The sequence below is a fragment of the Gorilla gorilla genome, chromosome 13 (assembly GCF_029281585.2).
Source record: "Gorilla gorilla gorilla isolate KB3781 chromosome 13, NHGRI_mGorGor1-v2.1_pri, whole genome shotgun sequence".
Taxonomy (NCBI): domain Eukaryota; kingdom Metazoa; phylum Chordata; class Mammalia; order Primates; family Hominidae; genus Gorilla; species Gorilla gorilla.
The window spans coordinates 27,212,973-27,347,702 of NC_073237.2; the positions used below are offsets into that span (position 1 = coordinate 27,212,973).

Genomic DNA, 134,730 nt, shown 5'->3' on the forward strand with positions numbered 1-134,730 from the left:
TGTGTTGGCATCATGGGGCCAAAAGCGGAAGCAAAGCTGGAACACCAGGAAGACTTGCAGGGGAAAAAAATGTAGATAATGCAGCAGTTATGCCACAGGAGGGTCAAGCCTAGGGCAGAAGAATTACCTGGTTGGGGGTGGGAAGGTAGTGTCTTGTAAAAATCAGATCTCTGGGTTCTACCTTCAGCGTTTCTGATTCAGTAGGTCTAGCATAAGCTCAGGAACCTGGAATTTTAAAAAGCTACCACCTACCAAGTAAGTCAAAGACCACACTTTTAAAATTCCAGCTACAAATCAGCAGTTGGGAAGAGAAAGTATAACCATTTAATCAATTTCAAAAAGCTGATATTCTAGTACAGTAATTCTATACACTGGGGTAGAGGGTATATTTTGTCTTCCAGGAACATTTGGCAGGATTTGGAGACATTGTGATTGTCACAACTGAGATAACATCATTGGCATCTACTGAGCAGATGCTAAGCATCCTACAATGCACAGGACAGCTCCCCACAACAAAGGATTATCCTCCAAAATGTTAACAGTGTCACTGAGAAACTCCATTCATGAGGATATTCTGCTCTCCCAACAACGGCCCCCCACCCCGCCCATCAGCCCCCATCCATTGGAAATCAGTGCTACACAGTTTAGGTCACAATGCAGAGACTTATGCGAGATCCCCTGAAAAACTTTTGAGACCCCAGAAATCTTTTTTAAAAGGTGAATTTCATTAAAGAGATAGAAAAGGAGAAGGTTAGAACCGACAATAAAGGAAAGTAAGTATGGGCAACAAGGGTGAACCAAAAAAGGGATCAAAGGAGGCTGAGGCGCTGAGTGACAGCAGCGGGAAATCAATGCTGCCCCTCAGTGGATGCAGCCCATTTGTAAAGAGATGATAAACCCATGAAAAATAACAGGCACAAAAAATGAAAAAAAAAAAAGGAAAAATGAATAAAAGAACTGTGTAGAAATAGCTTTAGGATTTGTCAAATGTAGATCTGGATGAAAAAAGGACATTAGAGATTCTTCTACAAAAGAATGCTTAAATAAAAATTCTCCAGCAAAGACGACAGGACTTCTAGAAGGAGATCAAGAATTATATCAGAAAGGAAAAAAATTTTAAGTATTTACAACCCTCTACTCCTAATCACCCCCAAGATAGGTGGGTCCAGAAAAATGCACCTTGGTTTTACTGAGGAGAGATCGTGAGAGGGAAGGGAAAGTGGAGAAGCAATTTCAATTTCATAGCAAAGAATTCTTTTTTTTTTTTTTGTTTTGGAGACAGGGTCTCCCTCTGTCACACAGGCTGGAGTGCAGTGCAGTTCAGTGATGCAATCTCGGCTCACTGGAGCCTCAGCCTCCCAGGTTCCAGTGATTCTCCCATCCCAGCCTCCGGAGTAGCTGGGATTACAGGAACGCGCCACCACGCCCAGCTAATTTTTGTATTTTTAGACACAGGGTTTCACCATGTTGGCCAGGCTGGTCTCGAACTCCTGGTCTCAAGCAATCTGCCTGCCTCGGCCTCCCCAAATGTTGGGATTACAGGTGTGAGCCACTGTGCCCGGCCCATCATCTATTGTCTGTAATAATTTAGAAATCTGGCACCAGGATTATGAAATTCACTATACAGTGTGTGGCATAACACCAAGCTTAAATGGTCACTCAGTGGACTTCACAATAATGGCCACTTTATGCTTCTGGATGCAAAACGTTGGGAGAGTTTGAAGTGGATATGAATTTGAGAATGCGTTTTCTTGTAGGAAAAGTAATGGAAACATAAGCATCTTTTTCTAATCACAGGAAAGGTTAAGGCTTTGGTGAAAGCAAGCATAACTGAGTTTAAAAACAGTCTAGAATAAGAAAAGGGTAATAGAAGAGGAAGGAAGGCAGAAGTGGACCATGCAGAATAAACAATCAAGCCTAGCTTTTTTAAAAACCTGAGGTCTTACTAAAGAGAAAGGAGGAAAAACAGAAGATTTCAACATAAGAGTGTTAAAGGTGGAAAAGAGCCAGAAAGGACTGTGGGCTTTAAAAAAAAAAAATCAGTGAAGCAGTAGTGGTGTATGTTGGCAAAGAGAAGTGTAGAGTTGAGAGGAGGGAGAGAATTTATAGTAAAGGAAGTCGGTGTGAAGTTTTCCTCTCAAGATGCCCAGCAGAGCAAAGAAGGAATGAAGGCAAAGGCCACTGGGAATAGAGTAGGGCTGGGGCTAAAACAGCACGGGAGAATGCAACAGGGCCCAAAGTAAGACATTTTCTTTTCTTTTCTTTTTTTTTTTTTCATTAATTGACCCAGATTTGCTTGTTTGGGACCAAAGGCAATGCAGAGTTTAGGGATCTTTATAATTTATAAAGTAATCACCTTTGGCCCAACATAACACAGATCATAAGGATCATGGCAGAATTCGTGCCTCTGAGACAAGTATAAAACACCATTTTAGTGTTGATTTTAGAAGAGAAGTCAGACTAATAAATTGCTGTGTTGTAGAAATACTATGGTGAATTAAACAGCTTTAACTTTTTCTATCAGCCACAGGATAAATACAGAAACTGTATAATTACATACACATCCACAGAAGATAGTAGCCTTATATGCTACAATTGTGAGTTGTTTGTCTGTATACTGTAGTCCAAGGCTCCCATTCCAAGAAATGTTTTATTTGGTTCAAAATATATAGGGCAGGTTAGAGGGCTACACAGAAAAAAGGCTAAAAATAAAGACAGTAAAATGAGGGAGAGGAAAAGTGGAAGTGCAGCACTACTGATCCAGAAAAACTGAGGCATCAGCCACAAAGAATTCAATCAAGTCAGTGAGGGGAAAATGGCACAAAAGCCAAACAAGAAAAAGGCTGAATACTATATTACCAATCTGAGAGCCTCACTTTTGGTTTTAAGTCAAATATTGAATTAGATTGTGCAACTTTTCTATTTTTATTTTTTTATTTTTAAAAATCCACCAAAATTACTTAAATCATTTGACAGAGTCATACAATTTTAAATGACTATAAAAATGTGCAGATCAGTGCCAAATTTTTTGGCAAAGGCTGAATGGCAGACAGTAATCCAAGACGCAGACAACCTTGCTTTTAAGCCATCCGTTACACAGAGACCAGCAGGCTCCCTTCTACCTGTGAGACCAAATAATCCCAAAATGTAACCAAATAATCATAACTCCCCCTACTCCTAAAACCTACCCTTCACTGTCTACGTCAGCCTCTGGACAGACCTGATGCCCGGGGTTTGGCCATTTCCGCCTTCCCACCCTATGTTGGTCTCCCTCCTCCCTCCTCAGGTCCCTCAGTTCTCCCAGGCCTAACTTGGCGTGCTTCCTTCCTCTCTCACCCCAATCAATCCGGCTGTCCTTCCCTTTCTGGGTTTCGCCACCTGCCCGACTCCCGGTTTCCCCCTCGGGGGCCCCTCCTTGCCCTGGGGTCTGCTCGCTGCCCGCCAAGCTCTCCCAGGGGATCCCTCCCCACCTGCCTCCATTCAGTCAGACTGTGTTCAGTGTCCGTTTCGCGCCCGTAGCGACACCACGACAGAAGCCCACTAAGTGACCCTCTGCTCCCAGAAACCCTCCTGGCTCCTCCAGACCCTCCGGGGCTCTGGCCCGCAGCTCCCCTCTCCCTCCGGCGGCGGGGGTCGGCTGTGACTCACCGGAGGGCCAGCGGCCGGGGTTGGGGTGGGGGGGCCGGAATGCTCTCACTTCCTCTCCGCGCACCTGCCCCGAGGATGGAGCGCCGCCCGGCCGGGCCTCCGGCGGATGTTTTCCTTGTCCCCAAGCGTGTAGTGCTCGCCAGCTGCCCCCTCCGGGACCTGCGCGCCAGCCACCGCGCCCCCAGGACCCAGCGGGCCTGGTCCTCACCACTCACCCCCTCCCCAGCAGGCACGCATGCGGGCTCGACCCACACCTCTGCACCGCCCCCCAACTTCTGGGAGAGGACTCCTGGCTCAGCCCAGCCTCTAGCTTTCCAGAAGCCCCTATATGCCTACCTCATCTTCGTTACAGGCGATGAACCTTCACTTCTGTCCCCGTTTCTGCACACGCACCAATCCCCACTGGGGATCCCTTCCCCTTCGGCATCACCCCCACCTTCATGCGCCCCAGCTCCCCACTCACATCCGCCCCCTATTGGGCTGGCTCTAGCTTGCAAGAGCAGAAGGTGGCCCATGGCCCAGCCTTCCAGGATGTCCCCTGGACCCCCTCTCTGGGAAAGGCGGCAGAGCTACTGGCCACTGACAAGACCTTTGGGCCCCCGTGCTAGACAGGCCTTCGAATCCACCTGCTCCAGCCCAGAGAGCAGGCCCAGGCCGTGCCTCCCACACCGCAGCCGACCTCAGAGCACCCCGCTTCAACTGTGAGTTTTTTCTTGGCAATCCTCTGAAACGGAAAGGGTATCAGTCCTGACTAGGGCGAACGTGAGGTCCATTCTGCATCTCCATCCACCTTAGCTGTCTCCTTGGAAAAGGACAGCAAGGGAGTTTGAGGTGCACTGACACAGTCATTTCTGAACAGTGAAGAGATGACAGGTAGGGTGGTCCCTCTTGAAAAGTCAGCCAGAAGTAGCTGTATCTGATGCACTAGGTGGCAGGGAGTGAGTCTTGGAGTAAATGGGACTGAAAACGTAGAAAAACCAAATAAATGCCAAAGAGACTATCCCTATGGAGAATACCTGGAACATGGGTCTTTGAAGTGTGGAAAAATGAAAGAAATCCAATTTGACCAGGGCCTTTAGTGCCAAAGAGATGGCTAGCAGGAGAGTGGTGAGAAAGGAGAACTGGAGAGTTCACATGAGCGGAAATAGGAAGAAATGGATCCGAATCCAAGTGAGAAAAAGCAGGAGACTTAAAGTTAGCCTGGCAGGATGATGAGAAAAGGACACCTTGTCCTAGGGTAGAGGCGAGGGTGCAGATCTGGGGGAAGAAGGCTTATTGGGAACAGTTTCTCAAACTAGACATTCGGAAGTCAATACAAGGGCCAAAACCAAAATGTTCCTGGAGGTACCTGTTTTTGAAAGAGGTGGGAAAGGTGACATGGAGCAGAGGTCTCCATCCCCCAGGCCACAGGCCAGTACCAGTCTGTGGCCTGTTAGGAAGCGGGAGCACAAAGCAGGAGGTGGGCGGCAGGCAAGTGAGCATTACCGCCTGAGCTCCTCCTCCTGGCAGATCAGCAGAGACATTAGATTCTCACAGGAGTGCAAACCCCACTGTGAACTCCACATGCAAGGGATCTAGATTGCACACTCCTTATGAGAATCTAATGCCTGATAATCTGAGATGGAACAGTTTCATCCCAAAATCATCTCCCTGCTGCTATCCCCCTCCATCCACTGGTGGAAAAATTGTTTTCCACAAAACCGGTCCCTGGTACCAAAAAGGTTGGGGACTGCTGACAAGGAGTATGAGTGTGAAAGGTGCAGAGGTCTATGCCAGGAGACAGCCATCCCCAATAGAAGCCCTCAGCTATGCACAAACTGCTTAATGTCATTCAAAGAAAATAATGTCACCCATTTTGCCTCAGAGCTTTAGCCCCAATCACAGCAACTGCTATTTCCCGACGCTTACGCACCAGAGATGGTGATAAGAGCACTGCACGCATTATCTCAGTAATCCTCATAACAGCCCAATGAGTTGGCATTACTATCCCCAATTTATAGATGAGGAAACAGGCTCAGAGAGGTGAAGTAATCTGACCAGGTTACATAGCTAAGTGGAGTCAGGATCTGAATCCAAGAAGACTGTCTCTACAGCCCATGCTCTCAATAATCCATCCTGGGCTCCTCCAGAACCTGTGGGAAACTCAGAGGATGCCAAATGATAAATTCCTAAAAACCTCACTCCATTATATATGGGAGGAAAGAGAGGACACCTCTGTGAACCTGGAGTGATTCATCCCATCAGGGCACTTAGAGATGCTCCTCTTTGAAAGGGGAAAGAACCATCCCCAGATGTGGGGTGATCCCACATCTGCTGTATGTTTGAAGGTGATAAGCAATGGACAGTTCACCTCTGGAATGCCTGAGGAAAAGAGACCCTCCCCACCATCTCTGAGGGGCAGCCCTATTTCTTGGATACATTAGGGAAACCCTGCCCTAGGATCTGAGGGAAACACAGTCTCCACTCCAGGTGCCTGCTCACTCTCCTGGAGCCTCTGGCCGTCGCACCCTATTGCAGCTCCTGGGTTTGGCTGGGGCACAGGATTAACCATCCCCAGGAAATGCCTCCCTCCGGTCCAGGCAGGGATCCCAGCATACACACCCCTGGTGGTGGCAGTGGGGGAGAAAGGGGGAAGGTGGAATGCTTCCTTCTCTCCAGGTCAGGGAAGAGATCTGGGGACCACGTGGGGGCCCTCACCCCTCCTGCCTCCTTGCTGGGGAAGTGCCCAGTCCAGTGCCCCCTCCATGGCCACCTCCCTCCCTCTAGCTGTGCCGGGGCATGAATCAGCTCTCACAGCTTGTTAAAGCTAGACCTCTTGTTTTCATGCCCTCACCTCAGGAAACAGAGTTACAACTTTTCCAGCTCTACTCAGCAGGGGGCCAGGGTCCTCACTTTATAAACATCCCCAGCCTGTGAGAGCAGAGGGCAGGGAGATAGTGTGAGACAGGAGCCCAGGGGAGAAAGAGAGAAACTAAGACTCAAGGAGCAACGCAAAGCAAAGTCAAGGAGTCAAGACCAGAGTAGCTGAGCAGAGGCCAAGAAGGGTCTGAGAGGGCTGTGCAGCAGCAATGGCCCTAAGGATGCTCTGGGCTGGACAGGCCAAGGGGATCCTAGGAGGCTGGGGGATCATCTGCTTGGTGATGTCTCTACTCCTCCAGCACCCAGGAGTCTACAGCAAGTGCTACTTCCAAGCTCAAGGTAAAGTGGGGTGAAGCATTAGGAATGGAGGAGCAGCAGAGAGGGCACAGGGAGGATGGGGCCTTACAGATGATCCCGTGTCAAAATACCCAGGCTCCCTCCAGCTGTGAAACAGGAAAGACAAACTAAATACGGGGATAGTGCATACTTACTGTCTCCACCCCAGACCAGGAGAGCCTCTGCTTCTCATCAGCACTCCTACACCTACTAACATTTCCCATTCTTCCCTAGCCCCCTGTCACTATGAGGGGAAATATTTCACCCTGGGCGAGTCTTGGCTCCGCAAGGACTGTTTCCATTGCACCTGTCTGCATCCTGTTGGCGTGGGCTGCTGTGACACGTGAGTGACCAAAGATGGCCAGAGAGAATGACTCTGATATAAGTGACTGAGGGATGACCAGGGAGTGACTAGATTGCTGTGATGTAAGAATGAACAGAAGAGCAATACAAGATGGGCCAAACCTGAAGGGACCAACACTAGTGTGAAAGATAAGGCTTCAGGCTATAAATCAGGGGAGGTTGGGGTGGACCTGGAGAGAAAATACTCCTGTTATAAAACAAAAAGGCCCACATATGGTAGGTGACAGCTTAGTTAGGAGGACCAAGGGGCCACTGAAAGGGGCTCTGTGGGGGGAAAACTGTGAGAGAGGGAACATGTGGGCAGGGATAAAGGCAGCCTTTCACTGTGCTGACTCCTTCCCCCATCCTTGGTTCCCCAGGTCCCAGCATCCCATCGACTTCCCGGCTGGGTGTGAGGTACGTCAGGAGGCAGGAACCTGCCAGTTCTCCTTGGTGCAAAAATCTGACCCTCGGCTGCCCTGCAAAGGGGGAGGGCCTGACCCAGAATGGGGCTCAGCCAACACCCCTGTTCCTGGGGCTCCTGCTCCCCACTCCAGCTAGACTCAACTGATCATCCATCTGCTGACTGCTCACTGCTGCTGCCACTTCCAGGGAAACCACTAGCAGCTGCCAATGTATTCTGAACAAATAAATTAATGCTATAGCTGAAAGCCCGACTCTCACTGTCCACGACATTGGACCCCAGGTGGAAAAAGTGGGTCCCATTAGAGTCCAGGTGCTGAGTTCTCAGTATCTGGAAGGAACTAGCACCAGGGTGGGCCAGTTTCAGATGGTTATGGTGCTGGTGCTGGGGCCTGGGGCAGCATATGAGGCCAGGGTGGGGCTAGTAGGCAGCACCTTGATGGGGAGGTCCCAGCTGAAGGTGTCTACAGGTACTTGCTCAGGTCCTGTCCAGGTGGTAGGTTCGGGCTGTTCCACAGGGGGTAGGAGTACCAATCCTGGTTCTCTGGACGTTACAAATTCAAAATGCAATCTCCACTTCAAGGACACTATGGAAGAAAAAGATTAAGGTAGAAGCATCAGAAGCTAGCAGGAGTAAAAGCCAACAACAGGATATAGTTAGTGAATGAGAAAAAAACAATCTGTGTTCAGGAAGACAGGGAAAAGTTACAGGGCAGGGAGCTGTGATTAAGGGTTTTTCTGAAGCAATGGGTACTACCACAGATGTGAGCTGAAGATAGCAGTATTAAGTACCTAATAACCCAAGAGTGAGGCAGTCAAGTCTAGGTAGCATGAAGTAATCAAAAATCAGTGTATCACAGGGTCCCAGTAGGTAGGCGTGGGGAAGGAGTTCTATCAAGCTGTTAGGAGTTTAGGGGTCAGTGCATCTAAGAAACAGGAAGAGGTTGAAGGTCTGAGAAACTGTTCCGGGTCAGAGGTTAGACGTAGGTATGTCTGGGAGTGTGTATAAGGAATCAGGATCCATTACACCCTCCCTTAGCACAGCATTTTACTGTCCCCCTCTCCCTTCTCCAGTAACAGTGAGGGTCTCACCAATGGCTGTACAGAAGCCTGGGGTGGAGCTGAGAGGGATTGGGAGGGAGAAGCTGGTTCTAGTTGTATGTAGGCAGGATTCCTGGTGCCGGGCGTGAGTCACATGCGACACAGAGGGGACACCCCCTGCCCCACGTCGCCGCTGGTACTCAGGCTGTACACGCTCCTCGGTCTGTAAGCTGACTGAAAACTGGGAGCAAGAGACAGGTGTGTGCTAACAGGAAGTGCTGTCTGTAGGTGAGAGGACAGCCCAACCTCAAGCTGTTTTACAAAGGGACCCTGGATGACCCCACTATCCCCTTCTACATGCCACCCCTCTTTATACAGGCCTTCCACCCTAGCCCTTCAACCCCAGCACCCCAGCAGGTAAGAAGCTCTGCTCCCTTCTTACCTGCAAACAAGCTACGGTTCCTTCCCCTAAGTTTAAGGTCCCCACCACGTCCTCGCCAAGTCTGTACACAGATTTGAAGATGCCAAATGTCCCAACTTTCCCTCGGCCATCACTGATATTGTATAGATCTGGGGAGAATAGGACACTATAAGCCTGGAGTCTACATACTGGATAACGTCTAGGACTGGGCACCACAGGCCAAAAGATGGGGCTTTTCTTTACAATTGGAGGTGTGAGGTATCAGTGGATCCACAGAAGTGTGTGGTGGTTAGGAGACTGTCTCTGAGATGGGAAAACAATGAGGAGAAGGATGGGGTAGGACAATTCTGAAAGAATTCTCACGGAGGCTGCGGCAGGATGTGGCAGCCATTAGGCGTTCCCCAGCCAGCTCAGCTAGCCATGAATCTTTCTTCCCACCTTCATCCTCCTCCAAGAATGGACTGGATGGGGCTACAGCCTCATCGTGGGGAAACCGGACATCCTGAAGGCCTAGAGAAAGAATGAGTGGAGAGGTAACGCTGAGAGGGAACAGAGATGAGAGTAGAGGTTAGGGTTTTAGATTCTAACATGAGATGGCTAAAGGTAAAGGGTGCCAGGGCTGAGGTTTACATCTCTATCTCCAGAACCCTCCCTCCCTTCCCAACTCCCTAGCACTGTCACTGAGACCAGGAAGTTTCCCTGCAGTCCCTCTTGCAAGCCCTCTAAGACAATTTCTGCTTTGGCATCGCCCTTCCCCAGCCCTTCCCTCCAGGAGCCCTTGCTTACCAGTCAGCACAAGAACCCTCAGAGGGACTCTGAGTAAAGTGATAGGGGAGTTGACACGCTGGCAGCCAATGGTCAGTTTGTAGACGTACTTGACTGACTGACCCCGAAAGGAGGGTGGTCCCTCTATGGGCAGCACTTCACTGTAGGAGTCTGGTTGGGAAGTAGTTGTCAGGGCAGCCAGAGGCACCAGAGGAGTCCTCCCTCCAGGAGACATAGAAGGCAATTCAGGGATGGGGACAATCACTCACATGATTTGGACTCTCCAGGATCAAGCCTCAGGTCACAGAATAGAATTTTTGGTGGAGTAGAAAGAATACACTGGCCCCTCTCACCTGAAAAAGGTAAAAATGACTAATTTAATGACCCATTGTCCAGTACTGAACAAGACTAGCATGGCAAGTGGAGATAGTGAAAGGCTGCCAGGCCCTCTTTCCCTGCTGTAAAATGGGAATAGTCTTCTACCCCCAAAGCAATAGTCATGCTCCCCAACATCCCCAGCATGACAGGGACTATAAGAACAAGAACAATTAACAACTTCACCCATGGGTGACAACGCCTCCACACACACCCTCCACACCCCCCTTCTCCCAGGCAAATGCCCCTCTCTAACCTCGGTGTGGCAGAAAGACAGTCTGGCTGTCGGGCTGGACATCTGGCTGACTAGAGTCAGGAGGAGGCAGTGCTACTCGACTCTCACTGGCATGGAACTGGCAGTGGATTTGGGCACTGGCCCAGGCCAGGGCCTCACTGTGGGAAAAGGAAAAGGAGGCTTCAGAGGTAGTTCCTGACCTCACAAATGCTTTCCCAAGCTCCCTATCACACCATCTTAACCAACAAGGTTAGATGGCTGTCCTAGTGATCAGGAAATCCAGAATCCCAAAGAGAAACCATTAAATAAAGAGTAGCAGACTGTGCGTAAAAAGGGGAACGGGGGAGGGGAAGGAAAGCGTACAGCTATGTCATCCACATCTTCTGTTAAAGAGCCCTCTCCTACAATGACAGCACAGTGAGCAAGAGGAGGTGGTGTCGCTACAGGACAACCTGAGCTCTGCCTCAGCCCCAGAGATAATCTGGCTTCTTCCCAGAAGGGCCACCACCTTCAGTGCCAGCATCCCCACCTGGATGCAGAAGTGGCCGTGGGGGGAAGGGGGTTGGTGACGGTCACTACACACTCCAGCGCCTCCCCAGCCAAAAATACAGGACCCCGGCTCAGCTCTGCTACCACTTCAATCATGGCAGCTCCGGAATCAGATCTAGAAGGAAACAAGGCGGGGCGGAGGTCAGCACCTTGACAGGGAGGGGCGTTGCGGTGAGCACCTAGGGCTGAGGGCTGAGGACAGGGGTGGTCAGCACCGTGGTGCCCGAGGGAGCTCCTGGATATAGGAGGGGTAGGCGGGTGGGAGGCAGGCGACTGAAGACTCAGTACTGCCCAGTGGGAGGACGTCGCTCTGGGCCCTAGACCCCAGCCCCTGTGCGACGGGTTCTTCTCCCTGGGCACCCCCGCGGAGTTCCCAAACTGGCCTCCGCTCCCCCTTTCCTCAAAGTTCCACGTCCCAGCCCAAGATCACGGCCGCTAGTCACCTCGCATAGTCGACACTAGGGATCGGCACCCCTAGGCCTCACCTGCCCGCCCCTCAGGGACCTGGCTAGGTGCGCGGCGGCGGCGGCGGCGGCGGCGGTGGCGGCGTCCGCTGGGCGGTAGAGGCGGGACTTCCCTTCGGTCCCCCACCCTCCGCGGAGTCCCTTCCGGCCGGAAGCGCCCGGCAGGCCAGACCGGAAAGGGTTCGGGTCATCCCGGCGCCCAGGGTCACCTTCCCACGGGCTGGCACCTGGGCGCGGGCGCTGCCCCGGAGCCGGCCGGCGGGACCTGGCGCCCAATCCTGGGGGACCCGGTGCCGTGGCCCAGGGGCCGGGCCGAGGTCCCGGGGGCGGTGCCTGTTGGGCTGGCCCCGCGGCTCCTCCCCTCTCTGCGGGCCCAGTCGCCCTTTGGCCGGGCGAGCTAATTGTCGGCTCAATGACTACGAGGCCCGACCCTTCCCGTCCAGGACCTACAGAGACAACCGAAGGAGAGCCCAGGGCGGCTTCTTTGCTGTCGCCGCCCCCACTGAAGCAAGAGCTCCCCGGCTCCACTGAAACACCAGCTCATTTAAGCTTTCCCCAACGCCCGGCCCTCCGGGACGATACCTAACAACCACCGGCGCCCGCATCTCGAATAGGCTGGCGAGATACTTAGTATCCGAGGGCTCGGGACTTGGCGCCATCGAGGTCATGGGGACCCAGGATCCAGGGAACATGGGAACCGGCGTCCCAGCCTCGGAGCAGATAAGCTGTGCCAAAGAGGATCCACAAGTTTATTGCCCTGAAGAGACTGGCAGCACCAAGGATGTGCAGGTTACAGACTGTAAGAGTCCCGAAGACAGCCGACCCCAAAAAGAGACGGACTGCTGCAATCCGGAGGACTCTGGGCAGCTGATGGCTTCCTATGAGGGTAAAGCTATGGGCTACCAGGTGCCTCCCTTTGGCTGGCGCATCTGTCTGGCTCATGAGTTTACAGAGAAGAGGAAACCCTTTCAAGCTAACAACGTCTCCCTAAGCAACATGATAAAGCATATAGGCATGGGCTTGAGGTGAGTAGACCCCATTGCCTAGAATGCCTTTGGCTTCACTTTGTTCCAGCTCAAAACTTCTAGCAGAGGTGGGAAAAGGCAAGAAAGCAGTTGGGCTTCTTGTCTGAGTGAAGCAGTCCCTATCCCTGGCATATTTTAGGCCTGTGGTTTTGGACCGTGAGACCAGGTCACATCTCTTTGCAACACCCTTCCCTCCCAGTGTTTTGTCTTTTCAGAAGGAAAGGGTAGGAACATTTGGTCATGCAATCAGCCTTTCCCATTCAGGCTCCTTCTCACATACTGGTTTCCAATGACTTCCCTTTGGGATTAGCTATACTTTGTGGCAAGGTAGGAAAGGATAATCTGGCTGCTGTGATACTAACACAATGTTGTTTTATTTGGGGGTGGGGGGGTCTCAACCCCTTATTTCCCACGAGCAGCTGGGGCATTCTCTGTACCTCATTAGACACACTGTTAGAGTCCCAACACTACTGCTTCTTTCCTCAAGCTTTAGCTCCAGGGAGTAGGTAAGAAGAGCCTCCCTGCCCTCACCTCTGAAGTGATGAGAAGGTGCTGTCATTCTGTTCTGGGATAGAGAGCTCTTGATATTAAAAGTCATTTATCAGAGAGGCACTGCCATAGATGTAGAACCCGTCTAGATCCCCACTGAGTTCAAAGACTAGTGATGAGGAGCCAGACCCATTAACAGGAACAGGTGGATGTGAGGACAGAAAGCATCACCCTGAGGTCATCCTGACTCAGTCTACACAATACACACAGAACTGTGGAGGGAGGCATAAAGCTTGGGAAACCCTGCCCTTACAGCTTCTAGAGTAGGAGACCCTTCATTTCCCCAGTCAGTGCTGTGGGGCTGTGATGGGGAGGTCAGTTATCTAACCCTAGCCCTGGGGAGTGGGAAGGGCCTGATGCTGCCTGCACATCTGGCTTTGTTGGTGCCTGTGGGTAGCCTGTAGCAGAGAAGAATCATCCCTCCAGGCTGCTTCTGGAATCAATTCAGTCCAAGTTTGACCCCAAAAGTTTTTGCGTCAAAATAGGATCTAGTGTACACTGAGTTGCATGTGGTAGGAACAATGAGATCAAGAAAAGATGGGCATCCTAGCCTCCTAGCCCTTAAATATGAACTGAGTCATAGAGGCCTGAAGCTGTGCTCAACCCCCTGGACCCTGGCTCCCCATTCCAGGATAGAGTTGGGGGTACTGATACAGGGCTTTTGGAATAGGATGAGTTCCTATGAGGAGAAAGCACAGGTGAGACAAGGATTCTAAGTGATAACTCTTGAGTTGAGGTTGAAATTGTGGAGAAGGCCAAATAGGTCAGGAATGGCCAGCTACCACATTAAGGGAGTAAGAGAGCTCCTAAGACGGAGCTGAACTGTGGGCACTCTGACCAGGAGCTCTAGCAAGACAGAATTCTCTGGGTCTTACCTTCGTAAGAACTCAATTTCAATTGTTCTCCCTTCCAGCCAGAGTCCACTCATTCAATAAATATTTACTGAGTGCTTGTTCCATGCCAGATAGTCCTTTGTTCTGTCTATCCTCATAGATTGCAGTTACTCTCCCTGGTTGCCCTAATCCTCGGCTGCACCCTCCCTCTACCAGTCCTTTCTGGCCTCTAGTTTCAAAGTCCAGTTTTCTCTAAGCTGGCAGAGAGGATTCTCTGCCTTCCTGTCATCCCATCCTTTGTCTTCCCTCTTCTTTCCACCCCTAGAATGTGCTGTCCCTTTTTATTTTATTATTATTATTTTTTTGAGACAGTCTTGCTCTTGTCACCCAGGCTGGAGTACAATGGTGCGATCTCAGCTCAGTGCAACCTCCGTCTCCTGGGTTCAAGCGATTCTCCTGCCTCAGCCTCCTGAGTAGCTGGGATTGCAGGTGTCCGCCACCACAGCTGGCTAATGTTTTTGTATTTTTAGTAGAGACGGGGTTTCACCACATTGGCCAGGCTGGTCTTGAACTCCTGACCTCAGGTGATCCGCCCACCTCGGCCTCCCAAAGTGCTGGGATTACAGGTGTGAGCCACCGCGCCTGGCCGCTGTCCCTGTTCTTTAATCACATTTCTCTTCCTCTGCTCCAGTCTGTTATCTCTCTTGTGCCCCATCATTTGTATGTTCATTCATCTGTAAAATTGGCAAATATGCATTGACTGCAGACCATATGTCCTACCCTGTGCTTGGACCTGAGGGTAATATTCAGCTAGTCTTTGTCATTGTCCCTTTCCCCAAGGAACTTAAAAATATGTCAGCCTCACATGAGGAACATTGAAATAACAAGGCAATGTCTGATTAGGAATTGAGATAACAGTTTGTATGTATGAGTAACAATCATACCTGTACTTTATGGCTTTCTTATCTATTATGTCATTTGATCTTTCAACCATTTCATTAGATAGCTAGAGCAGGTGGTATCCCCATTTTGTAGATGAGGAAACTGGGACTTAGGGGTTACTTACCCAATTATTTGGTTAGAAGTGGTGTGACTGAACAGTAGGCATAATGCGGCAGTAGGCAGGAGAGTGGAAATGGGAAAGAGTCTGGCAGGGCAGGGGCTACTTAGTGAGGACCCATCTGGAATGAGAATTTGTAGGAAATAAGATTAGAAGATAGGCTGGGACAGATGTCAGAGCCTTGAAAACAGAATCATTTGCCTATTGAAAACAGCCTCAATCATTTGCCTCTTGGATATAGGGCTATCCCAAGCCCAGGAAAATGTTGGGATTTTTTGAAGGCTTTACCAAGAGCAAAATCAGAAAGCTTCACAGTTTAAATGTTGAATTAAAAAAAAAAAAAAAAAAAGGCTTGAGAGGAAATGTCCAGAAATAAATATAAACACTGATTGTCTATGGGTGAGATGATTTTTTTCCCCCTTTCACCTTTCATAATTAGAAAGAAAAATGATCATTTTAAAAAGAAGAAAGGCCAGAAGCGGTAGCTCACGCCTCTAATCCCAGCACTTTGGGAGGCCGAGGCGGGCGGATCACCTGAGGTCAGGAGTTCAAGACCAGCCTGGCTAACATGGTGAAACCCCATCTCCACTAAAAATACAAAAAAAATGTGCCAGGCATGGTGGCGGGCACCTGTAATCCCAGCTACTCGGGAGGCTGAGGCAGAAGAATTTCTTGAACTTGGGAGGCGGAGTTTGCAGTGAGCCAAGACCGAGCCACTGCACTCCAGCCTGGACAACAAGGAACGAAACTGTCTCAAAAAATAAATAATAAATAATAAAAATAAAGATAAGAAAGTTATTCCCAGCAGCCTATGCCTGTTTTGGAGGTAGGGGATTGGGGGCGGAGGCTGTAGGCCAGGAAACCATAAATGGTCCTTTCAGCACGTCAGACAGAAGCTCCTGATGTTGGAAGTAAATTAGTGGTGGTGGTGCTAGAGAGGTAAGGAGAGATCAGAAAGCCCCTTCTGAGGAGAACAAAGGAGAGAAACAAAGCCACTCCTTCACTTCAGCTGGGGTGACTGGGAAGATGAAGGGACCTTGAACTGTATAGAAATCAAGAGGAAGAAAGGTTTGAAAGCAGATATCCTTGGGACATTTAATGGGAGGTCACAGAGAGAGGCAGGTGACTCAGCCTGTGAACAGCTGCCCACCTGCCCCCTTCCACTCACATTGCCTCTTGCTCCTCAGGTACCTGCAGTGGTGGTACCGGAAGACCCAGGTGGAAAAGAAGACACCTTTCATCGACATGATCAATTCTGTACCCCTAAGACAGATTTATGGTGAGCCCCACCCCATCTCTGCTCTGCTCAGAGAAGGCCTAGCCTTCAGGTCTACCACAGTTAGGAAGAGACTTCCAGCTTATGCAAATTGCACTGTTCCATCCCCTAGGTTTTCAGAGGAACCAGGCTTTATAGTCTAAAAAGTTAGAAATGGGCTTATTTTCCTCTCCCAATACCCCACTAACCACCCTGATTTCTCTAGGTTGTCCCTTGGGTGGCATCGGGGGAGGCACTATTACCCGTGGCTGGAGAGGCCAGTTCTGTCGTTGGCAGCTTAACCCTGGAATGTATCAGCACCGGACAGTCATCGCTGACCAAGTAAGAGCCAGGAGGTGGAGAAGCCAGGACAATACCTCCCCAGGCCAAGAAGGAAGGACCTCTTGGCTAGTGTAGAAGGTAGCAGTTAGATGTGAATAAGATTCAATCTAATAAGTACTCTCGGGATGCTTCCTGTGTGCCCAGCCCTGAGCTAGGATATACTGTAGGAATAAGACACACACAAGCACACATTCCTTGAAAGAGTAAACAGATCTGGCATTTCTCTAGTAAATGCCTCCTGTCTACCTCACCGCCCCAGCCCAACTAGCTGAGGCAGCCCCCAACCACAGAGAATGCAGAGAATTCCCAGATCACTTAACCTGCCTGAAAGAACATTTTGTAGGACTGGAAGGGAAAAGAAAACCCAAAGTCTATAAACTCATGGGAAAAAAAGACACGTAGTACAAGGTTCCTCACCCTGATTGAGGAACCTTCACCAAAGTTTAGCTCCTCTGCTGATCACTCCCCTGGAGGTCTCTTGGCTTAGGGTCTAAAAAGCTCCTTCTCTCCCAGGCTTAGATCTCTAGCCTTCTTCCCTCTTCTGAAGCTTCACTTTTTTCCTTTTGCTCCTGCATCACATCTGGGCCTTAAATTGCCAGAAGTATGTGTCCTGCCTTTCATCATATCTCTCTAGTTGACCACCCCTTTAGAGTTGTCTAGGAAGTTCCTCTTTCTTGGCTCCAGCATTCAGCCTCATCTTCAAAGGAAAAATGACTAGCAAATCTTTAGTCCAATTAATGACAATGCCCTTCCTGGTTCACGTTTACCAGCCCTGCCCATGTCCCAAGATCCCTCTCTGCCTCATCCCTTAGGTATCCTGAGGGGAATGGCTTCCAGAATTGTGACTCTACAATTAATTATTGCATGCTTAACATGTGCTAGACACTGTGCTAGGCTCTTTGTATACTGTTTAATATTAAAAACAATCCTACAAGGGAAGTACCACTATTATGCTCATTTTGCAGATGAGGACACTAAGATCCAGAGAGGTTTAGTAACATGAGCAAGGTCACAAGGTTGGTAAATGGAAAGGTTGGGATTCAGAACCATTTCTTTCTGGGGTGAAGAGCTTGTGGTCTTAACCATTATGTACCATTCCAACAAAATGAAAAATTATTTTATACAGTTGTCCCTCAGTATCCATGGGGGGTTGGGCCCAGGACCTGCTATCCGAGGATGCTCAAGTCTTTGATTTGAAATGGCTTATAGTATTTGCAAATAACCATTGCACATCCTCCTATATACTTTAAATCATCTGTAGATTACTTATAATACCTCATACATTGTTACATAAACCCTTGTTGTGCCGTACAATAAATAAAGTGTGTACATATTCGGTACAGACGCAACTTTTTTCCACATATTTTAGATTTGGTTGGTTGAATCCACTGATGTGGAACTCACAGATAGGGAGAGCCGACTGTATACAATAAAAATATTTGACATAGTTTGAACCAGGGAAAGGGATATTAATCCCTCATAGCTCCTACCCTCCAAGAGCTAAAACTTTTTTTGAGAAAATAAGACTTAGGGAAAATGGAGACTGTGAGACCACATCAGTGCTAAAAGGAGAGGGGTGGATAGTATACTGCGGAAAAAGGGACGGTGCTGCAGATTTCGCTCATTCCCTCCACATACATGCCAACTCTGAAGAAGGGTGCATCAGTGAATTAAAAAATGTCCCTACCCTCAGAAGAATCCATACAGCAGTCAGGGACACAGAATGGTCAGTCAATACATTATAACATAATACACCAAATGCTAGAATAGAAGGGGAGGGGGGCACACATAATGACTCACTGCTGGAAGAAGTAGAGGAGGAGGAAGAGATGGCTTTTGACCTAGGCTTTGAAGGATGAGAGGTTTCACCAGATAGCGAACAAGCATGAGCACAGGCATGGAGGAGAGAATGTAGTGTGCTCAAGGAACAGTGAGTGTTTTTATATGAACAGACTATAGGTGCTTGAACAGGTGATGAGTCTGATGGGCAGGGAGAGGCCAGCTCAAGAAGGGCCTTGAAAGCCAGGCAAGAGTTGAGACTTTAGCCTGAGGGCCATGGGGAGTCACTGAAACATCCTAACCAAGGACTGACATATCTTGATTTGCCTGTGAGAAAGATCACTCTGCTACCCAGATGAAAAGGGCCACAGAAAAAGCAGGAGATTGTTTGGGCTTAAGTGAGGTGCTAACACCACCGTAGTGGAGAAGGGAGAGAAAGCTTGGGAGATAGATGGACAGGGAGGTAGCAGGACTTGGTGATTCACTGAGCCTGGGGGATGACTTGAAGCTGATGGTGCAGTGGTAACAGTTGCAGGCTCTGAAAGGGGAGGAGCTGATTTGAGGAGAGGGAAGACTTAGTCTGTGGTGCCTGTGGTTTACCCCGTTCCAGCCTATCTGCCCTCTTAAGTTCACAGTGTGCCTGCGTCGGGAAGGGCAGACTGTGTACCAGCAAGTCCTGTCCCTGGAGCGCCCAAGTGTCCTCCGCACCTGGAACTGGGGCCTGTGTGGGTACTTTGCTTTCTACCACGCCCTCTATCCCCGAGCCTGGACTGTCTATCAGCTTCCTGGCCAGAATGTCACCCTCACCTGCCGTCAGATCACACCCATCTTGCCCCATGACTACCAGGTGAGGCCCCCACGTCTGTGTCTTCCATTGCCCTCCCTTCCCCAGGACCTGCCTCTGCTAGAAACTGCATGGCCTGCCAGGCGCGGTAGCTCACGCCTGTAATCCCAACACCTTGGGAGGCCGAGGCAGGCGGATCACGAGATCAGGAGATCGAGACCATCCTGGCTAACACGTGAAACCCCATATCTACTAAAAATACAAAAAAAAAAATTAGCTGGGCGTTGTGGCAGGCACCTGTAGTCCCAGCTACTCGGGAGGCTGAGGCAGGATAATGGTGTGAACCCGGGAGGCGGAGCTTGCAGTGAGCCGAGATCGTGCCACCGCACCCCCCCACCAAAAAAAAGAAACTGCATGGCCTGTGAAAGGGAGGTTGGAGCCATGAACATCACACTGGCTTCCCAGAACCACCGCCCAACTGGTTCTGGTCTTCTATATTCCCTGGTAGGCAGCTTGCCTGGGAATATGGGGAGATGCAAGTGGACAAAAGAAGAGTACACTGGGGAGTATTTGAGTCAGGTCCTCTGTGTGCCCAGGACTGATCCTAGCAGAGTGGGGTCAGGAGGGGCTCTACTGGGACCGTCTGAGTCTAATCTTCTGCCCCCAGGACAGCAGCCTGCCTGTAGGAGTCTTTGTGTGGGATGTGGAAAATGAAGGGGACGAAGCTCTAGATGTGTCCATCATGTTCTCCATGCGGAATGGACTGGGTGGTGGAGACGATGCCCCAGGGGGTTTGTGGAATGAGCCCTTCTGTCTGGAGCGTAGCGGGGAAACTGTCCGGGGACTGCTCCTGCATCATCCAACCCTTCCAAACCCCTACACGATGGCTGTGGCTGCACGAGTCACGGTAAGGAAAGAGCCTGCCCTATACCTTAGCCCCTGAACCCCACCTCCACCCCAGCATGGTCTCTTCATCCACCCTCATCATACTCCTGTAAGCCCCTGGGCCTGGGAGGTTAAGTAAGAGGAGCTGGGGAGCTAGCCGGGACCCAGTGTACTCGTGGAGCCTGCCCTCACAGTCCCTGACCCCTTCACAGGCAGATACCACAGTAACCCACATCACAGCCTTTGACCCTGACAGCACGGGGCAGCAGGTGTGGCAGGATCTACTTCAGGATGGACAGCTGGACTCTCCCACTGGTGATGGGGGGTCTGACTGGGAGATGGTGGGAAGAGAGGTTGTCCCTGTCTTGGGACCAGGGGTGGGAGGCCTGGTAATAAGTAGGCCTTGTTTCCATGTTAGGGATCCCTATCCCTGGGGCTGAAGGGGCTCCTGTCCTGAATTCTCTTGTGTTTCTCTCAGGCCAAAGCACCCCTACGCAGAAAGGAGTAGGCATTGCTGGAGCTGTGTGTGTTTCCAGCAAGTTGCGACCTCGAGGCCAGTGCCGCCTGGAGTTTTCACTGGCTTGGGACATGCCCAGGATCATGTTTGGAGCTAAAGGCCAAGTCCACTACAGGTGAGGGGACCAAGAAAGTGTAAGGATCCAGAGTGCTGGGGCTCTGACCTGGGGCTTGTGTTCATCCTTCCCCTTCCCACCCCAGGCGGTATACAAGGTTCTTTGGCCAGGATGGAGATGCAGCACCTGCCCTCAGCCACTATGCACTGTGCCGATACGCAGAGTGGGAAGAGAGGATCTCAGCTTGGCAGAGCCCGGTATTGGATGACAGGTGCCAGTAGGGCCCATTTCTTGCCTTTCTCCTGGGCACTCACTCCAAATGGGACTCCTCGATTTACTCTCCACCCACCAAAGTCAGTAGACTTGCACTGGGATTCATTTGATGACCCCACTCTGCTGAACCCCCAAATCCTTTCCATCTTGGGAGGTACATGTTCCTTAAACCATTTCCTCCTCCTCGCTTCCCAGATCACTGCCTGCCTGGTACAAATCTGCGCTGTTCAATGAACTATACTTCCTGGCTGATGGAGGCACAGTGTGGCTGGAAGTTCTTGAGGACTCCCTACCAGAGGAGCTGGGCAGAAACATGTGTCACCTCCGCCCCACCCTACGGGACTACGGTCGATTTGGCTACCTTGAGGGTACAGGATGCTGGTGGGCTGGGATATGGCAGGCCATCCCCAAGTCAGGATGATGGATATGCCTACCCCAGGGTATTGGTTAGGATGAGTGGGTGTTGGGTGTGGACTAGTAACAGTGCCCCACCTCTAAATCTAGAGGACAAGCTACAGAGGGGTTTGAAGGGGAAGCAGGAATTCTGGCAACAGTGTGTCTCATTCATTCCTCCAGGCCAGGAGTACCGCATGTACAACACATATGATGTCCACTTTTATGCTTCCTTTGCCCTCATCATGCTCTGGCCCAAACTTGAGCTCAGCCTACAGTATGACATGGGTGAGGATCCCTTTTGTGCCGCTTCTGCCCTCGTGGCTCCCCATACCCCCGAACTTCTGTGGTCCCTCAGATTGTCTCTTCTTTCCCTTCCCTTCTTACGTATCTGCATGCTGCTTACTGGTTCCCCACTGCGGTCACACACATAGCTGTGTGCCCCTCCTCAGGCATGCCCATTCCCTGCCTCCCTTCTGTGTCTGCTCCCCCAGCTCTGGCCACTCTCAGGGAGGACCTGACACGGCGACGGTACCTGATGAGTGGGGTGATGGCACCTGTGAAAAGGAGGAACGTCATCCCCCATGATATTGGGGACCCAGGTAAAAGTCCACCCCAAGGTCAGCTTCCCTCCCTCAACTTTTGCACCCTCTACCCTATCCACCAATGCAAGTGACCCAAGTCCCCTCCTCTCCCACAGATGATGAACCATGGCTCCGCGTCAATGCATATTTAATCCACGATACTGCTGATTGGAAGGACCTGAACCTGAAGTTTGTGCTGCAGGTTTATCGGGACTATTACCTCACGGGTGATCAAAACTTCCTGAAGGACATGTGGCCTGTGTGTCTAGTAAGGGATGCACATGCAGTGGCCAGTGTGCCAGGGGTATGGTTGGTGTCTGGGAAGAGCCTAGCTGGTTGTTGCCTTTCCTCGGTACTTAGGTCTTCAACATCTTGGTCCCTCTCTAGGCTGTGATGGAATCTGAAATGAAGTTTGACAAGGACCATGATGGACTCATTGAAAATGGAGGCTATGCAGACCAGACCTATGATGGATGGGTGACCACAGGCCCCAGGTTAGCGGGTAGGGGTTTCCAGGAGGCCTGAGGTGGGAAACTGGGCAACAAGGGATTGTAGGGCTCAAGAAAGAATGACTCATTGTCTATTACACTGCATGGGAGCAGCTGGAGCTGCCAGTCTGACCCCCAAACCCATGTCCCTGATCAGTGCTTACTGTGGAGGGCTGTGGCTGGCAGCTGTGGCTGTGATGGTCCAGATGGCTGCTCTGTGTGGGGCACAGGACATCCAGGATAAGTTTTCTTCCATCCTCAGCCGGGGCCAAGAAGCCTATGAGAGACTGCTGTGGAATGGTGAGTTCGGGGAGCCTAAGTAGTCTTAAGGCAGCTGAGAGGACACCAGGAGCCTTATTTTTCTCTTCCTCGACTCCAGGCCGCTATTACAACTATGACAGCAGCTCTCGGCCTCAGTCTCGTAGTGTTATGTCTGACCAGTGTGCTGGACAGTGGTTCCTGAAGGCCTGTGGCCTAGGAGAAGGAGACACTGAGGTGAGAGAGGAGGAGGAGCAGCCAGAGAGAAAAATGGGTTTTCCCTGGAGGTGGGAAGTAAGTATATGAGACCATGTTCCTGCCCTTGCCCCTCCAGGTGTTTCCTACCCAACATGTGGTCCGTGCTCTCCAAACTATCTTTGAGCTGAACGTCCAGGCCTTTGCAGGAGGGGCCATGGGGGCTGTGAATGGGATGCAGCCCCATGGTGTCCCTGATAAATCCAGTGTGCAGTCTGATGAAGTCTGGGTGGGTGTGGTCTACGGGCTGGCAGCCACCATGATCCAAGAGGTAATGCACTCCTTTTCCCATCTCTCCACCATCTGTATCCTGGCCCAGAAAACTTCCTCAACCACCAAATTTCTTCAAGGCATAACCCAGTGCCATCTTGTCCGTCTATAAAGCCTCCCGTTTTTCCCTGGTATGCATTCCAGCTCCTGCCTTCAGGCTTCTGTCTGTGGGTCATAGTTATCTCCTCCACTTGCTGGGAGCTCCTTGAAGGCAAAGACTCTACTGCCTCCATCTATCCAGTGGAAATGGCTCTTCAGAGGGTGCCAAGTTAGTATGTATGACTGTCATCTCTCCCAACAGGGCCTGACTTGGGAGGGCTTCCAGACAGCTGAAGGCTGCTACCGTACCGTGTGGGAGCGCCTGGGTCTGGCCTTCCAGACCCCAGAGGCATACTGCCAGCAGCGAGTGTTCCGCTCACTGGCCTACATGCGGCCACTGAGCATATGGGCCATGCAGCTAGCCCTGCAACAGCAGCAGCACAAAAAGGCCTCCTGGCCAAAAGTCGAACAGGGCACAGGACTAAGGACAGGGCCTATGTTTGGACCAAAGGAAGCCATGGCAAACCTAAGCCCAGAGTGAGCCGTCTGAACTGTGGGAGGGAAGTGCTAACAGCCCAGCCTCCAGCCTGGCCTTTCCTCCTTCCCCTCTGAACCTCCTGCAACCCTGAGCCATCAGGACAATCATACCCCTTCCCTTCTCTCCACCCAATTGTGCCAGTAAATGGGGGTTGAGGGTGACCTAGGCAGCATTAGAATCACTTATTTATTTCTTTCCTCACCTGTTCCCTGACTCCGTGAAATGTTCAGGGAGGTCAGTTGATTTCCCCAGGTACATTCATGGTGTGACAGACACATGGGTACAAATAAAAGACCCAGAAAGCCATTAAGTGTGGTGTGTTTGAGCCCTCAGTCGTCCTGACAGGGCACAGGAGCTGCGGCCAGCCCTTGCCCACCGCTTTTTATTTGGACACAGATGGGGAGCCCCCCAAGCTCCTGCTGAGACCCCCCACATATCCTCATATCTAGCCTGAGTATCTGTCCTGCAAAATGACAGAGGGGCTACCAGTAGGAAGCCATCCTCCCTCCCTTGTGAGATTTGCCTGCAGGGGGAGGATGGGACCTCGGCAGAGAGGCTCTGAGAAGAGGTCAGGGAATGGCCACTCCAGGGGAGGCTCTGCACTGGGAGCCTGAGGCATGTAATGCAGCAGGCAGGAAGTGTTGCCAGGGGCCTGGAGTACACAGTCTGAGCCGTCCAACCACTGGTGTGTGCTGTCTTTCGGCACTTCTGACTGCAGGGCAGGCAGCTCCAGCTGGTAAGGGTCCTCACTGGGGAGGGCACGAAGCTGGCGGGACAACACTGAGGAGACAAAGAATCTTCAGAGGCCAACCCAGACCTCTCCCCTTGCCCTGTCTAAGAGCTATCCTTAAGCCTCTTACCTCCGTGCTCAGCTGGCAGGCTCCCCCTTGTGTCAGAGGAGTACATAGCAGGTACAAGGAGGAGGCAGAAGGAGACTAGTAGGACCTAGAGCACAGGAAAAAGGAGATGAAGAAGGGCTCTGGACTGCCCTGTCCCCACCAACTGAGAAAAGGATTTCTCCCCTCATCACCATCCTCACCAAGATGCAGGTGCTGCTGCTGCTGGTTTTGTTTGATATCTCAATCACCATGGCCTGGAGTTTCCTCAGTTGATCTAGAAGGGACCTAGAGGAAGAGAGGGGCCAATAGTGAGCATCCCCTGGCCTAGCATCCTGAGACACAGTGAAACTCCTGTTCAGGCCACCTCCTCCATCTCTGCACTGGATCCTCTTACTTTTCATTCTATTTTTGCAAACGACTTCTTCCTCTCTGGACAAAATGCCTGAAGTTCCTCATTAAAACAACAACAACAACAAAAAGCAAAAACAAAACAAAATAAAAAAACTCTGCCAGGACTTAACCTCCTTTGCGAATATCATCAGTAGTTCCCCACTGTCTGATCAGCTATGCACATAATCCTCACCAGGCACTTTCTATGTTCTCTACCTTCTGTCCCAGCTCACGTGTGTTAAGAGTTCCAGCCCAAGATGACTATGCTGGACTAGTCCTCTTGCCTAGGATGCTTTCTCTCTGCCTAGAATGCTTTCCCAACCCAACCCCAGAATCCTAACTACTATGAAAGCCCATGAAGTCTTTGTTACCCCCTTTCTTTTTCTTGGTACTTAACTTATTCTTAGTTACTCATAAATGTATTCCCCACTACTGGGAGCTTCTTGGAATCAGAGACCTAGTGAAGGCAGCTGCCCAGTTAGAAATCAAGTGTAGGGCAGGGGAAAGAGTGAGAAAGCATTAAATGAGGGGCATAGGAAGGGAATGGTTTGGAGGGATACTTACAAATTCTGTTCCTCCAGAAGCTGTACTTTGTTCTGAAGCTCCACATTCTGGGCTGTGTATTTCAAGACCCTGGGGGAAATAACAAAGATACGGGGATATGGCCTGTATCCTCCCTTCAAAAACCTAATACTTACAACAGAGTCCCTCTCCCTTTCATACCTGCTCTCTAAACCCCCAACATACACCTTCTTTTTCCTGCGGCTCTCTTGAGCAGATCTTTTATTTCGAATCTTCCTCCGCACACGTTTCAGAATTTGTTCCTCTGTCTGAAAGGAAACAGGGAAAGGGATATCATTAGAGGAACTCTAGAAAAAGGAGTTGAAAGGCAACTGAGATCAATCTCTTTCCAATACAGAAATCCCTTCTACAGCTTCCCTGACCAACAGGCATTCAGATTCTTTCTGAATGCCTCCACGGACCAGGTGTTAACCCTAACAAGCCAGACCATTTTAAACTATTAAAAAAAAAAACTGGTCAGGCAGTATTCAGGCGACGTGGCTCATGCCTGTAATCCCAACACTTTGGGGAGCTAAGACAGGAGGACCGCTTGAGCCCAGGAGTTTGAGACCAGCCTGAGCAACATAGTGAGACCTTGTCTCTACTAAAAATAAAAAATTAGCCGGGTGTGGTGGCACATGCCTGTGGTCCCTGCTACTCAGGAGACTGAGGAAAGAGGATCACTTGAGCCTGAGAGGTTGAAGCTGTAGTGAGCCATGATCTTGCCACTATTCTCCAACCTGGGCAATAAAGCAAGAACCTGTCTTCAAACAAGCAAACAAAAACTTCCTTATCCTGAACCAACAGCTGCCTCCTTATAATTTCTATCCGTTGGACTTACCTAGTATCTCTGGGGCCAAATAGAATAAACCCTGTTTAGCTATTTTAAGGCACTTAACATTTCCTCAGAGCTTAAAGAAAAAAAAAAAAGACAATTTTTAACTCATCTTCTCAGGATAGACTGCATCCTCTTAATATCTGTTAAAGATGTGCTCTAGCCAGTATCAAGGAAAGCAAGAGAGTGACTTGTAGAGACAATAACTCTATTGCTACAGTTTCCAAATCCCATGAACTTTCCTAGTAGCCACATCACACTGCTGACTCATCTTGTACTTTGAAGAAATTAAAATTCTTCACTTTGGGAGGCCAAGGTGGGTAGATCACTTGAGCCCAGGAGTTCGAGACCAGCCTGGCAACAAGGCAAAACCCCATCTCTACTAAAAATACCAAAAAAAAAATTGCCAGGCAGGGTAGTGTGCACCTGTAGTCTCAGCTACTTGGGAGGCTGAGGTGGGAGAATCACCTAAGCCCAGAAAGTCAAGGCTGCAGTGAGCCATGATCACATCAGTGCACTCCAGCCTGGGCAACAGAGCAAGACCTTGTCAAAAAAAAAAATATATTCCTGTAACCTTTCTATTAATGAGCACTGATTTCATCATAGTACCCCAGTACTCTGCTTGTGAAGTTGCCACTTATTGCTTAAAACTGAAAACTAAGGATTTTACATTTATTCATGTACTGCTTAGTCCAACCCTGTTGAACTCTCTAAACAGTTCTACCATTCAGCAAGAGGTGGATTACTATGAAGCCAACGAAGTGTCAAGGCCCTTCACTTACACAGTCCTTTCCAAGGCCCAATACTAATGTTGCACTGATAATTTTGAGTTATTTTTTTAACAGAACACCAAAATTTGTATAAGCCCAACAAAAACGAGGATCTGCCCTTGCATCTAGCATATTGTGTACCTGCCTCAACTTCCTATTAGCAATAAATCTACTAAGTTTCTCACCTCAATCCTTTTTTAAAGTTATTGATATAAAGTTAACAGAATTTGCCTACTTGGGACTTTTAATCCCTTTTCAGCCTTTGTTCAACCAATGAGAGTCTTACCTTAGTGAGAGGAAGTGTCTCAGGCAGAATAAGCCCCTCCTTCTCCAATAGACTCTTCTCCTCATCTGTCAGTACTAGCCTAGCAATCTCCTAGGGTAACAAGAAAGTGGACGGCAGTTGCATGGGGATGTCAGAGAGGAATGGGGAATCCTGCCCCCACCTGGGGAATGTGAGAGTAATCTCCTGAAAATCAAGTCAAGTACCTGCTCTGCCAGCTCCTCCATATGCTGTGGAGTCATCTGGGTCCCCTCTTTTCTACAGCTCTCACTCTCTGCAAAAGGGAAAGTATGAATAGCCAGGCCCATGAACCCTGTCCTCCCCGCAAACTTATTTCAGACTCACCTAGATCCATAGAGACAGTTTCCCGTGGGAGGGAGTAGGTGTGGTCATGGTGGACAAGGCAGGGGTTGGAGGAGCTGAGAATGTTCAACGACGCTGGGGGACTCAGCAGGGAGCACAGCAAATCATCTACTTCCCAGTCGCTCGGTACCTGCGCAGGGTTCCAATGAACAGGCCTTGACCTTATCACCATCCCCTGACTTCATGGACATCCCACGCTTTCCCCAGTCAGAACCCCAACCTACCTCAGAAAGCGGCAGCTCCCAGTCCAGTGGGGCCCTCACGGCCTCATCGGGTGCCGTCCCCAAATCTCCACTTTCCTCTAGCAGGAAGGCCAGCAGGTCTTGGTCACCAGCATCCAATTCCAGCTCCATTTGGGACAACTACGGAAAGGGTGGGCCACCGGGCCCCAACGTCCGAAGCCCAGACACGAGCCCCAGGCCAGCTGTAGGCCTCGGGCACCTACCCACTGTCCCTCTATGGCCGGGCTTCCCCGCCGGCGGCTTTCCATAGCCCTCTCCGGACCCGCCTCCCAGGCTCAATTCTCCTCAGCCTCCAACGCAGCGAAAGTGACGCACCCCACCCCGTGGCACTGTGGGACTTGGAGTTCCCTCCAACTGAGAAGAGGCTTGGGTGCAGCGCCACGTCCCAGGGGCTATGCAAATGTAGGGGACTGCCCTGCTGCCGCCTCGCACCCCGAGGGCGGGGGTTCCGGGGCTCCGGCTCCGCCTTCTACCCCAAGCTAGAAAAAGGAAGAGTTCTAGCCTGAAAGGGAACTCGGGCGTCGTCCTGGCGTCCTCTCCGGATTGCGCCGCACCCTCGCTTCCTGCCAGGGAGGGGCTGCCGGGCTTTGGCGGCTCCCGAGCATCGAGAACGGGGCCAGAGCAGCTTCCTGCCTGCCCCCCGCGACCATAGAGCGCGGGCCCAGGGCGCCGCCCGCGGGTGGGGGACGTTCCCAGGACGGAAGTGGCCGAGAGAGTGTCGAAGGGAGGGCGAGGCCCGAGCCCGAGGGCGACCCGAGAAGCGGCGGGGCGGCGGGCCGGCGGGCGGGGCGCAGAGCCAGGCAGCGCAGGTAGGCCAGACCGGGCCGGGCGGGGGCCTTAGGGTGGGGCCGCGGGGCCTGGCCCCGGGGCGGGCGGGCCCTGCCTCTCCTGCGTGTCCGGTTCGGGTCCTATTAGTTGGAGAGGTCAGCGTCCAGCGCATCTCGGCTTGAGCTCGGCGTGAAGTAGGCCGTCTTGGGGAAGACAGGCCTTTCCTGGGAGCAGTCCTATGTCTGGGATAGGCTTTGGGGAGCGTGAGGAGTCGGGTGGCAGCGGGGCGCAGGGCGGGGACGGGCTTTGGTGTTAGCTGATAGCGGGCATGTGGGTAGGAAAGCTTTGGGTGAGTTGGGGATTAGGTGGGGTCCGTTTAGGAATCAAGGGTCGCTATAGGAGTTAAAAGCTGGGGTTAAAACTTAAGAGTTAGTGTGAGTCAGGTCCGTTTTAGATAGGTAAGGTTTAGATTACGGTCATTATCTTGTTTGCTGGGATGGCCATCATACGTCATAATTTGAGTTCAGGGTCAGGTTAAGGGTCAACAACAGGAATCAGGTTAGAGCTTGTTTGAGGGATTAAAGAATGTTGGCGTGGTCGGTGTTAAGGATAAACAGTGAAAGCGTGAGTTAGGAATCAAGTTATAAATGAACTTTAGGCTTAGGGGTCAACATTTAGGGTTAACATCAGGGGATTTGGTGCTAAAGGCAAAACTTAGATCAGTTTCAGGGATCAGGGATTGGATATGAGTCTCTGCTAGGAAAGGGATGAATGTCCAAGCCGGTACTGGGAATCAGGAAACAAATTAGAGGTGGGGTTAATGTTAGGAATGTGGGGCAGCTTTAGGGGTTGTGGTTTGAGGCTAGCATAGTTGACCTTGAGCAGATAAAATTTAAGCGGTTGGCAGTAGGTAAATGCCCTTCTTTTGTAGGGAAGTCCTTTATTCCTATGTAGTTACAGGGGCTTCTTTTTACCCAGAGAGATAACAAACTAATTTCAGGCTAGCGTTCTGGCTTTAGCTAGAATTGCAGGCATCTGGGATTCCAGCTTCTTTATTCCATTCTCTAAGCCCAAGGCCCTTGCTGTGGCCACCACAGTTAGAGGACAGAGATTCTGGACTGTGTTGTTTACAGACAACATAGGTGGGAAATAGGGACCCAGGATGTACAAGGCCTAGTCACAAGTTGGGGACTGCCTAGGGAAGAAGGAGCTGATGACTATGGGGGAAGCTAACCAAGGAATCACTGTTGCCATGGGAGAAGGGAATAACTGAATCCCCTGAAAGTTTAGCCCTGCTGTCTCCCACTTCACTTGTTCTCTTGGTATTAAGCCCTCCTCTCCAACTCTCATCCCTGACTCTGCATTTCATACCCATCCTGCCTATCCCCTTACAAAATACTTCCCTTGCCTTTAACTCTCCCATGCTCATCTTATCATCCGTTCCCATCCTTAGTTCTACCTCCCTCACCAACCTTTAATCCTCACATCCTACCTGAATTTACCCTCATCATAACCTGAGCTTTCCCATCATTTTAAATTACTCTCCTACCATTTTCACCCAGTCATGTACCTACATTCCACCTGGTCATCTGCTGAATACCCTACTCCCATCCCCTGCTGTGTGTCACCCCCTGGATCTAAGCCTCTTTTAATTTCTTGGACCATTTGTAGATCCCCTTCCCCCACTCCCCAATAGAAAAGAGGAAACGAGACCCAAAGAGGAAACTGGGTCTTGCTGATCCCACGCCCAGCCAGGCCACTGACCACACCCCCACTTCACTCCCAGCCTGACCCTGCCACTCACCACAGCACTATCCTCTACTCAGCCTGACCCAGCCACTGGCTATACCCCATTCCCCATCCCAGCTCCAGCTTTACTTAGACATTGCCAATGTCCCTTCACTTTCCCACCCCCACCCCAGTCTGATTTAGTGACTGACCACAGGCCCATCTCTTCTCAACCTCCTATAGCCTGACCTGGCCTCTGACCTCACCCCATCATTCCCTGACTTAGCCACCATCCATGTAATCATTCCCCTTCCCCCAACCTGATGCAGTGACTGGTCATATATGTATCTTATGTATATGTATTTTTCCAAACACCATCATCACCAGCATTCTTTTCCTACACCCTGTCTTCCCATCCTTTTTCTACACCCTGTCTTCCCCATTCCCAGCCTGATGCAGTCACTAACCCAACCCCATCTGCCCCTAGTGGCTACTAATCATATACTCATACCCTTTTTCCCCACAGCCTAACCACATCCCCTAACCACAGCCTCATCCTCACATTTCTGCCCAACCTGATCCTTTCCCCTCTTCCCAATTCCTCGCCTAAACTCAAGCTGCCCCAGCCGCTAAAGTGGCTGCTGATGATAGGAAGCTGTGGGACTCTAACCTGTCTACCTTAGTAGTTATTAGGTCCTGTCAATTCTACCTCCCCAAACTTCTTCTGAGTGACATCTTCCTCAATGCCATTCTAACTCCGGCTTCATTACCTTTAATTTGTACTAATACAGTGTCCTTCTAACTAATCTCCGAGGTAACTGCCAGAGTTATTTTTCTAAAATCCAGTTCCGGTTATGTCTCTTCTCTGCTCAAAGACTCCCTTGGCCTCCTTTTGTCCTCCAATAAGTAAAATTCCTCATACCCCTCTCTAGTCTTCCTCTGCCTTTCCATCCTAACCCTGACTTCCCCACCACTGCTCCCTTGCAGGTACCCTGTGCTTCAACCAGCCTGCCTGCTCACTTCCCTGAATGCTCCTCCACGATTTACTGCTTCTCCATCTTTGCTTATGCTATTTCTCTGCCTGGAGTGAAAACTACCCCTGACACATCTCCAGCTGGCTGGCGTAGTGGAGAAAGCTTGGGCTTTGCAGTCAGAAACCTGGGTTCGGATCCTGGCTTCACAACTTATTATTTGGAGAAGTATTTGAACAAGTATTTAACATCTTTGAGTCTGTTTTCTGATCTGTAAAAATGGAAATAATGACACCTACTGTAAGGGTTAAATGAAATTATGTATACAATGCAAGTGACATAGAGTCAATAAATGGCAGATCACTATTGTTTTTTATTATCTCTATTTTTTAAAATTCTAGCTTCAAATGATACCTATCATGGAGACTTTTTGCTTCCCCTTCCCTGACCTAAAGGGATCTCTCTGAGCACACACCTTTTGGCTCTTACCACATCCTGCCCTCTGTTGTGATTCTGTACTTGGCTTATTCACTCATCTCGTGGACTGGGAGCCCTTTGAACTCAAAGGCTAGGTCTTACTGATCTTGGTCCCCAGCCACTGAAAGTTTGGCCCAGGGTCTTCCCCACAGCTGGCCCTCAAGGAATGCTTGCTGGGTGAATGGAGAATGTCTACATAATGGGAGGAGAGACACTGGGTGCCGGGTGTGCTTGTTATGGAGGTTATCTGTGCAAAAGCTGTGTGCATAGGATGGGCTCCCTAGGAGAAGATAACGCAGTCGTGATGGGATCTGTGTGGGGGCTGTGTGATTGAGATAATGTGTGTATAGAGAGAGTAAGGTAGCTTTGTGGGAGAGAGCTCTGCCTAGGCTGGGGTGCATCTGGGGAGAATGAGTGTGCATGTGAGTATGGAGGGGCTGTACTGGGGGAAGTTCTGTGCAGCCCTTCAGCTAGCTGCCCAGTCCAGCTCTAAATGAGTCTCCAGCAGCCTGAGGCCGGATATGTCAGTCTCACCCACGGCCCTCCCCCACTGCCAGCGGTTGCGGACTCAGAGGCCAAATTTGGTAACAGACTGAGTGTTACTCCCCCATCCCTCTTATATTCTGACTGTCTTAAGCTCTTTCCTTTTGTTCCTGTCTGTAACTCCCTATCTTTCTGCAATTCCCCTTGTGGGTGTCTGCTCTGACTATATTCTCCAAGTACCCCAACTTTCTTAGCTCCAGTACTCTTACATTCCATTCCTTGCTGGGATTTGACCTCCTGTCCTCCATTCCCCCCCTCCAATTGCCCAACTTCTTTGGAATGCATCGCAGGAATGTACTGAGGGAGGAGGAGTTCCCTGGGAGGGGGACACGGCGGTGGGGAGTTGCTGTTCCATCAAACACAATGGAAAAGGGAGCAAAGTTCTCAGGCCAAAGGAGGAATGAGCTAGCTTCTACTCATACTTGTAGCAGCCTTGTTCTTTGCCACCACCACCCCCAATTCACTGATCAGTTCTTCGCGTCCACTCACCCTCTTGTAGCTGTGTGAATATCCACTCTGGACCAGCTGGGGAATAAGGGTAGGCATGACTCAGCTCCCTTATCGGGGTCTCACCAGAGGCTTCCGTGCTTGAGGAGGAAGAGGGTGTCTAAGTGTCCGGAGGAAATGGGGGGAGACATGCAGTTTCAGCTTAGTGTGAAGGGTCCTTTCAGTCCTGCTTCTTGGCTCCACAGACTCCTCCAGCTTCTCGGATCCTCCAGCCCAGCCCTCATTCTTTCATGGTCAGCAACCCCATAGCCAGGTCTGTCCAGCTGGGACAAAAGCGGATAGTAATAAGGTTGGGCAAAGTGCCCCAGGAGTGGGGAGGGGGCAGAGAGCTGGAACTGGGGAGACTGGGAGGGTCCTCTCTTATTGGGGAGTAAAGACAGAGAGCTGTGGTTCTTCTCTTTTGAGACTCTGGACTGCTTGTAAGGTCAGAAATGGTCTATCTGCCACTTGGTACCAGACCGCTGATCTAGACCATTTTCATACCTGCCTCCTGTCTCTTGTTTCTACGTAGATTTTCAATTCTTCTCATCCCATCTCTCCTAACTTCTTTACCCTCTACCCCTTCTTAACTTCCCTGGCTTTCAAATGCCTTCTGTATCCTAACACCCCCATCTCTGCTTTCCAGCCTTCCCCTCTCACCCCGCTTTTCCCCATTTGAGGCTTGTAGTTTGCCAGGAGGGGAATGGGCAGCTTGTATTTGCCCATTCTGTTAGTTAAGAGGCACCCAATCCCTGTACCAAGCAGGGGCACATCAGCAGCAGCCGGGCAGACTTGTCCTCTTGCAGCCTGTGCGCCACCTGCTGCCTCCAGTGGCTCCTCTAGCCTGCTGAGAGGGGGTGCCAGGAGGGTGGAAGAAGGTGGGGTAGGACTAGTATTCTGAGCTGCACTGAAAATACAGTCAGGGGAAGTGGGTGAGACAGAGCAGAATTCGAGACAGACTTGCTGAAGAGGAGAAAGCATGGGAGGAGTTGCAGGACTGAGTATTAACTTGGTGACTTGAAACAAGCAAGGACTGGGTTACAGGGACTGGGTCCTTTCTCTGGCCTGTCTTGAAAATGTTTCCTGGCCTCCCAGAGTCTATTTCCCCTTCTCCAAAACACAAGAGTTGACCAGATAACTTCTGAGATAGATCCCTTTGAGTTAGAGAATCACATTTCTAGCTTGACTGCCTGGGAAGCCCAGTACAGGGCTAGGCTCCTTCAGAAGGCCCCCGCATCTCAGGTTAGAAAAAAGCTGGGGCAAGAGCAGACCCCTGAATGGCTTGAGCAACCAGTATTTGGTCTCCCTGCCAGGCTAGCTAGAGTTTGTTTGCAGGCTTCAAGAGCCTTAGGGAATTATAACATCTTCATTTTGCAGAGAAGGCAGCTAAAGCCATGAGAAGGAAGGTCACGTGGTGAGAAGAGAGCTCTGAAAATCCCAGACAGGGAAGAGCCAGCAGGACACAGCAGGAGACAAAGAGAGAAAAATACTGAACCAGGCAAAAATGAAAACAAGGCAGGAGTAGGGCTGAGAAAGGTGATCAGGGACAAGGGGCAAGAGAGATACTTGGATGAAAGTAGGGAGGTACAAATTCCAGTGGTGGGGCAGGGCAGTGTCCTCAGCTAGCACGGCATTTCAGACCTGCTATTGTACCTTGCAGACCAGCTTCTCCTTTCCCTCAGATGTCTTAAATTGTCAGGACTTGGCCGGGCATGGTGGCTCACGCCTGTAATCCCAGCACTTTGGGAGGCCGAGGCGGGTGGATCACGAGGTCAGGAGATCGAGACCATCCTGGCTAACACGGTGAAACCCTGTCTCTACTAAAAATACAAAAAATTAGCCAGGCGTGGCAGCGGGCGCCTGTAGTCCCAGCTACTGGGGAGGCTGAGACAGGAGAATGGCGTGAATCCGGGAGGCGGAGCTTGCAGCGAGCTGAGATCGCACCACTGTACTCTAGCCTGGGCAACAGAACGAAACTCTGTCTCAAAAAAAAAAAATTGTCAGGACTCATTCTTTTGATGTAAATAATTTTTCTTTAAAATTATTAAATACAATGAAAACAACCTTATTACTGTCTACTTTGGTGAGTCCCTTTCAAAAACACTCTTCCCTTGGACTCCACCATCTGGGGGGCCTCTTCTCCCACCAGAAGAGTGTATTCTAATGCCCTGATGCCATGGGTCAGGTATAGCCAGGCTGGAGAAAAGAAGCTGCCACCATGGTTGCACTTTCACTGAAGATCAGCATTGGGAATGTGGTGAAGACGATGCAGTTTGAGCCGTCTACCATGGTGTACGACGCCTGCCGCATCATTCGTGAGCGGATCCCAGAGGCCCCGGCTGGTCCTCGTGAGTCTGACTCCCCCGGTGGCTGGAGTGGGTGTCTTCAGTCCCTTCTTGTTCCCAGGCTCTCGGCCTTGAGAGTTGACCCCTTTGTCCCCTAAGACTACTCACCCCTCAGGTCTGTGTTCCATGGTTCCCTCATTCTTTAGGCCCAACGTCATGGGAGAAATAGTCAGGGGCAACATGGTACAAGCTGTTCAGCCACACTGAGGTCTTCATAAGCCTAAAGTGATCCATCCTCTCTTTTAGCCAGCGACTTTGGGCTCTTTCTGTCAGATGATGACCCCAAAAAGGGTATATGGCTGGAGGCTGGGAAAGCTTTGGACTACTACATGCTCCGAAATGGGGTAAGTATCCTTTCATCGAGGACCACCACATCCCCTTCCATCAGCTTCTCCCTGTTCCACCTCCTGTTTTCAGCACCCACATCTGTTGTCTCTTAGCCCTCCCCATGCTTTCTTCCTATTAACAGACAGTCATAATTCCCTGCTTTTGAATGAACCACCATAGTCTTCCTTTCAGTGCTCCACTCTCTCCCCTTGGGCTGTGTAAAGAGGAAATAATACCCCTAGCTCAGAGTAGGCCCCTGTCTCTTCTTCCTGCCCTAACAGGACACTATGGAGTACAGGAAGAAACAGAGACCCCTGAAGATCCGTATGCTGGATGGAACTGTGAAGACGATCATGGTGGATGACTCTAAGACTGTCACTGACATGCTCATGACCATCTGTGCCCGCATTGGTAAGGGCCCCCAGTACAGTTGAAAGCCTGGGCCAGAAAGCCTCAACTCTCTCAAAAGGCATGGATGCAGTACCTGGGAAGCTAACAAGCCATCTCCTTCCTCAGGCATCACCAATCATGATGAATATTCATTGGTTCGAGAGCTGATGGAAGAGAAAAAGGAGGAAGTAACAGGGACCTTAAGAAAGGACAAGACATTGCTGCGAGATGAAAAGAAGATGGAGAAACTAAAGCAGAAATTGCACACAGATGATGAGTGTAAGCAGAACTAGAAAAAAGAGGGCTTTTGAAATGGGAAGGGTGGGAAGGGGCTTCAGCATCTGCTTCTGCCAGGCACTGTTTTACACCCTGGGGATACATCAGTGAGAAAACAAAGTACTACACTCATGGGACTTACATTGAAGTGAGGGGAGGTAGGAAATGGAGAAATAAACAGAGACCAGACAGCACAGGGGCCATGGGGGTTTGGCACTGAGGGGACTGTCTGTATCCCAGTGAACTGGCTGGACCATGGTCGGACACTGAGGGAGCAGGGTGTAGAGGAGCACGAGACGCTGCTGCTGCGGAGGAAGTTCTTTTACTCAGACCAGAATGTGGATTCCCGGGACCCTGTACAGCTGAACCTCCTGTATGTGCAGGTATGCAGAGGACTTGGCTGGGGTGGGGCAGGAATAGGGAGGGGTCGGAAGCACAGTGTGCGTGTCCCTGCACCCACACACAACATTCGCCTCCTTGCCCTGTGCTCTCCAGGCACGAGATGACATCCTGAATGGCTCCCACCCTGTCTCCTTTGACAAGGCCTGTGAGTTTGCTGGCTTCCAATGCCAGATCCAGTTTGGGCCCCACAATGAGCAGAAGCACAAGGCTGGCTTCCTCGAGTGAGTGACCCACATCTTATACCTTGTCAGGGCCCAGGACTCCCTGCCATTGTGACCCCAGTGGGCCTGTCTCCATTCCAAGCCTGCCCCCCACTATTTCTTCTTCCGAGGTACCAGGGTTTGACCAACATAGCTACCCTTTTAGTTGCCATCATCCATTGTCTCTTCTCTGCCTCTGGAATATGAATGTAGTTCAGTATCTCTGCCCTTACCCCCATCTCTGAAGCAAGCATGTCACTCTTTTTTGAGATTATCTGAAGAATTTTGCTGCAGTAGCCAGAGGGAAACCGGGTAAAATTTTCCCTATAGGGAACATGGGTTAAAAGTCTCACAAGCCTCATCTGCTGGTGTTTCTTGGAATGCAGAGTTTGGCGTGGCTTTCTCAGCTTCCTAAGTGCATGGTCATCCTTCTAGAAAGCTCTTTCTCCTCTTGGTTCCCTGAAATGGTGCTCTAGACCCACTTTCCCTCAGGGACTGAGCCTCTAACTTAATTTTCCTCAGTCCCTTTCCCTACAGGGAGAGATACAGGTCACATTAAGAATTCATACTAGCCAGGCTCAGTGGCTCACACCTGTAATCCCAGCACTTTGGGAGGCCAGGGCGGGCAGATCACCTGAGGTCGGGAGTTCGAGACCAGCCTGACCAACGTGGAGAAACCATGTATCTCTACTAAAAATACAAAATTAGCCAGGCGTGGTGGCACATGCCTGTAATCCCAGCTACTCGGGAGGCTGAGGCAGGAGAATCACTTGAACCTGGGAGGCGGAGGTTTTGGTGAGCTGAGATCGTGCCATTGCACTCCAGCCTGGGCAACAAGAGTGAAACTCCATCTCAAAAAAAAAAAAAAGAAGAGTTTACACTAAGTCACCTCTATTTCAGAAGATAATCTAGACTCTATTCCCTCAGAGTCTTTTTTCTCCCCAAAGATAACACTGTCCTAGGTATTTCCTCATACCCCCAGGCCCACAGTTCATGGCCCACATGTCCCCTGATGCTGTCTACCACATGCTGACCCTCCCTTTTCTGGTGTAGCCTGAAGGACTTCCTGCCCAAGGAGTATGTGAAGCAGAAGGGAGAGCGTAAGATCTTCCAGGTGAATGTGGGTAGGGGAAAGTATTTGGGATGACCGCGGAGCTTTGCTGCTTAATCTTACTGACTAAATGGCCCCCTGCCTCCTCCCCGTCTCCCCTAACTTGGCTTTCACCCACTGGGCTGTTATCCCACCTCACCTCTGCCAAGAAAGCAGACAACTTGGGCTTTTAGTCTCAGCTCCATCCCTGCTTTTGCTGTGCAATTCAGTTCAATATTCTTGTAATCTTTTATTTACCTCTGATTTGGGATAACAGGACTTGCCCCGTGTAGGACTGATAGGATCAAATGAGGTAGCATAATCTGAAATTACTGTGAAAGAGTATAGTCTTTCTCCACTATAAGGTGTTACCCCCACTCTGAATACTCAGCCCAGAAGGCCTTCTCTTTGCCCTTCTACTTCCAAACTCTCTGTTCATATCTCCAGAATGTCTGCAAGTTCCTTGACTGTATCCCTTGACTCATCGCTTCTGCATAGCCCTTATCAGCCTCCATCCCGTTACCCTCTCGTTCTCATATCTTGCACTCCTCAACCTTTCCAGTGTTCCCATAATTCTCTCTCGTTAGAGTTAGCATCCAACCTTAATTCCTTAGCTGTGATATGAAACTCTTTGCTAAATTCTTCCCCATTTTATGCACAGGCACACAAGAATTGCGGGCAGATGAGTGAGATTGAGGCCAAGGTCCGCTACGTGAAGCTAGCCCGTTCTCTCAAGACTTACGGTGTCTCCTTCTTCCTGGTGAAGGTAGGTTATGGACCCTTTTCACTGCCTTCCTTGTTTCCCACTCTTATCCTTTTCTGTCTCTGAAAGTCTCTGGCCTTGCCCTCAGTCACATCTCCCACCATTCCCTAAGATTCCCATTCTCTTCCTTGCTCTGACCTCATGAAAACCTGCCTGTCATCAGCCCTCCACCACCACTTCCCTCCCTACCCTGCATTTTCCCTTGTCCATTAGCCCTCCGGGCCACCTCAACATCCCCTATGGCTGCAAGCTGATCTGATCATTCACCTCTCATTTGACCTCTGACCTGTAACACCAACACCAACCTCTGCCTCATAGGAAAAAATGAAAGGGAAGAACAAGCTAGTGCCCAGGCTTCTGGGCATCACCAAGGAGTGTGTGATGCGAGTGGATGAGAAGACCAAGGAAGTGATCCAGGAGTGGAACCTCACCAACATCAAACGCTGGGCTGCCTCTCCCAAAAGCTTCACCCTGGTAAGTCTGGGGACTCCAACAAGAAAGTGCTTTGGGAGTTTCATTAAAGGGGCAGCTGCAGAGGTCTCTTCCCTCTCTTGGGGTAAGTATACTGAGTATTACTCCAGAAAAAAAGGAGGTTAGAGTAGATGGAGAATCTTCCTCTGGGAGAGTGTGAGGCTTAAATGAAGTGGGTGATGGACTTATTCTTTAAAATCAGCAGAACAAAAATCTCATCAGCAAGCTGGGATCACAGGAATTCTTGCAGGTGTGGTGAAAGGAAAAATGTGATAACCTCCCTGTTTCAGCAGCAGCTATATACAGTGAATTTTTGACTTTATATTATAGGGTTATGAATTAAAAACTGATATCAACTTGATAAAGTACCCCAATGACACAAATACAAATTATAGGAAATGCTGTTTTTTCCCTTTTGGATACTACAGCCAACCTTAAAGTGTGGCCATTTTATGCCAAATATTATATCCTCTCAATTTTATCATCAGAGTAAAAATAAGAGACTTCCTAAATGATATGTATTTGAAACTGTGTAGTGTAGAGGCCACTCCTCAGAAGTAAAAAATTTCCCTCCAAGGAGAAAATAAAGAGGAGGTTCAAGAAAGGTGGGCATCTTCCAAGAGGGCCGTTGCCATGGGAAGGCATCTCATCAGCTCAACCTTGGGCCTCCCATCCTAGCCATTTCCATCCTGGATAGATTTGAGCTTTCCCTCTGAGTCCCCCACTTGTCACCCTAGGATTTTGGAGATTACCAAGATGGCTATTACTCAGTACAGACAACTGAAGGGGAGCAGATTGCACAGCTCATTGCCGGCTACATCGATATCATCCTGAAGAAGGTGAGCACTGCCTGCCCTAGCCTTCTCCTTATCGCCTCTTGCCCTCTCCACAAGCCAGTCCTTTAGAAATGGGCACTCAGATTGCTTGAACCTGGGAGGCGGAGGTTGCAATGAGCTGAGATCTTGCCTCCGCACTCCAGCCTGGGCGACAGAGCCCTTTCTTGTCAAAAAAAAAACAAAAAAACAAAAAAAGAAATGGACACTCAGCTTCTGGAAAATGGCTGGTTGTGGAAAGAAGAGGCTACCTTTTCTCCACTTCCCTCTTCTTTAACTATCCCAACTCTTGTTCCTTTTTCCTTCCTACAGAAAAAAAGCAAGGATCACTTTGGGCTGGAAGGAGATGAGGAGTCTACTATGCTGGAGGACTCAGTGTCCCCCAAAAAGTACGAAGGGAGTTGGGCTGATCCCATTTCCCAGGGGTAGAGAAGGCAAGGCCTGACTCTAAGGACTCTTGGGAGGTGGGGAGTCCTTAGAATGGTTCTTTAACTAGTTGCAGGCTGTAGTGAGACCTCACACACCTGCAAAGGTAGTGTAACCGGGTGGGAGGGGTAGAGATGAGGAGTCCTCTGTGAGCTCAATAGTTCACCCCTCTACAGGTCAACAGTCCTGCAGCAGCAATACAACCGGGTGGGGAAAGTGGAGCATGGCTCTGTGGCCCTGCCTGCCATCATGCGCTCTGGAGCCTCTGGTCCCGAGAATTTCCAGGTGGGCAGCATGCCCCCTGCCCAGCAGCAGATTACCAGCGGCCAGATGCACCGAGGACACATGCCTCCTCTGGTAAGTGTCCCACTTCCACCACGGTGCCAGGGCCCTTCTCTCACCCTCAGCTGGGCCGAGCCAGGAGTTAGGCAGTCTTTTCCCAGGTCCCTATTTGTATTCTCTCCCTAGCCCCTGGTTCTCTTTTACCTTCTCTTTTCTCCAAACACCCATTCCAGTCCCTGTTTCTCCCCACTTGTCTTTAGACTTCGGCCCAGCAGGCACTCACTGGAACCATTAACTCCAGCATGCAGGCCGTGCAGGCTGCCCAGGCCACCCTGGATGACTTTGACACTCTGCCGCCTCTTGGCCAGGATGCTGTAAGTATGGGATGGAGGAGAGGCCAGTGGTACTGAAGCTGAGACTCCAAGGGATAGGGATGAGGTGAACCAAACCAGGGAAGATCCTGAGGTCTTTTCCTCTCTCTTTCAGGCCTCTAAGGCCTGGCGTAAAAACAAGATGGATGAATCAAAGCATGAGATCCACTCTCAGGTAGATGCCATCACAGCTGGTACTGCGTCTGTGGTGAACCTGACAGCAGGTAGGCCGGATGCTAGCTTCCGGGTGTGTGATGGGGAGAGGGGGTGCAAGTGTGCGCAGGCTTGCATGTGACTGGCTTCATGTGTGACTGTGCCTTGACTCACTGTGGAAGGGACTGTGTGTGTGCGTCTTTCCGTGGACATGTGTGTGACTAACTGGGTGTGACTTTGCTCCCTCCCCAGCCCTTCGTCTGGCCTGCCCTGTCTCTCATGTTCCTCTTTCTCCTTTTCCCCTTAGGGGACCCTGCTGAGACAGACTATACCGCAGTGGGCTGTGCAGTCACCACAATCTCCTCCAACCTGACGGAGATGTCCCGTGGGGTGAAGCTGCTGGCTGCTTTGCTGGAGGACGAAGGCGGCAGTGGCCGGCCCCTGTTGCAGGCAGCAAAGGGCCTTGCGGGAGCAGTGTCAGAACTGCTGCGCAGTGCCCAACCAGCCAGTGCTGAGGTCAGGGGCCACAGGTTTGGGTTAGGGTGGAGACAGGGTTCAAGCCCAAGGAGAAGGGGCAGTCCAAGCCACAGGATGGAAGCCTGGGTCCCGTGGGCCTGTGAGATGCACAGGCATGTGGGCAGGGACTGGGCAGCTTCTGACTGGTGTTCACTCTCCACAGCCCCGTCAGAACCTGCTGCAAGCAGCTGGGAACGTGGGCCAGGCCAGTGGGGAGCTGTTGCAACAAATTGGGGAAAGTGATACTGACCCCCACTTCCAGGTTGGTGACTTACCCAACCCCCCAGAACCCCAGAATCTAGGAAGTAACTTCTGCTCCTGAATCCAGTTCCTAGTCCTGGCTTCTATGAATTGACCCCTAAAAACCAATCTGAACCTCTATTTCCAGGGGATGATACTAGTAACTTCTGATCTCTCTTTTAGGGGTTAGAATTCAGAACCCCTGAATCCAAACTTAACCTGCTAGTTTACTCTTGGCCCTCATTTATTCTTTAGCCCCTTGTCATCTTTTCTCTCTCTTCCCCGTACATAGCCCTTGCCCCAATTTGAGGACCCCCCCAATGCTATAGACCATGCCACCCTGAGAATAGTGTTCCTCTAGCTCTCCCCCTTCCCACTCCATGCCAATTTCCTCAGCTGACTTTTCACCCTGGATTTCCCATGCAGATATGTGCATCCAGAGGGGCTGGGGTTCGATCTCCCCCCGATTCCCCTACGGTAACAGCCTCTGGCCTGGGCCTTCCCAGCTTTGTCCTCTCTGAGCCGCATACACTCGTTTCTGTACTTCTCCCTCAGCCTCCTGGGGGACCAGAACTTGGTGGGAGATGAGGAGGCCTGGCGAAGGCAGGCTTTGGGAAATGGGATCAGGTAGGGTAGTACAGGGACTTGCTCCCAAGACTCCAGGATGACCACTTCCAATCCAAGATCAAGAAGTGGAGTAAAGAAGCTGGGGGTGGAGGGATCCCAGGAGATACCTCCTACCTCCTCTCCCCACCCCATTGTAACAGCACCACCACATTCTCTCCCCGTCATCATCGAGTGTATCCGCCTCATGTGTGTCTCCATTTGGTGTAGGCTGTATTTTCTCTTGGTGTGGGTTTGTTCCTCGGTGGGGGTTCTGTCCTGCTGGGTGCTCAGGGCAGTAGCTCGGGGTAGGTTCTGGTTGCTTCTGCGTACACTCTCCTTTGATTGGATCAGTGGGAATAATGAAGCAGCTTACGCCTCTGAGAAGTGTCTGTGAATCCCAAGCCCAATCTCAGGTCATGCTAACTGCTGTTTTCTCACAGGATGTGCTAATGCAGCTCGCCAAAGCTGTGGCAAGTGCTGCAGCTGCCCTGGTCCTCAAGGCCAAGAGTGTGGCCCAGCGGACAGAGGACTCGGGACTTCAGACCCAAGTTATTGCTGCAGCAACACAGTGTGCCCTATCCACTTCCCAACTAGTGGCCTGTACTAAGGTGAGCCCCAAAGGTTGCTCTAGTCCGTGCTGAGGGGTAATACTACCACACACACGTGAGCCTTTCATTTTATTTCTTTGGCTCTGGAGGCCTCCTCACCCATCCCAGTTACTGCTATGAGCAGCACACTCTACCTCCTTTCCCTTGCCTACGTCTCTGACATTCACTTTACCTACAGGTGGTGGCACCTACAATCAGCTCACCTGTCTGCCAAGAGCAACTGGTGGAGGCTGGACGACTGGTAGCCAAAGCCGTGGAGGGCTGTGTGTCTGCCTCCCAGGCAGCTACAGAGGATGGGCAACTGTTGCGAGGGGTAGGAGCAGCAGCCACAGCTGTCACCCAGGCCCTAAATGAGCTGCTGCAGCATGTGAAAGCCCATGCCACAGGGGCTGGGCCTGCTGGTCGTTATGACCAGGCTACTGACACCATTCTAACCGTCACTGAGAACATCTTTAGCTCCATGGGTGATGCTGGTAAGACACGCACCCCCAGGAAAACAAAAAACCCTACCGGGGTTCCCTAAGCCCACTGGACATCATCCCCTTGCGGACCCAACCACTTAACCCCAAGGAACTCAGCACAGTGTGGGCTTGCCAGCCACACAACCATAGGCTCATCATTAAAGCTCTCTGAACCCTCTGCTTCCCCTTCTGTAAAAGGAATATTAAGTCCTCTACCTTCCCTGGAGCATTTAAAGAATATACCAAAGTATGCACAAAAATATATAGAAAGTGACATGAAAGTGGTATAGCCTTCCCTACTATACCCCTGACCCCAAAAGTTTTCAGAGAGTGTCTCATCTTCTCAAGGCTACTGGCTGAAAATACCCATTGGAGACTGTTCTTCTCCCATAAGAACCCACTGGAGAATCTTTTTCTCCAAGATCCTAAACCCAGAAAAAAAATAGCCCCAAAGAAATGATGCAAGAGCTTTTGCCAGTCTCTTTTTCTGTCCCTAAAGCCCCCATCTACCTTGTCTACACCACTTTTCCCCACGTTTGTCCCCACCCCTGACACCTCAGTGTCTCTGGCTTCCTTGCCTGACTGTGCCCTATGCTCTCAGGGGAGATGGTGCGACAGGCCCGCATCCTGGCCCAAGCCACATCTGACCTGGTCAATGCCATCAAGGCTGATGCTGAGGGGGAAAGTGATCTGGAGAACTCCCGCAAGCTCTTAAGTGCTGCCAAGATCCTAGCTGATGCCACAGCCAAGATGGTAGAGGCTGCCAAGGTACAAAGCCTTCTGTGCGCACTCCCAGACTGGGCCCTAGAGGGAAGTAGAGCGGTCCAGATGGTCGCCCTCATCTGATGGGGGAGACCCAGGAAAAGCAGAAAACACAAGAGGACAAATATAGGAGCACTCGGGAAATGAATGAGCCCCAAGGCTGTGGGTGAGCCATGACCCAGGCTTTTTTTTTTTTTTTTTTTTTTTTAAGATGTGGTCTCACTATGTTGCCCAGGCTGGTCTCAAACTCTTGGACTCAAGTGATCCTCCCACCTTGGCCTCCCGAAGTGTTGGGATTACAGGCGTGAGCCACCGCACCTGGCTTAAAATTATTTTTTAATTGACATAATTTTACATATTCATGAGGTACATAGTGACGTTTCAATACATGTATAGTAATCAGATCAGAGTAATTAACATATCCATCATTTATCCAAATATTTATCATTTCTTTGTGTTGGGAACATTCAGTATCCTCACCCTAGCTGTTTGGAACTATATAATAGTCTTAACTTTAGTCATCCTACAGTGGTGTAGAACGCTAGAACTTACTCCTATCTAGCTATAATTTTGTGTCCTTTAATAAATCTCTCCCATTCCTCTGTAGTAGGCAACCAGATCCTTTTTCTTTAAGTCCAAGGTCTTAAGTCCAAGGCCTATTTTTACCTTCTTTGCTGCTACCCTGCCTGGGATTCCTTTCCTTCCTGGTCTCACCTGTGAATACACATAGGCATTCAGTCTCTGGGGCCTCTGCTGCCAGCAGGCCACTGAGACACCAGCATGCAGAGAACCATCAGAAAGAAGCCCAGATGATTCCTAGGCCCCCTGGACTCTGGGGCTTTTCAGTTGGCAGGAGTAAGCAGGTCCCCTGCTTTGGTATTCCTGAGATGCCTGCTCTAAACGGAGTCCTCCTTTGTCCAGGAAGCCCTACTCACCTCACTCGTGTGGTATTCCCCAAAGAGGGGAAGACAAAACAATTCCACCTTAAGAAAGGATTTCAGCATCCAGTGGGAATCCTAGCCCCCTGAGGTTTCCCATTGACCTTCATGAGTCAGCTCCTCTCAAAGGTGATTGCCTTTTGGTGGGGCTAGTTAGAGATGACTTCAGGAAAATACATGAATTTTAAACTGAGTCTAGAGGAGTGAGAGAGGAGCTTCTTTAGGATTCACAGGAGAGCTGGGTGATGACTGTCTTTCCACCTCTCCCTCAGGGAGCAGCCGCCCACCCTGACAGTGAGGAGCAGCAGCAGCGGCTGCGGGAGGCAGCTGAGGGGCTGCGCATGGCCACCAATGCAGCCGCGCAGAATGCCATCAAGAAAAAGCTGGTGCAGCGCCTGGAGGTGAGGCTGGGAGTTTCACCAGGAGCAAGAGAGAGTGTGGGTGCTGTGGGAGGAATGAACTGAAAGGGAGGTGCGGAGAGTAAGTTAATACGTCCTTGAGGCATAACCTGGGCAAGGTAGGCCAGGGACTAGGCTGGGCATGGGAATCCATGGGCTTGGTCTGAGTACTCTTGTCTTCACAGCATGCAGCCAAGCAGGCTGCAGCCTCAGCCACACAGACCATCGCTGCAGCTCAGCACGCAGCCTCTACCCCCAAGGCCTCTGCTGGCCCCCAGCCCCTGCTGGTGCAGAGCTGCAAGGTAAGACTCTAGGAAGCATGTGGGAGTGGAAGAGGGAGACTTGTGGGTCTCTTATGACATTTTCACCTACAGGCAGTGGCAGAGCAGATTCCACTGCTGGTGCAGGGCGTCCGAGGAAGCCAAGCCCAGCCTGACAGCCCCAGCGCTCAGCTTGCCCTCATTGCTGCCAGCCAGAGCTTCCTGCAGGCAAGGCACCCCCTCTGCACTTCTCTGACCTGACCTTCCCACCTTTCTAAGCTTCCATCTCCCACAGTTTGAATCTCTGCCAAGAGCCTCTTTCCCAATACCAAGCCCCAGTGTTCCCTACATCCTGACCATCATCAGTCCTTGTACCCAAGCCCAGAGGGAGGATGGCACACTTCATCCACCTGCCTATTCCCCAACAGCCAGGTGGGAAGATGGTGGCAGCTGCAAAGGCCTCAGTGCCAACGATTCAGGACCAGGCTTCAGCCATGCAGCTGAGTCAGTGTGCCAAGAACCTGGGCACCGCGCTGGCTGAACTCCGGACGGCTGCCCAGAAGGTATGGAAGCTGGTTCTGGCTTTGGAAGATGAGGCTGGAGTCCTGTGATGAGAGGAAATCTGTGCAGAATAACCCAATATGCAGATAATCGTGTAATCAGAGGCATTGGTGAGACACAGCAGGACCTTCTACACCCAAAACCCCTTTCTTATCATAGGCTCAGGAAGCATGTGGACCTTTGGAGATGGATTCTGCACTGAGTGTGGTACAGAATCTAGAGAAAGATCTACAGGAAGTGAAGGCAGCAGCTCGAGATGGCAAGCTTAAACCCTTACCTGGGGAGACAGTAAGTATGTTTAAGACCTCATTCTTACTCAAATCCTAAAGTCTTCCTTCACCTCCGTGCCCCAGAGCTGCTCAAAACCTTTCCTTCCTTCCTTTTTCTTTTTTCTCTTTCTCTCTTTTATTTTTCTTTTCTTTCTTCTTCCTTCCTTCTTTCTTTCTCTTTCTCTCTCCTTCCTTCCTTCTTCCTTCCTTCCTTTCTTTTCTTCCTTTCCTCTCCTCTTTCTTTTCTTTTCTCTTTTCTTTTCTTTTCCGTTCTTTTATTTCTTTTTCTTTCTTGATGGAGTCTCGCTCTGTCACCTGAACTGTAGTGCAGTTGTGCAATCTCAGCTCACTGCAACCTCTGCCTCCTGGGTTCAAGCCATTCTCCTGCCTCAGCCTCCTGAGTAGCTGGGATTACAGGCATGCAGCACCACGCCTGGCTAATTTTTGTATTTTTAGTAGAGATGGGGTTTCGCCATGTTGCCCAGGCTGGTCTTGAACTCCTGACCTCAGGTGATCCACCTGCCTCAGCCTCCCAACGTGCTAGGATTATAGGTGGGAGCCATCGCACCCAGCCCAAAACATTTATTTAAATTGCCACCTGTCCCCAAGTACCTTCTCAGGTTCCTTCTCCTCACCTTCTCCTTTCTCAAGCCCAATTCTTCCCCCTTCATCCTTAGATGGAGAAGTGTACCCAGGACCTGGGCAACAGCACCAAAGCCGTGAGCTCAGCCATCGCCCAGCTACTGGGAGAGGTTGCCCAGGGCAATGAGAATTATGCAGGTATGTGGGCAGAGAGCCAGGCATGGGGCATATTGTGAGGGAGGTAGGAAAATGGGAGCTGGATGAGGGATGGGACTGACAGACGAAACCACTGGAATCAGGGCCTGGCAATGAAAGCACCTTCCCTTCCCTCTTTCTCCTCATCTCCCAAGGTATTGCAGCTCGGGATGTGGCAGGTGGGCTGCGGTCACTGGCCCAGGCCGCTAGGGGAGTCGCTGCACTGACGTCAGATCCTGCAGTGCAGGCCATTGTACTTGATACGGCCAGTGATGTGCTAGACAAGGCCAGCAGCCTCATTGAGGAGGCGAAAAAGGCAGCTGGCCATCCAGGGGACCCTGAGAGCCAGCAGCGGCTTGCCCAGGTCAGATATTGGGAAAGGGCCACTCCCTCTCCCCCAGGTTCCTTCATAAGGCCCACCCTGATTGAGGCCAAAGCTTCTGAGCCTCGTCCACACTGACAGAGTGATGTCTTCTTGGGTCTGCTCTTGAGAGCCCCTCTGTGGATTCCACCGTTATGTTCTCTTAGTCTTTTTTTTTTTTTTTTTTTTGAGACAGAGTTTTGCTCTTATTGCCCAGGCTGGAGTGCAGTGGCGCAATTTCGGCTCAGTGCAGTCTCCGCCTCCTGGGTTCAAGTGATTCTCCTGCCTCAGACTCCCTAGTAGCTGGGACTACAGGCACGCGCCACCACACCCAGCTAATTTTTGAATTTTGTTTTAGTAGAGACAGGGCTTCACCATGTTGGCCAGGATGGTCTCGATCTCTTGACCTCGTGATCTGCCCCCCTCGGCCTCCCATAGTGCTGGGATTACAGGCGTGAGCCACTGTGCCCGGCCCTCTTGGTCTTGTAGAAGTGTCTCAGTTGGATTCAGTCATGGGCTGAGCTAAACACCAAGTTTGGGGAAGTTTAATTACTGTCACTTGAAACCCTAACCTCAGCCTGTTCACCTACAACGCCCCCTTTCTTTTTTCACTTGCAGAGGCAGTAGAGCTAGTCATCTCCCATGTCGTGTGAATGGAGGCGATCTCTCAAATTCTTTTCACTTGGGCAACCCTGTCTCCTTTCTCACCCCAGGTGGCTAAAGCAGTGACCCAGGCTCTGAACCGCTGTGTCAGCTGCCTACCTGGCCAGCGCGATGTGGATAATGCCCTGAGGGCAGTTGGAGATGCCAGCAAGCGACTCCTGAGTGACTCGGTAGGAGGACGGTAGGGGGTGGGGGAACGTAGGAGTCAAAGAATGCCAGGCCTCTCCTTCCTCCCTCTCGATTGTCCTTTGACCCTGACTTCCCAGATCTGTCCCCTTTCATTACTCCCAGGCTATGTGCCCACCTTTTCAGCCCTCCTTTACCAGACTTCTCCCTGCATCATTCCCCACTCTTCTGTCTGACTTCCCCTCTCACCTTGCAGCTTCCTCCTAGCACTGGGACATTTCAAGAAGCTCAGAGCCGGTTGAATGAAGCTGCTGCTGGACTGAATCAGGCAGCCACAGAACTGGTGCAGGCCTCTCGGGGAACCCCTCAGGACCTGGCTCGAGCCTCAGGCCGATTTGGACAGGACTTCAGCACCTTCCTGGAAGCTGGTGTGGAGATGGCAGGCCAGGCTCCGGTATGAAGAGGCAGAGGGTCTGGTTGAATGGTTCCCACTAAGGGTTAGATAGGAAGCAGTTGAGTGACGAGTCCTGACTTGCTCCTGGCTCCCTTCCCTCCCCAGTCTCTAGCACTACTTGAGTGTCTGGGAAAGAAGATCCCTTTTAGAGACAGATAAGAAAGGACAGGACAATGCATTGACCTTGTCACCTTCAACAGAGCCAGGAGGACCGAGCCCAAGTTGTGTCCAACTTGAAGGGCATCTCCATGTCTTCAAGCAAACTTCTTCTGGCTGCCAAGGCCCTGTCCACGGACCCTGCTGCCCCTAACCTCAAGAGTCAGCTGGCTGCAGCTGCCAGGTAAGTAGTTGCTGAGAAGCCCAGCCCTGGACTGTGTGAGAGAGACTGGGGAGCAGGCAGTTCATGAGAGCTTCTTGGCTTAGGAATGGCTATAGGCAAAAGATAAATACTTACATAGGACCCAGGAATGATGACCTATTCACCTATTCACTCAACTTTCTGTCACTCCCAGGGCAGTAACTGACAGCATCAATCAGCTCATCACTATGTGCACCCAGCAGGCACCCGGCCAGAAGGAGTGTGATAACGCCCTGCGGGAATTGGAGGTAGACACATGGCAGGCTGATGGCATTGAGGTTGAGGGAAGTGTTCTGGTTTTGGGCCTGAGGGAGGTGTCTTGGATCTCACTTTGCCCTCCCCCCACACAGACGGTCCGGGAACTCCTGGAGAACCCAGTCCAGCCCATCAATGACATGTCCTACTTTGGTTGCCTGGACAGTGTAATGGAGAACTCAAAGGTCAGCACAGCCAGGAACTCGGAGGAGAGAGGGCAGTAGGATGGAGCTAACCAGATGCTGCCCTGGGGTTCTGAGGACATGCTCTGACTCCCCTGATGTCCTCTGTTCCTCAGGTGCTGGGCGAGGCCATGACTGGCATCTCCCAAAATGCCAAGAACGGAAACCTGCCAGAGTTTGGAGATGCCATTTCCACAGCCTCAAAGGCACTTTGTGGCTTCACCGAGGCAGCTGCACAGGTTATTTTCCTGAGATGGGTTCTTTGAATGGCCCCTACTTTCTTTACCCCATCTCCTCTCAGCCTGACATACCTGTAGATAAATCAAGAAGTTTATGTTTGCAAAGCCAACTCTATGGAATCTGGGTTGTCCTCCTCCTGAAGTGGAGACACTTGTCAGCAATTACTGAACACCAGCAGTTCTGATTTCTGTAATTCCTGAACCCTGGTACTTTAGTTAGGATTACACTGCCCAACCGTGAGGCCTTTTCCAGCTGGCTTTCTCAAAATATACTAATTAGCTTATACAAACCATTTTTTCATGTTATTACTACTTTCTTTTTTTTTTTTTTTTTTTTCGAGGCAGAGTTTCGCTCTGTCGCCCAGGCTGAAGTGCAATGGCGTGATCTAGGCTCACTGCAAGCTCCGCCTCCCAGGTTCACGCTAGTCTCCTGCCTCAGCCTTCCAAGTAGCTGGGACTACAGGCGCTCACCACCACACCCGGCTAATTTTTTGTATTTTTTTTTTTTTTTTTAGTAAAGACAGGGTTTCACCATGTTAGCCAGGATGCTCTTGATATCCTGACTCGTGATCCACCTGCCTCGGCCTCCCAGAGTGCTGGAATTACAGGCGTGAGCCACCGCGCCTGGCCTGTAATCACTACTTTCTTAAAATAGTACTAGTGACAAAATTTCCAGTTACTTGAGTTATCACTTAACTTTGCCTTTTCCCACATTATCAAGTATAAAACTACCTATTAGCTGTAAAGTATTTTGCTTTAGTATATGAATCCTTAACACAAACTGGCATGAGAGTTCACTTCAGACTATTTTCCCTGAAAGCCTACCATCCTAGCCCTCCATCTCCACCACCTCCCTGTGCCCTGTCAGAATGGGCGCCTTGCTCTAGGTGGCTTGTTTGATTTTGTTTTTTTGTTTTTTTGTTTGTTTGTTTTTTGAGACGGAGTCTCGCTCTGTCGCCAGGCTGGAGTGCAGAGGCATAATCTCGGCTCACTGCAACCTCCGCCTCCCGGGTTCAAGTGATTCTCCTACCTCAGCCTCCCGAGTAGCTGGGACTACAGGCGCCTGCCACCACACCCGCCTGATTTTTATATTTTTAGTAGAGACAGGGTTTCACTAAACCTCTTTGTTGTTTGTTTGTTTTTTTTCTCCCCAACTTCTGAAAATGCATAGAGGAAAAAGCAAAGCTACTGTGTATTGATTGAAGTATGAATCAAACATTAGGATGTTCTTTCCATCATAAAAATGGCTTTTTAACCCCTCCCTTCCTTTCCAAATATCTGACGCATGGAGGTGCTGTAAATGTGAATTAGCCTAATAACCTTTATCAGTTTTGAACTGTCTTTAAAAGAGGCTTTGCTTGTGTGCACAAAAGTGTGTATTTATATATGGCTCTCAAACTTTTTACTGCTACTTACAGTAAGCCATACTTTTCACTCTAAGACCCAACATACACAAACATCTAAATAGAGATTTGATAAAAACCCTTGCTATGTAGTTTTCCTTTTTATTAACTTTTTTAATCTTCTGAAATGCTTGAATATACTTAATGAAAACAGGAGAGTATTTTTTTTCTTCTTTATAGTGTAACCATAGTTTGCTAATGTATCTCCACTCATGGAGAACTCTGGAAAATAAGCCCTGTTCTCTGAACTTACCTCTGCTCTCTTTTGTCCCTACTATCACTATTCATTTCCCACCTGCAATCTTTATTCCTCACCCCCACCCCCTTTTCTCTTCCCAGGCTGCATATCTGGTTGGTGTCTCTGACCCCAATAGCCAAGCTGGACAGCAAGGGCTAGTGGAGCCCACACAGTTTGCCCGTGCAAACCAGGCAATTCAGATGGCCTGCCAGAGTTTGGGAGAGCCTGGCTGTACCCAGGCCCAGGTAACTCAAGGGAACAGGGACCACAGGCGAGTCTGGGAAAGGGCAGACCGACCCCGTGGAGTAGAGGGAGGTGAGGCATGTGGGAAAGAGGGCAGGGACCCATCTCTGACCTTGCACACACAGCTTCTTTTTGGGTAACTGTCTTTCTGCCATGGGTCTCATCATTTTTCAGTTACTGCTAAATTCACAACTTCTCTGTAGATGTTCGAGCTTACTCTCCTACATGCCCTCTTATGGTTTCTCCATTAGTATGTCTTTCCTCTCCCATGCCCAGTTCATCTTTGGGTGTCTCTGTCTCCTAGATCTTGACTTTTCAGGTGACTCTGTTATTCCTGTTTTGACTCCTCAGGGTATTGCTCTCCATCCCCTGACCCTAAAATGGCTCCTCCTTGGGTATGTACACCTCCTTCCTGCCCTCATCGTGGCTCTTCCATGTGTCTCCTCAGGTGCTCTCCGCAGCCACCATTGTGGCTAAACACACCTCTGCGCTGTGTAACAGCTGTCGCCTGGCTTCTGCCCGTACCACCAATCCTACTGCCAAGCGCCAGTTTGTACAGTCAGCCAAGGAGGTGGCCAACAGCACAGCTAATCTTGTCAAGACCATCAAGGTTCCCATTGCTTGAATTCCCAGCCTCTCCCTGACCTGTCCTATCTTCTCTCCCGAGTCCCCCAGTTATTCTCTGAAGCCTTCTACCAAATCCCCTCTGCCTGAGCCCAAGCTCTTTCTATTCAGACTGACCACCTAGCCTCTCCCCAAATCCTGTAAGTCTCAGGAAGGAGACCTGGACTTCACTTCCTATACCCCCTATGACTGCATCCCAAGTCCTGAGAGCCTCTCTGTCACTTCTAGGCGCTAGATGGGGCCTTCACAGAGGAGAACCGTGCCCAGTGCCGAGCAGCAACAGCCCCTCTGCTGGAGGCTGTGGACAATCTGAGTGCGTTTGCGTCCAACCCTGAGTTCTCCAGCATTCCTGCCCAGATCAGCCCTGAGGTGAGGCGATGTGAAGGGGGAACTGATGGGCCAGCTTATCACCTCATCTTCCAGGGACTCCTGAGACTTACCTTCCTGCCTCCCCTCTCCCCAGGGTCGGGCTGCCATGGAGCCCATTGTGATCTCTGCCAAGACAATGTTAGAGAGTGCCGGGGGACTCATCCAGACAGCCCGGGCCCTTGCAGTCAATCCCCGGGACCCCCCGAGCTGGTCGGTGCTGGCCGGCCACTCCCGTACTGTCTCAGACTCCATCAAGAAGCTAATTACAAGCATGAGGTACTGAGGGATGGAGAACCAGTGTGGCTGGGGGGCATACATTGTGGCAGAATGGAGGATGGGCACTTGAGTGCAATGAGATGGGATGGTGTTGGGAGGATACAGGGGAAGGATAGGCTGGCCTTGCACTAGGGGATGTTCTTGGTGTTGGAGCCCATGATGTGTCTGCAGGGACAAGGCTCCAGGGCAGCTGGAGTGTGAAACGGCCATTGCAGCTCTGAACAGTTGTCTACGGGACCTAGACCAGGCTTCCCTCGCTGCAGTCAGCCAGCAGCTTGCTCCCCGTGAGGGAATCTCTCAAGAGGTGAGAGGGAGAGGGTTATATGGAAAGATGTGTCTAGGAAGAGAAATATCAGACTCAAAGAAGCTGGGGGATCAAGGAGTGGCTTCTTAGGGACATCAAAGGGCTGGGATGTGCCAAGGAGGGTTAGGGTATTTGGTATGGACAGAAGAGCAGTTCTGTGTAGCCAGAGGGTCCTATTGCAGGTCACCATCAGGGCTAATGTCCACTTCCTCCCCAGGCCTTGCACACTCAGATGCTCACTGCAGTACAAGAGATCTCCCATCTCATTGAGCCGCTGGCCAATGCTGCCCGGGCTGAAGCCTCCCAGCTGGGACACAAGGTACCTATGGAGACTCATGGGAAGTCCCAGGGAGTAGGGTGAGAGAGAGGGGACCTGACCCCTAGTCCAACCCCTTGCCTCAGGTGTCCCAGATGGCCCAGTACTTTGAGCCGCTCACCCTGGCTGCAGTGGGTGCTGCCTCCAAGACCCTGAGCCACCCGCAGCAGATGGCACTCCTGGACCAGACTAAAACATTGGCAGAGTCTGCCCTGCAGTTGCTATACACTGCCAAGGAGGCTGGTGGTAACCCAAAGGTATTGAGGGTTGGGAGGGAGGAGCTGTTACTAGCAAGAGGCTGGAGAAACAGGAACAACAGAGCTCCTCTCCTCTCCCCACAGCAAGCAGCTCACACCCAGGAAGCCCTGGAGGAGGCTGTGCAGATGATGACAGAGGCCGTAGAGGACCTGACAACAACCCTCAACGAGGCAGCCAGTGCTGCTGGGGTCGTGGGTGGCATGGTGGACTCCATCACCCAGGCCATCAACCAGGTTAGAGTCTTGGGGTGCCTTTGGACACTGAGGCTACCCTGGGCCAGAGCCTCCAAGCACAGTGGCAGAGACCCTAATAGTCTTTCCCTTTCCCTATCCTCCCCCCTCAGCTAGATGAAGGACCAATGGGTGAACCAGAAGGTTCCTTCGTGGATTACCAAACAACTATGGTGCGGACAGCCAAGGCCATTGCAGTGACCGTTCAGGAGATGGTGAGTTTGGGCGAGCTCCAGAGGACTGCCCTCGGAGAGCTGACTTTGGATATAACTTCACTCGTTCCATTATCACCAGGTTACCAAGTCAAACACCAGCCCGGAGGAGCTGGGCCCTCTTGCTAACCAGCTGACCAGTGACTATGGCCGTCTGGCCTCGGAGGCCAAGCCTGCAGCGGTGGCTGCTGAAAATGAAGAGGTAAACGTGGAGGCAACTCTGCCCTGCCCCCTGCCCCTTGTTCCTGATGTGTCAGCGTCTAGGGCTGTCCCACCCCCACCCTCTCTGGTCTTTCATAGAAAGGGGAACAGCCTCAGGGCCACTCTGCTGAAGACTAGTGAGGCTCTGGGTAGGGACAGAGGATCAAAGCCTTCAGTCACAGGTACAAAGGAAACAGCTCAGAATCTGGAGCCTTCCCAGGCCTGCCTCTCTGGCTTCTGCCGACCCTCATCTGGGCCTACAGCTGCTTCTCTGTTGTGCTGCCAGTCCATGTTCTTGTTCTTTCTTGTTGCAAACTCATGAAGCTCTTCCTTACCTAAGCCTCTAGCTTTCCAAGAAAGCAAGTAATTGGATCTTAGCAGGACACATGTAATCCCCATCCTTAAAACCCTGCATAACCCCATACAGGCCACATGGTAATCCACGGCCCTCTGATTCCCACACTCAAGCATAAAGTGCTCCTCCCCTCCTCCCCACTGTGCTTAACACAATCCTCACCACTTAGTGCCTGCGTGCTACTATTTTCCGTGTGTAGGAGGTGACCTTCTGCCTAAAGGATATGCAACCGGAAACGTCCTTGTGCTGGGAACCTTCTCTCTCTGCTTCTTTAGTCTACAATGCATGTTTTTTCTATGTCCTTAGTGACTTTTCCAAGCACAGTGGAGGTACCCTGAGTGCCCCTTGTAAAATCCATCTGTCTTTCCCTTGGCTCACAGATAGGTTCCCATATCAAACACCGGGTACAGGAGCTGGGCCATGGCTGTGCCGCTCTGGTCACCAAGGCAGGCGCCCTGCAGTGCAGCCCCAGTGATGCCTACACCAAGAAGGAGCTCATAGAGTGTGCCCGGAGAGTCTCTGAGAAGGTGACGGTGCTCATCCCTGCAGATGGTGGGACTGCCTCCAAACTCTGTAGCCTTTGCCATCCTCCTCCAGCCCTCTCAGCCCTCTCCTGTTGTCACTTCTCCCAGGCATGGGCAACCTTTCCATTTCACATGGCACCTTCCACAGTCACCATGTGACTTTCCCTAACCAGGTCTCCCACGTCCTGGCTGCGCTCCAGGCTGGGAATCGTGGCACCCAGGCCTGCATCACAGCAGCCAGCGCTGTGTCTGGTATCATTGCTGACCTTGACACCACCATCATGTTCGCCACTGCTGGCACGCTCAATCGCGAGGGTACTGAAACTTTCGCTGACCACCGGTAAGACAGGAACTGGGCCTAAGGGAGGCAGACAGGTCGGGGCACGGGGCTGGAAGAGGCAGGATAGCATTCGCTGGAATGGGGAAGACCTGGACCAGGCACGTTGGACAGGCTGGAGTGGGTAGGGGAGATCTGACTAAGCTGGGCCCTCCCTCAGGGAGGGCATCCTGAAGACTGCGAAGGTGCTGGTGGAGGACACCAAGGTCCTGGTGCAAAACGCAGCTGGGAGCCAGGAGAAGTTGGCGCAGGCTGCCCAGTCCTCCGTGGTGACCATCACCCGCCTCGCTGATGTGGTCAAGCTGGGTGCAGCCAGCCTGGGAGCTGAGGACCCTGAGACCCAGGTAGTGACCTGATGCCCCTAATTCCGGCTGGAATCACTTCCTGTCCCGCTTCTTCCTCCCATAGACCAGAGCCAACGCTTTCCCACACAGGTGGTACTAATCAACGCAGTGAAAGATGTAGCCAAAGCCCTGGGAGACCTCATCAGTGCAACGAAGGCTGCAGCTGGCAAAGTTGGAGATGACCCTGCTGTGTGGCAGCTAAAGAACTCTGCCAAGGTTGGAGAGAATGAGAGCAACATCAGGAGGGGCACTGGATTAACATACTTCCTCCTGTTCCTTAAAATCATTCCTCTTCACTCCTCTGATACCTCCAGGTGATGGTGACCAATGTGACATCATTGCTTAAGACAGTAAAAGCCGTGGAAGATGAGGCCACCAAAGGCACTCGGGCCCTGGAGGCAACCACAGAACACATACGGCAGGAGCTGGCGGTGAGTGAGAGTCTGGGGCATCAGGGACTAGGGTCAGAGAGAGGGATCCTGAAAGCCTGTGAACCTGTGCCACACATATACTCACAGCTGGAGTCACACACAGTCTTCTCTCTCATCTATCGCCAGACTTTTTTTTTTGAGAAGGGTCTTGCTCTGTAGCCATCCTCCTCCAGCCTTCTCAGCCCTCTCCTCTTGTCAGTTCTCCCAGGTGTGGGTAACCTTTCCATTTCACATGGCATCTTCCTCAGTCACCATGTGACTTCCCCTACCCCAGGTCTCCCACACCCTCCTTCTGGAGTGCAGTGGCGTGATCTCAGCTCACTACAACCTCCACCTCCCAGGTTCAAGTGGTTCTCATGCCTCAGCCTCCTGAGTCACTGGGAATACAGGTGCATACCATGCTGGCTAGTTTTTGTATTTTTAGTAGAGATGGGGTTTCACCATGTTGACCAGGCTGGTCTCGAACTCCTGGCCTCAAGTGATCCACCCGCCTTGGCCTCCCAAAGTGCTGGGATTACACTCATGAGCCACTGTGCCAGTGAGCTACATTCATGTCTGTCCCCTACCCACTTGTTTATTCCTTAGCATGTGACAACTGTATTTTTTCACCACCCTCCCACTTTCTCCAGTCACTAGTGGCCTCTTCTTAGTTGCTACATTCAGTGGCCACTTCTTGGCCTTCATCCTCTTTGAATATTTCGAAAGCATCTGACTGTGTTAACAAGCCTCTCTTTGAAATTCTTTCTTCTGCTGGGCATGGTGGCTCACGCCAGCACTTTGGGAGGCCAGAGGCTGTTGCCACGTCCTTTCATTCCTCCTCCCTGGTCCCCTGTCCGCACTCTGGTTCACACTTCCATACTCTCCCACACTTTGGCTGTGGCACCAGTTTTCTCCCTGGTCTCCCTGCTTCTGGTCCCTGCCACTCTCATCCCTCCCTACTCATCTTTCTAATTTCTAAATGCATCTTTCTAAGGTTCTGTTTTCACCTTTACTTGAAGATGTCCAAGTTGGAACTCTTGACTTCCTGCCTCCCATACCCGGTCCTTTCCTGGTCTTCCCCCATCTCAGTAAATGGCACCTCTTAGTAACTCAGTTCCTAAAGCCAGAAACCTAGCTTCAATATATTAGATTTCTTTCTCTCTTTCTCATTCCCCACATCTAAGTTTTGTTAGTGCCCCTTCCAAATACAGCTCATTTTTTCTTTTTATCTCCTACCACTACCACACTGTCCGAACCATCATCAGTCCTTAACTGGATTTATGCAGTAGTCTCTATCCAGTCACCATGCTTCAACACTTGCCCCCTCCAAGCCTCCTTTGTACACAGTAGCTAAAATTATGTTTTTAAAATATAAATTAGAGTCTGGACATGGTGGCTGATGCCTGTAAAATCCCAGCGCTTTGGAAGACTGAGATGGGAGGATGACTTGAGTGAGTTCAAGACTAGTCTGGACAACATAGCAAGATCCTGTCTCTACAAAAAATTTAAAGATTAGCTAGGCAAGGTGGCCCATGCCTGTCCCAGTTACTCATGAGTCTGAAGGCAGGAGGATCCCTTGAGCCCAGGGGTTCAAGGCTGCAGTGAACTATGATTACTCCAGTGCACGCCAGCCTGGGTGACAGAGCAAGAAATATATATATATTAGATTATGTCACTTCACTACTTAAAACCCATTAGTGATGGCTCTGCTTGCTTCTCCAGTCTCATCCTACTCTCTTCCTTTCTGTGCCCCATCCCCCTGCACCATCAGTTCTGAGAACATGCCAAGCTCTTATCTGCTGCAGGCTCTTCCACTCAGTTCTCTCCAGCTTTTCGAACACTGTGCTCCTTCCAGTTCATCAGGCTTCAGCCTCAGTGTCACCTCCTCAGAGAGCCCTTCCCTGACCACCTATCTGAAGTAGTTCTCATCACAGCACTGTCTCTATTCTCTCATAATCCAAATCACAGTCCTCAGTTTTACTGCTTGTTTATTTATTTATTACCTGTGTCCAAAACCAGAATGTAAGCTCCATGAGAACAGGGAGCATCCCTAGCCCCTTGCATAGAATCTGCCACCTAGCTGATCTTTAATAAATGTTTGCAGATTGAACCCATACATCAAAATATTTTATGACTTTCACATATTATGTAAAATTCCAAGTTCCTCGGTGTGATATTCAAGTCCCCAATAACCTTTTCTTCACCATTCCTATATTCCAGAACATTCCTTGATACTTTCCGACGTGACATCTTGGTTGTTCATGTCCTACCATTTACCTAAAATGCCCTCCTATCATCTGTATATCTTTTATGGCCTAGCTCTGCCTCTCACCCCTTCAAGGCTTCTCTCTATTTTGGGAATGAAAACCCAGCCAAAAGCCACTTTTATAATTACTTTTGTGATTTCAAACAAACAAACAAACTCCCCAGTTGCTTCAGTCAGAAACAATAACCAACTGCCTTGTTACATTCACTGTGATGTGTGAATGTCTGCACCAAATCACATGCACACAGAGTTCTACGCTGTCTCATAGTCTCAGCCACTGTAAAATCTTTCTTCTTCTTCTGCCCCCACAGGTTTTCTGTTCCCCAGAGCCACCTGCCAAGACCTCTACCCCAGAAGACTTCATCCGAATGACCAAGGGTATCACCATGGCAACAGCCAAGGCCGTTGCTGCTGGCAATTCCTGTCGCCAGGAAGATGTCATTGCCACAGCCAATCTGAGCCGCCGTGCTATTGCAGATATGCTTCGGGCTTGCAAGGTAGAAATCCTTGAGGCATTTCCGTGAGGCAGCTTTGGGCCAGAACATAGTGGGAGAGAAACTGTAGGGATCTGCGGGGCCTAAAGCTAACATATTACTCTGGGGACAGGAAGCAGCTTACCACCCAGAAGTGGCCCCTGATGTGCGGCTTCGAGCCCTGCACTATGGCCGGGAGTGTGCCAATGGCTACCTGGAACTGCTGGACCATGTACTGCTGGTAAGGGAGGGCGTTGCTTTTTCCTCATACTGGCCTCCCTGAATACACAGCCCTCTTCCTGCAGGCCTCGCACCCTGCTGTCTGTTTTGCTCAGATCTCCTCCCTACCCCACCCTCTACTTCCCAAATCTGTTCTCCTTTCCAAGTCTCGCTTTCTCCCAGGCCCCATCCTTCTTATCATCTTTGGTTCTCCCAGTCACCTCTTCCTCTTCCTCTTTTTCTTTTCTCCTCCCTTCCCACCCCCTTCTCTACTTTCGTCGTCTCCTCTTTCATCTCATCATTCTCCTTGCTCCTTGTCAGCCGGTGAATGACACAGCCCCACTGTCTCTATCACGTGTGAGGTGTGATGCATGATGTGTGCTTGGATGGGCAGCGTGGAGTTTGAGGGCTGTGGTGTGGAGTGCTCTAGGGGTAGGGGTGAGGGGGCCATGGTCTGCCCTATTTCATAGATCAGGGTAGACCCTAAGATGTGATGCTCTTTGTCCCCTGCCCGCTTCTTGCCCAGACCCTGCAGAAGCCAAGCCCGGAACTGAAGCAGCAGTTGACAGGACATTCAAAGCGTGTGGCTGGTTCCGTCACTGAGCTCATCCAGGCTGCTGAAGCCATGAAGGGTGAGGGGTGACCAGGGACAGGGACGGATGGAAAACCCTTATCATGGTGTGATCTCTGCTTCCTCGCTGGACAGCTCTGTGCTAGCCTCTGACCATAGTCCCCACAGATGCCAGGGCCTGATGATACTAACCATGCTCCCTGGTGCTTTTGACCTCCCCACTCTGCCTTAGCCTCTTTCCTCTTCCTTCATCCCACCAGGAACAGAATGGGTAGACCCAGAGGACCCCACAGTCATTGCTGAGAATGAGCTCCTGGGAGCTGCAGCCGCCATTGAGGCTGCAGCCAAAAAGCTAGAGCAGCTGAAGCCCCGGGCCAAACCCAAGGTCAGTCCTGCTCCCTTCCTCTTCCACCCTCACCATGGCAGTGTCCCCACCTTCATCTCTGACTTTACATCTCTTTCTGCAACCTTTGCTTATTGCAGGAGGCAGATGAGTCCTTGAACTTTGAGGAGCAGATACTAGAAGCTGCCAAGTCCATTGCAGCAGCCACCAGTGCACTGGTAAAGGCTGCGTCGGCTGCCCAGAGAGAACTAGTGGCCCAAGGGAAGGTGAGTGCTTAAATACCCAGAAGAATGGGGACAGGTTGGCACTTTGATGTCCACATCCACATCCATAGCCAGCGAGTCTTTGAAGTGAGGAAAATGCAGGTCTAAGTAGGCTCTTCTCCTTCCTACAGGTGGGTGCCATTCCAGCCAATGCACTGGACGATGGGCAGTGGTCCCAGGGCCTCATTTCTGCTGTAAGTGTGCAATACCACTAGGTCTCTCTCAGTTTGAGAGACTTGAGAAGGCTGGAGTGGGGATGGACCAGGGCAAGGGGCATATTTTTAAGCAAACTCTCCCTGCTTTAGGCCCGGATGGTGGCTGCGGCCACCAACAATCTGTGTGAGGCAGCCAATGCAGCTGTACAAGGCCATGCCAGCCAGGAGAAGCTCATCTCATCAGCCAAGCAGGTAGCTGCCTCCACAGCCCAGCTCCTTGTGGCCTGCAAGGTCAAGGCTGACCAGGACTCAGAGGCAATGAAACGACTTCAGGTGAGAACCCTGACCCATCCCATTGTCCCTTGGGCTATACTGCTTCAAACTGTCACTCCCGAGATGTATGTTGCTATGAGAGAATTGAGGTACTGTCTCAACTGGGACCATACCTGAGTTCTCAACCTAGGCCACTTTCTCTCTGCCCAGGCTGCTGGCAATGCAGTGAAGCGAGCCTCAGATAATCTGGTGAAAGCAGCACAGAAGGCTGCAGCCTTCGAAGAGCAGGAGAATGAGACAGTGGTGGTGAAAGAGAAGATGGTTGGCGGCATTGCCCAGGTGAGCTTCACCCCAGACGCTGAGGGATGCTGTCAGGAGGGCAGTCAGGATGCTGTCAGGAGCCAGTTGCCTGCGCTGGTCCCAACTACCCTATGCCCCTGCTGTGCATTCTCACTGAACTAAGTCCCCGATCTCCACCCTCAGATCATCGCAGCACAGGAAGAAATGCTTCGGAAGGAACGAGAGCTGGAAGAGGCGCGGAAGAAACTGGCCCAGATCCGGCAGCAGCAGTACAAGTTTCTGCCTTCAGAGCTTCGAGATGAGCACTAAAGAATCCGCTTCTATTTAACGCAGACCCGGCCCAGAGACTGTGCGTGCCACTACCAAAGCCTTCTGGGCTGTCAGGGCCCAACCTGCCCAACCCCAGCACTCCCCAAAGTGCCTGCCAAACCCCAGGGCCTGGCCCCGCCCAGTCCCGCAGTACATCCCCTGTCCCCTCCCCAACCCCAAGTGCCTTCATGCCCTAGGGCCCCCCAAGTGCCTGCCCCTCCCCAGAGTATTAACGCTCCAAGAGTATTATTAACGCTGCTGTACCTCGATCTGAATCTGCCGGGGCCCCAGCCCACTCCACCCTGCCAGCAGCTTCCAGCCAGTCCCCACAGCCTCATCAGCTCTCTTCATCGTTTTTTGATACTATCTTCCCCCACCCCCAGCTACCCATGGGGGCTGCAGAGTTATAAGCCCCAAACAGGTCATGCTCCAATAAAAATGATTCTACCTACAACCTCTGCCTGGCTTCAAGGGAGACACAAGTTTTCTCCCAGGGCAGTAGGGGAGAGAGTGGGGTTGAATTCTGTCACCCAGCTTGATCCAGCTTGAAATGGGAGAGGGGAAGACTGGCAGTCTGCACCTGAGGTCCCTTCCTCCTTGCACCCGGACCCCTAAAGTTATCCACTGGGGAAGCTGTGCCTGAGAAGTCATACTCCTGTTGTCCTCACCTCCCTGGCTAGCACCTAAGCCTCACAAAGTGTCGTTCTGCTGCTGCTGGGACAGCAGCAACCACAGTTCCTTGTGGCTACCAGGACATTCTGTTCTTCATAGCTACTCAGGGTATGTCAACAAATCCAGTCCTTGACCAAATTCAAATTTTCAAAAGAAGCTTTGCTAAAAATAATATGCCTGTAAGTGTCTGAGCCTAAGAGAACTATGGCCACAAAATTGATTGAAGCCATTAGCAAGCAAAAAAATCCCAACTTGAGGCTGCCTCGGGTAGGCACCGCTCTTGATTGGGTTGGGACACTCCTGCCTAGGGTAGCACTAAAAGTGAAGAGCTTGACCCAGGTGTGAGAATTTATCGGTAGAGGGGGCAGAGCTCCCCTAGTGGCCAGGAAGGTGCTAGCAGCCCTGTTCCAGCCACCCTGCTTATCTGGTGGGTCAGTGGAAAGAGGCAGTCAGGGAGGTGGATGCTGTGTGCTTCCACGTCCCCATCCAGCCACTCTGTCCATAATGCATGGACTCTCTGACAGTCGTCTTAGGTTGGCAACTATTTTCATGCATGATTCTTTAGTCAACCCTACCGCCCAGTACGTTATTTCCTCAAGTAGAACACAAACGCCACCCATCTGCTACTAACACCTTCTACTCCTCCCACATTAGGGAAAGCTTGAAGTAGATGGAATGTAGCTGGTAACGGTGGTTCGAGCCTCTAATCCCAGCTACTTAAAAGGCTGAGGCAGGAGGACTGCTTGAGACCAGGAGTTCAAGGCTGCAGTGAGCTATGATGGTGCCACTGTGCGCCAGCCTGGGTGACGGAGTGAGAGCCCTTCTCTAAGAAATAAAGTAGATGGAACTCTAGGACAGCCCATTAGGGATGGTGCCAACCTCCTACCATCACTCCTATCACCTGTGATTCATTCATTCAATATTTACTAAGCCATGCTTGTGCTAAGCACTGGAAAATTGAGATGTATTATCACTTCTCTGACGCAGAGGACTGGCAACTCCAGTACATACTGTGGGGGCTCCCTAATCCCAGATTCAATGTCATAGTATCAGTTGAGGACCTTGGAGATCAAATCCCTTCTATAACCTCCCCGACAAGTGGCAGTCCAGACTTTGAACTCCAGCTATGAGCCCAGGACAGCTGCTTACTCCTGTTACCATTTCCTTGTCATGTCCTCAGGAACTGGGACCAATCACGTACTTCTCACTAGTGATACCTTGGGAGCCATCTGGGGAGAGGCTTTAAAACCTATTAGACCAGCAGCTCTTCAAATGTGGTCCTCAGACCCCATAGGTCAAAATTATTTTCATAAAAATACCAAGACATTATTTTCCTTAGCTGGGGATGGTGGTGCACACCTGTAATTCCCAGCTACTTGGGAGGCTGAGGCACCAGAATTGCTTGAACCTGTGATGCGGAGGTTGCAGTGAGCCGAGATCACGCCACTGCACTCCAGCCTGGGCAACAGAGCAAGACTCAAAAAAAATGTCCTTGATGAAGTAAAAAAAAAATTTTTTTTTTTTTTTTTGAGACAGAGTCTCGGTCTGTAGCCCAGGCTGGAGTGTAGTGGCGTGATCTCGGCTCACTGCAACCTCCACCTCCTGTGTCCCGGTTCAAGCAATTCTCCTGCCTCAGCCTCCCGAGAAGCTGGGATTACAGGCACATGCCATCATGCCTAGCTAATTTTTGTATTTTTAGTAGAGACAGGGTTTCACCATGTTGGCCAGACTGGTCTTGAACTCCTGACCTCGTGATCTGCCTGCCTCAGGCTCCCAAAGTGCTGGGATTACAGGCGTGAGCCACCACGCCCAGCCTAAATGTATTAATTTAATTAAACCTTAATCCTTAAGGAAAAGGCTTTTCAACATTCTGTCTGATAAAGTGGGAAGTATGCATAAGACATTTTGCATACCAAAGTATGATGGTTTTCTGGAGGAAATAACTTAGGCCATTCTTTGAGTCGTGAGCTGAACTAGCTGCTCTTTTATGGAATGCCACGTTTACTCAAAAGAATGACCGACAAACTGTGGTTATCAGATTTAGGTAGCTGGCAGAACTTTTCTAAAAAGGAACAAAGTGAGTCTGTCACTTCAGGGAAAAATCTGACAGTGTTTGTTGCCAATTATATAATTCAAGCTTTCAAGTGAAAAATCGAATTTTGGAACACTTGTATTTGCTACATGAGCTTCACAGCTTCCCAAAATTTAAAACTTAAAGACTTTACTGTTCTCCAATATAATACTATGAAGAAAAACAAAGACTTTACTGTTGAAACCTATTGTGATTTTTTTAAATTTTATTTATTTATTTACTTGTTTATTTATTTTTGAGACAGAGTCTCGCTCTGTTTCCCAGGCCGGAATGCAGTGGTGCAATCTCAGCTCACTGCAACTTCCACCTCCCGGTTTCAAGCAATTCTCCTGCCTCAGCCTCCTGAGTAGCTGGGACTACAGGCGCGCGCCACCACACCCAGCTAACTTTTTGTATTTTTAGTAGAGACAGGGTTTTGCCATGTTGCCCAGGCTGGTCTCGAACTCCTGAGCTCAGGCAATCCACCCACCTCGGCCTCCCAAAGTGCTGGGATTACAGGTATGAGCCACCGCGCCTGGCCTGAAACCTATTGTGATTTTTAAAATAATGTATAATGAAACATTAATATTTGGAAGATTTGCATAGCTCAGTGAATCAACTATTTTCCATATGACCAATGCACGGTGTTACAAAATTATGCACGGGTAAAAGATCCAATCAGGTGCAGTTCAGAAAAACGGATTTTTTTTTTTTTTTTTTTTTTGAGACAGAGTGTTGCTCTGTCACCCAAGCTGGAGTGCAGTGGTGCAATCTCGGCTAACTGCAACCTTCGCCTCGCAGGTTCAAGTGATTCCCCTGCCTCAGCCTCCCGAGTGGCTGGGTTTACAGGCGTGTGCTACCACCACACCTGACTAGTTTTTGTAGTTTTAGTAGAGACGGGGGGGGTTTCACCATGTTGGCCAGGCTGGTCTCGAACTCCTGACCTCAGGTGATCCACCCACCTTGGCCTCCCAAAGTGCTGGGATTACAGGCGTGAGCCACCACACTTGGCCAAAACAATGGATTTTAGTTTAACAGTACAAAAAGGTCACTGATATGGTTTCACATTCTACATTGCAACTGCCCCTTAAGAAACTGCCAATTATCGGCCAGGCACAGTGGCTCAGGCCTGTAATTCCAGCACTTTGGGAGGCTGAGGCGGGAGGGTAGCTTGAGCCTAGGAGTTTGAGACCAACCTAGGCAACATAGTGGCACACCATCTCTATTTAAAAAAAAAAAAAAGGGCCGGGTATGACGGTGCACATGTGTAGTCCCAGCTACTGGAGGAGACTGAGGTGGAGAGAGCACTTGAGCCCAGAAGGTCAAGGCTGCAGTGAGCCAAGCCGTGATTGTGTCTCTGCACTACAGCCTGGGTGACAGAGCCAGACCTTGTCTCAAAAAAATCATAAATATGCCAGGCCCGGCATGGTGGCTCACACCTGTAATCCCAGCACTTTGGGAGGCCAAGGCAGGCAGATTATCTGAGTTCAGGAGTTCAAGACCAGCCTAGCTAACACAGTGAAACCCCGTCTCTACTAAAAATATAAAAAGTTATCTGGGCGTGGTGGCGGGCGCCTATAGTTCCAGCTACTTGGGAGGCTGAGGCAGGAGAATGGCGTGAACCTGGGAGGCGGAGGTTGCAGTGAGCCGAGATTGTGCCACTGCACTCCAGCCTGGGCGACAGAGTGAGACTCCGTCTCAAAAAAACAAAACAAACAAACAAAAAATACAACAGTTAGCTGGGTGTGATGGCTTATGCCTGTAGTCCCAGCTACTTGGGAGGCTGAGGCAGGAGAATCACTTGAACCTGGGAGGCGGAGGTTGCAGTGAGCTGAGATTGCCCCACTGCACTCCAGCCTGGGTGACAGCGCGAGACTCTGTCTCAAAAAAATAAACAAATAATAATAATAATAAATAGGCCAGGTGTGGTGGTTCACGCCTGTAAGCCCAGCACTTTGGGAGGCCAAGGCAGGTGGATCACTTGAGGTCAGGAGTTCGAGACCAGCCTGGCCAACATGGTGAAACCCTGTCTCTACTAAAAATACAAAAATTAGTCAGGCATGGTGGTGCATGCCTGTAGTCCCAGCTACTCAGGAGGCTGAGACAGGAGAATTGCTTGAACCTGGGAGGCGGAGGTTGCAGTGAGCCAAGATCGCACCACCGCACTCCAGCCTGGGCAACAGAGCGAGACTGTTTCAAAATAAATAAATAAAATAATAAATAAATCTTTCCAACTGCATATCTGTTGTGAGACACGATTTTCTTCATATGTCTCAGTAACCAACATATAGCAACAGATCAAATATGGGAGGAGATATTGAGAATACAGCTGTCCCCTTGGAAGCCACAGAGTAAAGAGATTTGTAAAAATGTAAAATAATTTCCATACTCTCATTAATTCGGGGAATGGGAATATAGTTATCTTTCATTTAGAACATTATGTTAACATGGTTAATGTGTAATGAGTTTATTTTTGTTATTTTTAACGAATTGATACATATTTAAATTTTTTCTCAAGTTTCATTTTAATATGGCAACTATTGGTAGATATAACCCACTTCAACAAAAAAGCTGTTTGGGGGTCTTCAATACTTTTTAAGAGTGTAATGGGTTCTAAGACCAAAAGACCCACACCGTATTAGTATATTTGAAAAGTACCCGGAACCTGGTACATAAAAAACTCATCTGGCAAATGTTCATGAAGTGCCAACTCTATGCCTGGTGCTGTGATAGGCCTTGGGGATTCAGAATTTAGAACAATCGTTTCTGTTGAGGACTCACAGACCGGCGGAGGCGCCAAACCGGTATAAGAACAGTTATACCATGGGACTAGGATGAGGGTGAGAGCCCGCACCAAGAACACGCACCTATTAGGTGAGGCGGTGGGAAGAGAAGTGGCCAGGGAAGGCTTCCCAGAAAAGCTGACACTTGATCTGAGTCTTAAAGGCCACCAGGAATCAGCCAAGGGGATGGGCATTTTAGGGAGAGAGAACAGAATGCATAAACTGTGGAAGCTTTAAGAAAAGTATGGCTATTTCCAGCTCCTGCACGTAGCTCATTACGAATGCAGCATGAGGTACGAGTATGAATACTGGGGGTGAGGTTGGGCATGGAAGGAGATGAGGCCAGAGAGGCAGGCAAGAGCCAAAACAACGGGCCTTCTATACCATATTAAGAAATGTGGATTTTTTTTTTCTCCTCAAAACAGGCAGGGTGCCCGCACGCCTGTAATCCCAGCTACTCAGGAGGCTGAGTCGGGAGGATCACTTGAGCCCATAAGTTCAAGACCAGCCTGGGCAATCTAGCAAGCTCCCGTCTCAAAAAAGGTGGGGGGACAGGGATTAGGGAGGGGTTTTGGAGAATTTTAGATAATATTCGCATTAACTTTTAAAAAGATATTTGACAACAATGTCATGGGACAGTCAAATGAATGAATGAGTTGAGGAACCAGAAGTAAGACTACAAAACAGACTGAAGAAAACATAAGGCGCGGCCAGAGGCCAGCCCAGACAGACCCGAGGAGGAACCTCCTTGGTAGGAGGCAGCCTCTCCAGGATTAGGTGGATGTGAGACGGGAAGGGCAGGGGAAACCCAGTGGTCTAGCATAGGCTACTGGTGGATGAGGCGTCTTCCACCGAGTTAGAGGAACACTGCGAAGTCAGGCCAGGGTTGCTCTCCGTGTGGCTAGCAGGCAGCTAAACAGATCTGAATGCATTTCCACGCCACCTCCCCACCGCCCCGGCCAGCGGCCTCGGGTTCCCACGGTCCCCAGCCCACTGCAAAATCCAGGCCTCCCGCCCCTCTATGACTGGAGGGTGGGGGCGAGGCTAGCAGCTCCCTCCCGGCTTCCTCCGCTTGTTCTCTCCTCCCCTTCCCCCTCCTCCCGGCGGCTCTCCACTTCCTTTCCCCCCACCCCACCCCAGGGAAAAACGAAAACAAACACCCTCGCGCCCCGCGCCTCCGACTCCCAGACCCCACGACCCGGCTCCGGCGCTGGTTTGGCGGCCTGGGTCGGAGAAGGCACCTCGCCCCGGACCCCCTATGCCCCGCAGCTCAGTGACTCTTCCCCTCGCCCTCCGCCTTCCCCGCCGCAGCCCGGCTCCGCCTCCCAATGGGGAAACATCCCAAAAAAGGGCAGAAAAGAAATTTCAGCATGAAGTTGGCCCACTGGGAAAGAGAGGAGCGTCCGCGGGGAGCGGGGGAGAAGAGGGAAGGCGCGCGGAGGGGAGTGGGGCCAGGCGGAGCCGGGGGCGGGGAGCGGAGGGGCTCGGGACGCGTCCGGGTGGGAGCGGGGGCGGGGAACGCGCGGTGACCAGCCCGGCCGCAGCCGCGTGGAAAATATGCGGGGCACGTGGGGGGCGGGGCGGGGAGCTGGGTCCTGAGCCGCCGGGTGCTCGCAGGAAGGGCCTGGCTCCAGGGGCAGGGGCTGGGAGGGGAGGCGAGGGGATGAGAGGTCAGGCCGGTCCTGGGGGCAGCAAGCCCGGCCACACTTCCCACCGCGACCAGGGCTCTGGGCTCGCTTCCTGCTTCAGTTTCCCCAAGCTCCCGATGAGACTCCGCTACTACCACCACGTCGATAACGCAAACCTAGAGGGACTCAGGGTAAACTGAGGCACGCAAACTGCCGAGGAGCTCCTCCTCCCAAGAGACATTTAATCCGGGGGGATTTGCAGGAAACTTCTAAATTAAGGGTAGCGGCTGCTGCAGCTGAGGGGGGGCACGCCGGTCCCTGCGCCCGGGCAGCTGCCGTGAGCTCACGCCCCGAAATAGCCCCAGGGGCCCCAGCCGCAGCTGCCACTGGGTCCGGCTGTCACTCAGAGGAAGCACGGAGCCCCCAGCCCAAGGGTCCCCTCCCCTTCGCAGCGCCGGGGTTTTTGCAGCCGACCGTCGGCCACATTTTCCTCCGACGGCTGGCAGGGAAGAGGGGAATGGGGGCGGGACCCCAAGGGAGGCGGTCCCCAGTGGGTGGGCGAAGGGGGCGGCCGCACCCCCCGGCCGGGCCGTGCTTCTGCCCCTACAAGGTTTGGGCCGAGGTGGGGGAGGGTCCTGGTTGCCGGCCCCGCCCGGTCCCTCCCCGCCTTTTAGGCGCCCGCGTGGCCGGGACGTCCCAGTCCCCCTCGGTCCTCCTCGCCTGCTACCGCTGCACCCAGTCCGCTCAGCCAGCGCAGTCCGTCCGGTCCTCACCGCCTGCCGGCCGGCCCACCCCCCACCGCAGCCATGGACGCCATCAAGAAGAAGATGCAGATGCTGAAGCTGGACAAGGAGAACGCCATCGACCGCGCCGAGCAGGCCGAAGCCGACAAGAAGCAAGCTGAGGACCGCTGCAAGCAGGTTAGGGCCGGGCCCAGTGCAGCCTGCTCTCCCCGCGCCGAGGGCAAGGGTGGGCCGCTGCCATGGGTCCCCCAGCCCCGGGCCTGCCCGCCAAGGCTCTATCCCACCCAGGGTGGGGGCTGGGCCTTCGCAGTACCCTCAGGGCCTTCGCCAGAGCCGCTTATCTCCCCTACAATAGCCTGGGGAAGCCCCAGGCCCCTGGTTTCCATTCTGCCCTTGCAGAGCGCGGTTGGTCCTGCTCCTTGGGGCCTGAAGTTTTCTCTGTACCCCCAACGGGTCCCACCAGCACCCTTGACTGTACTATCCCTCTTATGTTATTCCGCTTCCATCCCAGTAGCCTCCAAATCTTAGTAGCTCCCCTACACACACCGCGTCTCCATTCTGGGCCTGGGCCCCCTCCCAGCCTGGCTGACCAAGTCCCCTCTGTCCCAGCTGGAGGAGGAGCAGCAGGCCCTCCAGAAGAAGCTGAAGGGGACAGAGGATGAGGTGGAAAAGTATTCTGAATCCGTGAAGGAGGCCCAGGAGAAACTGGAGCAGGCCGAGAAGAAGGCCACTGATGTGAGTGTGGACTTGGGAGACAATGGGAGGAGTTAGGGCTCTGGGAAGGGGCCCCCCCAGGTATGGGAATAAGGGGATTGGGGCACCTTCTCCCCTTATGTCCCCAGCACCAGGAGAGAAATGGTTTCATCTCAGTAACCAGGGCTAGGGTAAACTTACACAAGTAATCCAAGACAGTGGATAAATCAAAACCACCTACCACTTCCCCCAGAGGACTTAGCCCTGTAATTCTGTTTGGTTCCAGCTTTTAGAATGTACAGTGATCAAGCAGTGAGTCATTGTGGGGGTGGAAGGTATAAGAATTTACCATCTACCTCAATTAATCCTCCAGCTGAAATTGGAGAGGAGACTGCAGCCGTTTGGGGATGGGGGGATGTGGATGTGAGGTGCTAGCCTGCAGGAGGAGGGAGAGGGATCCAGAGATGAGGCCCCACTTGAGTTACAACCCTAAGGGGCCATTAGAAATTCCCTGGCCTTGACCTCTGGCTTCAGCAGCCGTGCTGTGCCCTGGGGCCCCAGCTCAGGTTCTAATGGCTCCTCATTTACCCTCATTAAGCTGTCAGCCTGGAGACCATGCCAGGCCACAGGGCAGAGGGACAGGGCCACAAATGCCAAAGCAGCTACCTTGGCAGGTCATTTACCCTGAGATTTCTCTGCCCACCCCACAACCCCAACCAGACTTCACTTCCTGCCATTCCCAACCCCCAGCTTAAGGTAGGAGAATGGCCATATGGCTTTGGTGTGGTGGTAGTTTCCCCATTCTCTGCCTCAGTTTCCCCATCTTCCTTCCACCCAGGATTGTTTTAAGATGAACCTATGGTTAGATTAGCATAAAGCATGGTCTGAATATCAGAGATGACATAGCTGTTTGTGTCGACTGCTCATGTTCCCAGCCCCCCAGGGGTTGGGCTTCTGTGACCTCCAGCCTCCAGTTTTGGTTCTCCACCAGTCCTGGCACTTGGGAGGGAGCTGACCTGCAGCTGCTAGCACAGACGACCCTGGGCATCTGACACTCTATAAATAACCAAGGCCCAGTGCAGCTGGAGGCAAGATTGGAAACCCAAGTTGCTGGTGGGGGCTGGAGGGGCAGGGGGGACAGGGACAGAGCTGGGGAGGCAGAGCCGCAGCACCAGGAGCAGATAGGAAAGACTGCCCAAGCTTTCTGGTGACCTTGAACACAGCACTCAACTTACATGGTGCCTCAGTTTCTCCCTCTCTCTTGCTTCCCATTTTTCTAATGGGGACAGCAGTGCCTGTCCTGTGGTTAGAGAGCCGCCCCCGTAACTGGGAAGAGCTTGAGAGGCAGGAAATGGCACATATCAGTCCCATGATGAGGACCCCAGGACTTCCCAAACTTTCCAGAGTCTTTTGTCACCCCACCATCATGCAGAGTTTTTTCTTTTACAGTCTCACCTCTCTCTAGGGTAGTCCTCCAATGTCCCCCACAGTGATTCTTCCCAACCCCCAGTGCTGTCCCCAGAATGCTTCCACACTGAGTCATCCGGCCCTGTGCCCATGATGGGCTCTTGTCACTCTAGGTGGCCAAGCTCCAGGTGCTGAAGGCACCTGGAAGACAAGCTACCATCTACTCTCTATATATGGTGCTGTTTCTCCTGCCCTACAGTCCGACCAAGGACCTGCTTCCTATGCTCTGTCCAAGCGCTGCCCCCAGCCCCTCCCCCCACCTCCTTTCCCTACACAGGTCCTCTCTCCTTTCCACTCTGAAATCTCAGGGTCTCTGTGTCCTTGTTTTTGACAGAGAAAGGGGATAACCTAATATTTATGGAATGTGGACCCTGTGCAGGCAATGTACTCAGTGCTTTCTGCATGTTATTTTACAATTTCCCAAACTTGGCTTATCATCAGAATCACTCGGGGGCTTTAAAAAAAAAAAGAGAAGATTCCCAAGCCCCCGCCCTACACATCCCAATTCAGTGGATCTAGCATGGAGTAAGAGAACCTGTTTAGTTTTATGAGTCTCACCGAAGGTCCTGTTGATTAACTGAGTATTAAAAGCAGTGGATTATCTCAGAACAGCCTTAAGAAGGAGGAACTGTTATTGTTAACTCCAACTTGTGAAGGAGGAAACTGAGGCTTAGAGAGGCTAAATAAGTTGCCCACAGTTACACAAGTGTTGAGTGGCTGAGCCGTGGCTCAAAGACAATCTGACTCAGAGCCAATGCTCTTAACACCAGGCTGCCCTGCTCCTCTCATTTTCCTTTACTGGCGCTCGCCTTGCTCTGCCCTTTTTCTCAGTGTTTGACCAGTTTTTTGGATTTTTTCCAAAACCTCCATGGTTTTGCCTCTTACTGCAAGCCCAGGGGCTGAGTAGACATCCCTCACACTGCCCCTGCATTGCCCCCAGCTCTCTGCTGGCCTTGGCAGGGAGCCCCTTGCTACAGCCATGGGTATTCCTTATAGGCCTGCCTCTTGGGCTTCTTGCTGGGAGTCTGTCTTACAGCTGATGACAGATGACATCACTGAACTTGATACTTTTTTTTATTTATTTATTTTGAGATGGGATCTTGCTATGTTTCCCAGGCAGGGCTCCTAGGGTCAAGCTGAACTCCCGCCTTAGCCTTCAGAGTAGCTGGGATGACAGGCATGCACCACCATGCCCAGTATCACTGAGCTTGATTCTGTGATGGGCTATTCTTAGCAGCAGTGACGTCTGGTTGGCCTGATTCTTCCCCCATCCCCTTACCTGGGCCAGGCTTTGCTGTGTAGGAATCAGAGCTGCATCAGACCTGGCCCCAGCACTTGAAGTGCTCTCACAGGGAACAGGAGGACTTGTGTGCAGGTGACCTTTGGGAGACTAACTGTGCACAGTGCAGGAGAGGCCCTGCAGCAGGGGAGCGGAGCTAGTCAAGCAAGGAATGCATGTATTTTTTTGTTTTTTTGAGATGGAGTTTCGTTCTTTTTACCCAGGCTGGAGTGCAGTGGCATGACCTCAGCTCACTGCAACCTCCGCCTCCTGGGTTCAAGTGATTCTTGTGCCTCAGCCTCCCAAGTAGCTGGGATTACAGGCATGCGCCACCATGCCTGCCTAATTTTTTATTTTTAATAGAGACAGAGTTTCACCATGTTGGCCAGGCTGCCCTCAAACTCCTGACCTCAGGTGATCCATCCGCCTCAGCCTCCCAGAGTGCGGGGATTACAGGCGTGAGCCACCATGCCCGGCCTGAATGCACATTTTTTACTGGAGCACAGTCTGGGCAGAAGATGATTGGTTGGGGAAAAATCACATAGAATGTCTAGAAACCAGGAAGCCTCAGTTCTTTCTGAGAAGAATCTTGCCATCCTCTGGAGCCTCTCTGATCCTTATCCAAGGCTAACAAGGCCTTTTTGACCCCTGACCTCTGACCCACAGGCTGAGGCAGATGTGGCCTCCCTGAACCGCCGCATTCAGCTGGTTGAGGAGGAGCTGGACCGGGCCCAGGAGCGCCTGGCTACAGCCCTGCAGAAGCTGGAGGAGGCCGAGAAGGCGGCTGATGAGAGCGAGAGGTGGTCAGGGGCCTCGGGGAGGATGGTCTGGGAGGGAGAAGGGAGCCTGTCTCTGCTGGTCCTGACCCTACGCTCACCCTCTCCCTGCCTTTCAGAGGAATGAAGGTCATCGAAAACCGGGCCATGAAGGATGAGGAGAAGATGGAACTGCAGGAGATGCAGCTGAAGGAGGCCAAGCACATCGCTGAGGATTCAGACCGCAAATATGAAGAGGTGACAGCCTTGCCCCTCTGCCTGCTCGCTGCCCAGCCTGCAACATGCCCAGTCCTTCTCCACTGATCTACCCTCTCTTTCTCACTCCCCCCAGGTGGCCAGGAAGCTGGTGATCCTGGAAGGAGAGCTGGAGCGCTCGGAGGAGAGGGCTGAGGTGGCCGAGAGGTAAAGATACCCGGGGGTGACAAGTGAGCCCATTGGCCCTGGGGCCTTCCACACAGTGGGAAAGTAGCATCCTAGGCTTGGGGCTGTAGGGACAGGCCCTGTTCTCTGACCCCTGCCCGCTGCCCCCAGCCGAGCCAGACAGCTGGAGGAGGAACTTCGAACCATGGACCAGGCCCTCAAGTCCCTGATGGCCTCAGAGGAGGAGGTAGTGACCCCTCTGAACCTTTCTGGGCAATGGCGCCTTCTCTCAGCTCACCTTCCCTCCGTCTCAGCACCGCAGGCTGCTCTTTCTCAGCTGCTGGGGATCAGGAAGGGCCTGGGGCTTCTGAGCCCTGCCTGCTGTCACTCTCACAACTTTGCTCTTCTCTTCTCTCCTCCACCCATCCCCCGCTGTGCCATCTCCACTGTCTGGCTTCGCTGTGCCCTCACACCCTGCCCCCCCCCCCCGCCACACACCCCCTGCAGTAAATGTGGGGACCTAGAGGAGGAGCTGAAAATTGTTACCAACAACTTGAAATCCCTGGAGGCCCAGGCGGACAAGGTAGAGGGGAGCAGAGGGGCAGTGAGGATGGGGTCCCACAGGGGAGGGAGGTGAGGGGCCCAAGGCAGGGAGGGGCTGGGTGTTCAACGGAGGCAAGATGACCAGGAGCCTATGGGGTACAATGGAGAAATGAAGGATCTGTGGTAGCGCTGTACTGATGGCGTGTGTGTGTCCCCAAAAGTATTCCACCAAAGAAGATAAATACGAAGAGGAGATCAAACTGTTGGAGGAGAAGCTGAAGGAGGTGAGAGTCCTCTTCCAGTTCCCAGTCTCCCCTCAAGCCACCCTAATCCTTGCCAGAGATGGCCTGTGGCAGGACACTTGAGGGTTGGGATGGACAAGAAGCTTGACTTAGGCAATGGTCTGTGGGAGGGCCTAATTCTTTGCCATTTCTCCCATCCTGCCTTTACCCCCAGGCTGAGACCCGAGCAGAGTTTGCCGAGAGGTCTGTGGCAAAGTTGGAGAAAACCATCGATGACCTAGAAGGTAAAAGAAGCCTTTATAAGTAGGTCCACACCTGCCATGATTATCAGTCTGTCCTGTACCTTCTCATCCCATTTTATTTGCCACCAATAAACTAGGGTTGGGCCACCTAGGACCCTACCAACTCCCCAACTCTGTGGGCCATGTCTACAATTCAAGTAGTTGTAGCTGCCCACGGCGCAACAACTCCAGTGCTTCTCAAACTTCAGCATGCATGAGAATCACTGGGAGAGTTTTAAAAACAGATTCCTTGACTCTGCCCCAAAGAGATTGCTGACTTTGGGCTGGAGGATTTACATTTCTAGCTAGTTCTCTGGTACTGCCAATGCTGCTGGTCCTCATGCCACACTCTGAGTGGCACCCATATAGACAATTCCATCCCCGAGTGTAACACAGTAGAGTTCTAGTGCAGAGACTGGCTTATTAACTAGAGAGCTGTTGGACTGAACATCTAGGTCTGCATGACAGCACTAATAGAAAACACTATTTTAAGCTAGATTTGACAAAAGCAAACATCCAGATATTTGTGAGTCTGTGGCTATTTCTATTGTTAATGATGATGTGGCTAAAGTTGCCTTTCCTTTTTATTCTGTGATAACCCTTTCACTTTCCCACTTCTCTCGCTTCCAGCCTTCTCAGGCAAGCTCCAATTTTACCTCCAGCTTTAGGAGGTTTGCCCTTTCTGGCTCCAGCACCCTCCCTCTCCCCTCTAAGCAAGCACTCCTGCTTGTCGAGAGCGTTGTACACACAGCTCCCTGGAGAGGCAGGAGCTCCTGTGGGTAGAGCCAATTTGGGGTACAGAGAAGGACAGAAAAGAGATGGGGTAGAGATGGGGAGAAGGAGTTCCTGACAGCTGTCCAGCCTGTTCCCTGGCCTCCCTCTCTCACTCTGTCTTTGTGTACCTCTGATTCCGTTTTTCTTTCCATTGCTCTCTCTCCTTCCTTTCCTCTTTCCCTCCACTCCCTTTCCCACACTCCCACCTGGTCCCCTCCCTGGACCCCCCAGATGAAGTCTATGCCCAGAAGATGAAGTACAAGGCCATTAGCGAGGAACTGGACAACGCACTCAATGACATCACCTCCCTCTGAGCCCCACGCCAGCGCGGCCACCTCAGCTCTCTTCTCTCCTCTCCTTTCCATTCTCTCTATGGGGAGGGGAGCAGGCAGGAGGAGCAGAAATTGCCAACATTGCACAGCCAGGCTGGGAGCAGCCTAGGGAGAGCCCCCATCATGCCCACCACCCACTCTGGCACTGGCTTCATCCTTTACCTATCCCCTTCCACCCTCCTTTGCTGCTTAATAAACTCTGAACTTGGTCTCTATGCTGTTTTCCTGCCCTCCAGAGAGCACCTCTATCACCACCACGGAGCACTGGTTCACTCCTGACACGCTGCCTCTTACTGACATCCCCAGCCCCTGCACTGAGCCCACCCACAAAACACCATGGCCCACGCTGAAGCCCCTCTGCACAGGCACTCCCTGGCTGTCGCTCTCTGACTCACCGCTGCATGTGGGCACGTGTGGCCCCATCAAACCATGACCGCCTCTGGTGCCAATCCCTGACCTCAGAGCACTTAGCTGGGGTTCCAGGATCAAACAGAGTGACTGGAAAGGAAGTAGGGTGGTGAGGTGCAGGACAGGGGCAAGAAGGTTGCAAAAGGTCTGGAATGGAGCTTGGAAAAATGTTGGATATCAGCAACATGGGGCTTTCACTGCAGCAGCAGGTCTGTTTTCTACCTCAAGTCTGTCTGTCTGGCCCTTCCTTTCCTGGCGCAGTCTTTGTCTTACCTTCTGTCTCCAACTTTCTTAAAACTTCTAAAGAAGAGGATAAAGTAGTTTATGACTCAGGCCTCCCCACCCCACCTCTATGACCCCAAGGCCTTGAGTGAGGCATCCACGTCCGTCCTGTTCCCCTCATCCTAGTCAGTCCATCTGTTTGTCTCTGCCATGGGGCCCTGAGGTCCCTGAATGCATGTGTCTTCCTTGACCTACTCCATGTCTATATGTCACCTTCCCCTGGCCCTGCCTCCCCACGTCTCCCCCTTGTGTCTCCCTTCTCCCTCACCTGCTGCTTCCCCTCACAGAGACCTTGGCCAGTGCCAAGGAGGAGAACGTCGAGATTCACCAGACCTTGGACCAGACCCTGCTGGAACTCAACAACCTGTGAGGGCCAGCCCCACCCCCAGCCAGGCTATGGTTGCCGCCCCAACCCAATAAAACTGATGTTACTAGCCTCTCAAGGCCCTGTAATCCTTTCTTTGGTGTTGGCAATGGAGTTTGAGGGACCCCTGAATGAGCAGGGCCTGGGTCCTTGCTCTGCATTGGGACTTCCTTTTCAGGGGAAACTGGGATGGAGGGCCTGAGCTCATTGAGGAGGGGCTGTGAACAGGCTCTGTGAAGCAGGGAGTCTGACAGGACTGGGGGACATCGTGGGCCTTGTGCCCTACAGGCAGAGGAGCTGCCATCCACAGCACCACCCTGTTCCAGCAGCCAGCTGGGCCAGACAGCACATCCTGAAGCAAAAACTGCAAGAAGTGACACATTTTCCTTGAGCAGGGTGAAAACCCAAAAGCCTGAGTGTGATGTTAAGCCTAGGGCTGCTGTCTGCCCTACCCCTCAACACATACACTGCACACACACACAAACACACACACACACAGCCATCCCAACAGTATCAGTCATTTCTGTCCTCTTCCTGATAGCATCTGTGGTAGGCAGAATAATTCCCCTTCTCCAAAGATGTCCATGTTCTAATCCTGTGCATTGTTCTTACCTTACATGGGAAGAAACTTGGTGATTAAGATTTTGAGATGGGATGATTATCCTTGGTTATCTAGTTAGGCCCAGTGTAATCCCAAGGGTTCTTGAGGAGACAAGGAGGTCAAATGTGGAAGTAGGAGTTGTGACAATGGGAGCAAGAGATTGGAGTGATGTGTGGAAGGAGGAACAAGCCCTACTGACATCTGACTGCTGACCTCCGAACTGTAATAGAATAAATGCATTACCACTAAATTCGTGCTAATAACAGTAATAGGAAATTCAAATACCATCCTTCTGATTTGGGGAACAAAGGTGACTAACACATATTTTATTATAAATATTTATTTTAAAAAATTTCTTGGCAGTTAAAAGGAAGTGGCATAATGAGCAGGACAGGACAGTTACCGGCTCCCCCTCAGATGCCTCTGGCTGGCTTCTCACATTCTCCAAGATCCAGCCTCTAGGCTCCAGTCTCGGCTACCTCTGCTGGGCGGTAGCTCACACCCCCTTTGGTTCCCCTTCTGTATGTACACAACAGGAAAGGCTAATCAGAAAACTGGCCCAGGAGCAGCTCATTTGTATGCACTTTGCATGAAGTGACTCCACAAGGGGTGGGGGAAGCTTGTGCCTGAAGAAAGGGTCAGTGTAATACCTGTGCTGCCTTCTCATCTGCACAAGGAACGCGACGCTGGTGACAGCAAAAAGGAGGCCAAAAACCAGGGCTAGGATGTCACCTGCGATGGAGAGCAGAGAGGGCTGCTTTGGGAAGGAAGAGGGGTCTGCAGAATTCCTCAACACCTGCCTCAGTGCACTCCACCACCCCCGCCCCAAGTTCTCAGGCAGCCCCTAGTGCCTCAGTCTCCAGAAGAGGCCAGCCAAGGGATGAGGGTGGATACATGAGAAGGGGTAAGATAAGCACTGTTTTTGCTTCCTAAAAGCCAAGTAAAAGGGCTGTTTGGGGCCAGGCACAGTGGCTCGTGCCTACAGTCCCAGTGCTTTGAGAAGCTAAGGTGAAAGGATTGCCTGAGCCTAGGAGTTCGAGGCTGCAGTGAGCTATGATCGTGCCACAACACCCCAGCCTGGGCAACAGAGTGAGACCCTATCTTTAAAAAAAAGGGGGGGATTGTTTTGCGAGAGGGATGCTGGGAGATTTCTCCAGCTTCATTCTAATCAATTAGCCCCTGGGGACAATGGGGGAATCCCCACCATGATCTGCCTCTCTATTATTGGGGTTTGGGTCTGTTCTGCAGAAAAGGAGAGGGAGCAGAGGCGGTCCTGAGCAGCCCTGGGGCTGAATGGTGCTGAGGAGTCTCCTGGCGTCAGGACCAAGAGGAGGGGCAGACTCACCAGCAGCCAGGCAGGAATTCAGCTGGACTGGAGAGAAAAAGGAGATGTGAGAGGCGGGCTGTGACCACCAATGACAGACACTGGCACATACATGGGAGGATAAGGGACTACTGGCTGGGGGGAAACCAGACAAAGCTGTACCTGGCTCAGCAGCCCGAGGACTGCTGTCCACTCCAGCAGGGAAGGAGGCCTCAATCACTCGCCCATTCAAAGGCTGCGTCGCTCGGAAGTTCAGCTGTAGCCGAGAGTCACCAGGTCCCCACAGGGTGTCAGAGAGGGTGTGGAGCTAGGGAGGTCAGTGGACAGCGTGGGTGGGTTCATGGCATGACAGGAAACAAGGGTCCCAGGCCAGCTCACAACCAGCACCTCAGGGCTCCACCCTCCAGCTCCTGTATTCCCCATCCGGCCTCTTGATTTCTTTTATAAATAAATTAATGTATCCTAAAGATGGTAGGCAGTGGTGGGATCATAGCTCACTGCAGCCTCAAACTCCTGGAATCAAGCGATCTTCCCACCTCAGGCTCCTTGAGTAGCTGGGACTAGGCGCACACCACCATGCCCAGCTATTTTTGGTTTTGTTGGGGTTTTTTTGGTAGAGATGGGGTCACACTATGTCGCCCCGCCTTGTCTTGAACTCCTGGGCTCAAACCATTCTCCCACCTCAGCCTCCCAACGTGGTGGGATTATAGGCGTAAGCCACAGAGCCCAGCCTTGATTTCTTTCTTCTCCTCTTTCTCATCTCATCTTACATCCTCTTTCCCCTGCACCCACTGTGTCCACACACACCCCAGGCCCACCTGCTTAGCACTCAGCATCACTGTCTGGTTAAACACAGTCCAGATGACACCCTGGGCACAGGGCGGTGTAGTCAGAGACCCCTCATATTGGAAGTAGCGGCTGAGGTCAGAGGGCAGGAGTGCAGATATGTCCAGTCCTGGGACCTGAGTCTCTGAGCCTGTGAAGAGGATCTATGTTGGGGTCTCATCTACATTGCACCCCCTTAAAGCTTCAGGGTATAGGGATACAGTTTCACCTCCCAGAAGCCAAGGTAACTCAACTCTGAGACCACTTCTTCACTAAGTGCAGGCCCTTCCCATAAGACGTAACTCAAAGAAAAGTACAGGGCTTTGGGGCAACTGGAAGGGGCCTGAGGAAGCAAGAGAAGGAGAAAGAAAGGAAGGAGAGAAGGGAAGGTGGGAGGGAAGGGAGGAAGGAAGAGAAGGAAAGAAGAAAGACCATCTGAGTCTACACTCTTAACTCTGTGTACCATCATAAAGTGCTGGGCCACAAGTTTAAGCCCAGAGCAAATTAAAAAGAAAAAATGAATCCCAGCACTTTGGGAGGCCGAGGCTGGTGGATCACAAGGTCAGGAGTTTGAGAGCAGCCTGGCCAATATGGTGAAACCCTGTCTCTACTAAAGATGTAAAAAAAAAAAAAAAAAAAAAGAAAAGAAAAAATGATCTGAATAACTTGTAAATAAATATGAATATTGATAACTATACAAAACAGACACAAGAAATGCAAAGGCAGAGTTCTACCTAGTCTAGCAGAAACCTAAAAGGTCTAGTAGAGTAAGTGAGATTTAAAATGACCCAAGAGTGACTAAGAAGAGAACGATTTCCAACAAAAGTATTTACAAAGTTAAAATATTTGATGCTTATTAAAGATAAACAGTTCTCAGAAAAAGTTTAGCTCTCCAGACTTGACCTTGACAATTCCAAACACCATTTTTTGGTCTTTTTTTTTTTTGTCTTATTTTGGTTTTTGCTTGGTTTTCTTTTTTTTTTTTTTTTTTTTGAGACGGAGTCTCACTCTGTTGCCCAGGCTGGAGTGCAGTGGTACGATCTCGGCTCACTGCAACTTCTGCCTCCCAGGTTCATGCCATTCTCCCGCCTCAGCCTCCCGAGTAGCTGCGATTACAGGCACCCGCCACCACGCCTGGCTATTTTTTCGTATTTTTAGTAGAGATGGGGTTTCACCATGTTGGCCAGGATGGTCTTGATCTCTTGACCTTGTGATCCACCTGCTTTGGCCTCCCAAAGTGCTGGGATTACAGGCGTAAGCCACCGTGCCCGGCTGTTTTTGCTTGGTTTTCAATCTGTAGGCAGCCGTTTGCAGGTAACTGTGTCTGTCAGCTTCATGGCTGGCTCATGCTTCAATCCCTCCTGCACTGGAGGGAGCCCATCTCCAGCCTCAGACCTGAAGCTCCGAAGGGTGATTCTTTATGAACTAGGCCACAGAGATTAGTGGCCAGACCAACAAACTGACCTTCCTCAGCGATTTCTTCCAAGCGAGACAGCAACTGCTCATAGGCACTGTTTTCTTCCGGGCCCTCCTGGGGGATGACATTGTAAGACAGATGAGTGCATGTATCCAGGGCCATGGCTGAAGGCCGGAACATGAAGGGGGTTCCCATAGTCCTCTCCCATTCCTCAGCTCTGAGAATGCTGAGGGAACATAAAATTGTAATGGTTGTTGCTTTTTGTTGTTGTTGTTGTTGTTGTTTTTAGAGACAGTGTCTCCCTCTTAAAATCCTATGTATTATTTCAAACTCTATGTACTCTTGCTGTGCGAACCAACAAGCTTGGTGGACTGGTTTTCAATGACAAGCTGGAGAGAGAGGGAGAGAGCCCACTTTACTAGGATACTAGGCTCTCAGTGACCCGTGCCCTTCTGACGTTTACAGTCTCACTCACTGCTGCCTCCGTACGTACTCCCCACAGGAAACCATATATACACCTTTGTGTTGGTGTCACCTCTGCATTCACCTTCATGATTCTGTGTTTGGCTTTTCAGGTGAGGTCCTGACATGCCACTTCTTTTATTTATTATTCTTTTTTCTTATTTTGCTTATGAACCTAATGTTAAGAACATTATGAACCTAAGAGTATGAACATATTGACATGCTATGTTGGAGGCATTTCTCTGAACTTTGTGCTGTGTGGCTGGCATTAAAGAATCAGTGAGTGTGGCTGGGCACGGTGGCTCACACTTGTAATCAGCACTTTGGTAGGCTGAGTCAGGCGGATCACTTGAGGCCAGGAGTTTGAGACCAGCCTGACCAACATGGTGAAACCCTGTCTACTAAAAATACAAAAAAAAATTAGCTGGGCATGGTGGCACACACCTGTAACCCCAGCTAGTCAGGAAGCTGAGGCAGGAGAATCCCTTGAACCCGGGAGGTGGAAGTTGCAGTGACCCAAGATCACACCACTGCACTCCAGCCTGGGCGACAGAGAGAGACTCTGTCAAAAATAAATAAATAAATAAATAAATAAAAGTGAGTGAGTGAACCTAGCAGGCATCTCACCATCCCTTCCCTTTACTGGCCTCCTCTAATCATGGTGTATGTAGCCATTCCCTAAATAGGCCATATTCTGAGTCTTTGCACATTCTGTTTCCTCTGCAATGAACACTTCCTTTTCTTTTCTACCAGTGAAGGCTTTAAGTGTCACCTCCTCTGTGACCACCATTTTTACTATGTCCTTCCTATGTGTCTGTCATGTCAGCCTCCCCCACTGGCTGTGGGCTCCCTACAGGCAAGGACCTACAGCTTCAGAATCCTTGTTGGGGGCTGGTGCCTGGTTCACAGTGGGTGTTAAATGAACAAACAGTGCGTGAATGAGTTTGTCAGCCAGGGGCCTGGGTGAGCTTGCTGGGATGGGGTCTCTGGCTCCACGATAGAGTCCGGGAGGAGCATGGGATGGGAAAGCGGGGAGTAGGGGGTGTCCAGGATCTGGTACCTCCAGAAAGGCGGCCAACACGGCCAGGCCTCCGGGGCGCCCCAAGGCCTCGTCAACTCTGGCAAAGGCGGTGCTGAGGTGAACCACGTGGATCTGAAAAAGACACGAGGGTAGGAGAGGGCCACGTCTCTGGCCCCGCCCCGCCCCGCTCCTTTGCCCCTTCTCGGCCAGCTCCGCGCTCACCTCGGCAGGGAAACGGTGGCCTTCCACAGTGTGCTCCGAGCCCGGACGACCTGCAGCCCCCCAGTGCAGATGCAGCTGCAGAGCCCGGTACTCCCGCCCGGGACCCAGAGCCATCTCTAGCCCAGGAGGCAGGGTCAGTTGCACTGCGTAGGGAGAGGCAAGTGAGCCGGCCCCGCCCGGGAGGGCCAGCCCAACCCCCGGGCAGGCACTGCCGCGACGGTTCCCTTCCCTGCGCCCCGCCCCATCCCCAAGCCTCGGCGGGGAGACCCCCTCACCACTGTGGCCATTGTTGCGCAGGCGCAGTTCTGGGAGCGGCGGAAGCTGGAAGCCCAGGAGTAACAGGGGGCGCAGGGCCGGGCAGAAGGCGGCGAGCTGGGGGCGGATATCCACCGGGGACTGGAAGCGGCCCGCGCAGGCTGGGGACACCTGGGGCCAGGGCGGGTCGCCTGGGGTGGGAGAGTATAGTGAGGAAGTCTGACGCCTAGGTCAGGAACTTAGGGAACCCGGGTAGAAAAGGTGAGGGGGTGGGACGCCCGGGACCAGTGTTCAGGGACGGCTGTAGGGGAGATCCACAGAGCTGGGTTCCCAGATTGGGTCTGTGCAGCGGGTGGGTGTCTCACCTCCATAGCGCCAATGACTCTGGTCATCCCCTGTATAAATGAAAAGGATGAACCGCTCAAGCTTAGAGCCCCAATCCCTTCCTGGCGGCCAAAACGATGTCACAAACGCAGATGCCTTACAGGAGCATTACGGGTAACAAATGCCTTAAGCGGGCCAGGTGCAAAGCACAGGAGACCTCACCCAAACTCAACACCGCAGCTGGGTGGGCCAAACAGCAATCCTACCAGCTTGCAATCATTGTCTTAGGGTCTGTAAAAGTGAGTGGCTGCGGCCGGGCGCGGTGGCTCACGCCTGTAATCCCAGCACTTTGGGAGGCCGAGGCGGGCGGATCACGAGGTCAGGAGATCGAGACCATCCTGGCTAACATGGTGAAACCCCGTCTCTACTAAAAATACAAAAAAAATTAGCCGGGCGTGGTGGCGGGCGCCTGTAATCCCAGCTACTCGGGAGGCTGAGGCAGGAGAATGGCGTGAACCCGGGAGGCGGAGCTTGCAGTGAACGGAGATCGCGCCACTGCACTCCAGGCTGGGTAACAGAGCGAGACTCCGTCTCAAAAAAAAAAAAAAAAAAAAAAAAAAAAAAAAAAAAGTGAGTGGCTGCTTCAGGCCAGGCGCTGTGGCTCACGCCTATAATCCCAGCACTTTGGGAGGCCAGAGTGGTTGGATCACCTGAGATCAGGAGTTCGAGGCCAGCCATGACCAACATGGCGAAACCCCGTCTCTACTAAAAATACAAAAATTAGCCGGGCGTAGTGGCGCATGCCTCTAATCCCAGCTACTTGGCTAGAGGCTGAGGCAGGAGAATCACTTGAACCCGGGAGGTGGAGGTTGCAGTGAGCCGAGATCGCGCCATTGCACTCCAGCCTGGGCAACAAAAGTGAAAGTTTGTCTCAAAAAAAAAAAAAAAAAAAAAAGTGAGTGGGCACTTCAGTCCTGAGTCCCAAATGAGTGAGTACACCATCTTTCCTTTCTCCCTTCTTTCTTCTCCCCACTCATCCCTCTGCCTTGTATGGTCTCCAACCCCTTTCCCCAAATTCCTGGCTTGGGAGTCAAGAAGCCACGTTTCTATACCAGCTGTGTCCCTTCTTTCTAGGTCTCAATTTCCTCATTGTAGCCTAAGATGAGATGACTTCTACCAGCTCTTCTTGCTTGTCTCTGGTACCCACTTCACCTCCCAAGCTTTCCTTTTCTCTTCCCCTCAAACTCTCTGACTCTCCTTCTCCACCTATTTTTTTCCTCTGTCTGCACATTTTTTCTCTCATCTGCACTTCTCATCCCTTTCTCTTCTCCAGCCTCCCCCTTCTCTCCCATCTCATCCAGCTCACCTCTCTCCTTTTGCACCCTTTTTATTTTCTCTCCACGTCTGTCCCTTTCTACCTCCGAGAGTGGGGATGGGGATATTGGTATGGGACCTCTGGAAGGGCTTCTGTCGGGAGTACAGTCTCCCCTCCTTCCCTGAGTGACCAGAGCCTAGGCTGGGGTATGGGAGGGGAGGCATGAACCTCCTGGAACCTGGATTTGGAGATTGATGACCACTTACCTTCTTTGTCCCTGTGGGCATTATTCTGGGGTTCTTGAGGATCTCCAGGAGCCTCAACAGTAGGTAGATCCTCTAACTTCAGGGAGCCCTCTTCTTCTGATTTAGGCTTAACTTCAGGTAGATCCTCCTCTCCAGGTAGATCCTCCTCTCCGAGTGGATCCTCCTCTCTGGGTGGATCCTCCTCTCTGGGTGAATCCTCTTCACTGGGCAGATCCTCCTCGCCCAGTGGGTCATCTTCCCCAGAAGAGCCTCCTCCCAGGGGGGAATCCTCCTGCATCCAGGGCAACCTCTGGGGATGGGCAGGCACCAGAAGCAGCAGTGACAGCAGCAGTTGCACAGTGAGGCCTGGAGCAGGGGCTGGGATCAACAGAGGGAGCCAGGGGCTGGGGCACAGGGGAGCCATGCGGCTGACTGTGGGGTGTCCCAGCACACGGTGTGTACGGGCTGTACGTGCATTGGAAACAAGAGCTGGGTGGGGGAGGAGCAAGCCTGGAGGGGAGCAGGCTGACTCACAGAGCGCCCTTTTGCAGAGATGGAGCCAAAGTCTCACAGGTTTGTCTGGCCCTGTGCCCTCTCCCCCATACCAAAGCCAGGATGGGGGTGGAGTGAGGGGCAGGTGTGTGCACAGGCAGAAGGTTATCGGGGCCATGGACTCAGCTTGGAACCCAAGGCACCACCTGGCACTATGCAGGCTCTCCCTGGCACCACCCAGCTGCTTGCCAGCCAGCCTCAGCTAACCCTGGCCTGCTTCCCAGCTCCAGGCACAGAAGGGGAAAGGCAGGGGAGCTGGGGCCCCCATGTCCTCTGGCTGAGAGGGAAAGCAGCTCATGTATACATCCCTGACTCCACCAGGAAGCAGGTAAAGAGGTAGGGCAGGCTGCTAGGGGAGCCCGAGGGTGAGTTAAGTAATGGGTATGTGGGAGACAAACTTGAGCTTGAATGACAAGCAAGTGTATGTGTCAGAGGGGCTCTGATAGGTTTAACCTATATTTATTTTTCAACACATTACTCTCCTGCTCAAAAGCCTTCATTGGCTCCCCACTGCCTGCCACGATATGCACATTGTGTACTTCTGACTTCCAACTTCCTTCAAAACCTTGCCCAAGAGACCTTCCATCTTGTCTCCTACTACTCTCCCTCATACTCTAGCCAAATTAAACTATTATTTTTTTCTCCAAACCTTTTACCACCTTTGTTAATCTAGTTCTTGTTCCCTGAAATGCTATTTACTATTGCATTCAACAAATATTTATTTAGTACCACCATAGGTCCAGCACTGGGCTATGGACTAGGGACATGGAAATGAATAAGACACGGTCCCTCATTTTGGGAGGCTGAGGTGGGTGGATTGCTTGAGTCCAGGAGTTCGAGACCAGCCCGGGCAACATGGCCAAACCCTGTCTCTACTAGAAATACAAAAAATTAGCCAGGTGTAATGGCATGTGCCTGTAGTCCCAGCTACTCAGGAGGCTGAAATGGGATGATGGCTTGAGCCGAGGCAGTTGAGGCTGCAGTGAGCTGAGATTGTACCATTGCACTCTGGCCTGGGTGACAGAGCAAGACCCTGTCTCAAAACAACAACAACAACAACAACAACAACAAAAAACGCTACCTGCCCTGAGCAGCTCACAATCTAGTGAGTGAGGGCAAACCCTGTCAATATCATCATATTAAGGGAAGAGAGATGAATTCTGCTTTAGAAGATAATATAGACGTAGGCAAATTTGATCATGTCCTTGAAGAAATACCAGTTCCATTGGTAAAAACAATAGGGAGAATGATATTCTGGGCAAAGGGAAGGCATAAAATATTATGAGCAGGAGAGTGACAGAATCCAGTTCTCATACTAGGTCACGCTGAGGGCTTGAGGGCTAGTATGGAGCACAGATTGCAGGGGAAGACTGGGTGCAAGGAGATGGGGCAGAAGAGTGTGAGGACACCAAGAATGGGCTTAGGCCTCCCAGTTTTTTTCTTTTCTCTTCTTTTCTTTTTCTTTTCTTTTTTTTTTTTGAGACAGAGTCTCACTCTGCTACCCAGGCTGGAGTGAAGTGGCGCGATCTCGGCCCACTGCAATCTCCACCTCCCAGGTTCAAGCGATTCTCTTGCCTCAGCCTCCTGAGTAGCTGGGACTACAGGCACCTGCCACCACGCCCAGCTAATTTTTGTATTTTTGGTAGAGATTGGGGTTTTGCCATGTTGGCCAGGCTTGTCTTGAACTCCTGACCTCAGGTGATCTGCCCGCCTTGGCCTCCCAAAGTGCTGGGATTACAGGCTGGTTTTTTTTCTAATTAATTATTTTTAAAATTTATTTTAGAGATGGGATCTCACTGTGTTGCCCAGGCTGGAGGGCAGTGGCTATTTACAGGTGCAACCCTGTTACTGATCAGCATTGAGTTTTGACCTGCTCCAGTTTCCACCTGGGTCCGTTCAACCATCCTTAGGCAACCAGGTTGATGCAGAACTTAGTGCAGACACCTGACTGGTATACTACACTACAGCCCAGAAATCCTGGGATCAAGTGATCCTCCTGCCTCAACCTCCCAAGTAGCTGGGACTACAGGCACGCGCCATTACACCTGGCTAGTCTGCCCTTTTAACAATTTATTAAGCCTCCTCCAGTCCTTCAGGTGCTGTTCTAGGCCCTACAGATGCAGCATTGAATAGAGAATAGCTCTACTGTTTTGTAGCTCACATTCTAGTAAGGCTCCATTGGCTTAAACAAACTACAAGAGAATAAGGCCATTTCAGGTCCATATCTAGGGCTAATATTCAGTAGGCACCCACCAATATGGTTGTGTAGGTTAATTAAATATATTAAGATATTTCTAATCCTGTTGGCATATAGCCATGGCCCCTAGCTCCAGGGTACCCCTGCTACCCTAGCTCTTCCTTAGGGACCCTCCAGACCTCCTGATCCCTTATCTAAAGAGGTATTCCCTGGCATAACAGAGTCCCCAGGAGCCCACTTGAGTGCTCAGCCACCTTCAACTCTGATAGGTCAGTGCTTGTGCACTTGCTGCTGTATCACAAATAGTTTTACTGGCCAGGTGCAGTGGCTCATGCCTCTAATACCAGCACTTTGGGAGGCCAAGGCGTGCAGATCACCTGAGGTCAGGAGTTCGAGACCAGCCTGGCCAACATGGTGAAACCCCGTCTCTACTAAAAATACAAAAATTAGCTGGGCATGGTGGCAGGCACCTGTAATCTCAGCTACTCAGGAGGCTGAGGCAGGAGAATGACTTGAACCTGGGAGGCAGAGGTTGCAGTGAGCCGAGATCGCGCCACTGCACTCCAGCCTGATCGACAGAGTGAGACTCTGTCTCAAAAACAAACAAACAGACAAAAATCGTCGCTAACACAGTGAAACCCCGTCTCTACTGAAAAAAAAAAAAAAAAAAATTAGCCGGGCGTGGTGGCGGGCGCCTGTAGTCCCAGCTACTCGGGAGGCTGAGGCAGGAGAATGGCGTGAACCCAGGAGGCAAAGCTTGTAGTAAGCTGAGATCGTGCCACTGCACTCCAGCCTGGGCGACAAAGCGAGACTCTGTTTCAAAAAAAAAAAAAATTTTACTGTCCTCCCTGTCTAATCCCTTCTGTTCTTTGAAACTCAGATGAAAGGCCACCTCCTTCAGGAAACTCCTTAACCAACCCTCTACCACTAGTCTGGAAAAGATCCCTGGCATCTTTGAGCCAACCCAGTTCTTTGCCTGCCCTCAATAATAACCTTGTCCACCATCTAACTCATATAAGGGTGATTTATGACATTTTATCTGCTCTAACGGCCTTCAGCTCCATAAGGGCAGGGTCCGTACTTGATTGAGTCAATCTTTTATTCAACAGCCATTATTGAGCATTTTCTTTTTGCAGATTACCTTGCCAGGTGCTTGAGAAATACCAAATTGACTAAGATATATTCTCTGCCCTCAAGGAGCTCATTGTCAATGACCTGTGCATGTCCACAACTATCCCATAAACATGACATAACTTTTTACATTATTATTATTTTTGAGACAAGGTCTTACTCTGTCACCCAGACTGGAGTACAGTGGCGTCATAGCTCACTGCAGGCTCGACCTCCTAGGCTCAAGTGATCCCCCTGCCTCAGCCTCCTGAGTAGCTAGGACCACAGGCACAAGCCACCACCCCTGGCTAATTTTTTTATTTGTTTTGTAGAGACAGGGTTTCGCTATATTGCCCAGGTTGGTCTTGAACTCTTGACCTCAAGTGATCCTCTGACCTCAAGTGATCCTCCAACCTCAGCCTCCAAAAGAGTTGGGATTATAGGCGTGAGCCACCATGCCTGGCCCAACACCACATTTTTGTGGCACTCCAAATCATCTGTGTTGTCGGATGACTGTCATATTGTACAACAAAATATATATGACTGAATAACAGCTGTCCTCCAAATGGTCAACCTCAGATGTAGTCAGCCTAAGATTCTAGGGTGCCATTTCTGGAGCCAAATTCAGAGCTCTCCATGGCAGTGTGGTCCAGGGTACACTCTGGATGGCCAGCTGATTGTCTTGGTCAGCTCTGTCATTAGCTTGGACCTTGCTTGGCCCCTGACACATGGAAGTACATGGTAATATCTGAATTGGATGGGCCTATACAAGACAGAATGTGGTAACGACTAATCCAGCTCTCTGTTACAGCTCACTCATTTTTCAAATGCGATTCCCTATGGCTCTGTTTCTCTGTCTCTCTCGTCTCTGGTCTGAGTGGAGAATGTGGACTCTGACCCTGGATCATGCTGGGAGTCTGCCAAACCCTCAAACAGGTTTGAGTTATTGTTTCCTGAGTCTCCCCGGGTTGGGACAGAGTATACTCAGGACTGACTGATCAGGGCACCCCACACCTGGATCAGGACCTCTCTGTGGTTATTATAGGCCAAGTGTTTGCTCATGAGGGTTTGTGTTTTCAAACACTGAGGGGTCATGTTACTAAAACATGTCTCTGCCTATCCCAGCATGGCAGAGGAGGAAACTATTCACTGATGGGGTAGAAAGGAAAATGCTCCCTTCTCCCAAGCCATAGCTTGGGGGCAAAGACTGATCAAATTCCTTGTGGAACCTTGAGGCTGACTTGTAGTTCTGGCTACCTCCCCATCTATATTCATTTCCAAGGGCTGCTGTAACAAATTACCACCAAGTGGGTGGCTTAAAACAACAGAAATGGATTTTCTCACAGTTCTGGAGGCCAGAGTCTGAAATCAAGGTTTTGACAGGACTGGACTCTCTCTGAAGGCTCTGGGGAAGAATCCTTCCTTGCCTCTTCTAGCTTCTGGCGGCTCCAGGCATTCCTTGACTTGTAGCTGCATTACTCCATGTCTGCCTCCAACTTCGCATGGCCTTCTCTTGCCCCTGTGTCTCCACTGGGTGTCTCTCACTGAGACACTTGTCATTGGATTTAGGGCCTACCAACATAATCCAGAATGATCTCATCTCAAGATCCTTAACTAATTATGTCTGCAAAGACCCTTTTTCCCAACAAGGTCACATATACAGGTCTTGGGGATTAGGACATGGACATGTCTTTATGGGGCCACCATTTAGTCCACCATCAGTGCAGGGGAACTGACGTGGACGCACAGGATGAGAAGGGATGAGTTCGTATTGAAGACTCTCATGCTTTTGCCCTTATCCTGCTACTTATCTTTGCAAGGCAGTGTCATCCACTCCCATGGCTCCTATAAATTGATGACACCCAAGTATTCCCAGGCTGGACTCTCTCCCCATGTCAGACCCATAACCATCTGCCTAATAGACAAGACCCAAGACATCTCCACTTGGATGTCCCACAAGTATTTCAAGTTTAACAGGCCCCAGGTTGAATTTGTCTTCCCCGCAAATCTCCTTTTCATCCTCCTTCAGTGAATAGCACCACCCTCCACCTAGAAGCCAGAAACCTGGTACCATCTCTACTTTCATCTTTTCCTTCACCCTAGCATTCAATAACCATGCCCTATGGATTCTACCTTCTAAATTTTTCATCTACATTTTTCATCTTGGCTCATACTTTCGTCACCTCTTACCTGGATGACTGCAACTGCCTCCTGATGGGTCTTGCTGAGTCCAGCCAACCAGAGTGATGTTTCTAAAATGGCACATCTGATGATCTCACTCCCTGTTTAAGGCCTTTCAATGGTTTCCCATTGCCCTTAGGATAAGGTTCACAGTACCTGACGTGGCCTTCAGCGGGCCGCCATTGCCCTGGTTTCCATGGTGGGCTTGTGACCTAGGGAGGTCCAATCAGTGAAGCTCTCTGTCTGAAGTATTTGATGGCTAAGGGAACCAACTCTGCGGACAACACATAAAGAAGCACACAGCCATTGTAACTGTGGGCAGCCATCTTGTACCCACAATGGAAGCCAGCCTTAAGATGAAGGTAAAACCACGGAAGGCACAGTGGAGTGGTGGAAAGAGGTCCTTGGTAACATGATTGAGCTGCTGGATTAGGCCAACACTAGGGCCCACCTGCTTCTGGACTTTTCAGTTGCATGAGCCAATAAATTATCTTAATGTTTAGCCACTTTGAATTTATTATTACTTATATCACAATTTTACTGATATAAATTCCTTCTAAGTTTGGCCTCTGTCTACCTCTCCAGTCTCCTTTGTCATCACTCTCTCCCTTGCAGTCTATGCTCTCATCTTACAGAACTTCTAGCAGTTCCTTAAATTCATCATATGCTTGCATATGTGTGTGTCCAAGCCTTTGTCCATGCTGTTTGACTCTTTTTTCCACTTCCCTTGCTGCCAGTGCCCAGCTCTGCCTAGCCAGGTTTTATTCATCCTTCAGGTCATCAGTTCACATATCACTTCCTTTGAGAAGAAGCCTTCCCTGACTCCTACACTAGGATCAGTCCCTTCACTGCATGCTTGTGTAGAAGACTACATGTCTCTTGTAATGTTTCCTCAGTTTATGGTGACTCCTTACTGTATCTGCCATGCTGGAGTGTAAGCTCCCTGTGGGCAGGGATCATATGTCTCTTGTCCACCATTTCATCTTCATGCCTAGCACAGGACCTGGCACATGATTGGCATTTAATTTTTTTTTTTTTTTTGAGACAGAGTTCTGCTCTTATTGCCCAGGCTGGAGTGCGATGACATGATCTCGGCTCACTGCAACCTCTGCCTCCTGGGTTCAAGCGATTCTCCTGCCTCAGCCTCCCAAGTAGCTGGGATTACAGGCATGTGCCACCATGCCCGGCTAATTTTGTATTTTTAGTAGAGATGGGGTTTCACCACGTTGGTCAGGCTGGTCTCTGACAACACATAAAAAAGCACACAGCCATTGTAACTGTAACTCCCGACCTCAGGTGATCCGCCTGCCTCAGCCTCCCAAAGTGCTGGGATTACAGGCGTGAGCCACCATGCCCAGCCTAATTTTGTTGAATGACTGATGATTGTTGTTCAAAGCATCCCTAGTGCTTCTCCAGCATCCATCGGATTGAAAGCAAAATTTGAGGATAAAGAATAAAGGGGTTATTGACTATCCTCTGAACCTCCTCCTGTTGGCCCCTCCTATCTTTGGCTGTGGGAGTGGAGTTTAGCAGCTGTTCCAGGTAGAGTATGGTGTGCCTGACTTGCTCTGTGGGAGACTCGGTCCCCAGGGAATTAGTTGTCACCAACTGTTTTCAGTGTGTCTTCTCGGCTTTGCCCTCTTCCTCTTCTAGAGTTGAATGATTCCCCAACCGAGGCTCACAGGAGGCTCTATTCCCCACCCCTCTTCCACCCACCCAAAGCACTAACACACACTGGCAGCATTCACAAACATACCCATCACCAACTGCACCCCAGGTGTTGTGGTCTACTCTCATCACCTGGGCTCACAGTGACACCAATTACCATGGGATTATCTGTCCTCTTCCATGTTTGAGCTCTTAGTGTGTGGACTGTCCCACATTCACTTGAGACAGTGTAACCAGTCCTTTACCTATCTGGTATCACCACCAGTTTCCTTGGGACGTAAGCCCAAGGTACAGTCTGATCCAAACTCTCCCCTTCCTTCATCCAAGTCCTTCAAGTTATTCCTCCCTGGTCTAAGCCCAGCATTATTCCTTTCTTAGAATTCTTAGAATGTCAGAGCTGGTGGGGAGGTGGTAGAGACCTCAGAACCCTGACAATCCCCTGGTTCTTGGCTTGTGGCCCAGATTCCTAGGAGTCCAAAACAGTAGGGAGGGAGCCTAAAGTTTCTGACATTTTGTTTTTTTTAATAACTTTTTTTTCTAACTACAAAGTAATGCATGCTTAATGTAGAAAGCTTGGGAAAGGCAGAAGTATAAGAGAATTTTTAAAATCACCCTGTTTGTCCCATTCATCCCTTTAGCTTCAGTGATCCAGTGCCTGGCACAGATACAGATTAGGTACTTAATACACATTTGTTAAACACATTATCTTCAATTCCATTACCCGGAGATAAAAACCACAGTTAACTTTTTATTTTTATTATTTATTTATTTATTTATTTTTTTGGAGAGATGGAGTCTCGAACTCCTGGGCTCAGGCGATCCTCCTGCCTCTGCCTCCCAAAGTGCTGGAATTACAGGTGTGAGCTCCCGTGCCTGGCCACAGAGTTAACTTTTGATTGTTTTGCCTTCCAACGTTTTATATATGTTTTATACAAAGGGGATTATATTATACACCTTTGTAGCCTGCTTTTTTTCCTCTCAGCAATATACTTACTATGTGCGTTTTCCCATATCGATAGCTTCTTTACAACACCATTTTTAATACTTTCATATCATTCCTTCAAATGGCTATACTTTTCCTAGCCAATTCTGGGAACAACTGATCCCCTGGCATTTGGCATGGGCCCAGGACAGAATGTGTACTGTAATGACCGGCCCCCGTCCCAATTCTCCAGATAGGACATTAAGTTCCTGCCAGCATCTGCAGCCCGTCTCCTGACTCAAAGTTCAGGCTGCTGCTCCAACATAGTGCCACTCAGAGGAGGGCTCCACACCTGCCCCCCACCTTGCCCTGCCCTGCCCTGCCCTGCCCTGCCTTGGCCGGCGCCGCGCACCTAAAGCGCCGCCCTGGCGGTGGGGCTGGACGGAAGAGACCCTGCGCGGTCCGGCCGCTCGCCGCGCATGCTCCTTCCTGCGCGCTGCCCTCCCCGGCCCCGCCTCCGCGGCTGCTGCCCGCGAGCGGCTGGGATTTGAATCTGCCGCGGACTGCAGCCGGAAGTGTCGATCCCTCAGCCAGGCATGGAGCTCTCCTACCCCGGTGCGCGGTGCCCGGTGCAAGAGCAGCGTGCCCGCTGGGAGCGGAAACGCGCCTGCACCGCCCGGGAGCTGCTAGAGACCGAGCGGCGCTACCAAGAACAGCTGGGGCTGGTGGCCACGGTGGGGGACCTGGCACACGCTCCCATTATAGGACAGGGACCCCAGGGTGTGGGAGGGTCTCTGCGAGGTCGGTAACCCGGAGTAGGGTGGTCTTGGACTATCCCTCTGCATGTAGGGAGCCTGGGCAGACTTCTGCGGTTTCTGGGGGCGCTTGGCGTTAGCCTTCTCTTCCTCTAGGCTAAGAACCAATGTTCTCTCCTTCCGCAGTACTTTTTGGGGATCCTGAAAGCCAAGGGGATCCTGCGACCACCTGAGCGCCAGGCCCTGTTTGGCTCCTGGGAGCTCATCTACGGCGCCAGCCAGTGAGTGGAAGGGGCACAGGGAGAGGAAAGGAGGGAGAGTCCTGGCCTGTGGCCGTGCACAGAGCTTGGAGTCAGACTTAGGTTCTATTTGGAGTCCGCCAGTTACCTCACCTGTGGCCTTGGCCCAGTGCCTTAGCATGCCCTTGTTCTCCATCTGTACAATGGGGTAATAGCACTACTATTAGTGCTATTAATTCTCATGAAAACTAAATGAGGTGGTGCTTGAGTGGTTCTAGAGCTGCCCTTTTGCTGTCCTTGCCCACACAGGGAGCTGCTTCCCTACCTGGAAGGAGGATGCTGGGGCCAAGGGCTGGAGGGCTTCTGCCGCCACTTGGAGCTCTATAACCAATTTGCTGCCAACTCAGAGAGGTCCCAGACCACCCTGCAGGTACCTGGAGATGACCTCAAATCTTGCCCCTTACCTTTCCCCTTCATCTGGAGACCCAAACTTCATACATTTCCTGCATTTATAGAGCCCTCTGGGTGCTCAGCTCTGTGGTAAGTTCCTTGTAGAGAAACAAGAGTTTCTCTCAGGAGCACAGCTTACTGAAGGTTGGGAATGTGGATACAGATGAATGCAATATAAGGAGTGGCTTCTCTCCCTGCTTCCAATCCTTTCTCCCTCACTCCAGGAGCAGCTAAAGAAAAATAAAGGTTTCCGGAGGTTTGTACGGCTTCAGGAAGGCCGCCCTGAGTTTGGGGGCCTTCAGCTCCAGGACCTGCTCCCTCTGCCTCTGCAACGGCTCCAGCAGTGAGTGAACTCTTGATTCCAGCCGCCTCTCTCTTTTAGTTTGTATGACTGCTGCCCTCAGCTTTGTGGGATGCCTTGGGGTCGATCCCAAACTCCTGCCTCGACCCTGAGCCAAATTGCTTCTAAAAACCTTTTGCAAGAGTAAATGTGAACCCATTGGAGTACCCAGGGTCTGCAGCCTGAGGCCCTCAGCTGGAACTGTGGAACTTTAAATTGAAGTGAGGGGGCCTGTACTAGGGCCTGAGGCACGGTTTCTGGAAAAGTTGCAGATGAGGGGCTGGCCGGGGTTAGAATTTCTGTCTCTGGGTTAAGCCTGAGTTAAGGGCTATAGTCAGGCTGTCTGTAGCATCCTCCTTGGGTTGATAAACTTTCATCTTCCAATCTGGCCTCCTGAAGTATGGCTAGTCTGCCAGTGACTCTTCAGTGTGGGATGGAAGAGGGCTGTGTGGTGTGAGCCTGGTTCTGAGTCCTACATGAAAGAAGGGGATACAGTAGCCAGAAGCAGATCTTTCCTGGCCTTCAATTGAAGTATGGGTAGAGGGTGATCTGCACATCAGGCAGGGGGAATTCTGCCTGGCTCTGCTTCCCCTCAGACTTCCCACTGTTGAATTCCAGGTATGAGAATCTCGTCGTAGCTTTGGCTGAAAACACAGGTCCCAACAGCCCTGACCATCAACAGCTCACACGTAGGTTCTTGCTCCTCGGCAACGCAGGCTGGAGGCTTCCTCTCCTGTATTCCTTTCTGATTCTGACCTCCAACAATGTCTGGTATGACCCTATCTTCCACTGACATGTATACAGTGTCCCTACTGTTCTGCCTTTTCTTCAAGAAGTCAGACCCTGACCCTGGTCCCTTCCAGAATAACCTCTTTCACAACCATGGCACCCAAAGTCAAAGTTATATGGGGAGTAAGGTGGGAGATGTTATTCCAGGGGCTGCCCGACTGATAAGTGAGACTGCCCAGAGAGTCCATACTATTGGTCAGAAACAGAAGAATGACCAGCACCTTCGGCGTGTCCAGGCTCTGCTCAGTGGACGCCAGGCAAAGGGGCTGACCTCAGGTAGCTTGCCTACTTCCCCTTCAATCCTCAACTGCCCCATCTTTTATTTTTATCTAACTCCAAATGCCGACCAGCTGCTCTTTTCTTACTCACCCTTCTTCCTGTACTGACCCAGCACATAACCCCTATTTTCTCAGCCTCCCTTTCCTCTTATTCCCATGTATCTTGAAGCTGCACCAGAATAACAGCGCTCCCATCCCCCAGGGCGCTGGTTCCTACGCCAGGGCTGGCTGTTGGTGGTGCCTCCCCATGGGGAGCCTCGGCCCCGCATGTTCTTCCTCTTCACTGATGTGCTCCTCATGGCCAAGCCTCGGCCTCCACTGCACCTGCTGCGGAGTGGCACCTTTGCCTGCAAGGCCCTCTACCCCATGGCCCAGTGTCATCTCAGCAGGGTCTTTGGCCACTCAGGAGGCCCTTGTGGTGGGTTGCTCAGTGTAAGTAATAGGTGGGAACCCTAGACCCAAAATATGTCTCAGATGCTTATGGGCTGGTTTATCTCCCTGGTCTGGGTCCCTTTTCATAGGAACAGAGCCATCTACATTGAGAGAGGATAGCTGGGGCTCGGGCTTCATACCTAGTCATTGTCTCATCCCTGAATTAGCTCCATGGAAACAGCAAGGGCTTCAGCTTTAGCCTGGACCTTTCTGAGCCATGCGCTAAGAGGTGGTCTCTCTCTAGCTGTCCTTCCCTCATGAGAAGCTACTGCTTATGTCCACAGACCAGGAGGAGCTGTCACGCTGGTACCACAGTCTGACTTGCGCTATCAGGTAAGTTGTTGTCTTCCCCCAGGAAGGGTGCTGTGATGAGGCCCACAAGCAGGAAATATGCAGTTCCTGTCTCACGCCCTACATTGGTCTGGCACACCCCAGCCACCAACCCCCAGATGATTTTGTCTGAATAAAGCACTTATACCAGTGCCTGAACTGACTGTCTTCTCTCCATAGCAACCAGAAAAACTAGAGGAATCTTATAGATTCCAGAACTCAGGATACCTCAGGGATAGGTCACAGCCAAGAGGACAAAGGAATCTTCAGTACTGAACAAAACAGAACCCTTCATGATTTGACAAAGGTCACTTTCTGTTTGCCTGGACCAAGCTACTCCAGATCATCTGACCAACTCTTAAAAATCACGGGGCCAGGCACAATGGCTCATGCCTGTAATCCCAGCACTTTGGGAAGCAGAGGTGGCAGGATCATTCCAGCCCAGGAGTTCAAGACCAGCCTGGGCAACACAGTGAGTGAGACCCTGTCTCTATTTAAGAAAAAATAATTAAGAAATTTTATTAAAAAAGAAGAATCAGGAAACCAAGTCCGACCCAACTGAACCTCAAATGAACCAGCCCCTAACACAGATGAGGGGATTTGGGACTGATAAGCTCTGTGCTGTGTCCATGGCCCGTCATTTATCAAGGTTGCAGCTTTGTAAATGTGGCTATTTTTATGTTGTGTATAGTTTCTATCATTTATTTTTCCACTGGATTTGAGTAAAGTTTTTTTTCTTTTTTTTGGGAAAGACCCTTCTGTCTCAGTTTTGCTATGAGAAAAGGGATTTTTGGGCCCTGAATGCTGGCATGCTGGTGGCCTCAGGAATACGAGGAAAAGAGCTGGAGCTCCCTCTATCTTCTCTGCTGTCACACTGGAAGGCAGCCTCTTTTTGTCCTAATAAGGACAGCTCTTCAAGAAGGCCCAGTTGTCCTTAGGCACCTAGTATGGGTGTGTACAACCAACTAGGATCGAAAAAACACACAGGAGCACTCCATCATGAAAATAGACTTTGTTTTAGTCGACCTTCAGCTGTCCTCCCTCCTTCCCAGCCAACGCTGTGACTGGGGCCCTTTGCCACAGCCTGGCTGCACCTTCTCCGTAGTCCCCGCCCCACCTCCCAGGAAGTAGCTAGGTTCCATGTCTCTGTGCTCCAGTTTGTGGGCTCCTCCCAGGCCTGACTGTCACCAACCTCCTCCTCATCCTCCTTTAAACAAAAGTCCTCAGGAAGAGGTCTGCTGGCCTCTGTGTGGGGAGAGATCAGGAATGTTCCGGTTTCAGAGACTTTGTCTCCACCTCCAGCAGACTCGCCTCCCGAGCCTTCACCTGGTTCTGAAGCCTCCATATCCTTGTCCGGCTTGCTATCTTGCAGCAGCTCGTGGATGGTCCGTAGCTTCATGTTCAGAAGCTCCTGCTGGGCTCCAGCCAGAGTAGTCACACTGAAGAAATGTCCACTCAGTAGCTCCCAACCTATGTCCCCATTCCTCCCTCCTGCCACAAATTCCCCAAAAATTCACAGAATCATTGCTCTCCTCACCGCTCAAAAAGGGGGTCCAGCTGGGCCATCAGGTTGTTCAGGTGCTGCTCTGTCTGGGCCAGCTGTTGTGTCAACTGGGCCAGCTGTTGCTCTGGGGATAAGGGAAAAAAAGGGGGCAGAAGTGGTTACGTATCTTCTGCTGTCCCCTAAACTCCCCCGACCCAGCACAGACTTCTGCTAAACCCACCTGACTGCAGTGGCTGCTGCTTGCTTGCCTCCTTGTGGAGAACCGCAGTTTCATCTTTCCCCTGTTGTGGAAGAAGGAAAGGGCAGTACTGAAGCAACAAGGTTCTGCTCCATCACCTCAGTCTCCAGAGCCAGCCAAGAGAGAGTGCAATTTGAGATGGAGACGGTGATTGGGTTTTTACCTCAGAGAATCACAATCCTAGTCTATCTAGCTCCTCACCCAGAATATGAAGTAACATGTCCTATGTCCCACACACGGTCAGTTTGCTGAAACACCTCCAGGAATGAGCAACTCTCTCCGGTTTGAAAAAAGCTCTGGTGGCTGAGTGCTGTGGCTCACACCTGTAATCCCAGCACTTCGGGAGGCCAAGGTGGGTGGATCACCTGAGGTCAGGAGTTTGAGACCAGCCTGGCCAACACGTTGAAACCCTGTCTCTATTAAAAATACAAAAATTAGCCGGGCATGGTGGCAGGTGCCTGTAATCCCAGTTACTTGAGAGGCTGAGGCAGGAGAATCGCTTGAACCTGGGAGCCGGAGGTTGCAGTGAGCCGAGATCGCGCCGCTGCACTCCAGCCTGGGTGACAGAGCGAGGACTCCATCTCGAAAAAAACAAAAACTTTGGTTGTTAGACAGTTCATGCACAAAGCCAAAATTTGTCCTTTATGTATCTTGTTTCCATAGTGCTTACTGGAGCCTTCCAAAATAATGTCTCCTCAACGTGACAGCCCCTCAGGAATTTGAAGGCAATGGTCACACTCTCACCCCCTTTCCTGAGTTTTTTCTGATTTATTAACGTCAGTCTTTACAGTCAGTGCTCATTGACGGCGGTTTTCTCTGGTTGTTTCCTGAACATGTAGTGCTCTTAAAGCAGTGCCCTCAGGAGAATACAGTTCTCCAGGGGCATTCTGATTGGCAGGTGAAGCACAGTGCCATGTTCCCAGCACTGATTTGGGAAGTGGCTTGTCACATCCCACAGTGAACTCAGTCAACTGGAATGCCTAACTCTCTTTCATAAGACCTGCTGCTACATTATGTTTCTCCCAGACTGTACTCAGGTCCAAGAACAGAATTTACTAGTCTATCCTTCTCAAAGTTCATCATTAAATTCAGTCATTCATCCTAGCCTGTCACATCTACCTGGGGTCATTATTAGCTATCTCTTCTAGTTTCATATATCTAAACTGGTTCCATCGGTTCTATTTTATAATGCAAGTACGTAATAGGGTCACGGCTAAAGACACAGCCCTGGAAGGTACTGCTTTTCAAAATGTACTGTCAACTTACATTTCAGGGCCTCCTCCCAAGGAGAACATGAGACCACTTCATATCTGGAACTCTAGAAACACTGGCTGCAGCAATCAACCTCCTGTGCCAAGGTTGGCCCCACTCTTGTAGCATGGACACTGCTAGCTGGGTTCAAATCCCAGCTCCAGCAGTTGCCAGCGCTGGGTGACCTCGAGCAAGTGACTACTCCTCACTGGATTGTAGGAGAACTAAATGTGATAGTCATTATTTACAGTTCACCACACGCTCTTCACATCCGTTACCTCCCTGGATCCTCAAAATAACCTCATAATATTGGAAGGCCAACGGACTACTGTCTTTATTTTACAGACAGGGAAGCTGTGTCTTGTTCTTGGTACCCTGGCACCCCCATGGGAGATTCGGGCTCAGGGCATCCCCACGCCCGGCGGTCCCGCACCTGCAGGGGCACCCCCACCCCCGGCGGCCCCGTACCTGCAAACACTTGTACAGCACAAAAGCCACGACGGCCGCGGTGTACAGCGCCCCCAGAGGCAGCGACCCGGCCCGGGTCCGCTCGCGTTGATCCTTGAGCGGTGGTCGCCGCCGGGGTTCCGTGGCTCCAGAGCCGGGGTGGGCTGCGTTCCCTGCGGAGGGAGGACACAAGCGAGTCAGCCGAGCTGGGGCCTGGCACCCGTGCGCAGTCCCAGCCCTCCTCCAGCAGCCCTAGCTGGTACCTGGGTGTGACCGGAGGTCGGGATTGGCGCGGTCTCCTAGGACCCCGGACAGCGCAGACACAAGCAGCAGCCCCACCACACCCAAGAGCGAAACTGCGCCCGCCATTGCCGGCCCACGGGTGGAGGGATCGGGCGGGCGGTACCGAAGCGGTCCGGCATTGGCCGGCCGCCCCAATGCGCACGCGCACACGAGCCGTCCGGCCCGCTCCGGGGAGGCCACGCCCACTCCCCGTAGGGCGGGGCCAGGCCATATTTGCATAAGATAGTGTCATTCTAGCTTTCCTGTATTTGTTCGTGTCTATTAAGCTATTCTGCTAGCCACAATGCCTCTGAAAGCCTATAGTCTTAGAAAGTTATGCCCGAAAACGGTTTTTTTTTTTAATCTCACGCCACCAACTTTCTCACCCTAATCGTAAAACAAAATTTCTTTATGGCTATAAAATGATACCGTGTAAAGCCGAAGACGCAGTTCGTGCTGAAGGCCTGTATCCTAGGCTACACACTGGGGACTCTGTTCCTTCCCTTTCCGCCTAGGGGAAAGTCCCCGGACCTCGGGCAGAGAGTGCCGCGTGCATACGCACGTAGACATTCCCCGCTTCCCACTCCAAAGTCCGCCAAGAAGCGTATCCCGCTGAGCGGCGTGGTGCGGGGGCGTCGTCCGTCAGCTTCTCTAGTTACGCAGGCAGTGCGTGTCCGCGCACCAACCACACGGGGCTCATTCTCAGCGCGTCTGTTTTTGTTCCCGAGACCACGGCTCACTGCAACCTCGACCTCCTTGGGCTCACGCGATGCCTCACCTCAGGCTCCCAAGTAGTTGGGACCGCAGGCGCACGCCATCATGCCTGGCTAATTTTTGTATTTTTTGTAGAGACGGATTTTCACCTGTTGCCCAGGCTGGTCTCGAACGCCTGGTGTCAAGCGATCAGTCCACCTCGCCCTCCCAAAGTGCTGGGATTACAGGCGTGACACCGCGCCCGGTCAACGCGGCTGCTTTTCATGCGCGGGCAGCTTTACGCTGTTCTTGGCCTTGCTACGAAGTCCTTGTGCTCATTACTCCAAATATGGAGCATTCCTGAAACAGCCTCCTCTTCTACCTCCCTCTCCCTTTGGCAAACGCCATAGTAGCCACCATTCACTGTGTAGCTGGTACACAACATATGGACTCTGCTTGGGGTAGAATCCTGCCTCCTGTACTCAAGAGCGGTGACCTTGTGAAACTTACTTCTCTCTCCGTGCCTTCCTTTCCACTCTGAGGAATGAAGATAAGCACTTACTTCAAGAGCTATGATGATTAAATGGGATCACTCAAGTTAGAACCGTGCCTACTTATTAGTGATTTTTTTTTTTTTTTGGAACAGCGGGTCGCTCTCTTGCCCAGGCTGGTCTTAAACTCCTGGGATCCTCCCGCTTCAGCCTCCCGGGTAGTTGACATTACAGGCACGTGCCACCCCGACGGACTCTAGTGATTTTTTAACTTGAGCAGCTACTACTGTAAGCCAGACAGTTGAAATTACACTGACTCTCCCTGACATGCCGCTGCATTCCCTTTCTGCATACTGGGTTCTACACGACCTTCAGGTCTCAGCTCAAGTGTGTTCCCATCATTCAGAACCCTTAATTCAACTTCTAATTTATTCTTTAGTGCCGCTATTTCACTTTCTTCAATACCACTAGACAAGCAGTCCCCAACCTTTTTGGCATCAGGGACCGGTTTCGTGGAAGACAATTTTTCCATAGACGAAGCGGGGTGGAGGGATGGTTTCCGGACGAAACTGTTCCACCTCAGATCGTCAAGCATTAGATTCTCATGAGGAGCGTGCAACCTAGATCCCTCCCATGCGCCGTTCACAATATGGTTCGCGCTCCTATGAGAATCTAATGCCGTGCTCATCTGACAGGAGGCGGAGCTCAGGCGGTAATGATTGCTGGCCCCACTGCCCACATCCTGCTATGTGGCCCAGAGCCTAACAGGCCACAGGCTGGTGCTGGCCTGTGGCCGGGTGTTGGAGACCCTTGAGCTAGGCTGGTCCTAAATTCCACAAGGGCAGGAGCCACCTCTCTTTTTTCTTTACCATTTTACTCCCAGAGCCTAGCACAGCACGTGGCACCTGGCGATAGCAGGCACTCAATGAATCGTTGTTGAATGAAATTAATGAATGGTTAAAACGACCCAAAAGGGTAATATAGTTAAGCTCTTTCAAAGAATGAGGCAACTGCAATTCAGCAAGGTTAAGTACGCTATTAATCAGGTAAGAGGCAGGGTGGTATTTCACCAGTTTTTTGCCTGTCTCTATACCTTCTGTCGAACAGCCTTTCCCCATCCTTGTCTTCCATGACTTCACCAGGCAGGCAGGTATTCCTTCTGTTCCACAGAGCCTTCCATGGTCTCTTAATTGGGATACACTGGGTCGTCTGTCTAGTTAGATCAAGAGCTCCCTGACATGAAACCATTTCCATTCATCACATTTTTATCTCCAGAGCCTGGCATACAAACAGGCAATCAGTACATCATGTGTGTTAAATAAATGAATGAAGCTAAGATCGGTGGCTCATGCCTGTAATCCCAGCACTTTGGGAGGCCGAGGCAGGAGGATCACCTGAGGTCAAGAGTTTGAGACCAGCCTGGCCAACATGGCTAAACCTCGTCTCTATTAAAATTAGAAAAATTAGCCGGGTGTGGTGGCGGGCGCCTGCAGTCCCAGCTATTTGGGAGGCTGAGACAGGAGAATCACGGGAACCTGGGAGGTGGAGGTTGCAGTGAGCCAAAATCGTGCCACTGCACTCCAGCCTCAGCAAACGAGTGAGACACCGCCTCAGAAAAACAAAACAAAAACAAAAATTAACCAGGTGTGGTGGCCAGCACCTGTAATCCCAGCTATTCAGGAGGCTGAGGCATAAGAATAGCTTCAACCTGGGAGGCGGAGGTTGCAGTGAACAGAGATCGCGCCACTGCACTCCAGCCTCAGTGACAGAGCAAGACTCCATCTCTAAATAAATAAATAAATAAATAAATGAAATATGGGTGTGTCTTCTTGTTTTTCCTGAAAGGAGGGGGAAGGGCAGGACAGGGAGAAACCCTCACCAAGGGGAGTTATCATAGTGTAGTTCAAGGGTCCCCAACACTATTGGTCCATGGCCTGTTAGGAACTGGGCCGCACAGCAGGAGGTGAGCAGCGGAGGAGCAAGGGTGAGTGGCGGAGTAGCGAGGGAAGCTTCATCTGTATATACAGCCACTCTCCATCCTGGCATTACCGCCTGAGCTCTGTCTCCTGTCAGATTAGTGCAGCGTTAGATTCTCATAGGGCCACGAACCCTATTGTGAATTGTGCATGCACGTGATACAGGTTGTGGGCTCCTTATGAAAATCTAGGCCAGGTGCAGTGGCTGCTGCCTGTAATCCCAGCACTTTGGGAAGCCAAGGTGGGTGGATCTCTTGAGGCCAGGAGTTCAAGACCAGCCTGGACAACATGGTTAAAAAAAAAAAAAGTCTCTAATAAAAATACAAAAATTAGCTGCGCATGGTGGCGCATGCCTGTAATCCTAGCTACTTGGGAGGCTGAGGCATAAGAATTGCTTGAACCCAGGAGGCGAGGTTGCAGTGAGCCAAGATTGCACCACTGCACTCCAGCCTGGGTGACAGAGCGAGACCCTGTCAAAAAAACAAAACAGAACAAAAAAACCACAATACCTGATGATCTGAGGTGGAACAGTTTTATCCCAAAGCCATCCCCTCCTCCCACACTCCTGTGCATGGAAAAATTGTCTCCCACAAAACCTGTCCCTGGTGCCAAAACGGCTGGGGACCAGTGGTCTAGCTGATGACCCAGTGACAGCCTGGGTATGCAGAGCAGGGTAATAGAAATCTTGAATCTAAGCCAGTTGGCACAGTCGGTGTAAATAAGGGGTTCAGGCCAGATATAATAATGATAAGTGGTCCCCAGCTGATTATTGCCTTTAGAGAACTCAGGGCACTATTGCCAGATCTTTTTTCGAAGGAATCAACAAATTAGAATTTTAAAAATTTGAAATCTCCCAATTTTTAACTGTTGACAAGGAATCAGTGGCATATTTAGCATATTTGACACCAAGTGGTCTTTGTGTGTGTGTGTGTGTGTGTGAGACAGGGTCTCCCTCTGCTGCCCAGTCAGGAGTGCAGTGGTGAGACCATGGCTCACTGCAGCCCCAAACTTCTTGCATCAGCCTCCTGAGTACCTGGGACTGCAGGTGCACACCACCATGCCCGGCTAATTTGTGTGTTTTGTTGTTGTTGTTGTGTTTTTGTTTGTTTGTTTGTTTTTTGTAGAGACCAGGGTATTGCCCAGGCTGGTCTTGAACTTCTGGCCTCAAGGAATCTGCCTGCCTCAGCCTCCCAAAGTACTGGGATTACAAGTGTGAGCCACCTTGCCTGTCCCGGATCATTTAAAAAACATTTTTCTTTCTTTTCTGTCTTTTTTTTTTTTTTTTTGAGACAAGCTCTCACTCTGTTGCCCAGGCTGGAGTGGTGCAGTGGCACAATCATGGCTTACTGCTGCCTCTATCTCCCAGGCTCAAGCAATTTTCCCACTTCAGCCTCTTAAGTAGCTGTGACTACAGGCACGCATGCCCCCATGCCTCGCTAATTTTTTAATTTTTTGCAGAGATGGGAATCTCACTATGTTGGTTAGGCTGGTCTCAAACTCTTGGGCCCAAGCTATCCTCCCACCTCAGCCTCTCAAAGTGCTGTGATTACAGGTGTGAGCCATCGCACCTGGCCCAAATTTTTCTTTCTTTCTTTTTTTTTTTTTTTTTTTTTTTTTTTGAGATGGAGTCTTGCTCTGTCGCCCAGGCTGCAGTGCAGTGGAGTGATCTTGGCTCACTGCAGCCTCCACCTCCTGGGTTTAAGCAATTCTTGTGCTTCAGCCTCCAGAGTAGCTGGGATTACAGGCACCTGCCACCATGCCTGGCTACTTTTTGTATTTTTAGTAGAGACAAGGTTTCACCATGTTGACCAGGCTGCTCTCAAACTCCTGACCTCAGGTAATCCACCCACCTCAGCATCCCAAAGTGCTGGGATTACAGGCGTGAGCCACCATGCCCAGACCCAAATTTTTCTTGTTTTCTTTCTTTTTTGGGGGGGGGGGGGCAGGGTCTCACTCTGTTGCCCAGGCTGGAGTGCAGAGGCTTGATCTTGGCTCACTGAAACCTCTACCTCCTAGGCTCAAGCAATCCTCCCACCTCAGCCTCTCGAGTAGCTGGGACCACAGGCGTGCACCATCACACCTGGCTAATTTTTTGTATTTTTGGTAAAGATGGGGTTTTGCCATGTTGCCCAAGCTGGTCTTGAACTCCTGGGCTCAAGCGATCCTCTTGCCTCACCCTCCCAACGTGCTGGGATTGCAGGCATGAGCCACCACGCCTGGAACAAAATTTTATTTTTCAAGTGGATCATTTAAAAAAATGCTTTATGGCCAGGCACGCCACTTCTCTCCAGCCTGGGCAAGTGAGCCGAGATTGTGCCACTGCAGTCTGGTCTGAGCGACAGAGGGAGACTCCATCTCAAATAAATAAATTAATTAAATTAAAACAAATTTAAAAACTCTTTATATGACAAAATTATTCTCAATGGCAATTATAAAATGAATAATAAGGGCCAAGAAATAAACTCAGTGAATATTTTCTTTCCTTGAACTTTGTAAATATAATCATGTCAGCATAAAAACAGCCATGCATTGCTTAACAACAGGGATATGTTCTGAGAAATGAGTCACTAGGCAATTTTGTCATTGTGCAAACATCATAGAGTGTATTTTCACAAACCTAGATGGTGTAGCCTATTACCCACCTAGGCTACATGGTATAGCCTGGTGCTCCTAGGCCCCAATGCTTACAGCATGTTACCGTACTGAATACTGTAGGCAGTTGTAAGACAATGGTATTTGTGCATCTAATGTAGAGACAGGGTCTCTCCGTCTGTCGCCCAGGCTGGAGTGCAGTGGCATAATCATAGCTCCCTGCAGCCTACAACTCCTGGGCTCAAGTGATCCTCCCACCTCAGTCTCCCAAGTAGCTAGGACTACATGCTTGTGTCATCAGGCCTGTCTACTGTTTTTGTTTGTTTTTTGGTAGAGATGGAGGGTCTCACTATATTGCTCAGACTGGTTTTGAACTCCTGGCCTCAAGCAATCCTCCTGCTGCCTTGGCCTCCGAAGTGCTGGTATTACAGGAATGAGTCACTGCACCTGGTCAACTACAGCAATTTAAAAGTTAGATCTGGGCTGGGCGCAGTGGCTCATGCCTGTAATTCCAGCACTTTGGGAGACCGAGGTGGGCAGGTTGCTTGAGGTCAGGAGTTGAGACCAGCCTGGCAACACAGGGAGACCTATCTCTACAAAAAATGAACTAGATTAGCTGGGTGTGGTGGCACATGCCTGTAGTCCTAGCTGCTCAGGAGGCTGAGATGGGAGGATCACTTGAGCCCGGGAGATTGTCAAGACTGCAGTGAGCTGAGATTGTGTTACTGCACTCCAACCTGGGAGACAAAGTAAGATCCTGTCTCAAAAAATAATATAAAACTTAGATCTACAAAATATTTTTCAGGGAGGATAATTTTATCACTGATTTTTTTTTTCAGAATTTCTGGAACATGGTGATAATAAGAGGACTGATTTTTATTTTTTAAATTCTCTACAGACAATGCACCCCCTTATTGCCTGCAACTCAAGGGGCAGGACTTCTGCCATCCCTATTGTTGGCATGCCACTGCACTGATTTTAAACTTTTAAAAAATGTTGTATGGGCTAGACAAAACAAATCTCTGACTTCTGGTCTCAGGTTTATATTTGCAACTTAAAATACCTCTTCCTACATCAACAGCCTTGCACGTGATGGAGTTAGCTCTAGGTATGGCAGGTACTACACCCGCTGAAGTGAACATGTGCAAGATAGGGCTCAGTTTCCCAGGACAGTCCTACAGCAAAGAGTTTTAAAATGCAATTAATTATTGAGAGTGACAGTTCTTACAGACAGTTTGGATGAAGTGGGTTGAAAGGGGAGGTTTGGGGGTGTCCCCCAAATTATAATGCCCCCAATGAAACAATAACAAGCATCATCTAAACACATATCCTCTCAGATCAGCCTTAGGGTATGATGGGATCAGAGGTACCAGGAGGCTCCCGACCCTTCCACTTTATACCATACTCATTGAGGAATACATCTTTCTTCCGGGACCAGAGTCGGGGAGGAAGGTGGGCATCCTGGAGCAGAAGGGGTGTTCCTGTCCTTGTTAGTCCTGCTTCACACCACTTCTGCCCCCACACCCCCGCCCTCAGAGTCCTCAGGGACTCAACTGCCCGTGGCACATTACCCACAGGCCTGCTTCTCTTCTCAAGGGGGGCAAAGGGCCTGGGCAGCGAGGGTGGGGGAAGCTCAGGAGCTGCAGGAGTGGTGCAGGTGCAGGCACAGGGCGGGGTCTTTGTTCTTTTTTTCATCCCTCCCCTCCCCCTTCCTCCCCGGAAACCAGAGACTTTGCCACCACCAGTATTGGGGATGCTGAGCTGTGGGGTACAGGCCTAAGGAGGGGTGGGAGTAAGAAGGGCTGTGGAAACTGTCAGGCCATGAACCAGGCTGACCCTCGGCTCAGAGCAGTGTGCTTGTGGACTCTCACATCAGCAGCCATGAGCAGAGGTGACAACTGCACGGATCTACTCGCACTGGGTGAGCTGGGCGGGGCAGGGGCTGGTGGGGGAGGGGTCATGTGGCCCCAGGTCCCACCTGCTGGGCCCTGGGGGTTGGGCGGGGCAGTTACACCCCCCTTCCTTTCACATCCACAGGAATCCCCTCCATAACCCAGGCCTGGGGACTGTGGGTCCTCTTAGGGGCTGTGACGCTGCTATTTCTCATCTCGCTGGCTGCACATTTGTCCCAGTGGACCAGGGGCCGGAGCAGGAGCCATCCGGAGCAGGGACGGTGGGTGAGGGACAACAGGGGTGGGTTGACTGAGAGTTCTCTCTTACCGAGAAGTCCCCACTCATCCCCTAAACTCTGCGTTGCAGCTCTGGAGAGTCTGTGGAAGAGGTCCCGCTGTATGGGAACCTGCATTATCTACAGACAGGTAGGGAGCTGGCAGAGAGGAGGGGCACAGAGGCCAGGTCCTGGGTGGCTGGGATGGGGGCGTGCAGGAGGAGGGACAAGTTGCTGACCAGATTCCTGTTCCCTGTCCCAGGACGGCTGTCTCAAGACCCAGAGCCAGACCAGCAGGATCCAACTCTTGGAGGCCCTGCCAGGGTGAGTCAGCTGTGGCTGGAGAAAAGGGGGAGGGAAGGAAGTGGGGGGCTTTTCGGGCTTTTCCGAGGGTCCAGTGAACTTCTAACAGCCTTGCATCTCCAGGCTGCAGAGGAGGTGATGTGCTATACCAGCCTGCAGCTGCGGCCTCCTCAGGGTCGGATCCCTGGCCCTGGAACCCCCGTCAAGTACTCGGAGGTGGTGCTGGACTCTGAGCCAAAGTCCCAGGCCTCGGGCCCCGAGCCGGAGCTCTATGCCTCAGTATGTGCCCAGACCCGCAGGGCCCGGGCCTCCTTCCCGGATCAGGCCTATGCCAACAGCCAGCCTGCAGCCAGCTGAGATGGAGGGCCTGGCACAGCGGGGCGTGCACTGCCCCAGCCCCCCGTAGCAGGGGCGTGACTGTTTCCCAACCAGCACCCAAAGACGGGCGCCATTGCCAAGTCACAGGATGTGATCTACCCCGGACTTCCTATCTGAGCTTCAAGGGAGACATCTCAGGGCAAAGCTTTCGTGATGGACAGGCAAAGACAGTAGCCCCCTCCTTATTTCTTTTTTCTATCTGTTCCTCTTAGCCCCCAAACTCCCAGGTTCTCACTTCCTTCTTCTGGAGTTTAACCAGATCCTCCCCACCCCCGCTCCCTCATAGTCTACCCCCACGCCTCAGTGTCTCCTCAGGCACAGGAAGTGGGTGGTGGGGGAGGGGTAAGGGCCTGACAGTGGGTGGGTGGGTATATTCCTCGGGAGTCCACAGACTGGAGTGGACCTGGAACTTAGAGACGGGAGGGACCCGAGCCTGGCTTTTGACCTAAGAACCCTAGCAGGAGAATACAGTCTCCATCCTGCTGCCCCTGTCCTGTCCCCAAGTTTTTAAATAAAACTTTCCAAAAAGTGTTTAGATTTTTACCTAGAAGGCTGAAGACTTGCAAAGGGTCCTGCAGATGGGGGTGTGAGCTTTGCTGTCTGCACGGAGCTCTTTCTGGGGGTGCCTAGCTGGGGATGAGGGGCCAAGAGGGGTTGCGGCATCAACAGTGCAGAGGTGGGCACTGGGGTGGAGGGCCAGAGCCCAGCTCCTCAGCTGCTCTTGCTGCTGCTAGAACACCCCCAGGATCTGCACTCAGAGCCACTGCATTCCCCCTGGGGCTGCAAGCTCACAGTCCTGAGCTACTCTCCCCTTGACCTCTATAACTGCCATCACCTCCACAACCTGCCAGCCTGGTTCCTTCATCAAGTCCCCCAATCTGACCTCCCTCTGTCCGCTATGAGTCCCACCTATACCCCTGTTTTGACATCAGTAGCCTTATCTGCACTTAGTCATCGTATACCCCAGAGGCCTTCTCCTTACCCCATCACTATGGCAGCGGTCCATCTCTACTCACTCTCTCCCACCCTGGCCTCCCAAAGTGCTGGGATTACAGGCATGAGCCACCGTGCCTGGCCTTCACTCTCTCAGTTGTCACCTGCAGTCTTGGCAACAGTTTTGCTTGTCACCACTTTCATTTTAATCCCCATCTAATTTGTCCTGCCTGTCCACCCATCACCTGCTGATTCTTAACCCCAGCCTCCTACCCCATCTAGAATGCTACATCAGCCAGTTGGCACAGAGATTAGGACTCTGGGCTCAGGAGCCGGGCTGCCTGCATTCAAATTCGATGTCTACCACTTACCAGCTGTGTGTTCTTGGGCAACTGTGCCTCGGTTTCTGAATCTGTAAGATTGAGAGGATATTAATGGTGTTTACTTCAAAAAAAGGTGGTTGTGAGGCTGAATGAGTTACCATTTGTAAAGCACTTAGACAATAAATGCTCAATAATGCTAGGCATTATTAAAATAAGAGAAATACAGGATCCTCTATGGGAGCTCATAGGTGAAGTGACTTCTAGGTAGAGACATGACACATAGTAGGAATCTGCCAGGAGAAGCGAAGGACAGAAAATGCTCCAAGGCAAAGGGAACCACAGGCAAAGGAGAGGCTTATTCAGAGGACCTGGCAGAAGTGCATTAGGCACAGCGGAGGGTAGAGTGAGATGGGGGCAATGGTAAGATGAGGCTGGAGGGGCAGACAGAGCCAGATCACACTGCGCCCATAAGTCATGCCAAGGAGCTTGGGCTTTATCCTGCAGGGGAGGTGAAAGGGAGTCACTGAAGGTTTTAAGCGAGGGATGAACACAGTGAGCTAAAGGCTCTAACTCCACTGGCTGCTGTGCTGATCTAGTGGTCAGCAGTCTGGAGTCAGGCGGCGCCTTTCAAAGGCTGTTGCAAGATTTGAGTGAGAGGGGATGGCGGCAGTAGCGGTGGGGATGCAGAGGAGGGATGGATTACAAAGAGATGTTTAGGGTTTTTTTTTTTTTTTTAAAGGCCCCACCTATCACATCTTCCAGATTTCTGGTTAGAGCCTGTAACATCCCCCAACCCAAATCCTCATCATCATAATACAGCATAGCTCCAAGTTGGTTCAGCTCATCACCTTCCTCACCTGGCAATCTCTCTCTCTCTCTCTCTCTCTCTCTCACACACACACACACACACACGCACACACCCTCCACCCCTTAAGCCCATCTGTGATCCATCTCTCTAGCAAAAGCTCCAACCTGTCAAACCTCTTCTAGGATATTTCAAGGTCTAGACCATCTCCCCAGGGCCTCTGTAGAGGCGGGCCGCGCTTGACAGATCTTTCTGAGGCTTGAGGGGCTGAAGAAAGGAGAAGCTGAGGCTTTCACTTCCAAGCTTCTCTTCTTCCCACTTGGAGTGCCACAGGAAGCCACAGAGGAGGAACCCGTGCGCCTGATTCCTGCCTGGTGGTCCCAATTTGAAAGGGACCACCCTTCCCTTAAGCCCACCCCCCTACACACCCCACAAATGCCCCTGGGTCCCTGGACCTCTGAGGACCCCACCCTGGGCCTCCCCAGGAGAGGCCCAGGTCGCGGTTAAGGGCAGGTAGCTGGGGATGCGGAGGAGGGAGGGAGGGAGGCTTCGGGGGCGGACACCGGATGCGGGGAACCACCGGCAGCGGGATGTGGGGTTCTGAGGGCTGCGGTGCTTCTGAAGATGGCTCAGCGTCGCGCCAGGTGGACGTGAGAGCTTTACCCTGGAGGAGGCGGGGGTTGGAGTCCCGCCTACCCACTGGCACAAGCCAAGGGCTCAAACGCCCCCAACCCAGCCCGCAGATCTCCTCGAAGCACCCGGTTCTCCTGGCCCGCCCAGTCCCACGGCGCTCGCCGCCTTCGCCCGCTTAGGACTGAGTCCGCAGCGCCGCCGCCTGGCGAGGGGCGGAGTTGCCACCACGTCTGCGCAGGCGGGATGCAGCCTGGCCCGCGGCATCCCGGGAGTTGTAGTCTCGACGCTTCGGGGCCGCCCCAGGGTCTGGTGGTCCCTGACGACGCGCAGTGAGGGTCCCGCCGCTCCCCCAGCAGTCGCCTCTCAAGTTCGCGGAACGCAGCTGACCGGCTCCCTCTGGACTGGGTGACACGACTGCTTCCAAGCAGTCGTTTGTAAACTGAGTTTCTGTAAAACAATTTTATTTTTCATGTGTGACTGTAGCGGGGTATGATTTGAACTTTGTTTTCCGTCCCCCAGCCCGGATTCTCTGTCTTCTCCTGTACAGCCGTTCCGTTTTCTTACCTTCTTACCTCGTCTCCGTCACCGAGGCCCTCAGCCCTGAACACAAGGACTGGGCAGTTTCCCTATTGATTCCTGAACCTGGAACTTAAGACATCTTCCGAGGGCCCCCCTCGTCACACCCTCTAGCTGATCGACTCACAAATACCTGTGATTTCTCTCCCCGTCTCCACCTCCAGGTACTTCCCTAGTGGACTCCTTTCCCTCACCGGCGTAGCATTCCAGCCAGAAGGAGTGCCCGTCCCAGCGCCCCGTTCCCAGGGACAGACCCTCAGGGGGAGCTCCTAGGGCCCCAGCTGTCCCTCCTCTTTCTTAAAGCCTAGCTAGGAGGATAGGGACACACTGAAAACGGAAGAGGGAGGGTCTCCGGGACAGTCAAAGGTTCAACAGCAGGAAGTTCTTTTTTTTCTTTTCTTTTTTTTTAAGGCGAAGTCTTGCTCCTGTCGCCCAGGCTGGAGTGCAATGGCACGATCTCGGCTCACTGCAACCTCCGCCTTCCAGGTTCAAGAGATTCTCCTGCCTCAGCCTCCTGAGTAGCTGGGAATACAGGCGCCCGCCAACACTCCCGGCTAATTATTTTTGTATTTTTAGTAGAGAGGGGGTTTCGCCATGTTGGGCAGGCTGGTGAACTCCTGACTTCAGGTGATCCGCCCACCTAGGCCTCCCAAAGTGCTGGGATTACAGGCGTGAGCCACCGAGCCTGGCCAGGCTCTTAAGAATTACTTATAGGTGGGGAGGGTCTTTGGAAGCCATCCGGCCAGGGCACCTCCATCTTTGGCCCTGCTCTGTAGTCTCTCAAAGATGGGTTTAAACTTCCAGCTTGGTTTTCTTACAAGGAGGGAAACAGAGCTGGGTTGTGGAGAGAAACCAAGTGTTTTTTAATTCTTAATTTTTATGGGTACATAGTAGGTGTATGTATTTATAGAGTACATGAGATATGTTGATATACGCATACAATGCATAATACAGACCAAGTATTTTTTTTTTTTTTTTTGAGACGGAGTCTTGTTCTGTTGCCCAAGCTGGAGTGCAGTGGTGCAACCTTGGCTCACTGCAACCTCCACCTCTTGGGTTCAAGCGATTCTCCTGCCTCAGCCTCCCTAGTAGCTGGGATTACAGGTGTGCACCACCATGCCCTGCTAATTTTTGTATTTTTAATAGAGACGGGGTTTCACCGTGTTGGCCAGGCTGGTCTCCAACTCCTGACCTCAAGTGATCCACCCGCTGGGATTACAGGCGTGAGCCACAGCGCCTGGCCCAGACCGAGTCTTAATGACTTCATTTGAAACCTTGAATCTAGACATGCCCAGAGCTATATTTGCCTTCTGAACTTTTTGGCTATGTGAGCTAATGAATTCCTTTTTTTTTTTTTTGAGACGGAGTTTCGCTCTTGTTGCCCAGGCTGAAGTGCAGTGGCGAGATCTCGGCTCACTGCAACCTCCGCCTCCCGGGTTCAAGCGATTCTTCTGCCTCAACCTCCCGAGTAGCTGGGAATACAGGCATGCTCCATCTCCCCCGGCTTATTTTGTGTTTTTAGTAAACGGGGTTTCTCCATGTTGGTCAGACTGGTCTGGAACTCCCGACCTCAGGTGATCTGTCCACCTTGGCCTCCCAAAGTGCTGGAATTATAGGCGTGAGCCACCGCGCCCGGGCTTTTTTTTCTGGGCTTCAGTCAAAGTTATGTTTTCTATCTCTTGCAGTCACGAGTTCTGACTAATTCTGTGGGGGAAAGACCAACAGACAGGAGCCAGCTGAAGATGCTGAACCTCTGATGTCTTCACTTATTGCCCAATTCCTCCTTGAGCCACCCTCCTCTGACTTAAATGTACTGTCATGCCATTTGGCCTAAGCTATTTCTACTTAATGTGTGAGTTAATCAGATCCCTTGTCTAGCTTATAAATTTCTAGAATCATATAGCCAAAAGGAGGCTGACAGATCTGGCCCAAAGTTACACCCACTGCAGGAACTGCCCTATGATTTCTTCTTGAACACTTCCAGAAGCTGAACCTCTCCTTGGAGGACCTCACTACCTTTCCAAGGACTCTCTTCCAATCTTTCTGATTGATAGAACTTTTAAAATTTGGAACCAAAGTCGGCTTCCTTGTTACTTGTCTCACTGGTTCTGTCGATACTGGTCTGACAGCCCTGGAGGAATTGGGAACCAGTCCTTACAAATAACCTAGGTCTTTTTTTTTTTTTTTTTGAGACAGAGTTTCACTCTTGTTGCCCAGGCTGGAGTACAGCGGTGTGATCTTGGCTCACTTCAACCTCCACCCCAACCCTGGTTTCAAGCGATTCTCCTGCCTCAGCCTCCAGAGTAGTTGGGACTACAGGCACTCGCCACCATGCCTGGCTAATTTTTTGTATTTTTAGTAGAGATGGGGTTTCACCATGTTGGCCAGGATGGTCTCAAACTCCTGACCTCATGATCCACCCACCTTGGCCTCCCAAAGTGTTGGGATTACAGGCATGAGCCACCATGCCTGGCCTTTCTTTCTTTTTTTTTTTTTCCTTTTCAGGAGAAGCTTTCTAAAGTACCTTCTACAGTTTGTTTGTTTGTTTGTTTGTTTGTTTGGTCTGAGATGGAGTTTTTCTCTGTCACCCAGGCTGGAGTACAATGGTGCGATCTTGGCCCCACTGCAACCTCCACCTCCAGATTTAAGCAATTCTTCTGCCCCAGCCTCCCAACTTCTGGAGTAGCTGGGATTATTAGGGCGTGCCAATACGCCTGGCTAATTTTTGTATTTTTAGTAGAGACGAAGTTTCACTATATTGGCCAGGCTGGTCTTGAATGCCTGACCTCAGGTGATCTGCCTGCCTCCGCCTCCAAAAGTGTTGGGATTACAGGCGTGAGTTACCCAGCCCGGCCCCTTCTATAGTTCTTTTTTTTTTTTTTTTTTTTTTTGAGACGGAGTCTGGCTCTGTCGCCCAGGCTGGAGTGCAGTGGCACAATCTCAGCTCACTGCAAGCTCCGCCTCCCGGGTTCACGCCATTCTCCTGCCTCAGCCTCCCGAGTAGCTGGGACTACAGGCGCCCGCCACCGCGCCCGGCTAATTTTTTGTATTTTTAGTAGAGACGGGGTTTCACCATGTTAGCCAGGATGGTCTCGATCTCCTGACCTCGTGATCCGCCCGCCTCGGCCTCCCAAAGTGCTGGGATTACAGGCGTGAGCCACCGCGCCTGGCCTCTATAGTTCTTTTACAGACTTTATTTGCAGCTTACTCATCACTCCCTTTCGGCTTGATCCTTAACGTGTGGCACTAAGAAGTGAATCTAGTACTGGGAACACATAGTTGGGGGCCATCTCTTTGACTCGGCGCGCTTAATCTACCAGGCCTTTGTTTGTAAGGAATCAAGTCTTTAAGTGAAGCGGTGTTTATTGTAAGGACACATGGGGCAATCAGGAGGCCTAAATGGAATGGGAATCCCAGAGCAGTGGCTATGGTGTGAGTAGACCTCTGCAGACTGTTATTGGATCTCAGATCTCTGCAGTGCTGGGGACTGTCACGCGTGTCTGTGATGGTCCAGGGGGCTTCCAAGGCGATTGGGCAGTGTTGGTCTTCAGCTGCTAAGCCGAGCAGATGTGGGAAGGAGTCAGCCAAGGAACGTTGGGTTTGAGCTCCAGGAGCTTTAGGAATGGTGGCGATGTGAGTCGGACAGTCCAACCTCCAGTGGGGGCTCACACAGACAGGGCACGGCCTAGGAGGAATCCCAAGCTGTGGGCATTCTCAGGCCCAGTGGCCAGGCTTTTGGCATTTGAAGCAAGGTCCACGAGGATGTTTTGAAGGAGCCCCTGGGAGCTGTGGCTTGGATGTTCTGAAGTTTTTGTATGCTGGAGACGTGGTTGTGGGTTGTTTTACAGCGGAGGCAAGTAGCTGTAACTCAGAGATGCATTGTCACTTGGCTGCCTCTTCTCTATTATTGTACACCTTGAAGGCAAGGTTAATTAAGTCCTGTTGTGGGGTTTGAGGGCCGGAATCCAATTGTTGGAGTTTTTTCCTAATGTCAGGAGCAGATTGGGTGATAAAATGCATATTAAGAATAAGGCGGCAACCCAAAAGCAACTAAGAGGGTTCCTTGGCATAACAGGCTTCTGCCGAATATGGATTCCCAGGTACAGCGAAATAGCCAGGCCATTATATACACTAATTAAGGAAACTCAGAAAGCCAATACCCATTTAGTAAGATGGACACCTGAAGCAGAAGCGGCTTTCCAGGCCCTAAAGAAGGCCCTAACCCAAGCCCCAGTGTTAAGCTTGCCAATGGGGCAAGACTTTTCTTTATATGTCACAGAAGAAACAGGAATAGCTCTAGGAGTCCTTACACAGGTCCGAGGGATGAGCTTGCAACACATGGCATACCTGAGTAAGGAAATTGATGGAGTGGTAAAGGGTTGGCCCCATTGTTTACGGATAGTGGCAGCAGTAGCAGTCTTAGTATCTGAAGCAGTTAAAATAATCCAGGTGATCTTACTGTGTGGCCATCTCATGATGTAAACAGCATACTCACTGCTAAAGGAGACTTGTGGCTGTCAGACAACCGTTTACTTAAATATCAGGCTCTATTACTTGAAGGGCCAGTGCTGCGACTGTGCACTTGTGCAACTCTTAACCCAGCCACATTTCTTCCAGACAATGAAGAAAAGATAGAACACAACTGTCAACAAGTAATCGCTCAAACCTATGCCGCTTGAGGAGACCTTCTAGAGGTTCCCGTGACTGATCCCGACCTCAACTTGTATACTGATGGAAGTTCCTTTGTAGAAAAAGGGCTTTGAAAAGCAGGGTATGCAGTGGTCAGTGATAATGGAACACTTGAAAGTAATCCCTTCACTCCAGGAACTAGTGCTCAGCTGGCAGAACTAATAGCCCTCACTCGGGAACTAGAATTAGGAGAAGGGAAAAGGGTAAATATATATACAGACTCTTAAGTATGCTCACCTAGTCCTCCATGCCCATGCAGCAGTATGGAGAGAAAGGGAATTCCTAACTTCCAAGGAAACACCTATCAAACATCTGGAAGCCATTAGGAGATTACTATTGGCTGTACAGAAACCTAAAGAGGTGACAGTCTTACACTGCCGGGGTCACCAGAAAGGAAAGGAAAGGGAAATAGAAGGGAACCGCCAAGCAGATATTGAAGCCAAAAGAGCCGCAAAGCAGGACCCTCCATTAGAAATGCTTATAGAAGGACCCCTAGTATGAGGTCATCCCCTCCAGGAAACCAAGCCCCAGTACGCAGAAGAAGAAATAGAATGAGGAACCTCAAGAAGACATAGTTTCCTCCCCTCAAGATGGCTAGCCACCGAAGAAGGAAAAATACTTATGCCTGCAGCTAACCAATGGAAATTACTTTAAACCCTTCACCAAATCTTTCACTTAGGCATTGATAGCACCCATCAGATGGCCAAATTATTATTTACTGGACCAGGTCTTTCAAAACTAATAGTCAGGGCCTGTAAAGTGTGCCAAAGAAGTAATCCCCTGCACTGCAGGCCATACATTTCAATCCCTGTATCTTTAACCTCCTTGTTAAGTTTGTCTCTTCCAGAATTGAAACTGTAAAACTACAAATGGTTCTTCCAATGGAGCCCCAGATGCAGTCCATGACTAAGATCCACCACGGACCCCTGGACCGGCCTGCTAGCCCATGCTCCGATGTTAATGACATCGAAGGCACCCCTCCTGAGGAAATCTCAACTGCGCAACCCCTACTATGCCCCAGTTCAGCAGGAAGCAGTTAGAGCGGTCATCAGCCAACCTCCCCAACAGCACTTGGGTTTTCCTGTTGAGAGGGGGCACTGAGAGACAGGACTAGCTGGATTTCCTAGGCCGACTAAGAATCCCTAAGCCTAGCTGGGAAGGTGACTGCATCCACCTTTAAACGTGGGGCTTGCAACTTAGCTCACACCCAACCTATCAGAGAGCTCACTAAAATGCTAATTAGGCAAAAACAGGAGGTAAAGAAATAGCCAATCATCTTTTGCCTGAGAGCACAGCAGGAGGGACAAGGATCGGGATATAAACCCAGGCATTCAAGCCAGCAATGGCAACCCCCTTTGGGTCCCCTCCCTTTGTATGGGAGCTCTGTTTTCACTCTATTAAGTCTTGCAACTGCACTCTTCTGGTCCACGTTTGTTATGGCTTGAGCTGAGTTTCGCTCGCCGTCCACCACTGCTGTTTGCCACTGTCGCAGACCTGTCGCTGACTCCCATCGTGCTGCTGACTCCCATCCCTCCAGATCCGGCAGGGTGTTTGCTGTGCTCGTGATCCAGTGAGACTCCCATTGCCACTCCCGATCGTGCTAAAGGCTTCCCATTGTTCTTCCACGGCTAAGTGCCTGGGTTTGTCCTAATCGAGCTGAACACTAGTCACTGGGTTCCACAGTTCTCTTCCGTGACCCACGGCTTCTAATAGAGCTATAACACTCATCGCATGGCCCAAGATTCCATTCCTTGGAATCCGTGAGGCCAAGAACCCCAAGTCAGAGAACACGAGGCTTGCCGCCATCTTGGAAGCCACACGCCACCATCTTGGGAGCTCTGTGAGCAAGGACCCACAGTAACACTAAGAGGGTCATGGGAATCACCAAATTCCCATGGTTGTTCAGAAGTGTGGGTGACCTGGGGACCCCCAAAGTACAGCTGGAATCTGAAGAGAAGATTTGTGAAGGATTAAGCCCTTAACTTATGGAGTCTGCACTAACTGTAGGTGGTCAGTGCCAGAAATGACTTTTAGTACACCAATTTTGGTTGAAACAGAAAAATGTCACAGAATGAAAACCATTTTAGTAAACAGCAATAATTCAGTCATTTTTGGTGGAAATTCTTTGATGTGATCTAAACCAAAATGAGATCAGCTTTGCTTCAAAAAGATTTTGCCAAATAAGAGAAACTGCTGAATATTTAACGTTTAAAATATCAATTTCTATGTATTTTTTCCTTTTTCATGGTGTTCAGGAATTAATTTTGTTAGCAGTCAAGATTGCTTAATCCTCAGAATTACATTTCCATTTTGCAAAGTAACAACTGGTTGGTTTTTACTCTTAGTTTCCCTTTCCCCAGCCAGCATGTAAACAACCTGCCATATTGTTGCAAAAAGGCAAATAGGGTTAAAATTGGAGACAAGACTTCCATCATTTTTGCCAAGCAGAGAGGGAAGAACTCAGTAATCACATAATTCTGCTCAAACGAAGTGTATCTGAGAACTATTCAAATGTTCACAGGAGGACAGATGACCTCTTTCTTCTCCATTTCTCTTTGGATGTTACACTTTGTCATTTGTTATCAAAATTGGCCTTTTCCTTTATCTCTTTGTGGTAAAGCTTGATGGCATCTGAATTTACACTGTCTCCTTGACAGTTGTGCTGCTTCTGCTTCTTTCTGGCAGTTTCTACTTTTCCTTTCATTTTATTATCCTTCTTTTTATTTCAATTTTGTTTTTATAGTCTCTGTGTACTGTCTTGACCTTTAGATGATCTTACCTTCAACACGGCAAGGATGTCACACTACCATGTACAAATAACAATGTGCTTTCTTAGCTCATTTCCCTAGCATGACTTTTTTTGAGATGTCAAAAGCAAGTTTTTGAGAAACCAATTGCATTTTTATTTTGCCCTAAGGGTGCTTAACCCAATGTCTCTTCTTTTATTCTTATTTTATTGCCCAAGGGAAAAAAAAATTTACTTAGTTTATTTTTTTAAAGCCAGTACTTTGCTCATCAGTTAATGTTTGTTGAATTTATTCCCACTGGATGAGTAGTTGTATTCTTTTGAAATAATGTGTCAAATCTTTGTGCCCAAAGATTAAAAAAATAAAAGTAAAATACATCTAAAAAAAAAAAAAGAATAAGACGGCCTTCTGGTCCCTCTGGGTCTAGGGCAGTAAAGCATCTAAGGGTTGCTGCTAAGTGGGTCATGAACTGGGCTGGGTTTTTGCCTTTACCTTGGGTAGTTTCCTTTAGCTTGTCATAATTAACAGCTTTGTGTGCTGCCTTTTTAAGCCCTTCAACTAGGCAGGAAATCATGTAATCTCGCCTAGCTATACCTGGGGAATCTGCCTGATAGTTCCTTTGGGGGTCCTCTCAGGGAACTGCTCTGATGCTTCCTGGAGGCCTGGCTCATGAAGCCGGCGGTTGTCAGTGTGAGACTGGGCTAGAGAAAAAACTCTTTCCCGTTCATCTGGGGAGAGGGTAGAAGTCAGGATGACATTTAAGTCACTGCAGGTTAACTTGCAGGACGGAGTTAGATATCAGAATTCCTGTATATATTTAGTGGGGTCTGATGAGAAAGAGGCTAAACACTGGCTGATTTGGGAAAAGTCTGATACAGAAAAAGGCGCATGTACCCAGACTATGCCTTCAGCTCCAGCCACTTCTCTAAGAGGAAATTGTTGGGCAGGTGGGGGAGAGCTAGTCGCAGAACGAAACTGTAAAGCAGACCGGGTGTGAGGAGGGGAGGTGATAGAAGGGTTATAGGGTGGGGGAGCGGAGGCTGAAGAAGAGCTGGAGCCTGATTCAGCCTGGCGGGGAGAGACCTGAGGAGGAGCAGTCTGGGGAGGAGGGGAGAGGTCAGATGGGTCAGTAGAAAAGGAAGATTCAAAAGACCCAGCGACACTTGGGGTTGGGACTGAAGGGACAGGTGGGAGGGAAAGAAGGAGGATGTGGGACAAGTTGCATTGGGAACAGAGACTAGGGAGAGAACGAAGTGTGAAAGATGCCCGGATGTACGGCACCTCCGACCATTTGCCCATTTTTCGACAAAAATTATCTAGGTCTTGTAGGATAGACAAATTGACAGTGCCGTTCTCTGGCCACTTGGAACTATTTTCAAGTTTGTATTGGGGCCAAGTGGTATTGCAGAAGAAAATAAGGCATTTAGGTTTTATGTCAGGTGTGAGTTGAAGGGGTTTTAGGTTTTCAAGAACACAGGCTAAGGGAAAAGACAGGGGAATGGTGGGCGGAAGGTTGCCCATAGTGAAGGAGGTAAGTTTAAAGAGAAAGGTAGAGACACGGAGCAGGGGGTGATGAGCAGCCCTGGGCTGCAATGTGGGTGAGCAGCCAAAGCAGGCATCCCCACAACTGACTTGCCACCAAGGGAATGTGGGTGAATGACCAAGGCAGGCGTCCCCATGGTGATCAGACACCAATGAAATGTGGGTGAATAATCAGGCAGGCATCCCCACAGTGATTAGACACCAAGGGAAGGCTGTCTTCCTGAGTCCATGACCAGTGCCAGAGTTTTGGGTCCACAGATAAAATGTGTCTCCTTTGTCTCTACTAGAGAGGAGAAAGAACTGGAATTGGAAGGACAGGGAGATTGAAGGGTAGCAAGAGAGGGAGATTGAAGGGTAGTGAGAGAGGCTGGAGAAGAGAGTGAAAAGACCACTTACCCAATTTGAAATTGGTGAGATGTTCCTTGGGCTGGTTGGTCTGAGGACCTGAGGTTGTAGGTGGATCTCCTCACAGAGTTAGGGCGAGGACAGGGGACCCGCCTCCCGAAGGAGTCCTCCTGTCCCAGGTATTCAGCACCAAATGCCATGCACGTCCGTGTGAAGAGACCACCAAACAGGCTTTGTGTGAGCAATAAGGCTGTTTATTTCACCTGGGTGCAGGCGGGCTGAGTCCGAATAGAGAGTCAGCAAAGGGTGATGGGATTATCATTAGTTTTTATAGGTTTGGGATAGGTGATAGAGTTAGGAGCAATTTTTTGCGGGCAGGGGGTAGATCTTCTTACAAAGTATGTTCTCAAGCGTGGGGAGAATATTACAAAGTACCTTCTTAAGGGTGGGGAGGGTGTATCATACAAAGTACATTCACAAGGGTGGGGGAATATCACAAAGTACTTATCGCAAGGGTGGGGAGGGTGTATTGTCACAAAGTCAATTGATCAGTTAGGGTGGGGCAGGAACAAATCACAATGGTGGAATGTTATCAGTTAAGGCAGGAACTGTCTATTTTAACTTCTTTTGTGGATCTTCAGTTGCTTCAGGCCATCTGGATGTATCCGTGCAGGTCACAGGGGATATAATGGCTTTTCTTGGGCTCAGAGGCCTGACAGGGACCTCAGTGACAGGAGTATGTGGGACTTCAGGATCCTGCTCCTCTAGTTCCAAGACTCAGATACTCTCTTCATTTCTGACCTCGTGATCCACCCACCTAGGCCTCCCAAAGTACTGGGATTACAGGCGTGAAGCACCACGCCCGGCCAGAAAGTTCTTAAGAAATTACTTATAGGTGGGGAGGGTCTTTGGAAGCCATGTGGCCAGGGTCTGTCCATCTTTGGCCCTGCTCTGCAGTCTCTCAAAGATGGGCTTAAACTTCTAGCTTGGTTTTGTTACAAGGAGGGAACAGATTTAAGTGATTCTCATTTCTTCATTTCTACTTCTTTTATTTATATTCCATTTCTTCCCACTTTGTTAACTTGCTTCCCTATCCTTTACTGTATATTCTCTACTTAGTTGTTCTGGTTCCTTATAACAGCTTCATATTTCCTCTTCTGTCTTGTGACCTCAGTTAAATGTTTAATTATAGAAATAACGTGCACGTGGTTAAAAAAAAAATCAAATAGAACCAAAGGCTACGCAACAGTGGTTCTCAACCAGGGGTGACTTTGCCCCCACCCCCTGCAGGAAACATTTAGGGCATGTCTGGAAACATTTTTGGTTTTCACAACTGGGGAGGGGGTGGTAGTGGAAAGAGGTCAAGGATGCTGTTAAACAACCTACAAAACTCAGGTCAGCTACTCACAATAAGGAATTTCTCACCCAAAATTTATAGTGCTGAGGGTGAGAAATCCTAGCGTAGGGGAAAAAATAAAAGTAAAAACCTCTCTCCCCCAATTCCAATTCCTACTCCCAGTCATAGTTCCCAGAGGTAACTACTTTCAACACTTCCTGGCTTTAAGGGTTTTGGTGACTTGGTATTTGTTAATAGTGATACTTAGACCTCTTAGAGTAGGGGAATTCTAGGAAACTCTAGTGAGTTTCTCCATTCCACACCCCCTCTGACAACTCCAGCTATAGGTGACAAACTTTAAGTGGGCTCCTCTGGGCTCCAAGCAGAGAGAATTCCTTATAGACAAGTTCTGGAAAACAGCCTCAGAGCCAAAAGCAAGGACTTTCAGGAAGAAAGCAAGTCTCAGAGACAGCCTGCTTCCCAAGGACAATCATGACTCTTCTGGGTCTTAACTCCCAGCAAAACTAATGGTGGATTTAATTTCTCGGCCCTTGAGGCTGGGAGAATGCAGAAAAACCAGAGGGCAGAGGAACCTGCTGGCAGAGACAGCTGAATCCCTGACAGAAAAAATGAGAGCCTGGAAGAGATATGTGTGAAGCTCAAACACAAAAGATTTCCTTGAACTAGAAAATGTGATCTCAGAACTAAAAATTTCTATTGATAAATCAAAGGAGAGGACAGTCATTGCTGAAACCCCAAAATAGGTCTAGAAAATTAAATAGAAAAAAAGTCTCAAAATCTAGCACAAAAATATAGAATTGCAAATATGTGGTAGAAGGTAGAAGCCTGGAACAGATACAGTAGACTTAACCTGCAAATGCTGTGGGAACCAGGAGAAAAAGGAACAAGAGAGGAGAGATCATAATTAAATAATAGATGAAATTTCTCTAAGCTGAAGAAAGAATGATTCCAGCTCCAATTGAAATGAAAAGACACACACTCAGCTACATATAGACAAAAATTCCAAAACTCTAAGAATATAGGAAATCTTACATACTTTAAGGCAGAAAGCAAGTTATTTTTTCTCATCTGCAACCCTGAAAGTTAAAAGACCCCCAAATGGAATGTGGGCTAATGAAAGAAAAGGCCTGCAACCTATACCCAGCCAAGGAAGAAAAAAAGATTTACAAAAATCACTGAGTACCTCATCTGAGAAATACTTTTGAGAAGAGACTCTAATAAACAACAAATGAATCCTAACAGAGACTTCAAGACAGGGGAAGAGAAGAAGCAAGAAACCAGTGGGGAGCAACGAACCATGTCTGTTTATGAGGTGTAACATATATGCTAAATAAGGACTCTTGAAACAGATGGAACACACTATAAGGGAAATTCTAGTAAGGACTAAATTATCTCATTAAAACTGTGGAGTCAGGCGGTGGGGATCAGGGGAAGGTAAAAGTGTTCCAGAAGTCTACGGCAGGGAGAGGTGGGGAGGAAAAAGGGGAGAAAGGAAGGGAAGTGAAAGTAATCTAAAGGTCACATTTTGGCCAGCCGCGGTGGCTCACGCCTGTAATCCCAGCACTTTCGGAGGCCGAGGTGGGCGGATCACCTGAGGTCAGGAGTTCAAAACCAGCCTGGCCAACATGGCGAAACCCTGTCTCTACTAAAAATACAAAAATTAGCTGGGCCTGGTGGTGGGCTCCTGTAATCCCAGCTACTTGGGAGGCTGAGGCAGGAGAATCGCTTGAACCCAGGAGGTGGAAGTTGCAGTGAGCCAAGATTGTGCCACTGTACTCCAGCCTGGGGAACAAGAGTGAGACTCTGTCTCAAAAATAAAAAAGATTACATTTTATTGGGATGGGGAGGAAATAGAAGATAATTAAAGTATTCTGGAAATAGTAGCTGTTGTTTTCATACACTAGAAAAGTCATGTGTATCTATCTGAGAGCAGGGACAGGGATGGTAACTATTAATAGAATGACAAACTCCAAATTAATGAGGAGAAAAATTGAATGAGTAGTAATTTATTTAATCTAGCAAAGATTAAAAAAAGAAGAGTTAACAACAATATAAAAAGACTTTAAAACAAGTAAGATGGAAATAAGAAAATCAAATACATCACTCATTACAGTAAATACAAGCGGACTGAAATCTACCATTAAAAGACTGTCAGATTTTGTTTTAAATCAAATTTAGGTACACATTACTTAAGAGAAACACACTTAAAGTGATAAAGTTTTAAAATAAAGACATGGAAAGAGATACCAGGCAAATATTAAATATTATTTTAAAAACCAGAGGCTATATACAGACAATCCCCAATTTAAAATGGTTTAACTTAGGATTCTTTGACTTTATGATGGGTTTATCAGGGTATTAAATGCATTTTCGACTAACATTACTTTCTACTTATGATGGGTTTTTCGGAATGTAGTCCCATCCTAAGTCAAGGAACATCTGTACTGATATCAAACAAGAGAAATTTAAGTTACGGGCTGGGGGAGGTGGGAGAAGAGTGCCTGCAAAGGGATAGGAGGATTTTGGGAGAGATAGGAAGGTTTTGTATCTTAATTGTGGTGGTAATTACACAACTGAATACACTTGTCAAAACTCATAGGATTGTACACTTAAAATGGATCAATTTGTTGTATATAAATTACAATGCAATAAAACTGGTTTTTAAAAAAAGAATGAAAATACTATGTTCACAAAATAAAAATGTGAAATGAGAAAACAGCATAACATGAGAAACTCTCAATTACCTTGTATCATATATTATACTGTCAAAAAGATAGCAAGCTTTAAACAACACACGCACAGGAAAAATAAAGGGAGCACTTATTTCAAGAAATTATGAAAAGAATAAGAAAAGAAATCAAATCAGAAAATAATAACTAAAGCTAACACTAATGAAATGAAAACAAAAAACAAAAAACAAAAATACTAAAAAGGCCCAGGCACAGTGGCTCATGCCTGTAATCCCAGCGCTTTGGGAAGCCAAGGCGGGAGAATCACTTGAGCTTAGGAGTGCGAAACCAGCCTGGGCAACATGGTGAAACCCCATCTCTGAGAAAAAAAAAAAGTACAAAAATTAGCCAGGCATGGTGGTGTACGCCTGTAGTCCCAGCTACTTGGGAGGCTGAGATGGGAGGGTAGATTGAGCCCAGGAGGTGGAGGTTGCAGTGAGCTGAGATTGCACCACTGCACTCCAGCCCGGGCAACAGAGCCACACCCTGTCTCAAAAAGAAAAAAAAAAAAAACTAAAAAGGATAAATAAATCCAAAAAATTGTCTTTTAAAAGAGCTAATAAGGCTGGGCACAGTGGCTCATGCCTGAAATCCCAGCACTTTGGTAGGCTGAGGCAGGCAGATCACCTGAGGTCAGGAGTTTGAGACCAGCCTGGCCAACACGGTGAAAACCTGTCTCTCCTAAAAAATACAAAAATTAGCAGGGTGCAGTGGTGGACACCTGTAACCCCAGCTACTTGGGAGGCTGAGGAAGGAGAATCGTTTGAACCCAGGAGGTAGAGGTTGCAGTGAGCCGAGATGGTGCCACACTCCAGACTGGGTGACAGAGTAAGGCTCCGTCTCGAAAAAAAGAAAAAAAGCTAATAAAATAAACCTCTTGCAAGCCAAATTAAAGGGGGAAAAAGAGAGAAAGATTAAATAGACAAGATTAGTTATGAGAAAGAAAACATTCTTACAAATAGAGGAGAAGGCCGGGCACAGTGGCTCACGCCTGTAATCCCAGCACTTTGGGAGGCCGAGGCGGGCGCATCACGAGGTCAGGAGATCAAGACCATCCTGGCTAACACGGTGAAACCCCGTCTCTACTAAAAATACAAAAAATTAGGCGTGGTGGTGGGCACCGGTAATCCCAGCCGAGATCGCGCCACTGCACTCCAGCCTGGGCGACAGAGCGAGACTCCGTCTCAAAAAAAAAAAAAAAAAAAAAACAGAGGAGAAAATTGAAGAATTATAAAACAGTACAACTGAAAATCAACCAATTTGAAAATTTAGAGGAAATGGATATCTTTCAAGAAATATATAAATTACCAAAATTGACCCAGGAGAAAGAGGAAAGCTTGAAAAGCCCAACTTATTTTAGAAAAGACTGCAATAGGAAGGTGATGAGAGACTCCTCTTGGGAAATACTGCATTCACATGGCACCAGATATGGGTTTTTTTCTAACCTTAAATAATAATTTCTATGCCATTTATTTTTATTTATTTATTTATTTTTTTTTTTGAGTGGAGTCTCGCTCTGTAGCCCAGGCTGGAGTGCAGTGGCTCGGCGATCTCGGCTCACTGCAAGCTCCGTCTCCCGGGTTCACGCCATTCTCCTGCCTCAGCATCCCGAGTAGCTGGGACTACAGGCGCCCGCCACCACGCCCGGATAAATTTTTTTTTGTATTTTTAGTAGAGACGGGGTTTCACCGTGTTAGCCAGGATGGATCTCGATCTACTGACGTCGTGATCCGCCCGCCTTGGCCTCCCGAAGTGTTGGGATTACAGGCGTGAGCCACCGCGCCCAGCCGTTCTATGCCGTTTAAACTGGTCAAGAGTACAGAAAACGAAGAAAGGCTCCAAGATTTAATTGTAAAGCTAGTACAGCTTGATACTATTCCCAATAAAAACTCTAAGTAAAAAAGAAAAAGAGGAAAACTGCTTAAATATAATAAAGACTAGTTACTAAAACCTAAAAGCAAATATGGTTCTCAATGGTGAAACACTGAAACCACTTCAATTAAAATAAAAATTTAGACAGAAATGCCTGCTATTATCCTTATTATTTGACGTATCTTGGAAGTTTTACCAAATTCAGTAAAACAAGACAATGAATTGTTACGCTCATCTGAAAAGAAATTATAATATTATCTTTTTTGCTGCTGACATGATTGTACCAGAAAAACCAAAAGACTAGTAAAAATAAAAAACCATAGTAAAAAGCAATATAATTTGGAGGGCTAACTGGATACAAGATAAATATAATGAAAATAAATTGTTTTTACTCTAGCAATAAGCATATTGAATTGAAAATGGAAGCAGTTTCAATTTAGAGTTACAAAGTTATAAAATTCTTAGGATAATATATAGATAATGAAGCTACTCAGAAAAAAAAATTCTTAGGATAATAATGATAGCCACCATAATGCCATGAACTATTCTTAGCACTTTGTATCAACTCAATCAAGCCTCACAACATCCTCTTGAAACAGATTACTATTATTATTATTATTATTTTGTATTTTTTGTAGAGACGGGTGTTTTGCCATGTTGTGCAGGTTTATCTCGAACTCCTGGGCTTAAGTGATCCACCTGCCTCGGCCTCTCAAAGTGCTGGGATTACAGGTGTGAGCCACTGCGTCCAGCCACTATTATTGTTCTTATTTTACAGAAGAGAACACTGAGGAACACACAGATTAAGTGATTTAGCCCCAGATTACTATTAATAGCTGGTAAAATCTCAGAGCTGGGATTTGAACCCTGGCAGTTTGGCAGATACTTCCCTTGTAACCACTATGACATGGTACATACATTTACTCATATTTAATCAAGAAACACATAAGTATTCATATGAATAAAGTTATACAGTAAAATATTATTAAACACTATAAAACAAGATGGGAACAAACAGAAAATTAACCATATCCTTTTGGGAAGAGAAAATATCATAAAAAGTGTCAGTTCTCCAAAAATTAAAGTGTATAATTCCAATTAGTAAAACAAAGAACAAGCAAAGAAAAAACAATTTTTTAAAAATACAAAGATTTTGATAGGGAAAATAGTGAGAAAAAATAGAGAAATTCACTTTAGCAGCCGGGTGCGGTGGCTCACACCTGTAATCCCAGCACTTTGGGAGGCTGAGGCGGGTGGATCACCTGAGGTCAGGAGTTCAAGACCAGCCTGGCCAACATGGCGAAACCCCTTCTCTACAAAAATACAAAAATTAGCCGGGCGTGATGGCACATGCCTGTAATTCCAGCTACTCTGGAGGCTGAGGCAGGAGAATAGCTTGAACCCGGGAGGTGGAGGTTGCAGTGAGCTGAGACGCGCCGCTGCACTCCAGCCTGGGCGGTGACAGGGCAAGACTCCCATCTCCAAAAAAAAAAAAAAAAGAAAAGAAATTCACTTTACCAAATATGATAACATATTATAAGGCCACTTAATCAAATGAACAAAGCAAAGGGGAAAAATTAGTCAGTGGAATAAAACAGAGAATCCCAAACGAGGTGATTGTACATACAAAAACATGACAATTCAAGTCATTGGAGAAAGTGGGCTGACATAATCAATGGAACTGAACATCTAGCTCTCCTTACTGAGTGCTACCATGTGCTGGGACTGTGCACTAGCAGGGCTTGCATACCCATGTAGCAGCAGAGCATGGTGGGTAAAAGCACACCTTCTGTGGCAGGACATTCGCGTCATCAAAGGTGGAGGCGGGGAGAGACTGACTTGGGTTCCAGTCTATGTTCACGGGTTCTGGCTTATCCTTGCTCTGTCCCACTTTTGCCCATCTTCCCTTCCTGGCTGCCTGGCCTGCAGAATCCGAGGTCCAGCAGCAGAAGGAAAGACAACACCTTTCAGAGACTGTTGAGCTTGCTCCCACAAATGCATAATTGAGCAATTCTCTGTACCAAATAAGAGCAATTCTGTGTACTAAATCTCTTAATTGAAAAAATATGTATGTGTGTGTATGTATATATAAACATACATACATATGCATATGCTAGTGGTTTTACTTCTCTGATGGGCCTTGACTGACATACTAAATGAAGGATATACAAGTATTCATGATATTCTTTCAACTTTCCTTTAAGCTTAAAATGTTTCAAAATAAAATTCTGGGGGGGATAGAAAAATATACACAAAGGATTCTAACCTCAATTGAAGAGCTAATCCAAATGGTTAAGAAACATGAAAATACGCTCAAATTCACTACGAATCAGGGACATGCAGCTTAAAGTGAAAATGAGATTCCTGCCGGGCGCGGTGGCTCATGTCTGTAATTCCAGTACTTTGGGAGCCCCAGGCAGGAAGATTGCTTAAGCCCAGGAGTTCGAGACCAACCTGGGCAACTAGAGAGACCCCCATCTCTTAAAAAAAAAAAAATTTAATTAGCCAGGCATTGTGGTGCATGCCTTTAGTCCCAGCTACTTGGGAGGCTGAACTGGGAGGATCACTTGAGCCCAGCAGGTTGAGGCTGCAGCAAGCAGTGATCATGCCACTGCACTCCAGCCTGGGCAACAGAGCAAGATCCTGTCTCAAAAAAACAAAAAACAAAAACAGATACCACTTACATGCATGGTGAAAAACTGGAGCTTAAAACCAGTGGGGAACTCTGAGAGCCAGTGTAGAACATGCGCCCACACAGTTACTCTCCCACTCCCAGGGTGAGGTTGCTGGTGTATTCATACACCAGTTCCCACCAGTCTTTGTTTGAGAGCTGCTTTGTAGGGGGAGGCATGGATTCTCCAGCACTCCTGGCCCTCTGCTCTGCTCACCCACCAGAGAAAAGCTTCAGGCAAGGAGCTGCAGGCCTGCCCTTAGCCTCTGGGCTTATGTGCAGCCAGCGGTGAGGCCTGAGGAGAAATGGCTGAGGCACTGACAGTATCTGCCGAGCGGCGAGCATCACTCAGATCCACTTATGTCTTGTGTTAAATTCATGCTGTCACTGTTTCTTACTACAGGTGCCTGCCACCACACCCAGCTAATTTTTTTTGTATTTTTAGTAGAGATGGGGTTTCACCATGTTAGCCAGGATGGTCTCGATCTCCTGACCTCGTAATCCACCGGCCTCAGCCTCCCAAAGTACTGGGATTACAGGCGAGAGCCACCACGCTCCGCCCAGGTCATAGTTTCTTTAAAAACAAGGAGGAAGAAGAGGAATAAGCTGGCCCTGGTAACATGTGCCTGTAGTCCCAGATACTTCGGAGGCCAAGGCAGGAGGATTGCTGGAGCCCAGGAGTTCAAGTCCAGCCTGGGCAACATAACAAGACCCCTGTCTCTTTTTTAAAAGGAAGAAGCCAGGCAGAGTGAGTCATGCCTGTAATTTCAGTACTTTGGGAGGCTGAGGCAGGAGGATTGCTTAAGGCCGGGTGTTCAAGGCCAGCCTGGTCGACATAGCGAAACCTTGTCTCTACAACAACAACAAAATTAGTCTGTTGTGATGGTGAGTGCCTGTAGTCCTAGCTACTTGGGAGGCTAAGGTGGGAGGGTCACTTGAACCCAGGAGTTTGAGGCTACAGTGATCTATGGTCGAACCACTGTACTCCAGCCTGGGTGACAGAGTGAGACGCTGACTCTGATTAAAAAAGAAAAAAAAAGAGGTACAAAAACTTATCATAGGAGCATCAGTGGGACAAGCTAAAATCCCCAGTGCTATGGTTGGTTCTGAGACTGCAACTGACATTCTTCATTTTCCTCCCCTTCTGTCCACACTAGACTCCCCTCACTCTCAAGCAGTACTTCTTGCTGGACTGAATTACTTGCCCAGTGGGTGAGCCAGACCTTCATTTCTGAGCCTTCTGATAACTGGGTTCTTACCAGGCTGTGGTGGTTAAAGTTGCCCAATATATCACTGAGCATGGAACACCAAGGGGCACCCATGAATCCCCTAACATGCAGATACAGGCATACTTCAGAGATATTGTGGGTTCAGGTTTGAGATCACTGCAACAATCACAGGATTTTTTTTTGTTTCCCGATGCATATAAAAGTTATGTTTAGCCGGGCGCAGTGGCTCTCGCCTGTAATCCTAGCACTTTGGGAGGCCGAGGTGGGTGAATTGCTTGAGCTCAGGAGTTTGAGACCAGCCTGGGGAACACGGTGAAACCCTGTCTCTACTAAAAATACAAAAAAAATTTAGCCAGTCCTGGTGGTGCATGCCTGTAATCCCAGCTACTTGGAAGGGTGAGACAGGAGAATCGCTTGAACCCAGGAGGTGGAGGTTGCAGTGAGCTGAGATTGCACTCCAGCCTGGGCAACACAGTGAGACTCCATCTCAAAAAAAAAAAAAAAAGGCCGGGCGTGGTGGCTCACGCCTGTAATCCGATCACTTTGGGAGGCCGAGGTGGGCAGATCACGAAGTCAGGAGATTGAGACCATCCTGGCTAACACAGTGAAATCCCCTCTCTACTAAAAATACAAAAAGATTAGCCGGGCATGGTGGCGGGCACCTGTAGTCCCAGCTACTCGGGAGTAGCTGAACTCCCAGGAGGCGGAGCTTGCAGTGAGCTGACATTGTGCCACTGCACTCCAGCCTGGGAGACAGTGCGAGACTCCATCTCAAAAAAAAAAAAGTAATGTTTATACTATACTGTAGTCTATTAAGTGTGCAGTAGCATTATACCTTAAAAAACAATGTAATACCTTAATTAAAAAATACCTTATTGTTAAAAAATGTTAATGATCATCTGAGCCTTCAGTGAATCATAATCTTTTTGCCAGTGGAGGGTCTTGCCTTGATGTTGGTAGCTGCTGACTGATCAGGATGGTAGTTGCTGAAGGCTGGAGTGGCTCTGGCAATTTCTTAAAATAAGACAACAATAAAGTTTGCCACATTGATTCTTTTCACGAAAGATTTCTCTGTAGCATGCAATGTTTGGTAGCATTTTATGCACAGCAGAACTTCCAAAATTGGAGTCAATCCTCTCAAACCCTGACACTGCTCTATCAACTAGGTTTATAGAATATTCTAAATCCTTTGTTGTCATTTCAACATAATCTTCACCAGTAGATTCCATCTTAAGAAACCACTTTCTTTGCTCATTCATAATAATCAATTCCTCATCTGTTCGAGTTTGATCATGAGATTGCACCAATTCAGTCACATCTTCAGACTCCATTTCTAACTGTAGTTCTCTTGCAGTTTCCATCAGAGCCGCAGTTACTTCCTCCACTGAAGTCTTGAACTCCTCCAAGTCATCCATGAGGGTTGAAATCAAGTTCTTCCAAACTCCTGTTAATGTTGATATTTTGACCCCTCCCATGAGTCATGAATGTTTTTAATGGTATCTAGAATGGCGAATCCTCTTCAGAAGGTTCTCAGTTTACTTTGCCCAGATCCATGAGAGGAATCCCTATGGCAGCTGTAGCCTTACAAAATGTGTTTCTTAAATAAGGTCAAAATTACTCCTTGACCCACGGGCTACAGAATGGAAGTTAGGCATGAAAACAACGTTAATCTCCATCAGAGGTCTTGGGTGACTAGGCACATTGCCAATGAGCAGTAATATCTTGAAAGGAATTTTCTTTCTGAGAAGTAGGTGTCAATGGTGGGCTTAAAATATTCACTAAACTGTGCTGTGGACAAATGTGCTGTCATCCAGGCTTTGTTCTTCCATGTATAGAGCACGGGAAGGATAGATTTACCATAATTCTTAAGGGCCCTAGGATTCTGAGAATGGTAAATGAGCACTGGCTTCACCTTAAGGCCACGAGCTGC

The 134,730-nt window shown here is 50.2% G+C and overlaps 10 protein-coding genes and 2 long non-coding RNA genes across 34 annotated transcripts; 7 read left to right on the forward strand and 5 right to left on the reverse strand.

Annotated features, from left to right (window-relative positions):
* Positions 1–2,906: 2,906 nt before the first annotated feature.
* On the reverse strand, positions 2,907–11,595 carry RGP1 (RGP1 homolog, RAB6A GEF complex partner 1). Of its 5 annotated transcripts, none has more exons than XR_010130159.1 (10): positions 11,480–11,567; positions 10,975–11,109; positions 10,467–10,603; positions 10,105–10,188; positions 9,857–10,006; positions 9,434–9,580; positions 9,092–9,219; positions 8,701–8,890; positions 3,649–8,195; positions 2,907–3,122 (listed from the first exon to the last, which is right to left on the reverse strand). XR_010130159.1 is itself a non-coding variant. In XM_055351592.2 (9 exons), the coding sequence occupies exons 2-9, from the start codon at positions 11,088–11,090 to the stop codon at positions 7,972–7,974; spliced, it is 1,101 nt and encodes a 366-aa protein (XP_055207567.1). In that variant the 5' UTR covers positions 11,091–11,109; positions 11,438–11,595; the 3' UTR covers positions 2,907–7,971. The 5 variants fall into 5 exon arrangements, 2 of the variants coding, with proteins under 2 accessions (XP_055207567.1, XP_055207566.1); XR_010130160.1 differs by having other exon boundaries at positions 9,509–9,580; positions 11,438–11,567; XR_010130158.1 differs by having other exon boundaries at positions 11,438–11,567.
* Positions 6,717–7,746, forward strand: MSMP (microseminoprotein, prostate associated). Its single transcript, XM_004048001.3, has 3 exons — positions 6,717–6,846; positions 7,078–7,186; positions 7,566–7,746. The coding sequence occupies exons 1-3, from the start codon at positions 6,717–6,719 to the stop codon at positions 7,744–7,746; spliced, it is 420 nt and encodes a 139-aa protein (XP_004048049.1).
* A 529-nt stretch (positions 11,596–12,124) lies between the features above and the next one.
* On the forward strand, positions 12,125–23,946 carry GBA2 (glucosylceramidase beta 2). 3 transcript variants are annotated; one of them, XM_055351587.2, is made up of 17 exons: positions 12,125–12,483; positions 16,113–16,204; positions 16,407–16,522; positions 18,912–19,148; positions 19,753–19,992; positions 20,183–20,285; positions 20,449–20,602; positions 20,688–20,813; positions 21,011–21,183; positions 21,392–21,496; positions 21,703–21,810; positions 21,909–22,060; positions 22,180–22,286; positions 22,438–22,580; positions 22,660–22,775; positions 22,873–23,064; positions 23,365–23,946. In XM_055351587.2, the coding sequence occupies exons 1-17, from the start codon at positions 12,125–12,127 to the stop codon at positions 23,641–23,643; spliced, it is 2,802 nt and encodes a 933-aa protein (XP_055207562.2). In that variant the 3' UTR covers positions 23,644–23,946. The 3 variants fall into 3 exon arrangements, with proteins under 3 accessions (XP_055207562.2, XP_004048050.3, XP_018888870.3); XM_004048002.4 differs by having other exon boundaries at positions 18,930–19,148; XM_019033325.3 differs by lacking the exon at positions 23,365–23,946 and adding an exon at positions 23,208–23,336 and having other exon boundaries at positions 18,930–19,148.
* CREB3 (cAMP responsive element binding protein 3) lies at positions 21,924–28,485 on the reverse strand. Of its 2 annotated transcripts, XR_008668636.2 has the most exons (10): positions 27,906–28,485; positions 27,664–27,811; positions 27,525–27,592; positions 27,322–27,411; positions 25,593–25,699; positions 25,434–25,502; positions 24,680–24,764; positions 24,501–24,585; positions 22,445–24,420; positions 21,924–22,192 (listed from the first exon to the last, which is right to left on the reverse strand). XR_008668636.2 is itself a non-coding variant. In XM_004047999.5 (9 exons), the coding sequence occupies exons 1-9, from the start codon at positions 28,032–28,034 to the stop codon at positions 24,086–24,088; spliced, it is 1,116 nt and encodes a 371-aa protein (XP_004048047.1). In that variant the 5' UTR covers positions 28,035–28,485; the 3' UTR covers positions 21,924–24,085. The 2 variants fall into 2 exon arrangements, 1 of the variants encoding a protein (XP_004048047.1); XM_004047999.5 differs by having other exon boundaries at positions 21,924–24,420.
* Positions 28,486–28,594: 109 nt separating this feature from the next.
* On the forward strand, positions 28,595–62,529 carry TLN1 (talin 1). 2 transcript variants are annotated; one of them, XM_063696252.1, is made up of 58 exons: positions 28,597–28,732; positions 31,407–33,170; positions 35,082–35,244; positions 35,488–35,585; positions 35,850–35,979; positions 36,085–36,237; positions 36,475–36,617; positions 36,730–36,857; positions 37,890–37,950; positions 38,588–38,692; positions 39,008–39,163; positions 39,898–39,999; positions 40,306–40,382; positions 40,596–40,776; positions 40,962–41,075; positions 41,188–41,296; positions 41,533–41,741; positions 41,905–42,003; positions 43,028–43,195; positions 43,374–43,668; positions 44,258–44,424; positions 45,629–45,757; positions 45,940–46,056; positions 46,129–46,242; positions 46,443–46,577; positions 46,735–46,863; positions 47,522–47,624; positions 47,777–47,985; positions 48,696–48,815; positions 49,028–49,225; positions 49,426–49,565; positions 49,738–49,831; positions 49,934–50,023; positions 50,137–50,259; positions 52,002–52,145; positions 52,592–52,753; positions 52,996–53,136; positions 53,231–53,412; positions 53,584–53,716; positions 53,934–54,035; positions 54,119–54,289; positions 54,374–54,523; positions 54,634–54,735; positions 54,815–54,934; positions 55,669–55,815; positions 55,986–56,152; positions 56,310–56,493; positions 56,584–56,709; positions 56,808–56,924; positions 59,481–59,666; positions 59,776–59,883; positions 60,388–60,493; positions 60,693–60,817; positions 60,916–61,041; positions 61,170–61,232; positions 61,344–61,526; positions 61,677–61,805; positions 61,950–62,529. In XM_063696252.1, exons 3-58 carry the CDS (start codon positions 35,115–35,117, stop codon positions 62,073–62,075), a joined length of 7,626 nt encoding a protein of 2,541 aa, XP_063552322.1. In that variant the 5' UTR covers positions 28,597–28,732; positions 31,407–33,170; positions 35,082–35,114; the 3' UTR covers positions 62,076–62,529. The 2 variants fall into 2 exon arrangements, with proteins under 2 accessions (XP_030870044.2, XP_063552322.1); XM_031014184.3 differs by lacking the exon at positions 31,407–33,170 and having other exon boundaries at positions 28,595–28,732.
* A 6,224-nt stretch (positions 62,530–68,753) lies between these two features.
* On the forward strand, positions 68,754–77,852 carry TPM2 (tropomyosin 2). 9 transcript variants are annotated; one of them, XR_010130162.1, is made up of 10 exons: positions 68,754–70,149; positions 70,582–70,707; positions 74,078–74,211; positions 74,307–74,424; positions 74,519–74,589; positions 75,055–75,130; positions 75,312–75,374; positions 75,547–75,616; positions 76,956–77,336; positions 77,697–77,852. XR_010130162.1 is itself a non-coding variant. In XM_055351595.2 (9 exons), the coding sequence occupies exons 1-9, from the start codon at positions 70,036–70,038 to the stop codon at positions 77,150–77,152; spliced, it is 969 nt and encodes a 322-aa protein (XP_055207570.1). In that variant the 5' UTR covers positions 68,757–70,035; the 3' UTR covers positions 77,153–77,852. The 9 variants fall into 9 exon arrangements, 5 of the variants coding, with proteins under 5 accessions (XP_055207570.1, XP_055207573.1, XP_030870046.1 ...); XR_010130161.1 differs by lacking the exon at positions 75,055–75,130 and adding an exon at positions 74,719–74,794 and having other exon boundaries at positions 68,757–70,149; XR_010130164.1 differs by having other exon boundaries at positions 68,759–70,149; positions 76,619–77,336.
* An 846-nt stretch (positions 77,853–78,698) lies between these two features.
* On the reverse strand, positions 78,699–86,364 carry CA9 (carbonic anhydrase 9). 2 transcript variants are annotated; one of them, XM_019019915.3, is made up of 11 exons: positions 85,806–86,364; positions 84,266–84,295; positions 83,921–84,091; positions 83,646–83,788; positions 83,463–83,555; positions 81,988–82,054; positions 80,517–80,674; positions 79,861–80,005; positions 79,720–79,746; positions 79,025–79,106; positions 78,699–78,893 (listed from the first exon to the last, which is right to left on the reverse strand). In XM_019019915.3, exons 1-11 carry the CDS (start codon positions 86,206–86,208, stop codon positions 78,833–78,835), a joined length of 1,380 nt encoding a protein of 459 aa, XP_018875460.1. In that variant the 5' UTR covers positions 86,209–86,364; the 3' UTR covers positions 78,699–78,832. The 2 variants fall into 2 exon arrangements, with proteins under 2 accessions (XP_018875460.1, XP_063552324.1); XM_063696254.1 differs by lacking the exon at positions 84,266–84,295.
* An 8,548-nt stretch (positions 86,365–94,912) lies between these two features.
* ARHGEF39 (Rho guanine nucleotide exchange factor 39) lies at positions 94,913–101,341 on the forward strand. 4 transcript variants are annotated; one of them, XR_008668637.2, is made up of 10 exons: positions 94,947–95,148; positions 95,356–95,450; positions 95,718–95,838; positions 96,083–96,201; positions 96,817–96,887; positions 97,135–97,263; positions 97,468–97,697; positions 97,865–98,030; positions 98,208–98,499; positions 101,043–101,341. XR_008668637.2 is itself a non-coding variant. In XM_019019916.4 (9 exons), the coding sequence occupies exons 1-9, from the start codon at positions 95,011–95,013 to the stop codon at positions 98,221–98,223; spliced, it is 1,008 nt and encodes a 335-aa protein (XP_018875461.1). In that variant the 5' UTR covers positions 94,913–95,010; the 3' UTR covers positions 98,224–98,778. The 4 variants fall into 4 exon arrangements, 3 of the variants coding, with proteins under 3 accessions (XP_018875461.1, XP_055207575.1, XP_055207574.1); XM_019019916.4 differs by lacking the exon at positions 101,043–101,341 and having other exon boundaries at positions 94,913–95,148; positions 97,942–98,030; positions 98,208–98,778; XM_055351599.2 differs by lacking the exon at positions 101,043–101,341 and having other exon boundaries at positions 98,208–98,778.
* On the reverse strand, positions 99,021–101,948 carry CCDC107 (coiled-coil domain containing 107). Of its 3 annotated transcripts, none has more exons than XM_019019917.4 (5): positions 101,731–101,948; positions 101,489–101,640; positions 99,752–99,812; positions 99,565–99,655; positions 99,021–99,466 (listed from the first exon to the last, which is right to left on the reverse strand). In XM_019019917.4, exons 1-5 carry the CDS (start codon positions 101,834–101,836, stop codon positions 99,025–99,027), a joined length of 852 nt encoding a protein of 283 aa, XP_018875462.1. In that variant the 5' UTR covers positions 101,837–101,948; the 3' UTR covers positions 99,021–99,024. The 3 variants fall into 3 exon arrangements, with proteins under 3 accessions (XP_018875462.1, XP_018875463.1, XP_018875465.1); XM_019019918.4 differs by having other exon boundaries at positions 99,025–99,441; positions 101,731–101,925; XM_019019920.4 differs by having other exon boundaries at positions 99,389–99,446; positions 101,731–101,925.
* A 7,296-nt stretch (positions 101,949–109,244) lies between these two features.
* On the forward strand, positions 109,245–110,880 carry SIT1 (signaling threshold regulating transmembrane adaptor 1). The gene is made up of 5 exons (XM_019019914.4): positions 109,245–109,422; positions 109,539–109,674; positions 109,761–109,819; positions 109,931–109,992; positions 110,095–110,880. The coding sequence occupies exons 1-5, from the start codon at positions 109,323–109,325 to the stop codon at positions 110,326–110,328; spliced, it is 591 nt and encodes a 196-aa protein (XP_018875459.1). The 5' UTR covers positions 109,245–109,322; the 3' UTR covers positions 110,329–110,880.
* Positions 110,881–112,700: 1,820 nt separating this feature from the next.
* On the reverse strand, positions 112,701–113,916 carry LOC109024830 (uncharacterized). Its single transcript, XR_008668640.2, has 2 exons — positions 113,753–113,916; positions 112,701–113,490 (listed from the first exon to the last, which is right to left on the reverse strand). It is a non-coding gene; the product is annotated as an uncharacterized lncRNA (long non-coding RNA).
* Positions 113,074–116,132, forward strand: LOC129524743 (uncharacterized). Its single transcript, XR_008668639.2, has 2 exons — positions 113,074–113,783; positions 115,305–116,132. It is a non-coding gene; the product is annotated as an uncharacterized lncRNA (long non-coding RNA).
* Positions 116,133–134,730: the final 18,598 nt, after the last annotated feature.

Excerpts from the sequence above, each read along its gene's own strand:
- TLN1 (XM_031014184.3), top strand. The coding sequence starts at position 35,115 with ATGGTTGCACTTTCACTGAAGATCAGCATTGGGAATGTGGTGAAGACG. Across the intron at positions 46,057-46,128 it reads TGCTGGTGCAGAGCTGCAAG|GCAGTGGCAGAGCAGATTCC; the intron begins GTAAGACTCTAG and ends TTTCACCTACAG. Across the intron at positions 54,736-54,814 it reads CAGTGACCGTTCAGGAGATG|GTTACCAAGTCAAACACCAG; the intron begins GTGAGTTTGGGC and ends CATTATCACCAG.
- TPM2 (XM_055351595.2), top strand. The coding sequence starts at position 70,036 with ATGGACGCCATCAAGAAGAAGATGCAGATGCTGAAGCTGGACAAGGAG. Across the intron at positions 74,590-74,718 it reads AGGGCTGAGGTGGCCGAGAG|CCGAGCCAGACAGCTGGAGG; the intron begins GTAAAGATACCC and ends CGCTGCCCCCAG. Across the intron at positions 75,375-75,546 it reads TGGAGGAGAAGCTGAAGGAG|GCTGAGACCCGAGCAGAGTT; the intron begins GTGAGAGTCCTC and ends CTTTACCCCCAG.
- MSMP (XM_004048001.3), top strand. The coding sequence starts at position 6,717 with ATGGCCCTAAGGATGCTCTGGGCTGGACAGGCCAAGGGGATCCTAGGA. Across the intron at positions 6,847-7,077 it reads GTGCTACTTCCAAGCTCAAG|CCCCCTGTCACTATGAGGGG; the intron begins GTAAAGTGGGGT and ends ATTCTTCCCTAG. Across the intron at positions 7,187-7,565 it reads GGCGTGGGCTGCTGTGACAC|GTCCCAGCATCCCATCGACT; the intron begins GTGAGTGACCAA and ends TTGGTTCCCCAG.
- CCDC107 (XM_019019917.4), bottom strand. The coding sequence starts at position 101,836 with ATGGCGGGCGCAGTTTCGCTCTTGGGTGTGGTGGGGCTGCTGCTTGTG. Across the intron at positions 99,813-101,488 it reads TGCTGTACAAGTGTTTGCAG|GGGAAAGATGAAACTGCGGT; the intron begins GTACGGGGCCGC and ends CTTCCACAACAG. Across the intron at positions 99,467-99,564 it reads CTGGACCCCCTTTTTGAGCG|TGTGACTACTCTGGCTGGAG; the intron begins GTGAGGAGAGCA and ends ACATTTCTTCAG.
- RGP1 (XM_055351591.2), bottom strand. The coding sequence starts at position 11,090 with ATGATTGAAGTGGTAGCAGAGCTGAGCCGGGGTCCTGTATTTTTGGCT. Across the intron at positions 9,581-9,856 it reads GAGGGTTCTTGTGCTGACTG|GCCTTCAGGATGTCCGGTTT; the intron begins GTAAGCAAGGGC and ends TTCTTTCTCTAG. Across the intron at positions 9,220-9,433 it reads CACATCCTGCCGCAGCCTCC|ATCTATACAATATCAGTGAT; the intron begins GTGAGAATTCTT and ends TATTCTCCCCAG.
- GBA2 (XM_055351587.2), top strand. The coding sequence starts at position 12,125 with ATGGGGACCCAGGATCCAGGGAACATGGGAACCGGCGTCCCAGCCTCG. Across the intron at positions 20,603-20,687 it reads AAAGGCCAAGTCCACTACAG|GCGGTATACAAGGTTCTTTG; the intron begins GTGAGGGGACCA and ends TTCCCACCCCAG. Across the intron at positions 22,061-22,179 it reads ACATGTGGCCTGTGTGTCTA|GCTGTGATGGAATCTGAAAT; the intron begins GTAAGGGATGCA and ends GTCCCTCTCTAG.
- CREB3 (XM_004047999.5), bottom strand. The coding sequence starts at position 28,034 with ATGGAGCTGGAATTGGATGCTGGTGACCAAGACCTGCTGGCCTTCCTG. Across the intron at positions 27,593-27,663 it reads AACTGTCTCTATGGATCTAG|AGAGTGAGAGCTGTAGAAAA; the intron begins GTGAGTCTGAAA and ends TCCCTTTTGCAG. Across the intron at positions 24,421-24,500 it reads CCTGCCAGCTGAGCACGGAG|TGTTGTCCCGCCAGCTTCGT; the intron begins GTAAGAGGCTTA and ends TTGTCTCCTCAG.
- CA9 (XM_019019915.3), bottom strand. The coding sequence starts at position 86,208 with ATGGCTCCCCTGTGCCCCAGCCCCTGGCTCCCTCTGTTGATCCCAGCC. Across the intron at positions 83,789-83,920 it reads GCGCAACAATGGCCACAGTG|TGCAACTGACCCTGCCTCCT; the intron begins GTGAGGGGGTCT and ends CTCCCTACGCAG. Across the intron at positions 79,747-79,860 it reads TCCTCGGGCTGCTGAGCCAG|TCCAGCTGAATTCCTGCCTG; the intron begins GTACAGCTTTGT and ends TTTTCTCTCCAG.
- ARHGEF39 (XM_055351599.2), top strand. The coding sequence starts at position 95,011 with ATGGAGCTCTCCTACCCCGGTGCGCGGTGCCCGGTGCAAGAGCAGCGT. Across the intron at positions 95,451-95,717 it reads CTCATCTACGGCGCCAGCCA|GGAGCTGCTTCCCTACCTGG; the intron begins GTGAGTGGAAGG and ends TTGCCCACACAG. Across the intron at positions 96,888-97,134 it reads TGACCATCAACAGCTCACAC|GGGCTGCCCGACTGATAAGT; the intron begins GTAGGTTCTTGC and ends ATGTTATTCCAG.
- SIT1 (XM_019019914.4), top strand. The coding sequence starts at position 109,323 with ATGAACCAGGCTGACCCTCGGCTCAGAGCAGTGTGCTTGTGGACTCTC. Across the intron at positions 109,675-109,760 it reads AGCCATCCGGAGCAGGGACG|CTCTGGAGAGTCTGTGGAAG; the intron begins GTGGGTGAGGGA and ends TCTGCGTTGCAG. Across the intron at positions 109,820-109,930 it reads CCTGCATTATCTACAGACAG|GACGGCTGTCTCAAGACCCA; the intron begins GTAGGGAGCTGG and ends TCCCTGTCCCAG.